This window comes from Argiope bruennichi, chromosome 1 (assembly GCF_947563725.1).
Source record: "Argiope bruennichi chromosome 1, qqArgBrue1.1, whole genome shotgun sequence".
Classification (NCBI taxonomy): domain Eukaryota; kingdom Metazoa; phylum Arthropoda; class Arachnida; order Araneae; family Araneidae; genus Argiope; species Argiope bruennichi.
Window position 1 is genome coordinate 73,962,334 of NC_079151.1, and position 144,179 is coordinate 74,106,512.

The 144,179-nt window shown below is 27.8% G+C and overlaps 3 protein-coding genes and 1 long non-coding RNA gene across 7 annotated transcripts; 2 read left to right on the forward strand and 2 right to left on the reverse strand.

Moving 5' to 3' along the window:
• Window positions 1-12,868: 12,868 nt before the first annotated feature.
• LOC129976692 (uncharacterized) lies at window positions 12,869-21,901 on the forward strand. The gene is made up of 3 exons (XR_008785168.1): window positions 12,869-12,891; window positions 15,508-15,739; window positions 20,931-21,901. It is a non-coding gene; the product is annotated as an uncharacterized LOC129976692 (long non-coding RNA).
• Window positions 21,902-23,948: 2,047 nt separating this feature from the next.
• On the reverse strand, window positions 23,949-50,367 carry LOC129970879 (AP-3 complex subunit beta-1-like). 3 transcript variants are annotated; one of them, XM_056084576.1, is made up of 26 exons: window positions 50,347-50,367; window positions 47,135-47,318; window positions 44,412-44,487; window positions 44,169-44,243; window positions 43,978-44,073; window positions 42,975-43,135; window positions 42,748-42,814; window positions 42,184-42,366; window positions 41,895-42,056; window positions 40,565-40,662; window positions 37,614-37,668; window positions 36,634-36,705; window positions 36,480-36,542; window positions 36,035-36,167; window positions 35,883-35,935; window positions 35,304-35,471; window positions 34,957-35,212; window positions 33,033-33,260; window positions 31,034-31,425; window positions 29,576-29,645; window positions 29,351-29,478; window positions 27,729-27,917; window positions 27,578-27,617; window positions 26,870-27,052; window positions 26,421-26,565; window positions 23,949-25,527 (listed from the first exon to the last, which is right to left on the reverse strand). In XM_056084576.1, the coding sequence occupies exons 2-26, from the start codon at window positions 47,257-47,259 to the stop codon at window positions 25,377-25,379; spliced, it is 3,369 nt and encodes a 1,122-aa protein (XP_055940551.1). In that variant the 5' UTR covers window positions 47,260-47,318; window positions 50,347-50,367; the 3' UTR covers window positions 23,949-25,376. The 3 variants fall into 3 exon arrangements, with proteins under 3 accessions (XP_055940551.1, XP_055940474.1, XP_055940482.1); XM_056084499.1 differs by lacking the exon at window positions 50,347-50,367 and adding an exon at window positions 49,985-50,048; XM_056084507.1 differs by lacking the exon at window positions 50,347-50,367 and adding an exon at window positions 49,853-49,968.
• A 62-nt stretch (window positions 50,368-50,429) lies between these two features.
• Window positions 50,430-66,379, forward strand: LOC129971150 (secretory carrier-associated membrane protein 1-like). Of its 2 annotated transcripts, none has more exons than XM_056084783.1 (10): window positions 50,430-50,680; window positions 51,000-51,098; window positions 55,297-55,455; window positions 56,450-56,516; window positions 57,119-57,247; window positions 58,963-59,122; window positions 61,539-61,640; window positions 62,297-62,414; window positions 64,071-64,239; window positions 65,140-66,379. In XM_056084783.1, the coding sequence occupies exons 1-9, from the start codon at window positions 50,624-50,626 to the stop codon at window positions 64,233-64,235; spliced, it is 1,056 nt and encodes a 351-aa protein (XP_055940758.1). In that variant the 5' UTR covers window positions 50,430-50,623; the 3' UTR covers window positions 64,236-64,239; window positions 65,140-66,379. The 2 variants fall into 2 exon arrangements, with proteins under 2 accessions (XP_055940758.1, XP_055940673.1); XM_056084698.1 differs by having other exon boundaries at window positions 64,071-64,221.
• Window positions 66,380-67,507: 1,128 nt separating this feature from the next.
• LOC129980730 (uncharacterized) lies at window positions 67,508-73,069 on the reverse strand. Its single transcript, XM_056091115.1, has 3 exons — window positions 72,452-73,069; window positions 70,139-70,331; window positions 67,508-68,428 (listed from the first exon to the last, which is right to left on the reverse strand). Exons 1-3 carry the CDS (start codon window positions 72,751-72,753, stop codon window positions 67,556-67,558), a joined length of 1,368 nt encoding a protein of 455 aa, XP_055947090.1. The 5' UTR covers window positions 72,754-73,069; the 3' UTR covers window positions 67,508-67,555.
• Between the last annotated feature and the right edge of the window lie 71,110 nt (window positions 73,070-144,179).

A 144,179-nucleotide genomic window follows, 5' to 3' on the forward strand; every position in this document is an offset into this window, starting at 1 on the left:
GTATAGATATAGATGTATTAAATTCTCCGTCATATAAAAATTAACTTGTAAATAAATCCTGTTTATTTATTGCAGAAATTTTAACATTTTTTTTATCTTTTTCGAGAACGATTATCATAAAAGTTTCGCAACGATAATATGAAATAAAAAGATATTAACTGGTATTATACTACCATGAAGATTAGATAAACAGGTAAATATGATAAGATAGAGAAATGAAGTTATTGTTTAGAAAAAAAGCAATGAATTATTTCATATTTAACGATTGTACGATTCATATATAACACATATGAAGCTAAACAATTAATACATTTTATCATTATTATTAATTAATGGTTTCCTTATTTAAAAATAAAAGAATATCGAATTATTTGAAAAGTTATAAGGAAATAATAAACTTCAAACAAATATAACATTAAAAATTATTATTTTATAGGCTACGTCGAATGGAATACAACATATATAAACCAGTTAAATGAATAATTAACATTCCAATAATCATTAAAAAGTAATTAGCTATATTTTAATAATTTAATTACGATTTTAATAATTTAATTTAAACGCACATCATTAATATTTTATAATTAATAGAATATGTATTTTTTTAGGTTACTTATTTAGTAGCTTGATTAATAAAATTTTTAAATCTATCTAAGTACTAATTAAAACTGAAACATTTCTTACATTTAACATGCGGTTTTTTACTATTATGTAGGTCTTAATCTTAAAACCATTTTCACATTCGATATTAAGATTGTAATTAAAATATCACAATGGAAAAGAAACTATTAAACAGTTGCAATTTTTTATTATTTATTATTATATATTATTTATAATTCTATTAATATATGAAGTGTATTGAATAGTTCAGGGAATGTTATATATTTTGGAGAAAAGTTTTTGCATACTACATGAATTGCCTTCAAAATTGTTTTTCATATAAATCAAGTGGTATCGAATAAAATGTAATTTTAGATTAGGAAAACTTTGTTAAATCGTACATTTTGCAAAGAATAAAAATAAGATACGAATTAAGGTGATTGTAAGGTATAAATAAAGTATAATTTATTAAACCAAAACTAATTTAATAAGCAGCAGAAACAGTCGCCTCCAGACTTTCTCATGTATCGTATAATAAAAGTATCAAAATTGCGGAACTTTTACATAGCCACGATTGTCATGAGTATTCCGATTTTTACTACTCCCGGATTCGCAGACCGAGAAAGAAATTGAACTTGGACAAATAAATCGATATAAACACTAGCCGGAGTATCCTTGCACCATCTGATTTTAGCTAAAAGTGACTCACAAATGAGCACTTTGTATTTCATGTTAAAAATAAAGGAAACTGAGTGTGCATTTTGGATGCCTTGCTTACCACAGATTTCGATTAAACTTCCGATTTGATAAAGACATACAAAATTTTGTTCATCAAAATCATATGTGTTTTAGTTTTAATGGTTTCGCCTATATGAGAATATACAAACCAACAGACAATAATCTCGTTCACGGATTCGATCCAAAATTTAATACAAATTTTCAATTTAAGATTTAAGTAATAATGCTTTATTCCAAATTTTATATATCTATGTTATTATATTTTTTGTTATATTGTTCACGTGCTTATTGAAAGACAAATAGACAAACAGATTTTTATTAAGAAATATTTCGTCCAATATTTGATAGAAACCTGCATTTACATTGCAAACACCACATATTAAATTTTCTCCTTTAGTTCATTTCATTTTTTCAGTTATCTTTATCACAAACAAAATTCTTCCAAAACGTGTAGATGCATCAAAAGCTCTTGGGCGTAATTATTTACTTCTTGTGTAAAAAATTAAAAAAGAGTGACATAAATAAACATTTCGATATTATATCTTAATGGTTACTTGAGAAAGATTTGCAAATAGGAAGAAGTATGTTGGGCTTCAGATTTATTAACAGAGATTGAAAAATTGTTTCATTGAAAATAAGTTACTTTTCCATTTCCTTATAAAAAAAGGAAATGGATCAGTGACTTGCATGAATTATTTTTCGAATTGTTATTTTTTAAATTTACATTTGCAATTCTATTTAAAAATTTTTTGGCTTTATTCTGATTAAAAGAAATATCTAAAATATTAAATAACCCAGCTATGTTTTTAGTTAAATATACACTTAAAGTTTTTCAAAGAAATATCTCTGAATAATTAAAATAGTCAAATTAATTTTGCTAAAATGTTCAAATGAAGCTTGTTTTTCTTTTCCCCCATTTGCATTTGAAATAAAGAAAAACTGATAAGTCTAATAAATAATATTGAAAACAAACAAAATAGATTAATGCTGAAATGTTTTCCTTTTTTAAATCGCGTTAAATTTTAAAAAAAACTACACATTTTAAAAAATTTATATTGCAAGGGAAGAATAACTGAGAGTCCCCATAATTTCGACATGTTGGTAATAAATTTATTAGTTCAAAAACAAACTACAAGATAACAACTCGTTATGCCTCTTTTGATCGATACGAAAGTCGGCACTCCGCATTACATCATTCGATTATTCTTATGATTAATGAAAGGAGGAAGATACACTTATAAGAGTACATCTATATGATATCATCATTAGTCATGTGGTGAGTCAGTATCAAAATAAAAATCATTACAGAACGCAGAATACTTTCTACTTTTTTTCCCAAAGTAATCGGGGTTTTTTTTGCGGTGGGGGAAAACATGCTTATGAAAATAATTTGAATGACGCAGTAATAAATCAATTTCCAGATAAATTCAAAGTGATATTCTACTCTATTCAATATCGAAAGAGAAATGAACCAATTCGCATTCTTTTATTTAGTCATCAAATCGAGACCCGCCAAAAAATAAATAAATAAAATTATTGTTTATTTCACAATTATTGTTTTATAAATACAATTGTTCAATTGTATAAAAATCGTTCACACGAACATTCTTATTAAAAATTTTCGAATATTGTCTTCAATTGCGATAATTACTGGAGAGCATGTAACAGTGAAAATTTAGGAGATAAGAAAGCTATGAACTGATAATAAAATAAGAAAGAAAAGTTAAGCTATGAAACGCCAATAAGCTTGAAGATATCTAAAAGTTTTATACAATTTTCCGTGATCTTAGAGAGTGAAAAAAATCTACGATTACCACAATCAAGAACAATTCTATTTCAATTGTATGTTTGTGTAAAGAAAGTAATAAAGAATTTGACTTGTAAATCTTTGATATTAATTCAAAAGTGGAGAGGAAATTTTTAAAATGTTTTCCCCCTTACATACGATGGTAAATTAGTCAAATTATAATTTTCACATTAAAATTCTTTTAAATGAAAATAATCAATTCTTTTGTACATTTCTCATAGGATAGCTTCAGATTTGAAATCTTAATTGCATGTAAAAGCAGCTGAATTTCTTTTGTATTTATATTTGTTTAAATAAATGGATGATTAAAATTTTCGTGAAACCGAATATGTAGTATATCCGAGCACAGTTATAAACTGTGACGATACTAATTTAGATTTATATCAGTATTATTATAATAAATGCATCTCATTAATAATAGAAAATTATTTACATTTTCTAATGTGAATTGTTGAGTAAAAAAGAGCTGATTTAAAGAATCTCTACTGAGACATTATTGCCCTTTAATAACAAAACTTTGGTGACTGAAGGAGCAGTTAAAGCTTTTCGATAAATATTGGCAGTACAAGGATTGTTTCAATGTCATTTATTTCTTATTTCATCCAAATATTTTTTTTTAGATTTTTCCTCAAGGTTTGCTTAGTTTCTAGAACTTTCCTTTCACAATTTCAAAGTTAAAAAAATGGACAAATAATTTTGATTTATTTTAAAAGACGAAAAATATAAATATTTTATTGAAGGCAATTATAAAAATTTACCTATTAATTTTTAGAAGCCTCAATTTGTCTTCTAATATTTCAAAATACCAGTCTTTATGATGTGGTTTAATTTATAGTCTGCATACTTTGTTTTATAATAATGGAAAACATTCAATTTCTTTCTAAAAAAAAATTAAAATTTTTTTCGTATTTTCTTCCTTTTTAGATGTTTTCGAGATATGTGCGATTTTCCAATATGGTAGCGGTGATGTGTTTGACTTTAGTTTGGATTCTGCAGCTACCAGGTAGCTGGTGTTTCTCCCATTTCCACAAGCCTCACTTCCCACATGCTCTGAAATCTTTTCATGGTGCTTATAAAACTAAAGGAGCTTTCTTGAATTCCCATCTTCCTGCGCCTGTGTAAGTATCTTATCAAAAATATACATCTAAATCTAATTCATTGATACGAATAATCTAAATGATATATTAGTAATGATAATCTAATGATAAATGTTGCTTGAACATAATTTTTATTTATCGCACAGACTGGCAAATACTTCGTTTTAATTTCCTGTAAGATTTATTTATTTATTAATAAGTTTAAAAAAATTATTTCAAAGAATTTCTAGAATATAATGTTTTTATTGATAAAAAGCAACAGATTGTTATTAAGAAATATTTTTGCTTCTAATATAAATAAAATCACAAGAAGATGGATATCTTAAAAAACAAAAACAAGATGGAAGTAGTAATTTTTTTTTTTTTTTTTTGAAATGCATGAAAATTGCAGTTATTGACCTCAACTATGTGATTAAAAAGTGTTTCAGTTTAAAGCGTAACTATTAAAATTTATTTAATACATAGAGTAATATTTAGATCAGCAAAAATTATTTAAGATAGTTTTTCCAATATGTTGAATCTATCTTAGAATTCTTATAGAATTTACATTGCTTGTGTTATTTAAGAAAAATAGCAGTTATGAGTATTTATATCAGATAAAATTATTAGCGCGTTTTAACGGTCAATATTTTAATTTACAAATTAATTAAATTTGTTTCAGGATTCCAGATAAAACTGAAGTCATTGTGATAGGAGATCAGGGCAAAGAGCACCATCATCATCATTATCACTATCACAAGCATGGACATGCCCATGATCACGCCCATTCGCATGATCACAAGCATGGCCATGACCACGCCGATCCTCAGTATCAAGATTCTAATTTCCCCAATGATCCAGTTTTCGGAAATGGTCGACCTCAGATAAACAAAAGTAAATTTGGGCTTCTGAACAATTTTTTCAAACAAAATAGTAAACACAGTTCCTTAAATAATGGACGAGTATATTATCACCCAAACAAATATCAACATCATGGCAGGCAAGGTTACGATTATGACTATCATGATGGCTTGGAACATTTTGCTACAAATCGACAAAATTATAAAACTGGCCATGAGCACATTACTGACGAAAGCAGGCAACTAAATGTAAAAAGTTCAGTTACTCAAAATACTGAAGGCCCAGGAAATGATTATTCAGCACAAAATATAATGAACAGTGAGATAAGGAATGATGCCACAACCACTGATTTCAGACTCAACACGAAATTTGATGATTCTACGTCAAACAATGCAGACACAACATCAGAGGAAAATAACTTTACTGCTCTCAATGTAGCGAGAGATATTTTAGATACTCTGCAACTTATACCCATTAATGGTCTAAAATTATCACTTGGAAATTGACGAACTGAGCTTGAGCTGTACGATTAATTATGTTATTATATTCAATTTAAAATTTAATCAATTGATTTTAGATTCCAAAATAATGTTATTAAACATTAAAAAAAGTTTCTTTACTAGATTTTTTTTGTAAATTTTTTCTATATATACATATATAAATATCCGTTTTTTTTTGTTTTTTTTTTTTGTTTTTCTTTTGTTTCAACTTTATACATTTTCACAAATCTTGACGTTTTCAAATGGAATTTAGCACAAATGTTTCTAAGCTCCTAGAAGAATTAAATGGGCTATAAAAAGTTTTGTTACGTTCCTCTAAGAAGAATGAAATAAGGACTAAAAGATTTTTGATTTTTCCACCATAACTTTTAAACAAATTACTGCACCTACATTGTTGTTACATCAGTTACATTTCTGTACAATTTTTCCTATTTTTAGTCGGTTTTTCAAATTTAATCTAATCAATAACATAATTTTTATCAATACTTTTTTTTTGTGCGACTATAAACTGTACGGCTTACAAGCATATGTGTTTTACTTTTTCTTACATACACATGAAAAAAAAAAAAAATACAGGACTAATAATATATAGATGATTGCTAACAATGAGAAATTTGAATTTAAATGGTGAAATTAACTAGAATTCAGAAAATATTAAGAATTCTATAATCGCAATTGAAAGAAAATCTTAAATTTTCAAAAAGTGAGCACCAAAGAATTATTTGTAAAAATTCTTAAGTAGATCAAGCAAATAAATGATTGTTTTCCTTTCACTTAACCTTATTGAAATAGATAAAAAAAAAATAGCAAGCCAATATCAAATGGAAATATATTAATTACTAGCCGCCTTTGGCGACCAGCCGGTTGGCCAATCTTAAAGTTCGTTAAAATTTTCATAATTAAATATTTTATGCAATTCCAACTTTAATAGATTCTCCAGCAAAATATTTTAAAACTTCAAATTTTGATAGTCATATAATTCACTCAAAACATTATAAAGGCCTTCAGTCATAACGTGATATGTATCTCTCTAATTTTCTGTTATCCTTCGTAGAATTTATGCTTTAAATTAAAGTGTAAAGGATAAATCTGCAATTAATATAATAATATTTCTTACTGAAACAAAGCATTTTTTTTAATAATATGATTACTGATAACAGAGTCACTGAGCGTTTAAACTTTATGGGCACTAAAGAATATCTTTCTTAATTTATGTAATATCTCAAGAATTTGTCAACAAAATTTTCTCAGATTCATCATGAACAGATCGATTAATTAACAATGTTTAATTTTAAATGCTTCAAACACTAAGAAAATAAAATGGATCGTTTAAAATAATCGGTCTAAAACAGGTTTTAAAAAACTACTTAAAAAACGATGTAAAAACAATAAGCATATACAAAAAAATATATAACTAACATAAATACAATTTAATTACAAAAGCATGCAACTAACCTAAAATTAATTTAAATCATTGAAAACAGGTTAAAAAAAACTGCTTAAAAAACGATGTACTTAAAACTATAAGCATATACAAAAAATATATAACTAACATAAATACAATTTACTTACAAAAGCATGCAACTAACCTAAAAATAATTTAAATCATCCGTTGATAGTGGTTGTCATGACAACAATCAGAACAATGCGCATGCGTGAATTTTCTTCGCCAGTTAGGTAACGAAAATGCGTGAATTTTTCTACGCCAATTGGGGTAACGCTATGCAGATTATACATTTTTAATTTCCTTTATTCTGTGTTATTTTAATTCAAAAGTACTTCAGAATGAATCTGAAACATGGATTAATTAACAATGTTTAGTTTTAAATGCATCAAACATTAAGAAAATAAACAGAATCGTTTGAAATAATCCGCCGAAAAATGTTAACCCTAGCCTCATTACTGTTGGGAGAAAAAAGAAACTGAAGCCTTACTCATTTGGCGGTGGGGAAAATGGAAGATTATTTTGGCGGAAAAGTTGGCGGTGGGGAAAATGGAAGATTTTTTTGGCGGGAAAGTTAGTTTTTAATTAATAATTAAAATTTCAAAAAAAGGGACCCCAGGTGCACATTCCCGACCTCTAAGGTATACATGTATTCTTTTTGAGCAGTCTACAATATTAAAATTTCTTTTTCTTAAAAAAAGAACAAAAACAGGTCTGAGTGTAAAAGATACCTTCTTTAATGAACTTTTTTGAAACAATGAATTTAAATACTGAAGTTTGTTTTGTTTGTATGCAAGGAATAATTAAATACTCCTACATATGGAAATAACTGTTAAGAAATTTGCATATTTTTCATTTAAAAGTGTACTAATATTTAATTTATGAGATTTAAGAGTTTCTCTTATAGACAGATGCTTAAGATAGTTGTAGAAAGCATTTTAATATAAATCTCGCCTTAGCAATTTGTCAGATTGCATTTTAAATTCAATGGTTAAATGTGGTACTCCGAGTTAAGACTAAGAGTGTTTTAAGTTTAAATACCATTTTGAATTAATTAACTAAAAATACCATAGACAAGTTCTATGCAAGGTTCTTCATTACTGAAGTAGTGAAGCAGAGGGGTCCCCCAAAGGAGCTTTTGTCCCGGGCCCCAATTAGGCTAAGTTGGGCCCTGTTACCTTCTGGAATGTACTGTTGTGCACAGTTTTAAAGTTATAGACCTCAGGAATGGAGAAACAAATCGTTTTTAAATTTCACCTATGGAAATATGAAAGAAGTTGTTTTAAATTAAATCACGCAAAAATAATTCACTATCAAGTTTTAGTCTTCTTCATAGATACACTATGCCCCATCCAATATAAAAATATTTAATACATTTGTGTACCCTAAAAGCTTTTATTTTACTAAATATTTAACTTAAACAAACACTTCCAGTTACAAAAAAAATCGTGAAATAAAGTTGAAAATTTTTCGGAAACACTTTAGGTTCTCTTGGGGTTAGTAATAAAAAAATAAACTTTTATGCTACCCTGTAGTGTAAAATGATAATTTATCTCCCCTTTTTTTTTACATTCATTTATGTGTACACAAAATTTTATATTTCAATCTACAAAATTCGCGCAGATGTGCTTATTTTAAAATTTAAGGATTTACCACAAATTTAGATGGAAACATTTATTACACACACACACACACACACACACACACACACACACACACACACACACACACACAAACACACACACACACACACACACACACACACACACACACACACACACACACACACACACACACACTTTCAGCTTTATTATAAGTATATAGATAATCAGGCGTCTGAAAAAACACATTTAAGATTTTTTTATTTTTTAGAGCATTTGTCATGCTTAATAGATGGGCATTTTTGAAAAAAAATAAAAATAAATTGTAAAGTTAATTTCTTGTTATTGAAACACCCAATTTCTTCAAAATCCTTTAATATCCTCATAAGTAGGAAAACAGAAAATCAATTCACCTAAAGATACATTTAGCCGACTCAATTTTTTTCCATACGTTCCATACACTTACATTATGTAGGAAAAAAAATTAATAATATTATTTACTTGCAGACCGTAACTTTAGAAAAGATATAATAAATTGGAAAATCCTTAATCTCCGCTCATTTTTGGGTAAATCAATAAAACGAAACAAACCGCGTCAAATTTCATATAAATCATGAGCTAACATGTTAGTTATTTTTAAACAAATTTATAACATTAACATTAAACACTGAAATTTAAAATATAATATTTAAAAAAATATATTTACTATGATCAAAAGTTTAGATTAACCCAATTAAAGATACGATTGATGAAGGAAATTACTTTTCAATTAAAGGAAAAAAAAAGACTTAGTTTTTTTTTATTATCGTCCCATTTTAAAGAAACATTAGGGCTATTTTGGGACAGACCTCGTCAGAAGACGAGGATGACACCTAAGGTGGCACTCTGCCTCTCCAAACCACACCCGCTAGAGAACGTTTATCTCCGTCCGATTTAACGTGACCAGACCCACTTGCGCTACGTTTCTCCGGTGGAATCGGGTCTCGAACCTGAAGCCCTCCTGCTCAGAAGGCGATGCCTTACAGCCAGGTCACCGCGGATCAGGAAAAGGAGAAGTGGGCATTGCATCCACTTTTCTTTTTACTCTTTATTCATATTTTAGGCTGATACACTAGTTGAAGATTCAACATTTTTTTATTTTTTTATTTATCGGTTGCTTATTTTTTGTCAATGCTATGCCTCTCTTTTCTATAAATCTTAATGAATAAAAGACATCGATTTCCTACCTTAAACTTTGTATAATTACCATTTTAATGCCAATGCATTGTATAATTATGTAAAAAAAATATATTTTATGAATGGATGCTTAATAAAATTTATATGATCATACTGCTTATTCGATTTTTTTTCCATTTTCTTTTGTTCTTGTATAAAAGAGCATTTGCAATTTGCTTTGTATTGCTTATGTGTCAATAGCACTAAAAAAAAAGGAAAGAAAGAAACTTCACTTGTGGCCCTTGAGTTAGATTTGAGTTACCTGAATGGTGGATTAAAGAATGAAAAAAAATTGATAAATACGAATATAAAGAAAAAGCTATAGATTTATTATCTGGCTGTGCTGTGTTTTTAAACATTCTAGCATTTACTTGTAGTTAATTGATGTTATTCAAAATCTGATAGATTAAAATGTTCTCTTATTTCCTGATCCAATTCCCATTTTTTTTTCAGTTGTTTTTAACATGCCCTCTAGAAAACTGATAACTTCAGCATTGAAGGGATAAAAATCCTTAATGTTTATAACATTCTTTTAAAGATACCTTTCGCAAGTCGATACGAGGCAAAGAAATCCATTTCAAAATCTCATAGTAAAATCACTGAAGGGAAAAATTTCTGCTTTTTTTTTTGCTCTTGCGGCGAGATGTAGACTGACGCATCGTTTATTCTTTGCATGAAAAGTATGGCTCCCGTAGTGAAATAAATTTTTTCTTCTTAGCAAAACATCTGCTAAAATGTGTTTACATACATATTATTTATAAATTTATAGTCTAGCTACTTCTCCTTTTTTGAATCATTAAACTCGTATGTACTTTATTTCAAAACCACATTCGACTGTGAAATATAGGGAAATGAAAGTAAAGCCATTTTTATTAAATGAATTTTATCGAAGTGTTAATTAAAATATCACGTATATATACCAATAAATAATATTATGAAAGTAAATTTTTAATATATGATTAAAAATGAACGTTATTAATTCTTACTTAAAGAAGATAGATGATATAATTTCAAATGGCGATATCATTTGATTGAAGTAAACAGATTTTAGAGCCTATGATAAACGAATTACTTTCAAAGAAAAAAAATGTCCTTAAATATTTTTATAACTTTCAAGAAAAATTTGAAGGAAAAGAGCACTTCAAATAATCCGTAAACACACACATGGTCAAAACCATTTTTCAAATATCATTTTAACAATGCGGAAATAAGGAGATTAACAATTTATCGTAATCCTACTCATTTTTAATGAATGCTAGACACGTGAAACTTCGAATAAAATGTTAATGATTTTTCGATACCTTCAAAGCATAATTTCCATGAAATAAATCTTTTCATCATTTGCTCACATTTTAGTTTCTATGGAAATAAAATAAACATATTTTGCCATTGCATGTTATTTAATGAAATGTGTCACCCGTAATCATAAAGCTACACCAAGAATCACATCAGCGATGTGCTCCTATTTAAAAATTCAGGGGCGACATGGTCATACCTAAAAAAAAACATAATGTTTTTTTAATTTGCATTAATTTATCTATATAATAACTTTGAAAAAAAGCTGTAAAAATTAGTTATCCATACGTTTTATTTCTTCAGTCCGATTTTTCATTCCATTACATAACTTTTAGCATTACACTGAAATAAAAAGAGGATAAAATTTGGGTATTTTATACATAACGGATTAATTAAAATAAAATAAGAGATTGTCTTATTCAAATAATAGATATAACATTTTAATTCTCGTTATTTGTATTTCATTGATATGTGACTTTTACATACATTGGTTGGTAGAGCGTTGACTTTTATTCTTTGTTTCGAATTCATTTTCTGATTCTATACTGTTCGAACAAAAAATAATTCCTGATTTTACACCAATAAATTCTCATGAGCGTTATGATATAAAAAAACTTCTTGAAAGCATTTTTTTATTAGATTTGTTTCAAGTTTATAAATAAGAGGTTTCGTCAAAATTTTGTCATTTACTTCTTGATGTTATAGCACTTTGAAATTTTTTATTCTTATGTGTTTTCTATGACAGCACACTATCTTAATATTTTCAGAACATAATTATCAATCAAAAATATTATTCATTTAATAATTATATAATGGTTTCATGAAACGGGATACAAACTGGTGGCAAATTAAGGAAAAACTTATTGTTGTTTCCATAATATTTATAATAGAGGAATCAACAACAAGCAGAAAATAATTAAAATAAAGTACTATTAATCTATTACAATAAAAATTGTTTTTACGTACAATTAATGATTCTAAAATTTTTCGGCAAGCAGTTTATTTTTTTAATGTACTACTTGTAAAAATACTTTTTTATATATTACTGCTTAATCTTTTACTATTGTTTTATTTATTACTTAACAATATCAGTGATTATATGCAAATTTTTTGATAATATTTCGTATTTATAAAACCTTTATATATATATATATATATATATATATATATATATATATATATATATATATATATATATATATATATATATATATATATATATATATATATATATATATAACCATAATATAACCTTCATATTTAAATTTAATTATTATCGGTTTCAGCAATCAAGTAGCATTTTCATACAACAAGGAACTGATTGCATAATTTGCGTTTCAATTACATTTCCAGTTCGCCGATTTATAAAAGAAAATAACACCAAACATCCAATTGATATTCAATAGATATATGAAGGTACATTAAACAGTGTAATAAAATATTTTTCATTTAAATTTATGTAGGAAAAAAATAAAACCAAACGACATTAGATTCCTAACATTCTAGAATAAATTTCTGTGATTTACAGAAAAAACAGCGATAAAACTTCGATATATGTCAATGGGTTAGACTAAAACCCGTAATCAATGCTGATTCTTTTTAAGCGGCCAACTTGAATAATTGAGAAAAACACCGGAAACTTGTTATTTTTCGTCATGCTAAATGGACCGAAAAATTCATTCGTGGTTTAAAAGGCTCACCAATTAGTAAGTATGCTTATACTTTTACTCTATCACTCTCATGAAAGTTGCAGGTAAGCAAATGCTCATGTTTTATGAAATAGTATACCATAGTAAGTGTTGTTCCATTGTAGAATAAAAGCTGTTTGTTATTGAGATAAAAGAATAAACTCTTTTCCTTTAAAAAATACTTTAAAAATTGATTTACACATATCGTGATCTGAAAAAAATTCAAAATGCAATTCTACAGTGCAAAGAATAATTAACCTTTTGATATGTTAAGATAAAAAAAGGAGAAAAATATTAATGAAGAATTGGTTTTATGGTTCGAATTCAATATTTAGCAAAATATACCTTGAAACTCGATTAAATATTTAGCAATTTATGTTATTATTTTATGAAATGCAATGTTCACTTAAATAACAGTACGGTAATATTTGCCTTCTTAACAATGTGTATCAAAGTATAAAAAAAATTGCTTATTTTTAAAAGTTTTTAAAATATAAAATTATCTTTATACGTATGTGTATATATAAAGTATTTAATATCCTCTTGGTTAAAAAGATATCAAATATTTCATTCGAAGCTTTTTCACTAAATACAAAATATCAAATCAGTTTATATCTGCTAAAAGTTAGTTCTCTAATGATATCTATTTCACTCAGAATCAAATAATTCAGTTCCATAGTTAGCATTTTCTCTAATCAACCAATGTACAGTTCTAAATGAATAATCAAATATGAGAAGACTTAATCAAATTAAATTCATTCTATGTAAAACTAGAATCTATTAAAATTTTGTATTCTTCGCAGAATTCGAAGATATATAAAAATAATTGTATGTTAACTTTTTGATTACGTTATTATTTGTTAACAATTTCTTTATTAATATACTCAAACTTTTAATAATAGTATTACTGTGAATTTTTTACTGTAAATTTTTTCGTTTATACAAACAATATCATAAAATGAAAAATAACTCCTTACCTGGATAACTCTAGTAAAAAATAAATAAATAAATGGATAAAAAAATAATAATAAGCAAATATTGCATTGAGATATATAAGGAACTGCTTACGAGATAGTTTAGAAGAACTATTCAATTTTAGATATTAAAATGTTTCGTTACTTTTTGTGATTCAAAGATTAAAAAATATAATCGTTAAGTTCTATCTAATGGTCACTAAATAATACTGATGATTAATGGTAATTCGTTATGAAAATAAAATGCATTGATCCAAATCTTCAAAATTTATTTTACTTCATAAATTCTCGTTGTTTAATATTTTAAATTTGTATTTTTTTAATCTATTTTAATATAGCTCCTTTTCCATTTAATTAAATGATTAACACGAAGCAATGAATATCACTCAACATAAAGTGTAAATAAATTAATCATTGAAAAGTTAGTATGCGGAAAATATTTTTCAGCTGAAATCGTCTGCTATTGAAGTTTTCAGGCCAATTATGTTGGCAACTGAATGAAACGAACAAAGATTTTTTTTTAATACAATGCTATGAAAATTGTCAAATTTGACGATGTTCTCCGAAATATTCGAAGAATATCGGTCATTGATTGTTTTGTTCATTTGCATTAATGTCAAAATTATATTATGAGTGAATTACTTAGACTAAGAAACGGTGACGTTTGCTAGTTTAACATTCTTCTCTTTGTTTCTTTAAAGGCAACTGCATCATAATATCCCCTTTTTTCATAAATATTCAAGAATAAGGTCAACAGTTGGTGGCCAATGATCAAAAGAAATTTGTTTCGTGTTAACTGTTCTAATTATCATTCTTTATCATGATTTAGAGAAATGTTACCATTAAACGAGCCTAGGAAAAAAATTATCATTTTTGATTTGTTTTATAAGAAGGTAAACATTAAAATAATGAAAATTTAAAAAAAAAATAGTTTTTAAAATACGCTTGTTTAAAATATTGAAAATAATGTTACTGTCAAATATCTAGAAGTCAAAGCAAAAATCATAAAAATATGAGGCACCGATACAAATACTATAATCAAATTGGAATTTCCTTTACATTTAAATGCTTAAAAATTTTCTTTGTTTATGGATTAATTTCCTCATTGTATTATCTTCGTCGCCCCAAAAGTTTTCGATTTCTCTTTTAACCTCCAGATTATTAGAAAAAATTAGAGTATCTCTTAGAATTTTTTTATTTTTGTTTATTTTTTATGTTTTGGTCTTGGTCAATATTGTTGATAATTCATCATTATAATCATCATGAAATCTTGTAATCAGTTTTTCTTAAATTGACGGCCAGATGACACCATCTGGATTGTAACAAAATTTAAAATTCCACAATTACCTGAGAGTTAGATTCTAGAGTTACTAAAATATTGCATTTTCATCAGGATCACACATCTTTGGAAAATTTTATAATTCTAATAGGCCAGGAAAAAGAGTGGAAAACCGATTACAAAATTCATCATCCCAAACATAAAGCGAGTCAAATTAAATAACATCGTGTAAAAAAATAATCTGGATTTTTTTTTATAAAACCATTTTTATATCTGTATATTATTTCAAAGTATGTTAAATAACTTTTAAAAAATTAAGAGTGTTTCCGTTAAATCACAAGTCAATAAGTTCTATGTTTTCATATGAAAACCTGAGTGTTTCGAATATATTTACAATTATCATGCATTTCTAAATTTTGTATTTTCAGATAGGTGGTGACAGTAGAAAATACTCGCGAACATGCTGATTTCTCGCGTTGCACTTGTTAGTTTAGTATCTTGTCTCATCTTCCAAGTGGTGGCCGGGATCCATCATCATGGTGGTGGAGGCGGTGGCTTGGGAATTCTTTTAGGAGTAGGCCTGCTGGCAAAATTGCTTGAAGGGCATCACCATGCACACCATCATCATCATCACCATCATGTAAAATATGTGCCTATTCCGTAAGTAAAAGAATATGTTATTTTCAGATTTTTTTTGTTTACTAGTGTTTTTACTTTCTGGTATACGAAATGTAGAGAAAATCAATCGAACTTGTAAAAAATCAGATAATGAAATCAAAATCCTATAAATATAATCAAACACTGATAAAATGCAACCAAACTTGAGATTTTGACAAATCTCTACGTTTCAGACCTCTTCGAGTTCGAAAAATAAATTTCTGACATTAAGTCTGTCAATTCTTGAATATTATAACTTAAAAATATTTTGAACTAGACGAATGAAATTTGGTTTATGAACTTTTTGTTCAAATGTTGGACGCAATTCATTCAAAGGCAATCTGTTTTGCCGTTAGAATAAAGGTGAAATTGATACTATAAAACGCAAAGAGCTAAATAGATAAAATTTGTTACACAAGCATCTAAATTATGAGATTTTTAAACAAATTTTATACCAAATCTGTCAAAGGGTGGACCATCTGTCGGTCTATACTTTCGCACGCATAGAAACGCAATAAAAAAGTGCAAAGACTTAAATAAATGAAATTCTGCGTGAAGTTTTGTTTCAGTAGCTCGGAAAAAAGGCATCCGAAATACGTATTCGCACGATAGATTCAGTAAAAATACAAGATTCATACCAAAGATCTGTATTTCGTTGCTATTATTTGCTAGTGCCATCCAAAGTTTTACCTAAGATTCAAATTTTAGGATGGGGGGGGGGGAGAGGATAAGATCTTTATTAGAGAATATGCGTGAAAATATCCGGATATTATTTCTGATGCTTTTAGTTTTGTAATTTTTATGGAAGAATTCTATTTTTAATAGAAATTAGAAAAATACATAACTTTGTGTACCGTAAATGTGTAAATTTGAAGATAATGTAGAGAGGAGAGAATAAAAAGTTATTTTAAAGTTTTATGTGAAATGATTGAAAATATCACCAACCTGTCTTATTATACTATTGGTAGTGATGGTATTTAGGCATTTGTGGACCGTAGGCAGTGATTATTATGAGACACATCCTTTTATATTTTTGAAAACAGTATTATAAATTTAGTTTTGTATTCAACATAATTTTAACTTAAAAACCTAATAATTATTTATTTTAAGTCATTTTTTTAATTTTAATAATTTTGTGAAAATGCATATGTTTTTATTTATTTGTTATGAGTATGCGGCATCCGTGCTTATGCGTAATATTATTTCAGCGGATGCTCCATGTTTATAAATATTCTAAAAACTAAGTGAAGACCATGAGACAGATAGGTACCTGAACAATCATATATGCTAAAATTATTAATTCATAGAATGTGTATTTTTAAAGAAATTATTTATTCAGTTGGCAGTTAGACTAACAACATTTTTTTAAATCAACCTACCTACGCCCTAATCCCTCAGTCCAGCTGTCTTAACCCTTTCGCGACGGGCGTGTCATATATGTATCACCAGCGAATTTCTCTCACAGCTGGGCGTCCCACCCGCGCATTTTTGGAAATCGAACTCATGGGACGGTGATGCATATAAGCATTCTAAACTGAAACAATTTTTAAACGCCACTAGATGGCTCCTGTGTCCATTACTTTTGAAATAAATATAATTTTTGCATCCTGACCTTCCGTTTGCCCATATTCAGCTTTTTGTATTTTACTCATCAGCAGTTGCGGAGGAGGGGGGGATAAGATTAACGTTCCACTTGATAGAGCCATTTCCGTTTCTAATCTCACTCCGAATTCTTTTCTTTTCTTTTTTTTTGTTATTGCTGTGTAACCATATCTGGTCTTTTTGTGTTTTACCGTCAGTTCTGTTTATTTTGCTTAGATTTCGGATACATTTCGCATACTTCTCTTTTTATTACGGCCTCTCTATTTATTATTTTATTTATTAGCCTTGGTTTTGGTTTATTATGGCAAGAAAATGCGATGTGTGCAGGAAGAATGTGCTCAATTATGAATGAAGTAATCTAAAATGGTAGAAAAACGCTAGGACTTAAACTTTATTTTTTGTGATTTTTTTTTCAAAGTTAGGCTTAGCGATGCTAAACCTCCATCCTGCTGGATCATTCCTTTGGCGTACGCTTTGTCCCGTCCGTGCGTCTAGGATAGAGGCCTCTCATCCCAAAAGGGTTAAGAAGCTCGCTGTCTAGTTCGCTCGGAAATCCATCCTCAATAATTTATTATTCTTTAAAAATAATTAAACCTAAATTTATGTGATATTGTTAGTGCGGGCATTTTCGAAAAAAAAAAAAAAAAATAATGTGTTACCTGAAGAGAAGATAAGGGCACCGAGTTACAGTAACAGTATCTCGAACTTGTTCATCATACCTCGAAGCCGAGGTATTAATATTTTGATACCTCCTTTGTCTGTGGAACTTTGAAGATTTATTTTATTTGAAAAAAAGATGATCTAGCTAAATAAATAAAATGACCAACAAAACAAAGTTTTGGATCATACTCTTTAATTACTGACGAAAAAAGAAGAAAATCACTTTTTTCCCCAATACGAAAATTCAAATAAAATCGTAAAAGCTTGCAACGATGATAAAAATGCTCTAAGTCAATCGAAATTTTAGTCATATTTAGTTCTAATTTTTAACGACTGATTTGACTTAGAAATTCAAAATTCATTATTAAAAATATATTAAAATTTTATAATGAGCTTTTTTTTCAAAAATTCATTACTAGATAGTGTTTTGTACATAAAGTCAAAATTTAATTAAAATTAATTCAAAATTGGTAATTAACTTTTGATATGATCTTCCAAAATACACGACAATAACAAATATCTGAACTTCAGAATATCGGAAACTCTCTGAAAATTCGATTACAAATTCCATCTATATAAAACAAGTCAAATTCAATAAAAAAGACGGTAAAAAGCAAATTGCGTACGATCGCAATAAGAAAATGAATACATTTCAAATTATATGTATTGTAATCATGGTTGGTAAATATGAAGATAAAACATCGTCAATAGTTTTTGCTGCGCAGAATTCTCATACAAATTAAAAGAAGCAGAAGCTCATTATTCTTTTTGAGCAGTCTACAATATTAAAATTTCTTTTTCTTAAAAAAAGAACAAAAACAGGTCTGAGTGTAAAAGATACCTTCTTTAATGAACTTTTTTGAAACAATGAATTTAAATACTGAAGTTTGTTTTGTTTGTATGCAAGGAATAATTAAATACTCCTACATATGGAAATAACTGTTAAGAAATTTGCATATTTTTCATTTAAAAGTGTACTAATATTTAATTTATGAGATTTAAGAGTTTCTCTTATAGACAGATGCTTAAGATAGTTGTAGAAAGCATTTTAATATAAATCTCGCCTTAGCAATTTGTCAGATTGCATTTTAAATTCAATGGTTAAATGTGGTACTCCGAGTTAAGACTAAGAGTGTTTTAAGTTTAAATACCATTTTGAATTAATTAACTAAAAATACCATAGACAAGTTCTATGCAAGGTTCTTCATTACTGAAGTAGTGAAGCAGAGGGGTCCCCCAAAGGAGCTTTTGTCCCGGGCCCCAATTAGGCTAAGTTGGGCCCTGTTACCTTCTGGAATGTACTGTTGTGCACAGTTTTAAAGTTATAGACCTCAGGAATGGAGAAACAAATCGTTTTTAAATTTCACCTATGGAAATATGAAAGAAGTTGTTTTAAATTAAATCACGCAAAAATAATTCACTATCAAGTTTTAGTCTTCTTCATAGATACACTATGCCCCATCCAATATAAAAATATTTAATACATTTGTGTACCCTAAAAGCTTTTATTTTACTAAATATTTAACTTAAACAAACACTTCCAGTTACAAAAAAAATCGTGAAATAAAGTTGAAAATTTTTCGGAAACACTTTAGGTTCTCTTGGGGTTAGTAATAAAAAAATAAACTTTTATGCTACCCTGTAGTGTAAAATGATAATTTATCTCCCTTTTTTTTTTACATTCATTTATGTGTACACAAAATTTTATATTTCAATCTACAAAATTCGCGCAGATGTGCTTATTTTAAAATTTAAGGATTTACCACAAATTTAGATGGAAACATTTATTACACACACACACACACACACACACACACACACACACACACACACAAAGAAAAACTGTCATACGCACATTTGTATCATGTAATGAATGCATTGTCCAATCATCATGACTTGAAAAAAAATTGCTCATTGATTTATGATTCGAAAAATATATTTATGCATGATGTTCACTTTAACCATGTTTTGACAGCTAGTCTCTAAGCCGTTAAATATAGATACACACTTCCAATTGGAAAAATGCTTTAAATGGCGTACAGAAGTAAGGATTCTATTTTGTTTTAGTCAATACATGCAATTCTTGGAGGGGGGGATCCGAAACTAAATTTTTGAACAATCTGTCTGTATTGTTGGCCATGTTTAATAAAATATTTTTGACACACAAATATTTAAAGTAAACAAGCTCTGTGACTAAAACTAACCGCATAATAAATCCTTGAATGTAACTCTGTATTAAATCATTTCAATGATGCCTCCCCTCAAATGGTTGCACTGATTCGGTAAAGAACAAAGTTTCACAACTCGAGTTTATTCATAGTTTCTTTCAGTAATACATTTATTGACCCATGTAACATAATCCCTTACGTCACTTTGAGCATTTTTTCAATTAGTGCTATCTCTAATGATTTAGATATCCAAGGCCCGACTTACCCTAATTGGGGCCTGGGGCAAAAACTTTCTTGGGGGCCCTCCCTCTGCTTCACTACTTCAGTAATGAAGAACGTTCATTAAAGAAGGAAACATAAAATAAACTTTCTATTCCATTTGGGGGCTCCCTCTTATGTGGGGACCCGGGGCAACTGCCCCATATGCCCCTGCCTTAGTCAGGCCCTGTAGATATCAAATAGTGAACAGCAATTAGAATGAAACACATTACATACAATTCTAATTTATACATTATGTTAACTAAGTTTTTCAAAGTTCGTTTCAGAAGAAAATTCACTCCCAAAAATTTTGTGAGGGACAAATTTAACATCTTCTATTCATTATTTATTTAAAAAAAAATGGAAGCAAAATTTTAATATAGATTATAAACTAACAATTTTTCAGATAATTCTTTGAAAGGACATGAAGTTTCATCTCTAATTCAACACAAATTATAACTTCTTAAACACGATTCTGAAAAGATCACTTCTTATTTTTTATCTAGGGTTCATCATCATGGTCATCACGGAGGATACATCCTGGATGACGATGGTCATCTCTAAATATAGCAACAGAAAATGCCGAAAGAAGTGAAAACGCTGTGATATCTTTGTAATAGCATAATACCAAGCTTAAAGCTGATGTTTTAGAGGGATCTTTTAAATCCTCGTTTGCAACACTTGGTGCCAAACTTCGGTCATATAGGCCTAATAATAATGTCGTATTAAAGAGCTCAATGATGGTATTTAACAAAATGCTTAGAAAGCATGGCATGCCTCATTTGGTATACCATCTCCAGGGTTTTAAAAATTGTTTTCCCTTCTATCAGAAGTGGATGTGAGAATTTCATAGTCATAGGCAGTACACAATATGAGGACCCTCTTTTAATAAACTTGATTCATTCTCACACTTTAATACATTTTTAACTTGATCAACTTGTAAATGAGTTATTTTAGCTTAAATTTTATTCCTTATAATAATATTGTGGTAATATGAATATTTTTATCTATCTATCTTTTTAAATTTTGCATAACATGAAGTAATAAAGTTTTCGAAATAACAAATATAATTAATTGTCAATGACCTTCTTTCTTAAAAATTAAAGCATTTGTTTATAGATAGCTTATGTAAAGTAGTAATAAATTTAAAAGAAATGTAACATTAAAAATGATTAAAATACAGAAATTATTGATTGGAGTGTAACACAGCTTATTAAATGAATAATTAATATTCCAGTATATTATAAATAGGTAATTAATCATAGTTTAAATTAATTTTTCAATGCAAATTCTTAAAAAAAATTGTTTTACAAATTTGTCTAATGGTTAAAAATTTTTTAATCAACCTTCCATAACCGCCCCAGCAGCCTTAGATAATTACCTAATTAGAAATCTGCAACTACTTTTTATGCACTGCAAATAATAAGAAGCAATACCAAATTTACGTATATGATTCATGTTGATATGCAATTTTAGATTTATACATTGATTCTGTTTTTTTTTTTTTTGGACAACCAAACGAAAATGTTTTATTATTTGAACAAATAAAACTAATGCAAAATTATGTTTGTAATATCAGAATGATTTTTTGAACAAAAATGTTAATTTTCAGCAAAAGCACATCATTTTCATGCATAAATTAGAAGACAAAACTTTGTATTGAAATAATAAAGTATTCTTTTTTTTACTAGAAATGCCATTAATTAGAATTTTTTTCCAAGATAATTCATACAAAGTTTTGTTTTTCTCAAGAAAATATTAGAGCAATTAAGAAATTTGAATTTCAGAAATGCGTGCATTTTTAAAAGATAAAACATGGAATAAATTTTTTGCAAATGATTTTTAAATAACACATTTTGAAAAAAACAAAAAGTTTTGTTACGAAAATAATGCAGAATGTATTTTTCTTATAAAACAGATGGAAGAAAATATTTCAGTTTTGATGCTTTCTTACGGAGTTGTGAAAACTAATTATAATATAACTATCTAAATATTACTTTCAATAATTAATCACCAGTCCTCAATATATATAATAGCTGAAGGTGTTAGAGATATATTTAGTTGTGCTGTTTAAAATGATTTAAGAGGGTAATATTTTTTTAAATTCTCCTGTATCAAACATAATGGAAACATTTTCTTTGCTGATAGCAGATCAATTGAAGCTGATGAAGTATGTAACCAGAGTACGCATACTAACAACATACCAGTTTGATTTCTGATATAATAATTTGCCAATGGATATTATTAAATGTTCTGCACCTTGATCTGAAAGCATTTAATATCTATTCAACATTACTTTATTATAGTTTGAGAATGTGTAAGAAATGAACATGTTGATATTTTTAACAATATGGATTTCAATGCTATTTCTTTTCTAATTCTTTGCTAATTTCTTTTCAAAGCCAGCAATAGGAAAATAAATTATTTGATCTACAGATTAAAGTTCTTATCAAATATAATTTGCAACTTTTCACTTAAAAAATTAATAGATGAACTAGTAATAATAAAACAATTGATATGATTTTGCCTTGTATGCATGTAACAGCAAATGTAAAGTGGAAGTTAATTTTTATTTGGAACATGAAACCGGAGCAAGGTAGATTTAGTACTTGTTTAAATCAGAATTATTAAGCTGTAAGCTCGCACAAAAAATTGGAACTTACCATGAATATACATATATAAATCTTTATATTGCAAACAAATGAGGATAGTTGACTAATTACAATACAGAAAATCGATACAAAACAAAATCTTCATATTGATTTCCATAAGTATATTTTTAAATTAAAGGATTGATTCAAAACTCCTGATAATTTGCTCCTTTCATCTTATAGATTAAAACTGTTCAGCCTTTTTGTAAAAATTAATTTGTTAAAAATCAAATATTTGTCCCATTGTATGCAATAAGTCATGCGAGAAATATTTCATGAGAATGTCCCTGAAGTCAAAATCGAAGTCAGATCTACAAATAAAAATGGATATGTTACATCACTGATAAACATTTGTTATAGTTGAAATTTTTGTTGTATGAAAACAGGAAGCACTGCAATATCTTTCAGAAAATTCTTTGTGTTAAAAAATAAAAAAAGAACAAAGATCAAGTACACGGAATAACTAAAGTATTAAAATAATAGGGGAAGAGAGCCTTAGTTTTTTCCCCCTTTCCAAATAAAATAAAAAAAAAAAAAAATGGGGGAGCATATGAAAGATTGGTTAATTTTCCAGGATCACTACAATTTAATTTCACTAAGTGTGGAATTCAATTTCATTAATGTATGGGAGATAAATTTTTTATGCATATTAAATAACATTATCACAGGCATTTTGTAATAATTTTTATTAAAAAAATAATATTAAATTTTGAGATTTTAAAACATGGACATTTAGGAGAAGCTCCATTAAATTAACATAAATTTTCTTTTTATAAATTAATTCTATTAAAACAGTTTTATCTTGATTTAAGAAGCACTATATATATATTCCTAATAAGAATAACACTATTCTACCAAAAATAGAAAATTAAATAGCATTACACAACAAGCATAGTACACACATTTAAACAAAAGTTAAATATTTTTTTTTTCATTTATTAAATACAAAAGAATCATATACCACATTTTGATGTTTCACAAATTGATTTTTATGCAATCTGAAAATGTCATGATCACGCATATAAAAACATACTGAATAAAAATTATGTTACAATCTTGGGACAATACACAAAACAAAAAATTCAAAATCTATTTAAGCACAAAATATACATTTTATCCATAAACGAAAAAAAAAAAAAAAATACATATAGAAGAGAGCGAGATAAAAATACTGGATTATTATTTCAGCTAATGAAACATCTGTGCATTTCACTCTTCAAAGCAGTGTATGGTTAGAAAACAAATTTAATCCATAATCCAAGCCCCCACCTTATGAAAAAATCTTTCTTCAAAATCTCTTTTCCCCAATTTAATTGATATATACATATAAATAATTAAGAACAAAACTTTTTAAAAATAATTTAAACTTAAATATAAAAAAATTGATAGTAAAAGATAACACTAAGCTGAAATCCATAGAATGTAAAAAAAAAAAAAAAAAAAAATTCTTAAACTATATTTGTGAATTTTTTATTATAATAATTATTACTTTCCCTTATAAAGTCTATGAATAAGCATTTATATTAAGGAAAACCTGAATCACTTGAAATGTTTACAAAAAACATAACTTAAATAGGTAAAAAAACAACTTAATTATTGTAGCAAATGCTCACCAATTAGTAATGGTAATTTCAAAATTCATGTACAGACAATATTATTACAATATTCATGCATCATAAATTCTTAACTTCTATTGGATACTAAAAGAAAATCTTGAAAACATTCCTAATTATTAAAAACAGCTTTATGAATAATGAGTGTGGAATACAAATGATTTATTTATTACAATAGTAAGCATAAAGATAACTTCATGACACAATTTCTTTATCACATTTATATGTAATGCACAGTTGCTTTGTCAAAGTTCAAGAGGCATCACAATTTATGGCATAATTGATAACATGAATCACAATTAAATTTATAATTATTCAACACTATTATGAAGGATAATGTCAAAAAAAAATATGAATGGCAATAAGAAATCCATTATTTTAATAAAAATTGCACAAAAGTTAAAGCCATGGGATAATTAAATATAAAGAGAAATTAACCAAATTATATAACGTTAGATTTGGGACTTAACCCTACAAAATAGAATGGAGTTCAATGCAAAAATAGCAAATGGAATTCATATGTCAGGAGGTATGAGCAATTAAGAAATAATTACTAATGAAAATATAGTTCTCCCTGTACATTTTTACACTATGAAAGCCTGTGTATATTCATATGATAATGTATTGCTCTCCATCCAGACAACACTTTAAGAAATACATACATAAAAAAATTCTATTTCCACTATTATCATTTTACTAATGCATCCTTTAATTCTTTAAAAAACATAGAACCAATGATCATTTTTTCACAGTTCACAGTAATGGTTGCTTTACCATTAGCCAGCACTTGGATGGAAATCAGGACCAAACATTTGGAAGCAGGTGTCTGACCTGCAAATCTGTTTAAAAAAAAATAAAAATAATTAAAGTAAATTTAGGTGAGAAGATTTTCAAATTGTTATTATTAGATGAAACAGCAAATTTGTTACAACCTAATCAAATGAAATATATATCATCACTTTTTAACCACCGGAATAATTCTGTTTGAAAAAAAAAAAAAAAAAAAGACTATAATGGTTTTTTTTAACAATTAATTTGAAATTTTGAATTTGTTAAAATTGTTGGCTAGATAAACAACAAATAATGATATTTAATGTCTAACAAGAAAAAAAAAAGCAATTACTTTGATTTATGGAGAATTATACTAAATAATATTCTTTTGCAATCTATACCAATATACACCATTATTAAATGAAAATATCAATTATTTTTATTAATTAAAAAGAAGCATTTTGTTCTCTTTTAAAAACTTAAGTACTTTAGCTTGCCCACATAAATATTGTAGCCAGTTATTAAATTCAACAAAAATTAACCCAATATCCTGACACTCTCAAATAATTTAATCAACAAATATAGTGGCTTAAGCATATTTTTGCTTATCAATAAAAGCATACTGATCATATTCTCAAATAAGTAATATTATTTAACTACATGATTAGGAGAGACAAGATTTTAATTACATGCAAACTAATTTATATTTCTATGTATATTTATAATACTGAAATCTTTTATATAGTCATGAGATTGTACATATCTCCAATTAAATAATATTATATTATCTATTTCTTCAAACAAGTTTTTCTTTCAAACTATACAGAACCCATATAATCTAATTAATATACTTACTTTTGCTACCAAGTTTATCAAATAAGTCATAACAGTTGCTACTTCACAAGCTTTAAACAATGATATTATGAAAATAAAAGTATAAATATGTCTCTGACCAACTTACCGTATAATTTTACAATTTATATCATTATTTTGTACTTGTGCAACATTTGCAACTTCATATACATATTGAATAATGGCCTTTTCATCAGAATGTCCAGAGGACAGATCAACATTTCCAGAATTTTCATTCATGCCTTTTAATTTACCTATAATATAATCATATAATCGTATTTTTAAGAGAAACAATAGTAATACATTTGTTATAATATATGCAAAAAAGAATTATGGTATATGAAGATATATGTTTTAGCTTCCCGTTTTAAAATCAAATTACAACCATAAAGAAAGCAAAAAAAAAAAAAAAAAAAAAAACCATAACCATTATTATTCAACCATAATAATGAAACCATTACTGAATTTTTTATAAACTTTTATTCAAAATTTAGAAAAAGTAATTAGAAATTTTAATTATACAAAATAATCATCTATCTTTAAAATGCAAATAATTACTTTGAGCAGCAGTGAATTCACCCTCAGATAACAAAACAGGCTGAATCAATTCTCCAACTGAAGCCTTAATTGTTAAATTGTAGGTGTTATCACTTGTCTTAAGTTCAAATTTGGCTGGCTGAGTACTTTCATTGTAATCAACACCTATACTTATGGTACATCTGGCATTAGGAGGAAGTGTTCCTGAAAGAGAAAGGAAACTATGAGAAAAACACATAAGTCAAAGAAGAAAGACAGTAATCAATATAATGATTTATATAAAATGGTTAACTAAAATTTGATACCAATACTTGAGTTTAAGTTCAGATTTTACATTATTTTTGTGAATTATGGAATGGAACTTTCCATCAAGATTTAAATAAAAAAAATTTAAATAATTAAGTGATAGATTATTCAAAAGGGTTAAAATAAAAGGAAAAAAATCAATATTTATCACAGAAAATTTAAATTTGTTATTAGTTTTAATTAAAAATTCAATAAAATTTTTTTATAAGGGAATATTCCCAATAACATTTTTTATTCACATATTTAATATGAAAACAATTTTAAAATATAATCTAAAAGCACAAGTCTTTATTTATATAAAACATAAAAAAAAAGTATCTGCAAAATTTACGATATTTTACAACTTAATAAGAAAAAACAATAAATTTACATCAATTTCATAATTTGCTATAAAAAGATATTTGAAACACAAAATGCACTTACTATTGTCAAGACATCCATGGATTTCAATGTTTCCAATTTTCTAAAGAAATTACAATAGTTATTAATATTACAAGTTTAAATTATAAATTATATTACACTAAGTGAAAATATTACACTTATTATAAAAATAAAAATAGCATATAATAATTACTGTATTTGGAACATGAATTCCACTTATTTCTTTTTCAGAGGTATTATGCAGCATCAATTCCACTGTTGTCATTTTAGATGAGTATAAATTAGGACTACGAGTGAAGCGATATGAGGCACACAAACCTTTTCCATTAAATTTATTCAGAAGTTCATACTCTTTAACTGGCACATGTACAGCAGATATAGTCTAATGAAAAAAAAAAAATAAAGCATATTTGTTATACTTTTGTATTTATAAAAAAATAAATAAATTCCCCACTCCCCAAATAACGAAGAACAATTTTTTCATAAATAACAAGTCTAATGTATGTAAATTGGAAGAAGTTTTGCGTTATATAAGTGCATTCCATTAAGTAAAAACAAACATTTTTGGAATCGATAATGAAAAATAAAATAGGTGAGAATAAAAGGATTAAGCAAGCAAAATTTTAATTCTAGAGCAATAAGAACAAATCTAATTACTTTTCAAGAATATCCGCATAATCGCATATATTTTGAACTGCTTAACCCTTTTATCAGATATATTTTTGATTATTTTTAAAACATTTTCCTGGATTTCCTCCACATTTCAATACATGACACATTCTACTTAAAATAAATGTAGTTCGATTTTAATTGAATACAAAAAAGTTTCAAGAGTGAAAATGGTAGCAGGGTTTTTTTTTTTTTTTGAAAATTATTTCTATGATTGAATCATTAGCTAGCTAAATTTATATACATTTTGCAGGCAAATTGATAAACCAAATAGTTAAAATTGTAAATTTTTCCAATTTTACTATCTTTCAACAAATTCTTGAAAGAAGAATCCATTTGTATTTACAGTTAAAAAATTGCCAAATTTATTACTTTATTCTATTATTAAAAATCTTATTCATTTTGTAGTAAAAATATCTAAAATGATGAAGTTTGTAGTAGTAACAATTATATATAATTTTTTAACTAGAATAATTATACCATTAGCCTTTACTATTACATTTACATTTTTAATTAAGGCCAAAAATGCATTAGGGATTAGTTAAAATAAAGCTGTGATTGTTCTGACATTTGTAATGGTATTTTAATTAGTTCTTGATATTCATTTTTTTGACGTACTTATGAATATATTACAGAAATCAAATGTATTCTGAGTAGAACAATAATCATAAATGTTTTTCTTATTCCATCATTCAATAGAAAAAAAAAAAAAACATTAAGTTATTACTTTCTACAACATGAAATATTTTTTAAAAAAATAACTGCAATTGTTGGGATCAAAAACTTTAGATTTAATAGCATTCATGTATTTCAATAGATTTCAAAAGCAAATTACAAATTATGTTAAGTTTTTATAAAAACATGTTTGGCAGTAAGAGAGAAGCATACATATTCATGTATGCTTATTTTTAGTAATCAAATGATTTCAATTGAATAATTTTAAAAGCAGAAATAAATTTCATGGCATTAATATAAATAAAAAATTATTAACTTTCAGTCCTACAAAATTTAAGAATCACTGCCATATACAATTGCATTAACAAATTCTTTTTATTTTTTGAAATAACCCAATCTATTTTTGTTTTTAACAGCATATAATGAAGAAATTTTCCATTTAATGTTGGAAAATTTAGTAGGAGAGGTCACCTTTAAATCATTAGGAATAATCAAATCGGACTTTTCTGTGGGCTTTAAGGAATTATTTGCCGTTGGTGTGAGCATATCTGTGAATACTGCTGGTTGTAGCACTGGATTTGAGACAACTTCAGTTGAAACTGTAATACATAAAATGGAAATAATATTAGAACGAAAACTGTAAAGAAACTATAAGGAAAGAAAACTATGTAAACATTAAAATAGAAAAGTACTCACAATCATCTAAATCCAAGAGCAAATCAACTTCTTTTTTTAACTTTTGCTCTTTCTTCTTTTTAGAAGGAATCTGAAAATAATTAAGTTTCTTTAAAACATTTACTTTAAACTAAGCCATATTTAGTTTAAATGGATTACATTACAAAAATTAAATTCGGTGTTTAGATAAATTAATCAAAGTTTTTATATACATGAAATATATCATTTGAAAACTTAGCCTCTAACAATATTTAAAATAAATACCTGTTTCAGTTTATCAGTATCTGTTGTAATTCTACAGGATTCAAATTTATAGATTAAAGATACAGCTAACATAAAAAACATTATTATAATTATGCACTTCTTAGGACAATGTTTTAAATAGTAATTACATTTTTAAATAATATAAAACAGGCACTTTTGGAATTGAGGAAACATTATAACATGAAAGCAATCCCAATATCAAATAAATTTCAGCAAATTATCTTTTAAATGATAATTTGGTTCACAGACAATTCTTCCTTAATTTTATAATATAAATTAAGGAACAATTATAATTGATTGCATTTTTATTGTTAATTATTTTAACAATATAAAATATTGTTAAGAATCATTTTAAGCATAACTTGAATTAAAACAATTCATTGGTGTAGGGAAATTCAAAGCAAGTTCATTTCCCCCCCCCTATAAATATTTAATTGCATGTTTTTTATCTGTTGCTAAAAACTGAAATAGAAATACACTCAATATGCTTTTTTGAAATTAAACTGATGTGAACATTTCATTCTTAAGTTTCTAGTAATTATAGCTATTGTTTACCTTCAAATTTCAGAAATAATAAAAAACTTAAGATTGTGCATTCATTTCTAAATACTGTTATTATTGTTTTCCTAATATCTTAGGTATATAAGAATATATACTTAAAGCATTAGCATGAAATTTTACTAAGATTCATGACTTTTTTAACATAATTTATTAAGTTCAAATATTAGGTAAACTATAAAACAGTGCAATGTCCAATTAACAGCATAAGCGCACGCACACATCTTTATATAAAATTATTTTTAGGTTCATTCATTTTTTAATGAGTTTGTTAAGTTGAAAGATGAAAACAAGTTGCAATATGGATTTAATGCATTTGTAACAAATAATTTTTCAAATGTCTGATTAAAATTTTTTAAATTTAACAAAATAAACTTTAATGTATAAATAAAACATATATTAAATTGTTTGAAATCTTCCACATTTTTGAATTTTAATACAAGGATATTGTGCAGATAAATTATAATTTCTAATAATACAATAATTATAAACATTACATTTGAAATTCACGAGGATTTATATACCTACACATTCTAAACACTAACACCCCCCACCTCCCAAATTCAATTTAATGATGGCACTATACATATTTTAACAGTAAATATGTTTTCAAGGAAATATATAAAATTGTATACAATTAGATTTACAATTACTTACTTTCTTTTCCTCTTCAGATTCTGTTGATTCAGATTCTTCTTCACTTTCTGATTCACTTTCAGACTCGGATTCAGATTCTGAGATTACTTTCTTTTTCTTCACTTTTTCAGGTTTAGAATTCACAGTTTTCTTTGATTTAGGTACTGAATTTTCTGTCAATTTAGGTTTTGAAGGTAATTTCTTTTCTTCTTTTGCAGGAGTAGGTTCTAAATCAATAATATTTTTAGATTCAGGTTCACTTTCAACAGATTCAGAGCCCGATTCCTCACTTTCAGATTCACTACCACTGCTACTTCCACTTTCCGAATCAGATGATACTTCTGAACCAGATTCAGAAGCTGAGTTTTCTCCATTTGCATCACTTTTACCAGCTTCAGAGGCAGAACTTACAGCTATAACATTTAAAGACATGCATATTTTCACATCTGTAATTTAATGGACATTCAAACAAAATTATAAAGCTATAAGAACACATGCTGTAATTTTGCTTTGAATGAGAAATTAATTATTTACCATATGAAAATTGTTGATTGCAATTTATCTCAAATGAGTTGCAATCTAATGAAAAGTGAAAATTTTTAGGGAAGAAAATAAAAATAAATTGATGAATGATTTTGTGAAATTGATAGAACAGACTTTTATCAGGCATTTTATTTGGTAACACTTTTATTGTATAAAATACTAAATAATTTTTAAAGAAATTTCATATTAAAAGAAGTATTTAGACAGCAATTAGTTTATTTATTACACATTATTATTTGTAATCAAAGATTAATGAAAAGCAATCAAAGAATAAATTTAAAAACAACAACAACTTAGAAACTTTATCTTGATTTGTTTGATAGTTAAATATTAAATATAGATGTAAAAAAGAAAAACATATGCAAAAAAACCAAAATCCTGAAATATCATCAAATTGACTTTCAAAGTCACCTTTAACAGTACTGAATGCATACAGCTACTTTTCATTTTAATGTATGTATCTATACGGTATGATCAAATTTAACAGTGTAATGATTTAATAGAATTGGATAAGAGAATATTTAAGAACTAATCTTATTTAAATGGAATAAAAATCTTCATGACATATGATGATACATGTTACCATTTTTTTCACTCCAATAAGCATTAAAATATTTAAAATTCAAATGTAGAGATGCACTTATTATGGAATCTACTGAAATGCTATATAAAAAGATTTATATTGAATATTTTTAACAAATTATAATATTCCTTTCTGTCTTGAAAGGGATATGGATGATTAAATTAGCATATCTCGCAGACAATAATTCTAGCCTTATACAATTACAACAATTTTACACTACATAAGATAAATTTTTCTAGTAAAGGGAACAGGCATGAAATACTTTAAATGGTATCTTTTATTCTTCTAATGATTATTAAGGAAAGAATTCAATATTCAACAGAATAAAAAAAATTTTTATTTGAATCATGATCAGGAAACAATGAAGTTTGAATATGAAAGCAGGAAAAAGATTGTAGAAATTCATTCAGAGATTATATAATTCAGAAGAGAATTTTCCCTTAATTTTAGATAAGCAAGCATTTCAGTTTTAATACATGCTATGAGAAATAAAAACAATAAGTAGTGCACAATTCCTGAAAATAATGTTTTTAATTCAAATTATTTGAAAACCATTAATTTTAAGAATGCAGATAAATTGAAATTATTACATACATATGCATTTAATCTTCCAGAATCCCTATTAAATTTTTTTAAAATTCTTCTCTTTAAAATACTGATTAGTGATACAAACAAAAGCATATGAAATCTTCATTTTTAGTAGTATCAAATTTCAGTTTTTGTCTTAGTTTTGTTTAACTAATCAAATACCATTTCTGCATATTTTTATTTTTAGTATTCTTAATATAAAACAATTCAAGTCAATCAGTTTATAATTTATAAGCATTTTTCTCATATTGTTAGAAAATAAGAGTAAACTGACAAAAGAAAAAAGAGCAATTGATATTATCTTACCTTCTTCTGGAGAACTAGATTCAGTTTCTGAATAGAAAGATTTTTTCTTGACCATTTTCTTCTTCTTTTTCTTTTTATTTACGTTGAACTCTTGCCAAGGCATTTGGGTTTCAACATTCCTGACAGATGGATCAGGGGGAGTCTCAGGAAAATCCGGAAGATCATGATAACCAGTTGTTCGGGAATTGATGTAATGACTTAAGGATCCTAACTGGTAACGATCACGATCTATTAAAAAAAAAAGAAAAAAAAAAAAAAAAGAGATAAAATTATATAATTCTGTTCAATGAATATTACAAACATTAAGTTAACCATTAATTTATTTTTAAGTAAATGCAACAATAAAACTTATCTAAAACTTCACATATTAGGTTTAAAGGCTTTTGTATTGTTATTAGAATTTAGGAAATTAAAAACTAATCTGTACCAATTATATATTCAATATAAAAATGCAACAAATTGCTCATACATTAAGTTTTGATAAACAAAAGGAACTCATAGGAAATATTATCATTAGCTAGAGCTCAAAGACAGATTTTAAATTACAATAAATTATGCAAAATTTAACTCAAAAAAAAAAAAAAAAAAAAAAGGATGAATGCAAAATTAAATTAAAAATTTTTTTTAAAAAACTTATAGCCTAATTTTTTACATAATTTTATAATATAATTATAAAATAATGGCAAAAGAAATAAAGAGTATATGAAACAAATTGCAACAAACAGAAAGAACATTTTCATTTATTACTATAAATATATTTATAATATTCATATAAAAAATAAGAATAGGGGGGAAAAAGAATGAATCGTGACAAAAATAAAAAGTTTTATATCCCATATAAAATTCAACATTAGCGTTGAAACCACCAAGCTTAGGAATTGTATGGCGTGAAATATGTTTAGATACAATATATAAAATGGGCACAATCTGGAATTTAATTTCATTGAATACCACTTAAGAAAAACTAGATTACTAAGAAAAAATTATAATAACTAAATTATATAGAAGTATAAAATAAAGGTAAGTTAAAGTAATAAGTGTATAAGTCAGTTAAGTAGTACCTAAATTTATTTTGCAATGCATAATTTTAAAAGAAAATCAATATTACCCCCCCCCCCCAAAACTGTAAATCATTAAAAATCTGCTTTACAAAATTCATTACTTTTTTAGAAAATAGTTGCAAATGAAATTTCTAATGAGCTATTCATTCAATGACAAGCATCATATAATATTAATTTAAAAAAATCAATTTGATGCATTTTGAGCAAATTACCAAGCAAAAGTTACCCTTTTGTCAATGAAACAGTTTGATTAGAACATAGGAGATTTTTAAAAAGAATATATTAATACCTACAACATAAACCCGTTTCACAAATCTCATTCAAACTTTTGTAGATATAATGTGAAGAAAGTAATGGAGAAAGTCTGTACTAATAAATATTCTGACTAATAATTTAGACATTTTTAGTACAACAAATTTTATATATTGCTGTATTATTTACTTAAAATCAATACAGTTAGTTTTAAATTTCTTAAAACAATATCATACGGTAAAAGTAAAAATAATAAAGTGTAATTCTGATATCTGGATTAATATTTTCACAGTGACATGAATAATTAAGTAGGGCAGTAAGAAAAAGCTTTTAAGAAATTATTTATAAAATTTTAAAACTCGTTTTCCTGATAATTGTATAATATTTGTTATTTCATACAATGTAAGTAAAATATGCATTTACGGCCTTTGGCGCATATTCTCAATTTTCTGTTATATACGCAGATAACATAAAAAATTGAAAACATGCTGTCATTGTCACAGTTCTGTTGTCATAAGAAAAACATTTTGAATGATTCTAACACATGTATAGGAAATAAGGTTTTAAAATTTTATAAACATAAAATATTCATACAGTAATGAAAAACCTACCTTTAAATTTTGATTGTAATACAGGTGCTGGTTTGGAAGCAAGCAAAATCTTTTTAGCGTGCTTTGACAAATAAGTGGGCTTGTCACCAGCTGGCATTATTAACTGTCGCAAAAATCGTGCCCTATCACGAATATCATAATTTGTATCATATTTTGCAAGATTAAAAACATACTGAACTAATAAACTTGTTTGCTTTGAATTGGTTAAGTAAAGTTTGGCTGCAAGGTTGATGGTCTGCAGCTTGACAATATCTTTCTAAAAAGAAGAGAAAAAAATTAATATTATAATACAACCCTTTATTAAACCAATCTGATTAACTTTTAAATTTGCAAATACAAATACATACTTCATTTGAAAATGTTTTAGCAACTTTGCGTAAAACATCAGGAGCTATTTTGGACACCTTATCAGCATATTCTCCTATCAGCCACAATATTGAAGCTCTAGCCATTGGTACAGTTATCCTGTCCATTAAGCGTGACATATCAATAATTATATCTTTATGCTCTGCAATCTAACGGAGAAAAGAATTAGGAATAGATCTTTGGAACTGAAAAATAGATTATAAACAAAATATATACATATAATAAAGAAAATTAACACTGTCCATTATAACATTTTTTGAATTAAGATAACTTTGATTAAGATTTGATAAATATTTCATACAATTAATATTTTGAGTTAAAGACAGCATACTGTTTGAAGAATTTATGAAGTCATGATCAATCACTTTATGGTGATATGACAAAGCTGCAGAGAAAAAGCCATTAATTGGTCAGTGGATTTTAGTAATATGTTACAATCTCATGTACAAAGAGAATTTAACATTTTGTCAGATAAAAAAAATAAATATATGCATTAGAACATAAAGATATAACTTCTTTATTATTTAAGAAAATTAAAATCAATATTTATTCAATCATACCTGCATTTGTAGCAGTTTCTTTATTACAACAACACTCTCAGCAACAATAATTTCTGTGTAGAGGGAAAAAAATAAAATAAATTAGAGCACATTTAAATAGAAGCATACAAAAATCAAACATGAATCATAAGCCTAAAAAAAGTTAGCAATACCATTTCTATTTGATAATAAGGAAACAAGTTTGCCAAGGCAGGTATCTGTAACTTCTGAAATTGAGCTGGCACATCTGCCGATAGCCTGTATAGTTGCACTTACAAATTCCATATCTGAACTGGATATGTAAGACTAGAGACAAAGAAAGGAAATTTTTAAATGGGTAAAACTTGAAAATATTATGTAGGACAGTATTTTGTTCCCTATTAAATGTAAAGAGTGTTCACAATAAAAAAGAAACAAAAATAAGCAAACATATCATGAAGGATGATAAGTAATTTAAATGTTTAAATAATTATTATAAATGCTATATTTAATCTAATTTTCTAAAACTAACAATAAAGTACTCCAGAGGTTTTTGTATGAAGGTATGGAGTTTTAGTTATTTATTTGAAATATGGTCTAATGCATTTTCATTAAAACAAATTCAAATAGTATACTTGCCTGAAATTCTCTTAAAATAAAAGAAACATTTCCTTCAGTGGCCAAATTGGTTAGAATTTCTAGCTAAAAATAGAAGCACAATATAAATAAATTATTAAACTTGGAAAAAAATTAAAGCTTATTAATTTTTTAAAAAATTTTAAAGGTATCTTACCTTAAGTAATTTTATATGAGTTGGATCACTAGATCTCACAAAAAAGCTCTTCAAATATGGTTCAAACATACCCTGAAAAATAATTTATTTTGTTAGCCCATGTTTCAATACAAAAAAATAAACAAAAATGAAAATATTCAAAAATAAGATATCTAAAGACTAGTATAACAATGCTTATTAATTGTACACAAAATACTTAAAAAAAATTATTCCAACACACTACAATTCTATACACATGTATTTTATTTAAGTTGATAAACTTAACATGAAAGTAAAGAGATAGGAAAGGAATAAAAAGGGGGGGGGGTAGTGACTGGATGCTTTCAAAATCCAAATTTTAAACATTTTCTATTGAGTGATAACATCAAAGAAAGGGCATTTAAAAGATAGGTATCCACACATTCAGAAGCTCAGTGGCGTAGTGATAGCACTTCACACTCCCAACGCACAGGTCCGAGGTTCAATCCTGGGCAAAGTCGACTCAGCCTTTCATCCCTTCAGTGGGTCGATAAACTGAGGACCAAGCATGCTTGGGAACTAAACACTGGGGGTTCCGCGTTAGGCTGACCACTTAACCGGGACATATGTCTTGCACCCCAGGGCCCTCAGTCAAGAAAACAGATATGGGCACTGTAGGTCTTGCCACACATGGACCATCATGCCACTGAGTTTAGTTTATCCACACATTCAAACAAAAGTTATGTCTGAATACACAATATTGTTAGATAATATCTACTTATTTAATATTCTGAAGTCCAATATTCAATACTCATATTATATTATATATATATATATATATGTACACACACACACTTTTATTATACAATATAAGAAATACTGTATTAAATCTAATAGTACTGAAAATTTGCAACTTACATGGTTCTTTTTCCACAAAGCATGAAAAAAGATTAAAAATTTATATAAATATTTTTTAGAAAAGCAAAGTAATATGCCAAAATATTAAGGAATTGTAAACATACCTTATACCTAGTAGTAAGAGTTGCTATCGTGCTTAAAATAACAGACTGGATTTCCCTATAAAGAAAAACAGACTGTGGTATATTTTAAATGACAAAATCATTATTAATTTATCCCAATTATAAAAAATTAAAATTATAAATAACATTAGAAAACCAAATTTTGTGTGTTGTGACTTATGGCACTTTACAAGCCCAATGTTATATGTCAGCGATTTAAGCCGAGTGAGCATCTCTTGTTTTTTCAGTAGTGCCAACTATAGGCAAGTGTACGATAGCTATTTCATGTGTCACATTTGCTTGCACAAGCCCTTTTTACAAGGGGGCACATTCACATACCTCACAGATAGAACACAGAAGAAGAACCACCATACCCAAACTGAGACTCGCACCCGGGACACCCAGATTACGGGGAAGACACGCTACCCCTATGCAGAACATAGGCCCAAATTTTGTAAGCAAAATATGGTCATTTAGTTGTGAATAAATTTCAAATCTTATACTTCGTTCATTTTTTAATTTCCTGTTTATTTATTGATATTTTCTAATTTATCATAAAGAATATGTGGAGCAATTTTTTTTTTCTTCATTATTATCAATGCTATCAATTGTTATCAAATCTAGAAAGTCTAAAATTGGCCATTTTCATAGCTGAGTAAGAATAGACATTCATACAAAATTTTCTATTTTAATTTTGGTTATCTTCATACCAATTCAATCCCTTTAACAATTTCTTGAATAATATTTAATGTGAAGTGGTATAAATGAGGTGGGGGAAGGAGGAGCTCAATAAATATCTGCTGGTCACGTATAATTCCTTTGACCTCATATAAAAATTTATTTTTGTTTGGCTTTTGCTTGGAATAAACAATTTCTATAAATGAATGACTTATGCAGCTCCTTTCTAAGCTTATCACTTCTTTACAAATACAGTTCCACTTATAATATAGCAAAAAAAAAAAAAAAAAAAGGCAGGGAAAAGTAATTATATATGTTCAAAGGAATTCATTTGAATTCAATTGTTATTCAGATGGAAAATTTGATATATCATGTCATGAATATATTCTTAATAAAGAAGACAGGATAGTTTTAGCAGATTAATGCCGATTTTTTTCCCTTAAATCCCTTGAAACAGAAAGTTAAAAAAAAAAAAAAAAAAAATTATAAGCATTGATTTCAACTATGCAAGTTCTTCACCTAATAGGAGATGACAGTGCAAGAGCTAAAAAGCAAAATAAAGTACTTTGAAAAAATTAGGAGCAAACATCTCTCAAAATGGAGAAGAAAAAACATGAAACAGTGTGGGCTGAAGTTCCTTGATATTCTTTAGAAAAATAATAGAAGCGAATATGTCAAAGGTAATGTAGGATCAAGTTCATTTATCTTTAGGTATGCAACTTTGAAGTTTTACAAATGTGTGGTGTTAAGTTTTATTATTCTAATTCTTAAGACTTTATTGGCTGCAAAAATAGTTTGCTTGTGTTCCATTAAATGATATAAATGTCTTCTGGTATTTCTTCTGCCATCTTAGAATTTATATAAAAAGAATGACTCCAGCAAAATTGAATTTAATCTAATTTTATTGCTTTGATAATGCTGGATATTAATAAATGTATTCTATTTTAAACATCAGCACCACCAAAAGTGCATGGAGATTAGATAAAAGAAATGATTCTATATTTCATACAACAGCTTATCAATTCTTCCAGAATATAGGGCATTTAAGTACATTTTTAAATGAATTAGAAACATTTTTTTCTAAAAGTATTTCAATAAACAATTTCTTATACATGAATTTGAATCTAAACTTTCTTTAATAAAGCAAATGATCACACATTCAGAAAAATCATGATGTATTGTTTGATGTTAAGTTAACAAACAAGGTCAAAGATAGAACTAGTGATCAAATAAGATCAAACATCAAATTGAACAATTTGCTAGAATGTCAGAGATCTGGATTATGCATAAAAAACTAATCATTTTATTATAAGGCAATTCAAAATATAATGGCAGACAAGAAACAAATGCCAGGGAAGATATGCAACTCACATACTCAAGAGGCAGAACCTGATAAATTTGGTACTAAATTTTCGAAAGCAGTTGAAATTCAATCAAAATGTTTGATGACTGACTTTTCATATTTAGTTAAAGTTGTAAATAAACCTGCTGATGAAACAATTGGAGACATTTTGGCAGAATTATTTTGTAATGGGGGAAAAAATGCTACAACTGACATTTTTTTTACGTAATTAAAATTAATTAAAACTTTTAAAAATAAAGGACTTGACTTATTGTTAGTCCTTTAATTATCTAAAGTAGTAGTAAAATCATTGAAGCCCAAGAAGGAAAAATTGCATTCAAGCTTGACAGTATTATTCTGACAGCATGCCAAGGAATGAAGTATAATATACGTAAAATGTGAAATTCAACAACTAAATATATTATAAAAACTCGTTTTAGTAAAAACAAATTTCAAAAAAATATGGATTTTGATCATTTAAAGAGAGCAATCAAAATGTCTGATTCTTGTCTTTATATGTAGAAAATGTTATCTTTCTAGTGTTAATCAATATTATGAAACTTCAGAAAAATTTGAAATTGTATATGTGTCATAAAATGTGTTTTATATATGTGTCATAAAATTCATCATCAAATCTGATACTTGGAATAGTATAAAACTAAATGTACATTTATTTGAATCTACTGAATAGTAATTAAAGGAGAAAAAAATGTTTAGACTTAAACAATTTATGTTAATTATTACAACTTCTTATTAATTAAATTGTTATATTAAATTTATAATTCTTATTTTTATAAAAATACATAAGGTTCTGTTATTAATTTTATGATTTTAAGATGTGTATAAAGATACAGAATCTTTTTACAATTACAAATATCTGAAACATATGATGCAGTTCTGTATTATTTATTTAAAAAAATCAATAAAATAATACCTGTGACTTTTTGTCAACCTAATTAAGGCTTTGGCTACAATATTGACTTCAGATCGAGGAGCTAAATAATAATACAACTGAACAACACCCATCACAACCTAGTGAAGAAAAAAGAAAAGTGAATATGTAGTTTCTAAAAAAAGATATACTATGCATCATATAAACGTTGGCAACTGTAATTCAAATAAGGATTTTATAATGCTCACTTAAGCTGATCAATAATAATTGTTGTAAGACCCCTCCCCCATTATAAAACACGTCCATTTTAAATTTACAAGCAATAAAGAAAAAAGAAGCAAAGTGATATTTGTTCAGCCACAATATTTTCAATTTTAGCTATCAACCTTCTTTACTATATTTTAAAACAAAAAGATATTGAAAAATTAGATTACTAAGGTTATAAACTAAAACATTTTAAATAAAGATCTTTAACAAATTATCATAAAAACATTATAGAAAATATTCTTTTATGGAGACTTGCAATTTAATTAATTGAATGATAAAAAATCAGGTTTGAAAATTAATAATTAGATTGAATTTGCTTGGATCAGTTATTCGTAATTAAAAAAAATGTATTTGTATTTTTTTTGTAATTGAGAATTTTAATACCTATCTTCATTTTTTTTTCCCCATTGCCATGAAGATACATCTATCAAATATGGGAATTATTATTTTTAACATTTTTTTAAAAATCATTTCATTTATAAAAATTAAAAAAGCATTATATAAAGAGAAAGAAGCACATATTACTAGTTATTAATCAAGTGAAATAAACTTTGAGTGATATAAATCTTAGTAGTGAAGAAGGTTTTACAAATTTAAGGCAAAATTCATTTTTTGCAATTTTGAATAATTGCAATATTCACACAAGAAAAAAAAAAAAGAAAGGGGGGGGGTACAATACTTTTTTATTTTTTGTAAATTTATATTGCAATATAAACCCATTAATTCTTTGGTTCTGAGATCATTTGCTAAGAGATATATGAACTTCCAATGACAAGAAATTACAATCTACTCGATATTTTTTAAAGTTAAAATTAAAAAAATGAATTATTTTGTAATAAGAGAACTATCCGCAAGAATAAACAGAGTATCACAAACAGCAAAAAGAAATTACAAAATCCCAATTTTAGTTGCTTCAAAAACAATTAAAAGAAAATATTTTCCTCATTCTTGAATTAAGGATAAAATTACCCTCTCCTTAAAATATAAAAGCAGAAAGGGGATAAAACATATTAATAAGCTGGATAATTATATATACCAGGAGAAAAAGCATTAAATATTTACAACAAACAGAAAATAGGTAAAAAGTTTTAAGTAAAATTCTTACTGCTGAATTTCTGCTTTGTAATAATGGCTTGCAGTTCCTAAGTAACAGGCGATGATCAGGATCCATGACATAATTTTTTGTATTTTTGTTGTCCTCCTCATCCTTACTATGAGAGTTATCCGAGTCATAAAAAGGTTTGTCTTCTTCATCTTTACCATCATCCTAAATTTAAATTATTATAATTGATGAATAAAAAAAAATTATATTTAATTTAAAATAATAAATGGAGAATTCTCCATTACTTTAAAAAAGAAAAGTAACTAAACTTAAAAATAAAATATAAACGTACATATTTATTTGGATCTGCAAACTGTGTACGTCCATAGCGTATTAGCATATTTATTATTATTACTTGACCCCATTCTTCAACATCAACTAAAAGATTGCATAATTTTCTGTAGTTTTTATGAATTAAATCAATTCTTTCTGGACAAACTTCTTCAAAAGCCATAACTGCACTGCCCATTACTAACTGAAAGAAAATATTTAGATTATCATATCATCCCATGCATTTATCAAGTTATCATGGATAAATAATTAGAACTAAAACAGATATCTATATTAGTAATTTGTGTTAAAAAGAAAACCTAAGAAATATACTTAAAATATAACTTAAAAAACACCAAATGAACTTTGCTCACAATGGCATTAAAATAAATACGAGATAAACATTTCCTTCTCGCTCTTTCTCTTTAGTCTTTTTTAATCGATATTACAGGAACACATACAAAAATTTTCAAATATTTTAAAATAATTGATTTTAATAATTTTCTGACAAGATTTTTTTATATACTAGAGAACTGCCAACAGAAACACAAAATTCTATAACAGATAGCAAAGTTAAAATACTTACAGTTGTTTTATCTGATAGTAATTTTTCAAGAACTTCAATGAGCTGATCTTTCTGTTCAGGATCCAGGCTGGAAATTGAATGAATGTATAAAGCGATTAACTCAACACCGGCAAAAATTAAAAGATAACAATTATGAATTTAAGATTAAGATGAGTAAACATATAAAACATGCACATACGAAGCATTTGAAATGAAAATATAAACTAATAAGCTCTGATCAAATGTACCTGTATAATTTAGGAATGGCATGGGCTGAAGTTTTTCGTACATATGGGGACATATCATTCACAGCATCACGAATCGCTAACATCATAATGGGAACTATGACTGGAACTCGGATACTAGATAAAACCCTCAATGCACTAGCTCTTATTAACTGATTTGGATCCTATATATTTGGAAGGAAGAAAAAACTGACATGTAAATAAAATTAAAGTCATTAAATAACAAGAGATAAGAGAAAACATCAAAATGCATTAATTTCTATTGTTACAAAGTCAATCAACTTATAAATTCACTAAAATAATTTTTGAAAGTAATATGTTTCTTTAAAATGAATTAATCGTGATTTTTTTTTCTATTAAAAGGACACAAAGAAGACCAAACACTTTGTAAAATCCAATATTTACACCAGTTATTGAGAAAAATTCATTAATATCCTTAAATTAGTGTAATAATATGGACTTTGATATAATTTCCAAATTCCTTAAAATAATTATATTTAAAAAAAACATTCAGTTTTTTTTTTTTTTTTTTTTTTTGTAAAAAGTACTCATAGAAACAGATTTTAAAATTTCAAATTCAAATGCGTTTTATAATTCATAGAATATCTGTACAGAATTATACATAATGAATTTTTTTTTAAAAAATGGAAGCATTTATGATTTATTATACAAAAAAAATATAAAAAAATAGACTTATGATATAAATACATAAATATTTTCTATCACTATCAAGTGATAAAGAAAAAATGTTTAGTCCCAAATAATCATTTTTACATGGATCTAAAACTCAACCCAAAAGGGAAATTTAAGTGTAAATGATTTAATAATAAATTCTATCTAACTGATCTTGCAAATTTAAATGATTAAAAATTAACTATAAATATTATAATTTCTTTCTACTGAAAAAAAAGAAATTCTGAAAATTAAACTCAAACTTTCAAATAGATACTAACTGTGGTAAAATAAGTAGGAAATAAAAATGGGTATTAAGAAGAAAAAAGATTACCTTTAAAGCCCTTTGGAATGTACTAATGGATAGCAAAGCCAAATCTTGCTGTTCTTCTGCATATCTCACTAGATACACATACACAAGTTTTTTAACCTAAAAGAAACCAAATCGTAAACATTGACTTAATCTTACATATGAGAAAGAAGTAAGAAATCTATATTATAAGTATACATGATAAACAAAATTACCTCAATATTTTTTGACACTACATTTTTCACAACTGCAGGAAAAAGATCAGATGCATCTTTACCTTTAGCAATCATCTGAAATAACAAGAATTTATATTAACAACATAAGTAGTTAACATAAAAAAATTACAGAAATATAATCTTGAAAATATTTCATCAAAAGAATTAATAAAAATATCAAATAATAAAAAAGATCATAACTATTACATGCACTTTAAAATTATGATATTTAATAATACATACTCCAATAATCCTTTTCATAGCTTCCAGTTTCAAGACATCTTTATTGCCATCAAGCATATTTTTCAAGTCTTCATGTCTAAATATTAAAAGCATAATTATAATTGCATTTTAAATTTAGAATATTTCCATTAAAGCATTAATTCAGAAACTCTGAAATATTCCCTTTCAAACACTTAAACCATATACAATAAGAGTAATTCATGATTATTCAATATTATAAAAATGTTTTTTTAATGTAAATATTGCATTTTTATTCGCTTTGTGATTGGTAGATAGCAAGTCACCTGAACCATGACATTTGAAGTTTGTTTTGCCAGTATTATTTAAAATATGCAAAGAAAATTATTATTACATAATAGCAAGTATTTATATAACCCTTGATGAGGAAATGATGATAAAAAAAAAGTAAAGCTTTAATTAACACCAAATTAATTACAAATGAGTTTAAAGCAATATTATTTGTAAATTCTACTTTTTAGATACATCACTTGTGGCAACAGTAACAAATAGCTTTCAGGTTTATTTCTCTTTTTCGAGAAACGAAAAATTTTCATCTCTAGCCAGCAATCATCTGAATACTCAAGCAATACACATGTTAATCCTGCATTATTTTTTTTAAAGTAAGGAGGCACTCAGTGATATCAGCTGAAGAAAAAATATGAAGAAAGACCATGCAAGAATCTAGCAATTTATAAAGAAAAGCTGATCATGAAACTGCTAAGTTAGTGATAAAACATGAAAAACTGATTCAATATATTATTTAGATACTGGAAATATAAGCAAATAACTGTTCATTTTGTGGGATTTTGAGTTTTGAATTGGAAGCAGAACAATAGCAAAATGTATGTTCTCATCTTGGAAATATTAAGCTTTCAGTATTGAAAGAATGGCCAGGGGAGTTTAAAAATTTGCTAACTAGAACTGATAAACTTTGTGTACATTACTGGACAGCATCAGAGTTGGCGAGCAAAAGCAAGTAGGGGCAAACCCCTCTAATCTATATATAATCGTTGCAAAATACTTTTAAAACTATAAAACCAATTTCTTTTTGTCTACTGAAGATAGTTCTGAAATTTTTGATCTATGGTTATTTTGTCATAAGCATCGACTTTTATTTTTAAAAACCTAAATGGAGAGTAATATCTTATAATTGTTGATGATATAATAGTTTTAAACTAATTCAAAATAGCACAGCTATCAAAATAAATATTCATATATATTACAGATATGAGAAAAACCAAAATAACCTTTTATAACAGGATATTTTCAAAAAGGGTCAGCAAATGTTTATCAAGTTTAAGATACTGCTTGACTATTTGTATAAATATCATTCAGGTTTTCCCTTGTAAACAATAAGCTCTAATTCAAAGGCAGTTGCTCAATGACTTTAGAATGATTAAGAAAAAGCAGAAAAATGATTGGCTAGGTGATTAACCCTTTCTCGATGGGCATGTTATATATGCATCACCTTTGTTATATATGTAGCCCTTGGTATTTTATTCATCAGCTATTGCGGGAGAGGGGGTAGGATTAATGTAAATAAACAAAGTTGGGTTATGTAATGTTCCACTTCATAAAATCATTTGCGTTTCTGATTTTGATCTGAATTCTTTTCTCCTTTTTTTTGTTATTGATGTGTAACCATATCTAGTCTTTTTGGATTTTACCGTCAGTTCTGTTAATTTTACTTGGACTTTGGATATTTCGCTAACTTTTCTTTTTATAATGGAAAGCCTTGGTTTCAGTTTATTATGGCAAGAAAACACGATTAATGCAGGAAGAATGTGCTCAAATTATAAATGAACTAATAATCTTTTTAGATTATTTTATTATTATCATTATTTATCTTTTTAGGTTAAAAAAAAGTTAGGACTTAAATTTTATTTTTTTGAGATTTTTTTTTTCAAAGTTAGGCTTAGCGATGCAAAATCCCCATTGTGTGGGACGATTCTTTTTGCATACGCTACATTCCATGCATGCTTCTAGGATAGAGGCCTTCCGGCCCGAAAGGGTTAAAGGAGATACAAATTAGTCAAAGGAAGAATAGAATGTTAACAGTTCACTGATATAACATCCATTTCCTTCAAAAAGAAAAAAAAAAAAAAAAAAAAAAAACAGGTACCAATTTTTTGCAAATGATATAAATTTTATTTAACTTTTAACATTTTAATCATTATGCTCATGAGTCATATAGGCTTGAATTATCGCTACTAAAAATTATAAAATGAAATTAAATCATTAAAGAATGTTGTAATTAGATACAAAAACTATAAATAATCCACAAACACCTCAAGTACTCAGTGAATTTTGAACTGAATAAATTAGATTCTAAGAAGAGCCAAACAGTTAAGGGTTAAATCAAGTTTTGCAATGTAAGAAGTGAAGGAAAAAAAAATTCACGAAATGGATATAAGAAGTAATTATGTGCAGATATTTATGCAATCACGCAAGTATTTAAGCATTTTACATGGAAATCTGCTTTTAGATAGTTGGGGGAAAAAAACAAAACAGGGCAGTTAAATTATTATATAATGTAATAGAAAACATTAGATATTCTGTCAATTTTTAAAGCAGAATCAACTGTCTTAGAATTAATACTCCAATTAAAAATATCAACACTGAAAAAAAAATATTAGATAAGAAGTGACAAAAATTTCTATATATTCTTTCATAAATAAATGAATTTAAAATGTAAAAATATATATGCATAAAATGATACTAACTTTCTATATTCAGTGGAAAAAATTCCAGTTGAAGAAATATCATTAGAAGAAAATTCATTATCAGGAGATGTGGGGCCATGTTCTGCAGCATATGCTGTTCCTGACATGTTGGCAGGTAACAGCATACATTAACTATAAGCTCAAATTTGAGGTCAAAATACAATCACATACTAAGGATTGGAACCTAAAAAATAAGCATTTGTAATGTCATGTCAAATAATAACAAACAATTGACACACAACCATGTTATAAATTTAGGATAAACAAAAGTACTAAACAAAAACTTAGATACAAAATAAATTAGAAGCAGAAAAAACGTTTAAATGACTGTATATAAAACAGATTTGCATCAAACTAATAAATTTTTTTAAATAAAATAAATTATATACCATTAATTTTCTCATGTAATACAATACTAATACAATATGCTATGTGATAAGGATATAAGCTTATCATAAATATCATAGCAATAAAAGATTTCAAGACTTCTAATCAAAATAAATGAATGAAAGGAAAGTATTAATAATCAGCATGAAAGATCATAATTCTAACTACATATATAAGTGAATCAAAGCATAAAAAATAATTATGTAAAATGATTTTTTTTTCAGATGGCAGTTTTATGCTTAATAGATCTTCCATTACAGTGAAAAATAAAAACAATAATTTTTAAAGATAGACTATCACAAAAATCAATAATTTTAAGAATGGGTTACTTTCAAATTTTTCTAAAGAGAAATATTGAAATTTTTGTAACATTAGCAAACTAATTAATATGAAAGGAACGAATTAACCAATTCTTATGTGATATACTAGTAAATGCACAGCAAGGCAACATTAGAAATATTTCCATTAGTATTAACCAAAGTTTACAAAGCCAATCATTAAACTGCATAATCAATGACTTAAAAAAATTTCCTAAATCTGATCATTTATGATAGAACGCTTAAATAACGCAGAAATTTTTAATGTCTTATGTCTTTTTAAGACAAAAATTAAATATTAAGATACAGTAGAATTACATTTCATTATTATATAATCTCAATTTCTTAAAATAATTTTTGTAAGAAACTTTTATTCAAGTAACATATTTCTCTTAGAAATTAAAAAGTGACATACATATAAATTTCATGCTAGAGTTATACTGCATAATTAAAATAAAACAAGCTTTAACAGGATTTCAAAGGAAAACAAGAAATGATCTTAAAATAAGGCTTGAAATGCAAATTTTAAAAAAAAGTATATTGATTTTTGTTTAAAATTAAGCAATATTTCTAAAATAATAAACAAAAATTCAAAATATAAATGTTTTATAACACAGCAACTAAAATTATGCAAGGCATTTTTTTAAAAAAATTCATTACAAAGAAATTAAATCAATCTTGTAACTCATGTCAAGCACACAGCTAAGAGAATACTCAAATACAGTCACTGATTTAAATTTTTTTATTGATTTTAAATAAAAACATTATCAAAATATCTCACTTAAAATTTTTTTCATGAAGCAAAAAGCTTCATTATTAAATAAAAAAATTAAGCATATCTAAATTGATTTCTTCTATAAATTTATGATACATAAAAATTCTGGATATAATTTTACATATTAAGTTACTCATTTTATGGTAAGAGAATTGTTAATTTTTCTTTCCTATTTCAGAATCCAAAGTTAAATAAATGCTTGGAATTTATACTAGAAGTCTAGAAATCAGCTGATGAATATAAATTTCTATATCAAAAACATTTAATAGCTAGTCTTGTATCCAGAAATCTCAAGAAATTTAAAAGGATACTGAACAAGGATAAGAAATAAGATAATCTCATTGCATCAGACGCATACATAAAATAATATTCAGTGACAGCTCAAAAAGTAAGTAAAGAAGTTTGATATAATAAAAGTAGAAATAATTAATATATATATATAACAGATAAAGATGAATGTATAATTTTTTACATACAATTAACTTAGCTCTTCAATTAAGTAAACTTTCAGAGAGCTTATACTGCTAATAGATTTAAAACTGCTACAAAATGCTAATCCATTCATATAAGGGATAGAAAAGAAAAAAAAAAAAAATATGTTAATTTTCACAAATACAGTCAATTCATCAAACCTAAGAAGTTAATACAAACTATCAGAAAAAGTCAGAGAATAGAATTTAACACCTTAAGAATAGTAAACAAAATATCAAGTCACTACATAATTTCAAATGTGCATTCATTAAAAATCAAACTGTATATAATATGTTAATTTTTAAAGAGCAAAAAATTAACTTGCAGGACTAATCCGATCTCTTAAACTCAAATAATAATAATAATAAAAATTCATCCTACAACTATTTTTCATTCAGAAATCCACAAGTATACAATACTTTTCAGAATATGAACCTCCCATCAAATTTAAACACTTCAGAACAAATGAGGGTAGGGTTTTCTAGAACAAATGTGGGTAGAGATAGGGATCATTATATAAAACTTGTGAGATGAATTTAATCACAAAATTCTTAATAAAAGCACACAGGTCCAACTAAAAATTGACCTCGAATACGAAACTAAAAAAAAATTGGCTACCAATTAAATAAAAATAAGAAATATTGCAGCTATTTCTATTAGACATTTATATTTCTTGATGACCGAACAAAGTTCAATCATTATTACAAACGTATTGATAAGAAAATAAAACTTTGAGTCATGAATATGACTAGCAGACAAGCATCATACCGAGTAAACTAAATAATGTACTTGATGCAATTAAAGATAAATTGTGAAAATATTTAATAGATCATTTATGACGCGAGTTTCTAATTAAAAAAAAATTCCAAATTAACGTGAATATAAGAACAATTTGATTACCGAAGTATCACATTATATTGCAACGAAGTCACTATCACACATGAACAACACAACTGAGTTGAGATGTTAAGAGAGTGGAATTTGACATACTCTAAGAAGAGGAAAGTGAGAAAGCATAGATTTTGAATTAAAAAAATAGGAAAGAAATCAATCAATAAAAAGAATATGATAAGCTTTTTATATTTTAAAAGTCTAATACACATATAGAACTTGAAATTTGTTAATTACGAATCAAACACAAGAAAATTTGGACTTTTTTGAAAAATACAACTTTTCTAAATGATTATATTATACAGTTCCTGCTTTAATAAAATGATATTATATCTTATTTTTTTATAATTATGAAATTTAAGAAATAATACCAAGCATTTTTCAAATATTTCCCAATTCCGGCGCGTGACTCTGACAGTAAACATCTTCTCATGATTTTTGAGTGGCAGTACTAATTTTTCTTTCACTACATAACAGATGTTTACTTGAACGTTAAACCAGAACCAAATTCATGCAATTTTGAGTCATCAACCTTTGCGAATCTTGCCCAATTAATTTAGCCTTGACATTGTGAGGCACAGTTTTCATCAATTATATTAAAAATAAAAAGGACATTTTGTTGTGTTGAGAGTTATTACTTAATAAAACATGTCTGGATTCGACGCTAATCCGTTTGCGGATCCTTTCGCTACTAGTCCTTTTAGTGTAAGTATGAGAATTTCGTTATTTGTTTTATCAGCAATTAGTGTTTTCTTTCTTTTAGGTAATAATGAGAATTGTATTTATTATATTTCACTGTTGCTAGTTAATATCTATTATATAGATAGTTAGCTGCGTAATAAGCAGTAGTCGATGATAAATTTATTTAAATGTAATTGTTATAAAATTGCTGTGTAATAATTTGTTAGTTTCTCATGCGCAGCCTTTGTAAAATAAAAATGCAAGTTTAATTCATTGGCTAAATTGTACTCAAGGCCTTATTCATCTCTTAATAATTTGATCTCTTATTCTTTTCTCCTTGCAGGACCCAGCAGTTACCCGAGTTACAAATCAGACAAATGCTGTACAGCCAGGCCTTGACGATTACAACCCGTTTGCTGACCAACAGCAAGCTCAACAAAATGTAATTAATTTCACAATTATGTAAAATATCTGTATTGAATTTCACATTACCTATTTTCTCAACTTGCTGCTCTTTTTCTCTGCTTCTGAACTTTTATACGTGTCTTTAGTCTTTAGCTAAGATTTTAAAAGATTGCAATAATATTTTTTTTCTATCTGATGTTACTTGTATTTGGCATGCTCAATATCAATATTCAATTTTTAAATTCTAAAATATATTATAATTAATTTCATTGGTGAATTAACAAATGTGTTCAAATTACAACATTTGCACAAAATAAGATTACAATTTTTCTTTCTAAATTGCTCTTAATCTCTTTGAATGATTTTCAGTTTATAATTGTAAATTAGTTATCAATTTAAAGACTCGTGGAACTGTTTTTGCTCTGCATTATTCTTTACTAAAATATAGTTATATAAAAAATCTGTGATTGAGCAACCTATGAAAGTCTTTAATATATTGGAAATCTTGGTGCATAAAAAATTTACTTTTTATTTTTTAAATTGAAAGGAAATATAAAATAAAATTTTTCAGGTGAAGAAAATTTTAAATATTAATGAAATATTAATATTATTAAAAAATCAATTTTTTTTATGTTGAAATTCAAGAAACTTTACTTCTTTACAACTTGAAAAAAAATTCTTCTCAAAACCAATCAAATTTTTTTTAAAGAATGTAAAAATAATAATTAATGTGTATTTTTATAAACATAATTAAAAGTTAATGTTTTCTTCTTTTAATATGAGTTTTTAATTTCATATTCAAATAAACTATATGTATGTATGCAATCATTTCTTCCCTTGCATATAAAGGAAATTAAAATGTTACTTTAATTACTGTACCTACCATTATCTGTAAATTTTAATATTGATCGGCATTGAGAACCTTTTAAAAATTATTTCTGAATAGTTCCCACTGTAAAAGAATAAAAATCATCTTTGAATTTTTAGTATTCCTATTTTAATGATTTGTGCAGTATGTTTTCATAATATTATACATTTGCAGTATTGAAAATGGCTATCATAAATGTTTATAATTATCCTTTCTTTTATAAAAATGATCACATTAACAGGAAAACTTTTTTTTTTTCTTTCTGATTCTGACCAGTTTTAAGTTGTGAGGTGAAAGATAAATTTGCCTTTTAACTATTACGGATAGAATTTTAAAATTTTAAACGAGATTTTCAGCTTATTCATTAACTTATTTAAATTTTTGCAGGTTATTTTATCCTCATTCTATAGATAATTTTTTTTGAAAACTAACACACAAAAAGATGCAGAGTTTCATCTTTCTCCTAATTTTTTTCTTCTATATGAACTGATAACAAATAAATATAATTCTAATTATTCCATTAATCCTTCTGGGCATTTGTTAATAAACTGCCGACAACAAGATTAAGTTAGAATGTTTTAAGCTCTACCTAATTTGTCTAATCTATTATACATAAAAAAATGAACATATCCAATAAGAATATATCTTAAATTATAGAATTTAAATTCCTGAAATATTGTCTTAAACTGAAGATTGAATAGTCAATTTTTAATAAACTTATAAGATTAATATTATATTATAGATTAAGTTTGATTGTCATTTCAAACTTAAGAATTTGAAATGAAAATTTAATATGATAATCAATATTGTAATATTTTTGTCGCATTTTATAAACCAGTTTTTTTAAATGCAGTCAAAATGTAATAATCAAATGCATTTTTGAATTATATTCTAAAAATGTACAAATTTAATATTAAAATATTTGCAGGTAATTAAAAAAATATTAAATTTTGTAATCATCACATTATATAGAGTTGCTTAAAAAATCCTATTTAATTATTTAAAAGAATTTTATTTTTTTTAAAAAAATGCAAATTTAATATATCTTGGTATATTTTATTTTGTGTATAGTTAAACTTGATGATCAGATTAGAATTTGATTTTAAATTACTTTTTACTAATAACATTATTTAAATTTTTTAATAATAATTTCTTGGAATATTTAAATTTTTTAATAAAATTTCTTGGAATTTTTTTATTTTCTGATATTTAAATTAATTTTATTTGTTAAACTCCAGATCTTTTTTAATGTATAAATATTTCATAAAATTAGCATTTTAACTTAAAAGTGTATAATGAGTTCCATTTGTTTGTTAGCTTCAGTTGGTAATTCAGGGGGAAAGGTATATAAATACTTTGATACTTTCAAGTACTGTGAATGGCCCTGAAACCAAGTTTTGATTATTATGACAGTGTTATAATTAATGAAAGATTGAACCAAAATTTAAACAAGTCATATTGAAAAATCTGTTTTGGATTTTAAATTAAGAAGGGATTCTTGAGTGAAGAGAGTAGTTTAATAAAACTGGAGTTAATAATTAATTCATTAGTTTCCTGTTTTTGATTTTTTAATGACCAGAGAAAGAATGCTGTGCTATTAAAGTACTATTAACTGGAATCCTAAAACGCTGAATTTTTATGCATTGGTTTATTTTAAATACTTTTCAAACATGGGTAAAATTTTGGCATTTGCACTTTTGGCATTTTTTTTTCTGTAATACTAATATATTTGTTTTCATATATTTTTTGTATTTTGCCATCTATTTTAGTTGCCATTTATTTAATTTGATAGATCATTTTACTGAAGCAATGTGAAATTGAATTAATTTAATGAGTTTTACACTTGTCCTGTGTATAAGATGAAAAAAGGGAATTTGAAAGAAAGAATTGGAAATTCTGATTTTAGTCAATTTAATTCATGAATTTTCTAATTTGAGTTAGAAAATATGCAAAATGTATGGATTTTTTAATGTAAAACTATTACATACTATATATTATATAATATTTATTATAGAAAGTAAATATTTTAAATGAATTAATAATTACCATAGATTTTAGAAGATCGAAAAATCTTTAATTAATCAAAATGTTCATAAACAATTTTATTTTTCATTTAATAATTATAACCATCTTTGATAGATGGTTCACCAGAAATATCAATTGTGTTTAGTTTCAAATAAATCTTTTAGGCTTAAAATGGTGTTCATGTTTTCCTGAACAAGGAATTTTTAAGTATTGAATTGTGACAAATATTAAAAACCCATTATTCTAATGTTTCGCACTTTTCTGCTTATTTGTACATGTACCTTACTAACGAAGTAAAGTGCAATGACATCATGTCATTAAACCTATTCTAGGTAATCTATCTAAAATTGTGCTCTCTGATTCCTCATGTAAATTTGCAGATAATTAGCAGAAGCTTCCTTTTTTTAGCTTTCAATAAAAGAAGGAAATCATACAATTAAATATTGTAGAAGCAATGAAAATAATTTGAATTTCATTGCTACAAGGAACCCTTATTGTTGAAAATTACAAGAAAAATAAAATTCATGGAAAAAATCGTTTGGCAATTTGATTAGTATTATTAAAAATTTAATTTTCAATTTTGAAAATTGCATAAAAATAGTTCTATAAAATTTTCAGGAGTTATTTCAGAAAAAAAAATATCAAAACATTCAAATGTTAATTAAACTTCTAATTAAATATTTTAGAAAATTGGTCCAAGATGTGGTTTTCCACTCCCTTAAATATACATGTTTCAAATTTTGTAATTCTAGATCGAATCATCTGCCCTCTACAGCATTAATATACATTTAGATATTCTCTTTTGTTATTAAAAATATATTTATTGCCAAATATGAATAAAAGATTTTAAAGTACGGAAATGTTATTCAGATGATCTCTGTTTAAGATTGACTTTATTCTTTGTACTGGAAATTGCTTTTCTTGAATGTTGTACCACTTTTGATATTTATAATTTTACTTTGTGAATTGGAAGCATATGTGTTATGCAAAATTTTCTTCAGTTTCTTTCCCCTCGTTGGGAAATATTTTCTGTTTTCTAAGGGTTTAAAAAAAAATCTTCAGCTATATTTTGTAGTTTAGTGAACTACTTTGCAATTTATGAGAAATTGCATAAAATAAAAACAACCTATAGTTGCTTAAAGGGATATATTTCAATAATTCCTCATTTATGTTTTTGCTTTAAATTCAAATAATTGGCATTTTTTTAATAATTTAATTGTTAATGTTGTAATTAATGTTTAATTATTATTTCAGAAGGTTGTAATGCATTGTGTTTTCATATAGGTATGAGTTGTAGTATGGTTTTTTTTTTATTTCGATTGTATTATTTTCTTTTGCACAGAAAACATCTAGTGGTACATTACCTCAATATAATACCCCACAAATGAAACCAGAATCTTCTCAACCTGCTGTCATGCAGCCAATCTCTGAACCACCACCAGCATATAGTCCAACAGCTGCTCAACCTTTAATTTCTGCAGAATTACAAAGAAAGGAAGAGGTTTGTAAGATATATATGTGTAACTTTAAAAATAAAATATTTTCTGTTTATTTCACTGTATAAAAAACTTAATATTCTATGAGTTATAATAGATATTAAAATTATATTCAGTTTAAAAATAGTATATATGTAATGTATATATTTTTATTTTATCAAAAATTCATCTTTTTGAAAATTAGGAATTTGGAAATTAGCAAGATATGTATGGTAATCTCGTCAGTAATATTTTTGATATGCTATTCTGTATAATACTTTAATTAGATTTAAATTCATTGAATAATCTAATTAACTCAGTCTTATAAATGAATAATGTGTATTACTGATTAACAATTTTGCACTAGCACATTCTTATGTATCTGATACATATATACATTAATACACTGTCAGGAATATATAAATGTTAAGCATTAATAAAACATTAGAAAATTATTTTTGCATATATCTTAATTACTGTTTTAAAGTTTTATTGCATCTGATAGCATTATATCTGTCATGAGAATACTCTGAATCATTGTTTCTACCTCTCATTTTCCTCATGAAATATGCAGGCTAATAATGTGTGATGGAAATTCTTGTAGCACTTCCCATTAGTGAAGTATTTTGACTTTTTTTGTACTTCATGATTTTTACTATCCCATTATCTTCTTTTCCATTCTGCAGTAAGCATCACAAGGCACAAAACTAACCGTAACATATTATGGTATTATGAACATTTTTGCCATAACTATGCCCATGAAATTCTGTATAATTATTTGAAATCTGATGTTTTAGATTTAAGTTTGTTTGATTAAATTTGTTTTTCTTTTAAATTCTTGCACTTAGTTAAATGTATGTATTATTGATTTGTAGTAAGAAAGCCCAAGATCAATGTGAAATTTAACTTAATTAATTTTTTAGTTTTAAATTAAAATTAATCTAGGAGTTTTTTTTTATATAAATTAAAGGACTGGCTTGTTCCATTCATTGTTTTACTACATATTTATATATATTTTAGGAATTAAGAAGGAAGGAAGCAGAATTGCAAGCTAAGGAAGAAGCTTTAAGAGCTGGAACTTTCGATGGTGAGTGTAAAAACCACTTTGTGTATATAATACACATTTTTTTTAAAAAATGTTGCTTTCTCTTATTAGAGCTAATTATTTAGCTATTTTGAATTCTAATAGCAGAAATTTTTGAAATAAAAACTGTATATAGTATTGTCATGAATGAAAAAGTTTAATGTTTAATTTTTGTTAATATTAATGAGTGTTCAGATATAAATTAAAAGTTAAAAACAATAAGTCTAATTTATCATCGAAATAATTTTGTTTTTAAACTTTAAATTTACTAAAGGTTTAATTTATTTTATTTTAAAAAACTTTGAATTATTATTAAAGTTAACAATATTAATGATATGTTATATTTAGAGTAAAATTTAGTAAATATTATGAAACCTATTTGTATTTCAATTTATCAACAAAAAATTATTAATACTTTGTTGTCTACATTTAAGTCTAATTTTTTTATTCATGTAACTATAACTTCATTGTTCTTTGTTACCATCATTAGAAAGTTAGTACTCAAGTATTATTTTTATATTCTGAAGCCTTGAAAATAATATTTCTTAAAAAAAAAAAGAAATCATTATGAAATATTTCTAAATATTATTATTTAATCTTTACAGCAAGGGCAAACAACTGGCCACCTTTACCACAATCTTTTTGTTTAGGCCCATGCTTTTATCAAGACATTGCTGTGGATATTCCTCTTGAATTTCAAAAACTTGTTAAAACTATGTATTATCTTTGGATTTGTAAGTAGCTTGACTAATTTTTTTTCTATATTTTTAATTTAAATCTTAATGATTGATTTTTCCTCCTCTCATATTATCCTTACTTAATAAAATTAACAGATACTAGTGCATTTAAAAAAATGAATCAGCTTTGATATATGTATATACTGCAGCATTATTTTAAGGTTAACATTGTATAACTTTATCAATCATAAAGTTTAAATACAATATAAAACATGCAGAATCATTTTAATTTTAAAAACTTATTTATGTAAACATTTTTTTCTTCCAGATTTTGGAAAATGATTAATATTTTGATGTATATTCAGGTGTTAGTAATCCAGTGGTAGAAGTTCTAATGAAATTAAAAATATTATTCCGTTAGCCAAACTTCAGATGAAAATTTGCTGTATCACAGTGATAGATAGCACTTTTGATTAATAACCTTAGTATCTTGGGCTTTGAAATAATGCAGATTTATTTTTAATAAATAAATATATTTTTTATCCTAATTGTAAATTGCAAGAAATGTGCATTTATTTTCAATTGGAACTTGATAAGCAATTTAATACTCAGTAAAGTATTGAAAATATGTGTGAAAATGGCTTTTATTTGATTAAAATACCTATATAGTGTGAATTATCAGTGTCGGAATTTTTCATTAATAATTCACTTTTAATAAAAATTGATCATTGAAAAAATCTTTCTCTATTACATATATAATATATTTTTTGTAGAAATAAAATTAATGCTCCTACAATTTTTTTTTTTTTTTTTACTTTGTAATTTTTATCCTGAAAGCTAAAAATAAATTGTTAAAATTTGTCCATTGGTTTTAATTTTTAAAATCCTTATTTTGGCTTCATATAATTATAATTAATTTTTAAATTAATGCAAAAATATAATTTTTAAAAGGTAACATGCATAAATGCTGATTTTGTAATGGATTTAAAGTTAGTATAAATTCATCATTTCAAGTGAAACTTAGAGCATTGAGACATATGAAATATTTAAAATGTGTTATATTTTAAAGTATCTAAAATTAAATATATATATATATTAATAAGTATAATCAGGATTAAAGCTGATTCTATGGATACGATTTTAAAGACATGCTCATAAATGGATCAGAAATGAAGTTTAACTTTTTGGTTTATATATATTTAATAACTATCTTATATGCATTATAAATACTAATTATTTTTCTGAAAGTAGTTGCTCATTATTTTCTCTTCTGTTTTATTTACTTCCAGTGTTTTGAAAATGAATTAGTATGCAAGTTCTAAATATTTGAATTGGGGAATACTTTGTTGTGCTATTTATATCCATCAAGTTACTCAAAATTTTTATTTATTGGGTTTTTGTTATTTTGTTGGGTAGAATTGCATTACAATTCTTTCTAGGAAATGCCAAATTATCAGAGATATCCCATTTTTTCCCTCTTGTACACTTGTTACTTCCAGATTTGTGGCATTTTTGGACAGATCCTTTCCCCTTGGAGAATTTGAATGTTTCAAAGTAATTTTATGTTTTGTCTGCTTTTTTGTATTGCAAATAATATTCGGAATAGCGGAAACTCAATAAGTCTTTATAATTGAAATGTTTAATTTTAGTTTGTTATTGATGTGTGATCCTACTTTTGACCTTTTTTATAATGTAGGTACATTTTTGAAAAAATCTTTTGAATCTACAATTTTTGTGTGTTTTATGAATGCTTTTTCTTCTTCTTTTTTTAGATTATGCCTGTGTCATGTTCCTTAATCTGTTAGGTGCATTAGCTCTTCTAGTTTCTGGTGCCGACAGTGTTACTTTATTTGGATTTGCACTGTTAGCATTCTTGCTGTTTACACCTCTCTCATTTGTGTGCTGGTTTAGGCCACTTTACAAGGCTTTTAGGTATGATTTTATACATTTTTAATTATAATTCTTTCTAATAATTTTGTACATTCAATATTAATTCTGGTTATCATGTTTTTTTTTTTCTCCTATCTTTTTCTGTAAAATATCAGTACTCATTGTTTACAAGTAACTTCAATTTTTTTGCAAGAGTATTTAAAATAACTTTGCATTTTTTTTTTTTTTTTTTTTTTTTGATAAATGGTCAAATGGATTATCAAATCTAGTACTGAATATGCCTTGTTATATTGGAAGCGAAAGAATTGTTTACATAGAAATTTGTGTTCTCATTTTTCTAGTGATATTTAAAATGGGTTTAGAAAATAAAAGATTTTGTAAATTATCTCTAGACTGGATATTCTTTTTTATATAAATTTAATTGGATTTGTTTTCCTTTCTACATTATGTACCAACCTAACCCAAACTTGGCCTTATACGGATTTTTAAATCATTAATTCCTGCTATCCATCCTTTTGTTACAAAGTAATACAAAAATTACATATTCAACAGTCTGCTGAATTTGTATTAAATTATTTTAGTTCTTATAATTATATTAATATTAAAAGTAATGATAGAAAGCAGAAATTTAAAAATTGATACTTTTTTTAGTTTTCTTTCACTGCAATTATAGATGCATTACTTGCAAGAAAATAGCTAAAGAACTGTCCTCCAGTAAATTTCATATCTAAGAAGATACATTGAATTTCAGAATTTTCCAGACATTTCTTAACATTGCATTTGCAGTAATTTTCTATGTAATCTTCAGTTGTAGTTAATAAATCAGTTTTAGTAATGATGATTACATTATCCTTTACCTTTTTTCTTTTCTGCATATTTGTTTAATAATGCAGTAGACTCTTAGCTAATCAGCCTAATTTGTTGGCAGAATGAGTAAGGCTGGATTAGATGTCGTTGGATCGATGTACACTTTTTTCAAAACTTTTTCTTATAGTCTGGGGGGGGGGGAGAGGACTTGCTGTAATTTTTTTCTTAGTATTTAAATTTATGTACTTCAGAGAAAAACTTTGTGCAGTAAAGGCATACCCAAGAATAAAGATATTGTACACCATTGAGATCTGTTTATAATACATAGCTTAATTGCACAGGTTATAAAATCATGTATACTGTACAGTATGATTATATTATTATTGAAATAGTCAAACTAGACACTAAAGTAAAAACACGGGTTTAATTTTTTTCAAAGACAATTTTTATTGTTCATTTATAAATGGAAAAATAAGCTTTATATGAAAGAGTCTAGTCTGACAGTTTTTTAAAGAAAAGGTCCAATACTTTGACAAGTTAAATTATTCCTCATTTTATGCAAGATAATTATTTTTTTTTTAAACTTGTTGAATAGCATTTAATATAATGGGTTTGTACAATATATTGAAAACCTGCAATTCAGAAGTACATTAGAACTTTACAATTTAATCAAATTAGTCATTTGTTCATAATTTAAGTTTTATTTATTTATTTTTTGTTGGACTTTAGATTTTCCATTCACATAATGTTTAAATGTCATTGACAATTTGAATTTATTTTTGCTAATTTAAAATTACAATTAAATTTTTTAATTAATGAATGGATTATTTTAATTGTTTTCTTTCACTGAATAGCTTGTTATGTTGTCAATAAATATAAAAAATCATAAGTGAATAAATTTCTTAAGTCTGCAAATAATTTGAGGAATTTTTTATTGTAAATTTTATTCAGTTTAAAAAGCAATGAAAAATTTCACTATTTTAAAGCTTTGAATATGTTAAATGATAATTATTTATGTATTATATGTTTTGAATTTTTATTGCATTCATGTATAATTATTCAGTTATTTACTGAAATTATTTTTGAAATGCATTACATTGTTTCTTAATTGGAATCTAATTCTAATATAAATCTTTTGCGATTTTTAGTTTAAAAATTTCTGTTGATGTTGCTATTTTTACTTTTATAAATTTTACTTTTAAAAATTGCTTTTATAAATATTTTTTTTTTATAAATTTTAAAAATTGGAATTTTTTTTTGTGGTTCATTAGATTTGAATAAATCAAGTTAATTCTACTGTATTTAATTTAGCTTGTACATATGTTTTTGACAACAGTAAAAAAATGATACTTTTTTAAATCTATAATGTATGATTAACTGTAATTAACTTTTTTATTCAGTAAAACTAATTTCAAGAAAATTATCCAGTCAAGGTTTGATTATAATAGATTTTTCATAAAATGTGGACATTTTTAATATTGTTCTGTAAGAAATAGATTAGGACTCATTGGAAATTTCAGATTTAATTTCCATTAATGAAAATATGTATTTTCAAATAACTTTGCTTGTTACATAATAATTTACAAATATTACTTCATATGAATAATTCATTAAATATATAGAAATTAACTTTTTATAATCCTTTTTATAGGTCTGACAGTTCTTTTAACTTCATGGTTTTCTTTTTTATTTTCTTTTTCCAATTTGCTTTATCTGTCATCTATGCCATTGGAGTACCAAGTTTTGGATCTTGGTAAGTTCAAGATAATGCAAATTTTTTTATTGTTGTATGTTAACATATTTAGTTTATTATTGCTACTAACGCATTTATTTTTGTATGTTATGTTTTGCTGTTTGATATAGTTTAAAAAGGTATTTTTTTTCTCAATAATTTCTCAATTATGAGCTCTAGCTTGTAAATGATATATTGAGAGATATTTTTTATTCATTTGATAAATACTGAATTTTAATAATGTCATTTTTCTTATAGAAAAGTGAAAAACTTTATTTTATAAATATTATTTACCGAACTGGTTTTGAATTATAAACATTATAAGTTTTTTATTTATCATTTAATAATCACTCACAATATAAATAGGTTTGCATTAAATGCTAGTATTTTTTGTCATATATTAATGTTGGAGAATCATTATTCAAATTAAATTCAATTTCAGTTTCAATAATCTTTTTTTAACGGTTTACTTGATTCTGTTTTTTTTTTTTCCCCATTATATTTATAGCAGAAATTTTAGGCAGTTTAAATTTTGTATTAATTATGAAAAACAATAAATTGTAAGAAAGACGTTTTAGAAACAATTATTTTATACTATTGGGGAGGGAAATAGTATACAATTTAATTTCAAGTTCTATGCTTTGAGGGATTTTCTATTATAACTATTTTTTCTGTAGTGGATTCATTGTCGCTATGCAAGCTATAAGTGTAAGTCCAGCATCTGGAACATTGGCAATGCTGATAGCTGTACTTCATTGCATATTTGCTGGTGCCTCATTTTTCATGCTTCTTAAGGTAAAGTTTTTAAGACTTTTATTCCATTGTTTGTGAGAATGTTATGTAAAGTGCTGTGGGTGATTGTTTAGTCCATTCCAAGACTATACTTAACAGTCATCGGTGTATAACAAATTTCTAATGGGAATAGACTAACCCTTTCAAGTGGCCTCTATAAACAAATAACTTTTTATTCATAATATCTGCAATTTATATTTTATCTTCTATTTTTATTGGTTGATCCTCTTCTCCTATTTTTTTGGGATTATAAACACTATTGAGTATAATTTGTTTTTTTCTAGCTTCCAGATTTTTCTGAAAGAAATAATATTGCCTTTATAGAAATCTCAAAATTTATTGATATCGGCTTCAGTTTGGATTTTACTTTAAAATTCTCTTTTTATTGGGAACTTTAGAATATCCTCCTATTTTTTTTTAAAAGGTCTTTAATATCCGATTCTGACATTGAAAATGTGAGGCTGGTACAATTTGGAAAGCATTTCAAAATATAACAGTATAATCACATAAACACACATCAATAAATATTAACTTTTTTTAAAAAAAAAATAAAAACTTAAAATTTAAGCTGAATATCTCACTTTCAAAGACAATGTGGCCTGTTTTCTCAAACATATTGTGCTTTACAATATGTTTATTACTGGATCTCTTCATAAACTTTCCAATAGTAGTCTTGACTTCTGTCTCTTCATGTGGCTGATTCAGAATTTTTTCTTTGACTTACATTTTTTATAGCCTTCTATGATTGATAATCTACTAATTAAGTTTTTTGATATGGTAGTTTATATTTGAGCTGAAAGCTAAATCTTCATTTTTATTTATTTTTTAATGGCTGTGACACATTTATGTGTTAGCTGTGATTATCATTATTCTATTGGTTATTTGAGCATCCTTAGTAATAAATAATTTAGCTGAGATTGCAGTAGTAGATTTGTTTAAGTTGTATATTTAGTCGCATTAAATTTTTCCCACACATTGTCACATTTTGTTTGTTATTTAATGTTTCTTTTATCTACTAATTCAAAACATTTGACACTATTAAGGACTACAGCATCAATTTTTCCCAATAAAAAGTTAAAAAAAAAGCTTATGATAGAAAAAGCTCATATAAGAATTCAATGTACCGAAATCAAATTTGTGTGGCTTAAAATTATTATGAATATCTACTACCAAAATTTACTGTAATTAGAGTCAACCCTTGTCATTTTTGGTATTAATTTCTATGCTTACTTAGTATTTTACTTCTCCTTTCTGAAGTTTGTGTATATTTTGGTATATAACTTTTATTAATTTCTCTTTTGAGAAAAAGTTAAATAATCGCCCACTGTGTGATCAATGCATTTATTTTTGCTATTTTCCTATCAAAGTTTCTTTTGCTGTTTATTTTGACTTAAGGAAAGAAGTACCTTTTTATTTTATATTTGATACCCATTTAAAAGAAAACTTCAAATTCATGGAAAAATTCTTTAATATATTCCTGCTTATTGGAGAAGAAGCCAATAAAATATTTAATTTTAATTAATTATAGATTTGTTTGTTTTCCATTTTAAATTTTTAGGAAAATTCCATTTTAATTTAAAATTTTGAAAATTCTAAAATGATGGCATTTTTTATTTTATTTGATAAATATTAAAATGTGTTAACAATTGTTATTTTCAGATTCACCGAATTTATAGAGGAACTGAACATAGTTTTGCTAAGGCCCAGGAGGAATTTACTACTGGAGTGTTACGCAATCCACATGTACAAAATGCTGCTGCAAGTGCAGTGTCTGGAGCTGCTCGTCAAGCTATGAACCAATCATTTAGTGGTAATCGATATTAGCAAAGTATGATTGTTGTTCTGACTTGTGCCCTATAGTAGGCAGCAGATGTATCAAGCACTATGGTTGTATAGTTTGTGTTGCTTCAAGTTCTTTGATGCTCTTTTTCGCCTAACTAACTACAGTAATGCTTTTCTTCAGAAGTACACCACATTGCATACCTGCTGCTTTTTAGGGCATCTCTGCATAAATTAATATTTGTATATTCTTTGAATAAATATATTTACTGTGTTTTCAATGAAATGACTTTTATTTACACTAGATAAATTATAAAAATGTAATTTCTTGATATCTTAATAGCTTTAACTGTTTTGAATTTATAACTTATTCTTTTCTCAGCATTTTATATTTATCTGAATCTTACAATAATAATATACTAGACAGGAAAGTTTCTTTGCATGTTTCATTGAAATAAGTAAAAACTAATACTGTTAATCCTAATTCAGTAACTATTTATTCTATTGAAGGAAAAATCTTAAAATTAGATTTAAAAAAAAATGCTTGCAACTTTTTCAATTCACTTTCAATTGCATGTGCTTTTGTTTGTTTGGTGCTAAATAAGCTAGAATTTAGATCTAAGTTCACACTCCATTGCTTATTTTTTGTTACCAATTTTAAATATATAATACTATAGAAATTAATATTGTAGATTAATAATTTATTTAAAAATAAGATTTTTGAATGATGCTTAAATTTAAAATTTGCTGAATATTAAACAGTTACTAAGTAATTTTTTTTCAACAAAGTGTATCAGATTAGTATAATTTATGGTATCTTTGAAAGCTACATTTCATATAACATGAATGTGAAATGTTACTTATTTATTTGACTTAAATACTTATATTCTCTTTAATATTTATTAGTTGCATTATATTTGAATTTATTTTAAAACAAATTTTTTTTTAGGTCGAAATCCTTGACAATATGACACATTTCCAAGTACGACTTAAGAGTGAAGAAAGCGAGTTCCATTTATTGTCAAGAGATTGGAATGATGGTCTTTCCATTTGGTCTATATTGTGAATTATGCTGATAATTTTTTCATTCGGAAAGGAAAGATTAAAAGACATTATCAATTTTAAGATTGCATCATTGGATATTCATCAGCTTTGTCATTCAATAAAATCCAAACCTTATTCTATCAATAAATGTATCACTTAATTATTTTTCTCTGCATGCTTAGAAATATAGTCTACGATTATAAGCATTATCTATGATTGTTGTACGATAATCTGGATCAGCTATACTATTATTCTGTACAATTCCCATTCATAGTTAACAAAATGTATAATAGATATTTGAATATTATTTGCTGATGATTGTAATAGTCATGTGTATAGCATTACAGTTTACTTGATTCATCTTTTAAGCTTGTTAATTTGATTTTATATCAGTCCAGTCTCTTAGTTTTAATTTATTGCGAAGATATGTATATTTTGTATTTTTTTTTGGTAATAAAAGAGTGAGATTACAATTTTTGAAAGTGCACGTATGCAGGGTTGAGTAGCAGAAAGTATCTTGTATTACAACTCTAAGGGAAGAGTATTTAATTTTTTTATGCATAAATCTGTTATCCAGAAATCCTTAATTCATTGAGATATGAATAATACATTCATCAGTGTTTTTGATTTTTAGAAACTATAGATATGGCAGTATTTCAAAATCTTGATATCATTTTATTTTAGTTTTAGAATCATGTTATATTTATTTGGATTGCTTTTTACATGCTTCCAATGTATTGTGTGATGACGATTCTGCATTTAACTGATACACATAACATTATTTTATACTTGAGAGTATTTGTGTTTTCTTACTTGTGTGGATAATATAATAAATTTTCAGTTATTATTTCAAGAAAATACATTAAATTTATGAATATTTTTATTGAATACACCTTAAAATAAAAAAATTTTGCCCGTACATAAATTAAGATTTAATCTTCTTGATGTATTTTTAGAATAATTGCATCTGTTATAACATAGCACATTATGAATTATTGGAAGTTTTGATGCACACAGAAGTAGTATTCCCTGTTTGATTTTAAAACACATTTAAATTTGTCTATTGTGGAATGGATAACATGTTAAAATGAGCTTTTATGTATTGTCAATATTGGTTCAAATGCTAATAAAAGATTGTGATAACACTTTGTTTAACTTTTTACTTATAAACAAAAAAAAAAGATACGTAAGAAATACATAATTTATTTGTTTATAATATATATAAAGATTCAATGTCAAAATTTTTAACGAACAAAAAAGGGAGGAGCAAAATTCTGTTATTTCATTGTTAACTATAAAAAAATCAAATATTTTTTCCCAGTAAAATTATTTAAATCATAATACTAATTAATAATTTTAAGAGATTGCAGTTACCTTATTCAATGTGCAATTGTGAACATTCATGAATGTTGATAATTAAATGTATCTAAATCCTAATTAGCAAATTATAATGAGTAAACTAACGTAAAATAATAATCACTATATAAATTATAGTACTTATTTTTTTTTAATTTATTTCTTTCATATACATATAAAATCTACTACTAATAAAGATTTTTTTGTTAGCATTCTGCAGGGTTAATTGTTATATCTTTAGTTACCAAATTTGGCACACATACTTTAGAATAGTGGGGATGTGCAGAATTCAGAGGGTTTTTTTTTTTTTTTTTTTTTTGACATTATTACTAAAATTTAAATTAGATTTTAGAGTTTTCCTACAATAAGTTTTATACTATACTAAAAATTCATAGAATTTTGTTTCTTTTATAGCAATATGTTGTACTATTGTAAAGAATCTCTATTTTCATTTTTGCTACAAATATTTCTTCTTTAGTCGATGTTGAAATTATAGCAATAATTGCTTATTTTCATTTGATGGCAATTCCATGAATTCCAATTATTTAACTTTTTACAATTTTGTTTCAATAAAAATTAATTTCATAAGTAAGCAATAATAATAATTTTTTTAAAAATTATATTTTTGAGTGATCTAAGCATGTGAAATGAGTGTAGTAAGATTATATTGAATTTTTATTTATACATAAATATGTTGGAAAACTGGAAATCACAAATTCTAACAAAAACACTTTTTAGAACTTTAGAAACATAAGATCTTGCGATGTTAATTATGATGGATTAAGGTCTGAATTTTACATGATGTAACTCTACAATTTTAAATAATACATTCATTTTCCAAACTCTCATTAGAATTCATCTAATTATATAATTTATTTCCAGCTCAAAATTAATTACTAAAGTATGGAAACATATAATAGGCTTTTTCATTTATTTAAATGCTGTGAAATGATTTCTATAATTTATCATGCAATTTTGTAAAGAAATTCACCATCTACATCATAAACACAATCGCCAACTCTGTATACAGATGCTTGCTTCTGCTGTTTGGAGGGTACACGAATCTTTCCTTTGATACGTTTTCCTGTAGGATATTGATATCCATGTTTCTCATCATACATGTAAAAAGATTCCCCAGCTTTCTGTTTTTCTCTTTTAAGTTCAACTGTATCATTATCAAATTTGGGTATCTTTGTAAATGCTTGTTTTGCATTAAATGGCTTTGTTGAAGTTGGAGGAAAATTCAACTCTACTGACTGCTTCTTAAGCCATTTGACATATTCCGAGTCCAACTTTTTTTCATGAAATTTCATCTCTTCTTTTAAATTTTCCTTAAACTGACTATGCAAAAGTTCTGAATCACCGATAATATTATGCTGTTTCTTTCTAGATTTCGAAGTGAAGGAATCTAAAGTTCCTTCATCTTCATTATATGAGACATAATTTTTTTTATTACTTTGGGATTCTTCATTCTTCAATGAATTCATTGCACCAATATTAACTTGAAGTTCTGTACTTGTACAAGTGGTTTTATCTAATGCTTCTTTTTCTTTTTTATATTTAATATAATGTTGTATTATAGAAGAAAATTCTCCAGTTTTTGTGCTTTTCTCCTCTTTGATAATTTTATTAGTTTCACTTGGCACATTTGGTAACTTAGGATTTCCATTAAAATTATCTTTCAAAATTTTGCCTTCATCCCACATATGTTGTGTGTAAAATGTTATGGACTCTGAGTATTTTCGAGCTCTTAGAAGTTCCCACCTATCTTCTACTTCTTTATCATGTGCTTTTATTTTCTCTGGTGTCAGGAGCTTATAATTACTTTTCAGTAGTTTCTGTAAATAGATATTAAAATGTGTGAAAAAGATCCACAAAATAAGAACATCAATTTATTTGCAAAACTATTATAACTTGAAACAGGAAAATTTTTTAGAAAATATAGCCCATCAATATCATTACCTCTGTCTTTTTCAGCAGGCAATCGGATGAAAAAATTTCTAGCATTAGTCACATTATTATATAGTTGGAAAAATCAGTAAACTAATTCCTTGTATTTGCATAATTGAACTAAATTTCAATTCTACATTCTTTTAAAAGAAATAAAATATGAATTTGTTATAGAGCAAGAAGTCTTCAAATTTCTAGTTTTTCTTCTATTCATAAAATTTAAATATAGGCATATTTAATATTTCAATAACTGGGAATATGATATAAATAATGCATTGCTTTTTAAATGAGGTGATCTGAAGAAAACACTTGAAATCATAAAATGCTTTTAAAATTAAATTTTGGAAAATAGATTTAAAAAAACATGCCTTAAAAAAATTGTATCAATTAAAATAACACCCTGAAAATTATTTTGAGAACGTGTAAATAAATTGATTGACCATATCTTGTAATTAAACATAACTGAATAAAGCGTAACAGTAATCACGAATCAAGAGAAATAGATTAATCTTCTACGGCTATAGTAGAGCTCTGATATGTTCGTTTTTGACAACGTGAAAAGTTTTGAAACAGAGTGAAGATCACAGAGAAATAATGCAATTGTATTAAATACAAATGGGATGAATTTGATGCATTTTCTCTCTATTTTCAGTATTGATACATATATTCAATCCCATGTAAAGAATGATGAAATTCATTCAGATGAGAAACCTTAATAATTTATCTTCTTACTTATCGAAATTGATTCATCTGATATACAAATCTTGAGTTACACTTGCTGATTCACGAGCCAAGCTATAACTAAAACAGTTTTTTTTTTTTTAAAGAATCAAATAACAGAACTTACTAAGGACAGCATTAATATGTATTCCAGTAAAAAAAAAAAATAATGCTATAAATTGATAAGGATCATTAAAAGCAAAAATTTGAGTTATTAATTTTTTATAAAAAAAATGATGAAAAGAATGATTAGTACAGTAAGTAAAACACCCTTTTATTTACAGTTGAAATGATGGGAAAAAATGCATCAAATATAAAATCTTGAATTGAAAATAATAAAAAAAGATAATGAAATATTGATTTATTTTTCAACAAATTTATTATATGCAATTTTTTTTAACACAATACTATATAAAGATGCTTCACTTTCATTTTTCTGTGTATTTGATTCTGGTTTACAATTTTTAATTCATATTTAACATGAGTGGCACATATTTAACATGAGTGGTTTGTAAATAACAGTTTATGTGTAATAATAATTATTATAAGTTCAGTTTTATCTTCTTGTAAAAAGTGCAATTTATATTAGTATCAATTTTTTTCAACCCCTGTGGGTAGCTTTTTTTTCGTATTTTGTGGGCTTTATATGAATTTTAAATTAATTTTTCACACAAATAATAGTAAAATTAGGGAAAAATTTGTTTATGAAGCAACTTCCAAAGCTATAAAATACAAAAAGAGAAAGTATGTGAAATGCATGTTCTTAAATGATAAAAATGAAGACTGTATAGTTTTTATTTTACACTAAATACTTAATTACTTAGAATTTAAAATTCAAATATGGTCATGTAAAATTGAAAGAATAATATTCTACTTACTTTTACTCCGGTAACTGTAATAGGAAAACACCTTGATAAAGTTTCTGGAGTCCATTCTGCAGGATTCAGTTTATTCAAGTAACGAATTTGTTGTTTAGCAGCATATGTCAGAAGATTGGTTTCAAGTTCATGTTTGAAATATTTCCTTTTAATAATCTGTTTTTTAACAAAGAATTCATGTTCAGTACTTTGTCTGTAACATAAAACACAACATTAATTGCAGGGAATTTAGACTATTATATTCTTAGATTTCCCCATAAAACACAAATCATATATAAAAAATTGCACATTTTTAGCATATATAAATCGGAAATGTTATTTCTTTAAAGGAACTTATCATTGTGTCTGGATATTGGCAATTTTCTGTCTTAACATTTTGTATCACTAAACTTCCTACTGCTACTTTTGCAGGTTTTCAGAAATAAAGATTAAATGATGTGATATGAACAAAAATACATTCTTTATGGCATAATGATCATACATTTGCTTTGTGATGTTTGATGACCATTAAAGAATGCCGTTAAATCACCAAAGACTTATTAATATAGTTTTGGGAATATAAATAATTTGTGTTAGATATGTAGGAGATCAGGTGTTTCAGTGAGGAGTGATCTAAATAAGAACAGTTTTAAACGATGATGGAAAAGTGATTTCTAGAAGTAAGTTCGATGACAAAATAAGAGGCACACAGTTTTTTTTTTTAAAGCCAGGTATAATTCAATGTGTGAAAAAACTGCAAATATTAAAGAAAATGAATAATGCAGTACACAACAATATATTACAATTGTTACAACTGTTAAATGCAAATTTTCTACAAAAAATCTCTTTAAATAACACAAAAAGAAAAATGACCTGTATTAAAAAATAATAAAAAGTCATATTTCATTTAAATTTAAAATCCTTATAAGTGATCAGACACTGAATTTATGTTACAGAAAGAGAAACCTATTCCTACATCAAAAAATTCCAAAGCCTTATTAATTTTTAAAAAAAGACAACATAAATCAGGATGATATCCTTTTCTATTATTAAAGAAATTGAATTATGTAATGATTGAATGAAGTAGAATTAATACTCTGTACACAATCATGATAAAAAATAATATCATTAAAAAAAAACAAATGTAAATTTTAAAAAAATAATGTAATTTCTAAGTAAATTTTATTTGCAATAAAAATATTTATCTTATAAATTTATCTGCTCTTACTCACATACATAAAATAAATAAATTGCAATTTTGTTTAAACAATAATAAAAACTTTAAAAATAATATTAAAAAATAATAATGTTTATATAATATAACAATACAATGTATAAACAATAATATACATTAATAATAATAATTACAATAATATAACATTAATAATAACAATGTTTATATAATTAAAATAAATGATACTTTTTTAAAAACGTAAGAATTTTTCATTCTAAATATTACCAATTTCCCATCACTAAATCACATTTTTTTAACAATCTATATGATTATATTTATAACTAAAAATTATTAAAGTATCATTTATTTAAAATTCTTTATTTCAAAGCCTTTCTCTTGCAGTTATGGGTAAGGTACGGTAATTCAAATATAAGCTATTAATCAGTTTCATTTAAACTAAAACATTTTGAAAATTTTTTCTAACATAGAAGAATCATGAAAAGATAAAAACTTCAATTATTAAATGAAAAAAATATCATTTAAAATTGAAGTTATTGTAAAATTCTTACAGAAAGTAGAAATATTAATTAGACTTTTATTTTTATTCAAGCTTTTAAAATCAAAGGAAAGACTATATTATTTTTAAATATTTTAATATCTAGAAATTTAATTCTGTTGATAAAAGTATAAAGTTCATCTACTAAAACCACATTAAGATAAAGAAAAATATTTAAAAGGTTATTAAAATGGAATAAAAATTTTGTTCTATTAAATTCCTTTATTTAGCTTGTTTGTTATTTTAATACTTTTAAAACATGTGTTAAGTTAAACTTATAAACATATTCAAAGAAATTATTTAAATTATCATAACGTCGCTATCATATGTCATCAATATGTTAGCTATGTTCCAATAAGTTGAAGAAATGCGAGAAATCCAAGTTTATTAATTTTCTCCAAAATAAAAAAACAAAAAACAATCTATTAAAAAGTTTAGAAATGTGAATATATGCCGAAATTTTCATTTAAAATAAAAGTTCCTTCTTCACATATTGGATACACAGTAAAATTCATTTTCAGTTTTTCGGGCAACAAATATTCCTTCATATTAATTTAATTTGCTTAATATATCAATTCTATGTGGATTTTTAAAAGCTACAAACCTATTAATTTCTTTTTGTTCCATAGTTCTTGCTACAGCTGTTCCAAAATCATCTTCTCTAGTAAATGCTTCTTCAACAGCTACTTCATCAAATTTTTCATTTGTTTTAACTCGTCTCACGAGATCTTGGAAATCTTGAACATCACAAAATTCATCAGTATCATATTGTGTTACAGTTTTAACTTTACCTTCCAATAATTTCGGTCCACGTTTAAATGGATTTCTCACAAATCGTTTAATAATAAATGGCTGACAAGAAATTTTGAGGAAATTTGAGGATAATGTATAACTTTGTGACAGCATCCTGATATATATATTTAATGCATTATAAAAAATGCCTTAAGAAATTCATCATGCGAAGAAAAGTTGATTAAAATGTGTTAAATACTAATGATTTGGTTTATTTATTAGCTTATATATTCTCATTATATTTGATTTATCTATGATTGTCTAAATACTTTCTTGGTTGTTGTTTTTTTAAGGTGCTGTTATATAAAGATCAAATTGAAGTTGAAGAGCGCTTTTACTGGCTTACGCTACAAGATAAAACAATCTGAAACTTTGAACTTTGAACTGAAGATCAAATTTTCAAGCATGGTGAATTGTAAATAAATATATAGCAGTGAAAGTAGAAGTTCTTTTTGATTACAGATAATTTTTCAATTGAAGCAACCACCGCATGGCAGAGTAATCGCAGGATTTAGGTAGAGATGCATAATCCACCATTTTTTGAATAACAAATAATTTTGCTATTAGGGATGACGAATAGAGATGCATAATCCACGATTTTTTGAATAACAAATAATATTGCTATTGTTATTTTTAAATATGTGTTCCAAATATCTGTTATTTCAATCATATTATTAATTACAATTTATTACTTAATATTAAAAATAAAATTTATTAATTGTAATTAATACTTAATTTACTAATTTAAATAACGTGTGATTGAATTAATTTATCTGTTTCAACTTACTTCTTAAATTTTTTTTCCTCAAAACTATTTATTTAATTTATTTATTGGAGTGAACCATTTTCTGGAAAAGGTGAATTAAAAATATATGTAATTTCTTTAAAATGTTTACTTTAGCTCTATATTCTAATAGATGGCGCCAGCAGTAAACAGAATATATGTAATCAAAGTCAATCATGTCACGTGCAATTAAAAATGATCTATATGGAATAGTGCATCATATGCGAATATCGGAAGTCACTCCCGTAAAGTGGAGCGGTGACTTCACACTATCCAGTGAAGTCACTGCTCCGATAAATTTCAGTGATATGCAATTCAGTGATACGATGATTCCAATAACCGGTCCATTCACTTTTCAATCCATTCACAGATTTCTTTCGAGAGCTTCCATTGAACAGATCGTATCGATTGTTACTTTCCAGTGAAGTCACCGCTCCGGCAAACTTCAGTGATATCGTATCGATTGTTAGTTTCTATCGTGATCCAAAACCTGTAATTGAAATATCACCAGTAAGATCGTATCAAGGATTTGAATCACACCCCTCTTTGAAAAGTATTGATCACTTGTATTTGTGACTTTTTGATATTGGTTACGTAATAACCACTCGTAAAATATTCGACATCCCTAGATTTAGGGTGATAGAATAAAATTGGTGCACAAGAGCATGAGAAATAGATGGATTTTAAGTACAGCTTTTAGTTTTATTTAAGGGGAGAATGAAAAAAAATTTAATTCATTCTTGGCACATAGTTTTCATTCTGTTTGAATTTAGGAAATTTTTCGCGTAGGAGAGGGCGAGGGTGAGGGAGGGAGAGAGAGAGAAAGAGAGAGAGAGAGAGGATTCATGTCACGATGGAACAAACAGGATCTTTGTCTGAGAAAAAAAATAAGTGTACAATTTTCACGAAATTTACTAACATAATGCAAAGCGTTTGAGATTGGAAAAGAATTTTTTAAAAAATTGATGAAGTTTCGCTGATATGCAAGTTCATATATATATATATATATATATGAATTTTTAATGCTGCTTTCCAGGGCAGTTATTCTCCTGATATGGAAGGGAGTTTTATATATAAGTTTGACAAATGCTAAATAGATGCCAGATCATCGACCCCCCCCCCCCGGATTTGGGCAAAATTTGACTATAAAATCTAAGGAGCCCAGAATCTATAAGAATTTAAACCGACATTGTCTACCACCCAACAACACCTTAGAGTCGTTGAATATGTCACCGCAGGCTTCGAAAATAGAGAAAACTCGGGAACAATTTTCCTCGATATTCAAAAACATTCATTAGAGTGTGGCTGAAAGGACTCATTTATAAATTAATCTCTTACACACTCCTCCTCCTTCTCTTGTAAAATTAATTTCCTCCTTTCTTTTTTACAGAAATTTCACAGTACGCGTTAACGTCACACTCTCCAAACTTCGCTCCATGAAAGCAGGTGTACCGCAAGGAACTAAATTATCCCCCACCTTATACTCAATATTTATTAATGATATACCTCAGAAATACAATACCAAACTATGCAGTTTCGCGGATGACGCAGCTATACTGGCCAAAAACAGAAACAAAATTCATCACTCACGCATTAAAAAACACATTCAAGAACTAGAAAGCTGGTTCTCCAAGTGAAAAATAGTAATAAATGCCTCAGAAACAATAATAGTTCTTTTCACAAAGGAAAAGAAAACTACCCAAAACCTAATTAAAATTAATAAAGTTGAAATCCCATGATCTCAGGAAACTAAATATCTCGGTATAATATTAGACAAAACCTTAAACCGAAATCTCCATCTTAACTATTTTAATAAAAAATTACGAGATAACGGCTGTAAATTATATCCCCTAATTGCTCGGAATTCAGAAATGATCAGGGAAAATAAGTTGCTTGTTTGTACAGCCATGCTGAGACCTGTCCTAACGTATGCTTGCCCAGTTTGGGCATACGCAGCAAATCCAACCTAAATATTATAGACAGGTGCCAAAATATAATCCCTAGACGAATAACAAAAGCGAGATCGTTCATGAGAAGGGACGATATAAGAAGAGCCCTCAATATCCCTTCAATAAAAGATTTCATTAAAAGCATCGCTAAAAAATTTTTTTTCATGACATAATCAGAATTGATAACGAAGCAATAAAAGAGACAGAAATTTATCAACCAAACCCAAATAGAAAAAGACCCAGACTAATCCTTCTCTAATGTAACCAAATTTTACCTAATACTAAAATACTCTCAAATCAACCTTCTCATCTCGACCTATTAATTTTAAATAAATATTAAATTAAAAGTCAATCATAAAATTCCCCTCAGCTATCGCAATAGCGCAATTAAAGTTCCTCATGAGCCATACCGTAATCTTTCATTCGTCAAAAATATAAGGGCAGCACCCCGACCCCTGAAGCATCTCCGAAGGAAAAAAAATAAATAAACATCACATCCTAGAAGCCTCGCTCCTCCTCTGGAAGATCCACCCAGATTGGACCTTCCTCCTGCCAAAATGGGGTCAATTCATGTGACGTAAAAGTCACATGTCATGTACCTCTTGCGCATGGCATTTAAGTTTCATCCGCACCGCTTTCGTCGATCAGTCTGCCATTAACGTTCTCCGCCAAGTATGAAGCGGATTTTTTGTTTACATTTGAAGTTATAATTTTTTAGTCATTTTCTTTCCTCTTATTATGTGTTAACAGAGGAAATACTGGTGTGCTGATGGATGCATGCTTTAATGCGAAACACAAGAGTGACTGTCATGATAAAAATGTTTTCTTATTTTCCTTTCGACAATTCTGACTTGGGTTGATAGCTTTGGTATAGATTTTTTCAAGACTTCGAAGTCGGTGATATGCTCCGATCATTTTGAAGAATTCATTCAGTGTGTGTCCGTTTATTAAATATAGCTGTTCCAGTAATTTGTTAGAAAAACGTCGGTAAAAGAAATCGGTAAACGATTTGCCGTCAAAAACAATCAAACAAAATCGTGAGTGCATTTCTAATTTACTTTATTCACATTTGATGAAATTTCTGATAATTTTGAATATGCTTAAAAGGTTTTAAAATGTTTACATTAATTTTACATTGTACATTTTTTAAAAAAATCTTATCTAAATTTAATTAATGTAAGTAAACAAACTCCTGTTGCAAAAATAACAACTGCTATAATGCTAAACTTAGGTGGAAGTGAATATCACTAGTTTTCTAATTACATTTGCAGATTTGTGATGGATTCAAAGTGAATTTATGTCAAACAACTTTTCTATTGTTAAAAATGAAATGTTAATAGTTTATTGTATTTAAACTGAAATTGACTATTATCATAATATTCTGTTATAACACTGTGCACCTCAGTGATTTCTGTTTTAATAAATAAAGGTCTTTTCATTGAAAATCAATTTCCATATCAGCATTTATTATATAATTTTTATTCCCAACTTCATTGCTACATGCATGTTTCACTTTTCTTCTTCTTTTTTCTTTTTTTTTTTCTATTTTTTTAGCATATCAAATTTGAATTATAAAATTCTGTAAAAGCATAAAAGTTTTTCTTCCAACTCCTCTTTACATCCTATTTAACTTCTCTCTCTCTCTCTCTCTCTCTCTCTCTTTCTCTCTCTCTCTCTCTCTCTCTCTCTCTCTCTCTCTATATATATATATATATATATATATATATATCATGACCTTATTCTTGTTTATCAAATTTTCTTTGTTTTATTTTATGATATTCATTCAGTGTAATTTTTATCAATGTAACTTTAGCATTAAAAAAAATTTCATAAATGTTCTGCTTTAAAAGTATATTGTTCAACATTATGTTTTTATTGGTGATAAAAAAAACTGTTGTTTAGGATGTTTCTGTTGGATAAAATTGATTTCATCATTTACATTAACATTCTTTATATTTTTACTAAGTGTCTAGAAAAATAAATGTTGATAAATAGTAAATAGTTTTTTTTTGAAAAAGTGAGTATATTGAAACATTCATTTGATCATATTTTTTCAAATATCATATATATTTTATCTATATATATATATTTTTTGTAATGTGTAAATAAAAAATATGAAAGTGTAATTCTGTTTGTTTTCCTTCAATGATTTCTACAAATTAAAATGAAATAACTGATTCATAAGTTGCATAGATTTAAAAAAAGGTATCTATACCTTTTATATTTCATAATTTGAAAATGTAAACATAATTTATTCAATATATACTAATTAAACTGAAAACATCAAAGTCTCAATATTAATAAAAATCATTACATAAGAAAAAAAATATATAATAATTTTACTAGTAAGCTTTAAAATATTAACTTATCTAAGAGTAATAATTATTTTTAAAAAGAACTATATTCATACGATTCAACATTCAATAACATGTAAAAAAGAACATATGTAATTTTTCAGAAATACTGCCATAGTCATTTGTCAACATGTATCCTTTGATAAAAAAGGATATGGGAAAGGAAAGAATAAAGCAGCACCAAACGAATTAAAAAGCGACGTTAATTAATTATGCAAAAACAACAATTCCATTGAAAATGCAAATTAAAATTTTAATATAAGAAATAAAATTATATAACTACGAAAATTTGGAGAAAATAATATTTTTTTTAAAAATTGGAAGTTTCTAATAATTGATCGGATAGCGTAACATTTACTAAAAAATGGTTCAACGTTATTCAATCATCAACGTTATTGGCAGACATCCCGACATGCGCAGCACGGTTGAAAATTGAACAGAAACGGTTTGTTTGGTACTTGACACGTGACCGTGAATTGACCCCATACAAGACTACATACTCTCCACCATCGAACCCAGTTTCCACTCAAGGCCCAGACTTCATCCACTCCAGCGAATCTACCTGCCCAGAACTTACCATCACTAATAGTGGGTAATAGCGCTACGCGCTGTGGATACACAGTATGTTTCATTTACTATCTATAGGAATCTTGGTGATAGGTTCATTAGGATGCGATCAATATTGATGTTTCTTGAACCTTCTTTGTCCTGTCACAAAAATTATGAAATGTCAGGAAGCAGAACTATAATTAGTCATGTGATGCGTAACCAGTCGTATATTTACACCAGTAGCGAATCGGGCATTCAATTAAGAATGCATTGATACTTTCCCTCTGGTCCCTATGAGCCGCAGTTATTATTGATTACTATCGATTTTTTGCATTTGTGCTACATTTTACTGAAAGTTCTGAGTTTGAATAAGCTAATTTGTCTTGTTGTCTATGTTTTTATTTAGAATAAAGTGTTTACCTTGGTTATTAAGTATTTTGGACTATTTCACCATACACTGCACCAGGCTCGTTGATTTTTGGATTTCGAGTTTCCCGAGTTAATATCTGTAACATATATATTATACATAACCACTGTAATAAAAGTAGTCTTCCCATAAGGAATTTATCTAATAAAGAAGATTATCAGTGTTGGTGCTTTATAGTCAGATATTTTGATTTATAGCTATCAAATTTATCACATATATATTATGGAGGAAGAAAGGATGAAAATGTGTACCTCGGAGAGATTTTGAAATTTTAACTAGAATTTTAATTACTTAAAAATGAAGGGAAATATTAGAGTTCTTCCTTGGTAATTTCAGAATATATTAAAGCATAAAAATGATTTTTACATCATATTAAAATTCAAAAATATTATTTTTTCACCATGTCTATGTTTTGTTGTATTATACTGTTCCTATTTTTTGATAAATCTTAAAAAAAGCATTTAAGCGTAATCTATAAAAATATATTTAAGAATATTTGTTGCGGATCTTTTAAGATGTACTTATGCAGGTAATTATTTGAAACTTTTGATGAAAATTATTTGAAAGACGGAAGGTAGATTAATAAAGCTATAATTTTAATCCAATCCTCACCAGTGGTTTTATCTAGTAGAGAATTTGAAGAAATGAAAGCATCAAAAGGTTGCAATATTTTGAATAATGAATAATAAATTTAGGTAATGATAAAATAAGACAAAAAAAATATTTAAAAAAAATTACATTTCGTTTGTCTGATAAAAGTGCATCGTTTTCAAACTTGATTTATTAAATTAATTTTTTTTTATTAAATGGTTCTCGTTTCCCAAAATGCCACATATGGTTCTCATGATGAATTAAATATAAAATAAGTCTTTATTTTCCATCACGAGCTTTTTAAATACAAACAAAATTTTGTTTTATATACGAGATTCATGAAATATTTTGGAATTCGCCTTTTACTAGATTAAAGAAGGTAAAATGTTTGTTATTCAATTATATCAAGTTTTCTTTATGCCGTTGGCTTTTTATCTAAACTCTATAGGAGCTGCAAGCATTTGTAGCAAAGATTCTTCAAATCCTGCTTGCAATCCAAATTCTGTTGAATTTGAACCAGATTACGATGACGTTTTTTACAGATCCGAAAATCTAACTCGTAGTCCGGAAAAAGAAAAACATAATAAAACTGATTTTGAAGGTTTTCCCTTCTTTGGAAATGTTGGCCTAGTGTTAAGTGTCCCCAAGATTAATTTTACTGTTGATTTTGTATTACATTTCAATGGTACCTCGGGAAATAAAGTTGGTGATAAACTTTACGCCGAGCTATCATCACCGATGTCAAATAAAACATTAAAGTTTGCCTTAGAATATTTTGCTTATGATAAAAATGGGGATGTATTAAGATTTATTCCTCTTAATGATACTGATTCGGATTCCAACAGTACGACGATGGCTCCTACTACTGCTTCTACTCTGGAGACTCCTAAAAATTCTACATATCCTGAAATTGGAATGATTTGTCTGAAGTGGCCTCTTTAGATGTACTATGATTAAAGTGGTTCTTATACAAGTGTTCTGCAGATGCTTGTGGTTCTTCAAATTAATTCAACAATATTTCATCGATTGTAGCTGCAGTTCTTGTAATAAAATTCGAGAAAAAAATATCCAGAATATGAAGAAGGATAATGAATGAATTTTTGATTGTAAAACGCCATTCAAGACGACAACATAAACATTTATCTTCTGGCTTTTTAAATATAAATTTGCAATGCTGTCTAAGTTGCCCTGAGATAAAAAAATAAATAAAGACATTCAGTAAAATATGGCTGAAAGGTCAAGTGCAATTTTGTTATTTATGAATATGGATGTTTATTACTATGACCTTTTAGGTAAGATTTAAGATTAATGTTCTGTTTCACAGCGAGCACATCAAAAGTGGGCCAATCGTCTAAAAACATGTCAAAAGTTCACCATCTAGGATGGATAGTAGAAATGATAAAAAACGGCTTTTAATGCTGCAGTAAAAATTATGATGATTAACTTCGGCGAGAAATTGACTCAAAATAATTCAGCTATGGCAATCTCACATTACTTCTAACGGACTTTTCAGGCTATTCAAAATAGCCTCAAAGTTGTGAGAAATCATTTTTTTTTTAAAAAAAGGTTTTTATTACAAAATAGTTTTAGTACAGATATAGGTTAATATCTTTCATCTTGATTGATTTCTGAGCTTAAACCATATCTGATATTTAATAAAGACATATATAAATAATAATAAATTAAAAATTATGGTACTTGCTTATTTTTTACGGAGCCCGCATTCACATCTGGAATTTCAGATACTGCCAAGATAAAGCCTTTTTTGGCAATTTTCAGATTAAGCTTTCAGTTTCGCCAATATCTGCAACGTTGAGTTGCAATCGCCAAATTGATCATAGTTTTTTTGGGGATTTAAAAATAAATAAATATCAAAATTCTTTAAAATTTTTTTATGTAATGGTACCAGAGGCTGATTAATCTCTCTAGGAGTAAATCCTTAGACAATAAAAGTCTTGGCACCCCTTAAATTAAAAATCTTTTTATTAATTTCAGCTTTAATCTATACTACTATTATAAATGTGAAAGTTTGGATGGATAGATGGATGGATGGATGGATGTTTGTTAGTCAATCACGTCAGAACGGCTGAACAGAATTGGATGAAATTTAGCACAGAGGTAGATTATAGTCTGGAATAGGAAATAGGCTACTATTTATTCCGGTTAATTGAGTGGTTAATTTTTTATTAATTAAAACTAACTTTCTCGCCAAAAATATGAGGTCAAATCCCGCCAAAATGAATAAGGATTCAATTTTTTTTCCTTCTTCCCCACGCTAATCAGGTTAGGCTTAACGTGTTTTCGACAGAATATTTCAAACGATTCTATTTATTTTCTTAGTGTTTGATGCATTTAAAATTAAACATTGTTAATTAATCGATCTTTCGGGTTCATTCTGAGGTACTTTTAAATTAAAATAAGACATGAATTAAGGAATTGCCAACGGGCGTTGAAAATTCACGCATGCGCAGTGTGTTCTGATTGTTGACAACTGTGTTTTCATTTTAATTGAAAGCTTAAAAATTATGTGTATTTTACTGTTGTAGCTATCTCAATCTCGACCGATAATAGACTTGACTTGATTTTAAAGAAACACGGACTTGATTTACTGATTTATTTTATTTCAGGTATACTATGTAAAATATTTTTTTTGGTTAATTGAATGCTTTTGTAATTAAATTGTATTTATATCTATACTACTATTATAAATGTGAAAGTTTGGATGGATGTTTGTTAGTCAATTACGCCAGAACGGCTGAACAGAATAGGATGAAATTTAGCTGAGAGATAGATTATAGTCTGGACATAGGCTACTATTTATTCCATTTAATCGAGTGGTTAGTTGTTTATTAATTAAAAACTAACTTTCCCGCCAAAAATCGCCAAATGAGTAAAGCTTCAGGGTTTTTTTTTTTTGTTTTTTCCCCCACGCCAATGAGATTAGGCTTAACATGACATTGACTATTATTTCAAACGATTCTGTTTATTTTCTTAGTGTTCAATACATTTAAAATTAAACATTGTGAATTAATCGATCTTTCCGATTCCTTCTGAAGTACTTTTGAATTAAAATAAAACAGAATAAAGGAAATAAAAAATTTATAATCTATATTGTGTTACCCAAACTGGCGTAGAAAATTCATACATTTGTGTTGCCCCAATTAACGGTGAAAATTCAGGCATGCGCAGGAGTAACAAAAGATAAAGCTATTGATGCTATAAATTCCAATCTATTTACGAAGTCGCGGGTGAAAGCTAGTCTCTACATAAGTAATTTTAAAAAACGAAATTTTACAAACTGAAAATATTAAAAGATTTAATTTTTGGTCACATTCAATGCAGTTGATTGCAGTATCTCAAAAAAAAAAAAAAAAAAAAACCATGGATGAACCGGAGCTTAACTCCTTTCTTCGCCAAGCTGCGATAACGCGCCAAAGCTGTCAACCTCCAAAGTAGCAAACCTATTATCTTTCGCCTTTATTATGCGCTATGATTGGACATCTGCTCCCTCGCTTTTGAACATTTCGGAAAACACGGCGGAAAACCGTTGTTGGCGAGTTGGTGGTTTTTGAAAATTGAGCCAAGCAGGGGGTTACTCCAAAAACTCTAAAAAGTAAAAGGAATATTTAAAAATAAATAAATAAAAATGTGACAAATATTTTTTAACATAATCCAAATGCTATTTATTTATAAGACTGGTCATTTAAATAATAAAGTTAAATATTCGGTTAAAGTGAAGATTAGTGTGCCCTCCGAGTTTGACGCCAACATGGCAACCCAACGGAACACTCTTCTGGCAACCCTAATGCTGTTTTGTTTACTACTTATTACAATGGTTTTGTACATGAACTACAACTTTTTTTATGAAAAATGTTAAATTAAAAATAATAAAAAAATATCGATTAAAGATTTTAGTTTTATTTTTTATTATAATTAAAAGTTTTTTTACAACTAATAAGACACTGCAATTTTATTTTTAATGTGAATACGAACAGAAAATATTTACTCTTTTAAAATTTTTAATTGTCAGTATGCGCTTTAAAAAAATCGTCTGAATTCTTACTTTACGAAATCGTCTGCATTCTTTCTTTAAAAATCTTCTGCAATGGAATTCTCCGCAGTTCTCGTATTTCTTTTGGTGCTCTAACGGTTGATTCCCTTGATAATTTGTTGTATTGGTAATTATGCAAGAACGGATGTCTGGTGAATGAAATAGCAGTGAGTATTTTGAATCTGCAGAATGGCTGAAGGATGAGTGGAATATACTATATATTTAAGAGTTGATGAAGTTAGGAAAGGATGTTTGTTTGTATGTACTATTCCTGTTATCCATAGTCCTTTTTTTTAAAGTTAAAAAATTCCCCCGGTGCCTTTTTCAGATGCCGAAAGGCATCGTGTGCTCTAAATTTTGTTCTTTACACAACAGACCGGCGCAGCCGGTTTGAAAAACTTCTTCAGAATTGTTAAGATAAACAGCGATAATGATTCCAAAGGTTAAAAAAATTTTTAATAAAAATCTCAGATATAGATTAAATAAATCTCAGATTAAAATAATAATTACAATACTTATCCGTAAAGATCATAATTTTAATGAATAAAATGGTAACCATAACTGTTTCCCAAAAGTGTTTGTTTATTTTGTCCGCCATCTTTATTCGCGACTTGGCTTCTTTGGAGCAGCAAGGGGCACACTAAACACTTTTACCAAATATTCTTTTAGACTTAAAAAACAAAACTTCAGAAAGTAATTAATAAGAAATGTTAGTATAATGATGCTGAAAATTGAAACGGTATTTTGATTTTAAAAAAAGAGTTTCAGTATATGACCCTTTGATTTTTTTAAAAGATTGAGAATATGACTCTTGTGAATTAAATGAAAATATGAAATAAAATTTGAAAATACCACAAAAGAAATCCCGACACTCGTTGCAGGGTCTCTAAGCAACTGTTTACATTATCTTGTTGTAAATTTCGCCTTAGATGGTTCATAACTATGTTTAATTGTTTGAGTGACTTTTTTAGAAAATCAGTTGTAATAGCAAGTATTCAGTTCGAAAGCTTAATTGCTTCTAAAAGGAACTTACGAAAGAGATACAAACACTTTGTATTTATGATGACCAACTATAAAACATTAAGTTTATAACATAATCTGAAGGAGCAATTAAAGGATGAATTCTACGTTATTGTTCTCTTTGATTTTGTCACCAATATATCAAATCAAATAATTCTTCTAGCAACATTATACACAATATTGTTTACCTTATGAGCCATCTCGAATTTTGACCTTGACGATTTGCCTTTGTTGGCATCCTCCTCAATATGAAGAAGCACGTCACAGTAGATTTAAAACCATTTGAAATTCAAATGTAGTAAATATGACACACACACACACACACACACACACACACACACACACACACACACACACACACACACACAAACACACACACACACACACACACACACACACACACACACACACACACACACACACACACACACACACACACACACACACACACACACACACACACACACAGAGAGAGAGAGAGAGAGAGAGAGAGAGAGAGAGAGAAAGAAGATTATTAGAAGATATCTAAAAGAACAAAATTTGCATTGGAATTTAATGTCTCATATGGTTGTAGATGGTGATAATCGGGAACACAAGCAGGTTTCGGTGTCATACTATCACGTCAAAATGTACCATAATAATTACAAAAAGATTTATTTAATTAATTAAAATCACTGATATCTTTGCACGGTCTATAACGACATAAAAACGAATTCCGGATGTGCTGGAAGATGCCAGGTATGCTTTTGATGTCTGCCTCATTGATGAAAATCTGAGCTTGAAGTTCCATTGTGTGTCTATAGGGGCGGCATAAACGTGTACTTTAAGTTGATACCATAGGATACGGTTATGCGGAATAAGATTTGGCGAATTTGGAGGTGAAGTAAGCATTCAGCTAATCTCCTTAGGTATATAACATCGAAATGATTACGCATATGGTGGAAAAAAATGCGCAGGGGTATCATCATGCATGAACTAATTACATGCCCCGCTGCTCTGATTCCATTTCTGAGAACATGTTGCAGAAAAACAATGCAAGCTGCTTCATTCAGAAGTTCGGAAAATAAGTATAACACCAAGAGATATCTTCGATGATTCGTGCCCTGCACGTTGACATTAAACCTTTGTTGAGATTTCCAGGTACCCTTACAAGGGACGGTACCCCTCAAGACGATTATTCATCGCCCATAAGCGTGCATTAGGTGTGTGACAATGCTTTCTGGACTCAGAACTTGAAGTCTTTCCACGGGTTTCATCCTTTTAACGTTATTCATCCATTTAACGTTATTAATACCATGTTCAAATGCAATTTTCAAGAGACAAGTAGATTACGTTTTGCCAAAAGAAAAACTTTGAGTATATAATATAAAAAGTATAAACAGTGTTTATCGATGAAAGAATAATTGTGAAGTATATTCTTACAGATTTAAAAAAAGTAAACTAACGATATTAGTCTATAAATCTACCCAAAGTCTAGAAATATTCAAAGGTTTGAGAAAACACTTTTTAAAGAGAAATTCTGGCAAGAAAAAGGGAGGGAATATTTGCTTGTATTTTCTTACCAGATGTCTTAGAAACCGGTCATTTAAATTTAAACGAAAAGATTTAACACACACAAACACACACACGGTCATAATGTAAGAAAGATTTGATGTTTTTTCTAATAGTTAGTGTTGGCTCAAGTATTTTCTCTAAAACTTTAAAACTGACTCAAAAAAATTAAAAGTTTGTGTAAAGTTTAGCTAATTTCATTTTTTTTAAAGCGCAAAAGAAACTTTTTCATATTTTATCATTATCTCATCTATAGTAAGCTTGACAAGAAAAACAAATGTTGGTGCTACTGATGTAAGAAAAAATCAAGATTGAATGTGAAAAATGCCATGTTCTTACCTTATTAAAGCTAGTAAATTGCTGAATAAATGTATGGCTATAAATGGTGAAATCGAAATCAAAGTCTAAGTAATTTATAATCTTCTGGAGTGCTGAATTTTCTGACGTAAAGATATAATAGCAATCGACTTTTGTTTCTTTTTTATCAAATGAATCGCTTTAGCAACTAGCTGGTTTAGCGTAAATAATGGCTAGCTTCGAATTGCTTTTCTCACGAACAACTAATGTTCCCATAAAAGTATTTTTAAGTATCAGACACTATTAGACATAAAAGCCTTACGTGTACATGAACCATTCTGATAAAGTTCCATGAATGTCCTTGTGCTTTTAAAAATGTAAAATCGACTGAAACTCTTCAAACTCTTTCGATGAGGAATGAAACATTTCATTTTCTTATTTCTCATGTGAATCGCACGAATATTAATGAAGATATTTTTTTCTTTCTTTTCAAAATAGAAAAAAACCCCCACTCAATTAAAATTTGATGATATAATGAAAATGATTTGAATTTCAGTACAATAATGGAAGCTACAATTGAAAATTATGAAAAAGAAAGTTTTCAAATCAGTGAAAGTGGTCCCCCCAAAACTTTCTCGCATACCCTGTAATAAATATACTTATTTACTATTATACCTATGCAATTATAAACAGCGATTTCAAAACATTCAATTAGCATGGCAATTTGCTATTGGAATGCAATTAAATACAAGCATTAGAGAATCGAATGTGCATTTTGGATACTTTTCTTCCCCAATCGATTGAAATCAAAATTTTACAATTACAATTTTTATCACAAAATTGAATGCATTTAAATCAGTGCGTTTCTGAATTGTAGCATTTGTATATCTGCGAAAGTATGGATGGTCAATTCCTTGATGGATTTGGATCCAAATTTGAAACATATCTTAATTTTGATGTTAAATTTCTGTACGAAATTTTATACATCTAGTTCTCTTTGATTTTAGTTATTGTGTTAATTTATATTCAGATAACTGTGCTGACAGATTATCTAAATCGATTTCGTTAACATTTGACTAAAATCTATAAGTTTGATGTAAAAACTATACACCAAAATTAATGCATTTTATTCAAAGTGTTTTTGGGTTATCGTGTTCACATACATACTTCCAAAAAAAAAAGATATAATTCCAAAAATCTAGATATAATTCCACAAAACATAATAGGTAGACATAGTTCCAAAAAATATTTTTCAAATTCAACGTGAATTTTTGAACATTCTACACGCTTCAATTCTGAAACGTGAAGAATGTTCAAAATCACGAATTCAAATTTTGTACAATAATTTCTCTTTGTATACTTCGTGTACAAAAAAAAAAAAAAAAAAAAAAAAAAAATCTAAAATTCAGAGAAACAAAACAAAACTGCACAATAACATAATTTATAATGTGAAATAAGAATACTTATTTTAATTTTTAAAATGGTGTAAAAATTATCTTGTGCAACAATATTCCCCACATTTATGGACAAAACCAGAGCTTTGCTTATTTTTAAATTATGAAAATTTCTAATTAAAATGAAAAAAATAAATAGTCAAAGATGTACGTTTCCACTCTCCAAAATATACCGGTGTCAAATTTGGAAGCTCAGGGTCAAATTTCTCTTTCCTGATCTATTGAGCACACAAATGCACACACAAACACACAGACAGAGATCTTAGAAATAGCCTTTTAATTTAAATAGAAGGAAAATAATTAAACGCTGCTCATTTAATTCTACTGAAATGCAAAAAATTAACGTCTTACAATGAATTAAAACTTTTTTTGTTTATTGAAAGTTAACTGCAGTTCGTACTTTCTCGCTACAAAGAGAGAGTTGCACTCGCAAAAACATTTAACCTGAAGAATTCAATAAATGAACACGTGCCTTTGAATTTTTCGAATTAAAAAAATGAAAATAGAATCCCATTTGTGAACATGATAACTCTGCAAGGTAGGAAGATGAAATCAAGTATACAATCTATAAAGCAAAATTATAGTTTTCTAGTAAATTTTATCAAAAATTTTGAAATTCCATTTATATCGTCATCGGCATGTATAAGAGTACAATAAATAACTGTAGGTGCAATCTCTAAAAAACGTTCTCGCTTATTCTCTAATAAAGGTGTTATACCAGAGAACGCCTTGCATGACACTGGCGTAAGATAGTTACTGAATAATAATAAAATATAGCACCTTTTGCATAAATATAGCATTTCTATTGAGCCTATCGTGTCAACTTTGGCGAGTTATTTGGCGATTAATCCTCAGCATAAGGCTAATAGCATCCGCAAATAGAATTTGTTATTTAGTTACGTTTTTATCAACCGATTGAAACCAAAATTTGACAAAAAATTATACTTGTAATTACAAAATCTCACACCAAATTTAATATATTCAACTCATTGCGTTTTTTAGTTATCGCATTTATATGTTTCTGGAAGTACAAACCGACAGATGGTCAACCCTCATTGAATTTGGTTCAACGTTTGATGGGTAAAGTAAGGGTAAAAATGTGTACTTCGGAGTAATGTTTCAAAAAAAAAAAAAAAAAAAAAACCTAGAATATCAATTACTTAAAAATTAAGGGAAATTTCAGAGTTATTCTTTGGTAATTTCTGAAAATATTACAATACAAAAATAATTTTTAAATCTCCCTAAAATTAAAAAAAAAAAAAAAAAACAATGCGTATATTTTTCTGTATAACATTTTTTTTTTCTATTTCGTGTTAAACCCTATAAAATTATTTAAGCGTAATTTATAACAATATATTTAACTTTTGAAATGAAATTTAAATTGATTTTATTTTGTTACTAATATTTTACCCCGGAGTTTTCACATCATTGAGAATAAACAAGACATGAAGATTCTGTTTATTTTTCCATGTTGAGTAGATTTCATTACTGGGTATATTTTTGATTATGATTTTGAAATTTTTTTTATAGTTACAGTTTATTTCAGAATCGAGGATTAGTGAATTTTTTTAAATGCTTTCATTTTTAAATTTCATTTCGTTTTTCTGTAGATACATAAAGATATAGACAGAAAATTTAGGAAGTAGATTCCACGATGAACTGAAAGTTGTAAAGACTCTAAAATAGTATGTCTATCAAAATTCGAAGTTTCAGAATATTTGATATGGATCTTATGGGTCGTATTTACGCTGAAAATTATTTGAAACTCTCTAAACTAGTATAAGTCTATTAAAAATCGAAGATTCAGAATATTTGATATGGATCCTTTAGGACGTATTTACGCAGAAAATTATTTGAAACTTCTAAAACAATATAAGTCTATCAAAATTTGGAGTTTCAGAATATTCGATGTGAAAACTTTAAGATGCATTTACGCAGAATTTGAAATTTTTGCCAAACAGTAATTCTTAAAGACGAGAGTAGATTAATAAACGTATAATTTTATTCTTTCCCAATGGCTTCACCTAGTAGTGAATTTGAAGGAATGAAAATATCAGAAGTTTGCAATATTTTTTATAATGAATAATAAATTATGGTTCAAAAAATAGAAAAATATAATAATAAAAATATTACTTTTCATTTCTCACATTTTTTTAAGGTGGGTTTACACTTGGTTATAAGACGGCCAGTAAGACAATGCATGCATAGAAAGAGACAGATTTATGTTTGCCACAATTTCACAAGAGATCCAGACATTCCATGCTTTGGCTATAAATTGTCATTTTGGCTTCCCTGGATGTTACTTCTTCACTGCGTATCGCATCAAAATGATGGATATTTACAGAACGAAACATGGTGAATTAAAAAAAAAGAGATCGACATACCTAAATTTAGACATGAGAAATAAAATGAAAAAAAAAAAAAAATTACAACTTCGTATCAGAAAGAACAAAGAGCAAAAAATGTTGGAATGAATCTATGATAAGTGATCAATTGTTTCACGCCAAAAAAACTGCCAAATTCTACAAGCGCACGCTTAGTAAGAAAAAATACATTAAAGCGGCATGTTATTGTCCCGTCGGAACAATTGTTTTGCCATTGACCGAACAACATTTTTCAGCCTTTCTACGCATGCGCTGCTTACTGGCCGTCTTATATAAGCTGTAACTCGGCATGCATTTGAAAATTGAACAGTGCATTTTTAAGGTGTGTTTACACTCGACCAGTTATAAGACGGCCAGTAAGCAACGCATGCGTAGAAAGGCTGAAAAATGTTGTTCGGTCAATGGCAAAGCAATTGTTCCGACGGGACAATAACATGCCGCTTTAATGTATTTTTTCTTACTAAGCTTGCGCTTGTAGAATTTGGCAGTTTTTTTGGCGTGAAACAATTGATCACTTATCATAGATTCATTCCGACATTTTTTGCTCTTTGTTATTTTTGTGGATTTTTTTTCACTTTATTTGCCATTTTTTTCTATGGTTTTCTAAATTTAGGTATGGTGAACTTTTTTTTTTATTTTTTATTTTACCAGGCTTCTTTGCGTAAATATCCATAATTTTAATACGATTCGCAGTGATATATTCAAGGACGCCAAAACGGCAATTTATATCCAAGCATGTAATGCCTGAATCTATCTCATGAAATTCTGGCAAACATAAATCAGTTCCTTTCTGCGCATGCGCTATCTACTGGCCGTCTTATAACTGGCCGAGTGTAAATCCGGTATCATTATTTTTGATATGACTCTCGTTTCCCATAATGTCACAGATTGATCTCGTGATGAATTAAATGTAAAGAAGCCTTTATTTTCCATCACGAGCTTTTTGAATACAAACAAAATTTTGTTTTATATACGAGATTCATGAAACATTTTGGAGCTCGCCTTTTACTAGATTAAAGAAAGTAAAATGTTTGCTATTCAATTATATCAAGCTTTCTTTATGCCGTTGGCTTTTTATCTGAATTCTATAAGAGCTGCAAGCATTTGTAGCAAAGATTCTTCAAATCCTGCTTGCAATCCAAATTCTGTTGAATTTAAACCAGATTACGATGACGTTTTTTACAGATCCGAAAATCAAACTCATAGTCCGGATAAAGAAAATGGAAATAAAACTGCATTTGTTGGTTTTCCCTTCTTCGGAAATATTGGCCTGGAGTTAGGTGTTCCTATGCTTAACTTAAATGTTGATTTTGTAGTACATTTCAACGGCATCCCTGGAAATAAAGCTGGTGATAAAATTTACGCCGAACTATCATCACCGATGTCAAATGAAACATTAAAGTTTGCCTTAGAATATTTAGTTTTTGACAAAAGTGGGGATCGAATAAGATTTATTTCTCTTAATGATACTGATTCGGATTCCAACAGTACGACAATGGCTCCCACTACTGCTGTTACTTTGGAAGCTTCTAAAAATTCTGCAGATCATGAATTTGGAATGATGTGTTTGAAATTGCCTAGTTAGGTTTACTATGATTAAAGTAGTTCTTATACAAGTGTTCTATGGACGCTTGTGGTTCTTCAAAGTAATTAAACTATATTTTATCGATTATAGCTGCAGAGCATGTGATAAAATTCTGGAAAGAAATATCCAAAATACGAAGAAGGATAATAAGTGAATTTTTGGCTCTAAAATAAATAACACTTTACAAGATAACAATGTGAACAAATATTTTTTGGCTTTCAAATTTGAAATGCTGTTTAAATTGTACCGATTTTAAAAAAATAATCACATTCAGTAAAATGTTGCCTAAAGACCAGGTGCAATTTTCTTATCTATGAATATAAATGTTTACTATTATGATTTTTTTAGGTAAAATTTAAGATTAATGTACTGTTTCACAACAAGCACAATCGTCCAAAAACAATGTCAAAAGTCCATCATCTTGGATGGATAGTAGAAATGATAACAAACGGCTTTTAATGCTGCAACAAAAATTGTGACGATGAAATTCGGCGAGAAATTGACTCAAAATAATTCCTAAGTCTAACGGACTTTTCATGCTATTAATAATAGCCTCAAAATTGTGATAAATTTATTTTCTTTTAAAAAAAGTATTTATTATAAAATAATATTAGTACATATATAGGGATAAAGTAAAGAATAGTGTGCTCCCGAGTTTGTCGCCAATATTGCAACCCATCGGAACGCTCTTCTAGAAACCCTAATACTGTTTTGTTTACTACTTTTTGCAATAGTTGAGTTGTACATAAACTACAATTATATTATGAAAAATGTTAAATTAAAAATATTAAAAAAATATCGATTAAAGATTTTAATTTTGTTCTTTATTATTTTTTATTATTTTATTATTTTTATATTACCCATATATAGGTTAATATCTTTCATCTTGAATTATTTCTGAGCTTAAATCATGAGCGATATTTAATAAAGATGAGTATAATAATAATAGATTGAAAATTATGGTACCTGCTTATTTTTTACGGACCCCGAGTTTACATAGCGAATTTTAGATTCCGCTAAAACCGCCAAAATAAAGGTTTATTTGGCAATTTTCAGATTAAGCTTTAAGTTTACGTTAAGATCTGGAACGTCGAGTACCAAATTGTTGACAGTTCGGATTTTTTTTGACGATTTAAAAATAATTATCAAAATTCTTTTAAAATTTTGTTTGTAATGGTACCAGAGACTTTTTTTAATTTTCAAATTCACGCCAAAAGTTAATATTTTTTAACTATTGCACGTCAAAGCCATAAGGCTTTCTCTGGCATGACAAGTTTATTAAGAGTATCTGAGAAAGTTCTGGAAGATCACTCCTGTTGGTTTTATCTTGATTCTAAATTTTTAAATCTTAACTTAATTTTATTATCTTAATTTTTTATTAATCAAAATTCTAATTAAAATTTCATACTAAATTACTTCTAGGTAATTGTTAAAACCTCCTCAAATATATTTGAGTTATGTTTAGAATCTTCAGGTTTAGTGGTATTTTCTGTAGAATGCTAGCAGTCGGACAGATGCATTCGCTTTCGTCTTTAACCAGTTCAATGTTTCGACCTCTTCGGAAAATGCGTATCTAAATTGTGTCGCAAAAATTTAGCTATATTTACTACTTCATGACGAATATACTCGTCAAAAACAATTAACTGGTTAATAGAGATAATATTACAATGACAGAATGTCAGATATTACATTTTAGCAGAAACTTGTATGACATTCGAATTACCATGTGATATAAAGAATAAAATCTCATAATGTATAAATATTCTTTCCTTTTCTTTTACAATCGATTTCAAACTTACAAAATCAAAATAGCGAGAGGTTGCTATAAAGAATAAGGTTTTGCAATAAATATTTTTTTTTTTATTGAAAGAAACTTTGGCCTACTTGAAGAAGAGCTGTTTCATAAATTTACTTAAGAAATAGCACAGAAAAGGGAAATCCAAGAAAATACCGTTATTCTAAGGGGTGTTTTTTTTATTTACATATATTATTGTAACTTGTATGAAAGATTTTTTCCCTTCTTGGATGATGGATATCTTCCTGTTCTTTTGGGAGCGATTCCGATTTTCATAAGAAATACTGCATTTTGGCTGCACTGCTCAGGAAAAGTAACTGGGATTTCAGATTCAATTTAAAAAAAATTTACGTAGGGAAAAAGTAGCATCTCATTTCCTTACCGTTTGCATTTCTTCTTTTTTCTTTTCCTTTCATCTTTTTTTGTTTGGCCTATATTTGAAAAATATGTCTACAGAAAGATAAAGAATCTTTTCTCAAAAAAAGTTAGAGAAATGTTTGAGGAAAAAAAAAAAGAGAAGAAAAAGGTTCTTGAACATAACCTTATATTACAGCAATTCATTCCACAGCTTACGTTTCAACATTGAAAAAAATTTACATTTATGTCATCATACTTTTAAGTTAGCAACATTAAAACAATTAAGAATCGGTCGTTATTTTTAAAATTTAGGGATTATTAATGTAAACTGCAATGAATGTATAAATTATTCGAATAAAATGAATCAAATGCCAGGTGTTATACAACAGATAATTTATATTATAATAATTTTTGCAAAAATTCAGCATTGAGATCTTTATTACCATATTGAGCAATATCTAAAAATGTACTCTCATCTGATTCGAAATTATGACGTTCGAACCAAAACAGCTCTCGTTTTGCTTCAAAATGTACGCTAATATAGCTAAACGAACTAATTCATTTTGGAGTTGGTTTGTTATTATGGGTTTGTGTTTATTTGATATCGTCCGCAAATAGAATTTTAAATTTTAAGAAAAATAATAAATTATAGATGACCAACTTTTTTGATTAACCAATATTATCTTTCTCTTTTTTCAATTCGTTTTACTTTCTCCTTTTTTTCGAATTTCATATGCACAAAAGAATGCAAATTTTGTTTATGGAGTTATTTTAACACCATTTTTTTTGTTTAACAATTTTTCCATTAAATCCTTTTTTTTTCTGTTTCCTCTTTAACGTTCTTTCACAGAACAATTCGAGAAATTCTCTAAATAAATATTAGTAGTTTCTTTCTTAAGTGTTCCAGACATTATAAAAGTTTGTTTCAATGTTCTCTACTTTATATTTAACTAGGAATATGTCCCCTTTTTTCCAAACGCCAAGAATGTTGCGTTTTATATACTTTTAATTTAGGCTGTTTACTCATTTATTTAATTCATGTACACATGTGTTTCTTTTAATCCAGGCTAAACTATCGTTTTTCTTTTTACTCACAATCATGTATTATATATGTTGTATGCATTTTTCCTTTACGATATATTTATGTATTATCTGTATATATTCAAGATAGTTTGTTATACATGTATTGTTTCAGATTGGTTTTTTTTTTCGTTAGTTTTAATGGGTATATTTAGCATTTAGTTCAGATAATTAGTTAAAACATCCATTTTTAAACTTTTAGAACGCATTAAATATATGTTGATTTTTCACTTTCGAGAAGGTATTGGGGAAACTTATTGAAATTCTCTAATGGATTTTGATCGGTGTAACGCCGCTAATGACACACACCCATTTATCTTCTATCTTAAAAACGCAAAGTAATTCTTTTAATTTAAAAGTGCGTGATCCAGTTCACATGAGATTTGTAATATTGTTTTAATGAGAGGAAGTATAAAGTTAAAAAAATATTTAACTGGTATTTTGAGCAACGATAACAACAAGAACAACTAAAACAAAAACATGATAAGTTTGGTGTAGTTTTAAAAAATCCTATTAAAAAGAAACAAGTGCTTTTAAAAAATTACAATATACATGAATTTGTTTTGGTGGGTAATTGGATTTTTTTGCAGAATAAAAATGTAATTCCAAAAGTCACTAAAAGATCACGTTGAGAAATATTTACAATACAAATCTAAATTTTTTTTTATACAAGAAGATTTTAAATAACCATGCAGCAAAGAGCCATCAGTGTCAAGTCTCGTGCGGATAATTGAATCTCATTATTTCGACTTATTACTCGGTTTTCATCAAAAGTATTCTGAAAGGATGACTTCACCTGGTGGCACAGAATACTCAGCAATATTGAACAGCATTCAGAATGTTAGACATCATAGGAATATTGTTACGAAATTTCCCGGGTTCGTTTGGATAGTGGGGGTTATATGGTGTGAAGAACGCTCAATCAGCAGGCGTTACAACAATTATCTTCAGCCGAGACGTGCACACAACAAGACTCTACTGCAGACAGTAGCGCACAGCTTAGTTCAGCACTAGCTTGACTCCGTCACTGCTCTCCTAATCTCTGGAAGACTCGTTCTTCACCGTCGATTCCGACTACTCTCGGCAGCTGCAGACTGCTTCCTTTTATAGGTCTCAGGAGGTGGGGCTAGAAGCCTCTCAACCAATCAGGAACTTTCGAGGCGTATCTCGGTTCCTACTGGACGGATCGGGAAAATTCCCGATGTTTCGGGTATAATCTATTTTGGCGCCAAAGTCGCCAAATTTGTTGCCAAGTCGTTAAATGGTCGCCAAGTTTGTCGCCAAGCTCTGCGACCACCGACGCGACACCCGGAGTCCATTCAATAGAGATGACTGTAAAACAGTTTTTCTGATGTTGGAACCAACTATGCTGGAAAGCAGCATCACAGATTCGTAACAATATCATGCAATTTCTTATGCTGATGGGACATTAACTTGGAAATATGCGGAGTTCAACGATTTTATAAGATTTTTTTTGCCAACATCAGAGGTCTTTCCTGCAAAATTGGCGAACATATTCGCGTAAAAGAGTGATATACTATTTACCATTAATCATGCTTGTTTACCGGTCAGATATTTGCGGACAATGCTTTGCAAAGTTTTAAAGTATCGAACAAATTGCCACATATAGTGAATGGTGTGGCCTAATCATGAATTTTACGTCTTCTATACTCAAACGTCCTTTGATAGCTATTTAAATTCTATTTTTAAAATTTTTTATTTATGAGCTTTTACCGGTGTAACGCCCCTTTTGGCACACACCTAATCATCATCGGAATACATCAGAATACACAAACGTTGTGTATATTGGCAATCTTATGCAGTGTAAAGTGAACTTCATCTGTCCACAAGGTAATAAACAACCATTCTGGTTCTCCTTCAGCTTTTTCCAGATTCTATCATTGTCATTACAAGATTATTACTTGTCTTATAATGACAATGGTTCGGATTCAAATGCAAGGTCCCACAAATAATATGTAGAATTGGTATTTTAGGCAATTCGAATACCTTCCCAATTTCACAAATTTCAGTGCCATTGGCTAGCGATATCGATTAAAGATGCTGTCATATTCTCTATAATACTTTTTATATCAGTGATGCTTCCCTTTGTTAAAGATAGCCTAACCCTTTTTTTGTGGCTATTTTTAAAAATTATCTGTTCTTTTTCTAACTAGCTTCAGCATTTCAAATTACGAAATGTATCCTTTTTCGTTCTTTATCCTTTGAGATATTTCACAATGTGTACGATTTATAAAAAAATTTATGCAAAAGATAAAAATTAAAGCTCTTGTTTGGAAACAATAGTATGTTATTGGCATCAAATAAAGACTGCGCATTAGGGTGGCACGAAAATAGCATTAAAATTTTTTTAAAGATTTTAAGTTTGGTAATAGTACGAAAAAGTTGCCTTTTAGGATCGAAAACAATTTTTAAAAATTTGGTTGCAATATTACATTATTTTAAGGCCCCGCAAAAAGGATGAAATTTGTAAAAAAAAATTGAAAAAATGAAATTTTTTAAAAAGAGCCTTTAAAAAAAATTTTTTTTTTTAGATTTTAGTTTGGTAATAGTAAAGAAAAGTTAGTTTTTAGGTTCAAACAGAATTTTTAAAAATTCTAATTGCAATACAACAATATCTCAAGGTTTAATGTTTGTAAAAAAATCGAAAAATTATAAACTTTGATAAAGTATTTTTATGAATTTTTTGTTCATAAAATGTTACAAAAGATGATTTTAAATACATATATAAGCATTGCAATTTGAAAAAATGATCAATTATAAAGTATAATAATGAAAAAATAAATTTTTTTTGTCAAATTTTGCGTTTTTACTTCTGTATCCTTAATGATTACAAATGTTATTGCTGCAAAATGTTTGTTTCTACTTCATTGCCACATTAAGCTTTTTTTTTTAAAATTAAATTTTGACGTATTCACACTAGAGTCAATTTTTGTTCTCATGTATCCTTCTCTTGAAGTTGAACCACAGACATTTTGAACCTATTCGGCCACCAGTGTCACAGCTCTTTCCACTGCTTGCATGAAACAAAGAAGCCCGGAAAGTCGATAACTGAGTCCCCTATACTATTTGGTTCAGCTTCAGATGCCTTCTGTATAAAGTCCTTGGCAGAGTAACTGGAAACATGTTTTAGTAAGTGGGGGGGGGTCATTTACGTCACTTTCAAGCCATGAGATCACATCGATGTAATCCGTTGCATCGAAGTTTGTCTTTGGAATTTTAAACTTCCTGACTCTGTCTTTACTTTCTGTTCTTGCTTTAAAAACACGTTCTCTTTGAATTTTACGTTCATCACTTAGCATGGATAAAAGGATATTTTCTGAAGCAGCAAAGTGCCCATTTCTTTGAATAATCTGGTCTATAACTTTCTTGTGATCGTCAGAGAGATGGCGTGATTATGAGGGAAATTTAGAAAGATGTTTGGAACCATAAGTACACGAAAGTTTTAACTTAATATTTAACCACACAGGCATCTAGCAGTTTTATCTCTTCTTGTCGATTTGATGGATTTGGTTGGTTTGCCTCTTTTCGTGAACAGCATTGTTGTTCTTCAGCGTTGTCATTGTTACCAGTAATCGTTTCTAATGCACTGGTAATTTTTTTGCCCGTTTCTCGATTAAAATTAACTATTCTCTATAGTTCTTTACTCTTTTTCACTACTTTCTTCCTCAAAGCGCTTGTGGTGGCAATATCAATATTACAAATAATCATTTTTTTGTTAGAGCGTTGATCGTTTAGAACCCTTTATTCCATAACTGGCACTTTTTTTCTTTTGTACAAATCAGCAATATCACATAAATATCTAGTTTCTTCTCTAAATTCTGTGAGGTTGGAATCAAACTTATCCGAACATTTTCTGCTTTCAGACTTTAATAAATTCTTGTATTTAACATGATAAGTTTTTATCATTTGTGAAATTCTTTTGCTAGAAGCAACAGGAATAGAAGCATTTGACTATATTTGCTCTGTTATGGAAATTAGAGTGACACATATTTCGCTTATAGGAGGATCCTTCTCTTTTGAGGTTATGTCTAATATAACAGTAGCACTAGATTCGTAAGTAGTCAGCTCAGCTTCAAGCAAATCACTAAATTTCCCAAAAATAGAACACTCCGATATTTGTCTTGTCTTGACTAATTTAGACTAAGCGATTTTTACTCACTGCAAATCACACAAGCGCACAAATTAACAAATGGGTTATGTTAATCAGTTACACAATAGGCGGAGCGGAGACGCCAACTCAACTGAACTCGTCAAAGCTACTAACTTGAAACAGCTCTGTGCTTGTCAGCGGAGGCAGACAAATCCCCTCCTTACCTCAATCGCAATCGCTCTGGCGACGACTCAGTGCCATTTCAGTGCAATAATAAAACTGTTTTTATACTTTTATTCATATGACAACGCCTATTTAAAGCTCTTTATTTCATAATCAATGCACGCAAAAATCCTTAAAAAGTTGTAAAAAGTGTATTTTTATGAATCTTTGTCCCTGCGTCACCTCAAGATGTACTCTAATACTTTTTATAATTTTTTTTATCTTATCTTATAACAAAAGGCAATTTTTCCGCGCTATTACAAATTAAAAATCAAAAGTCTATTATTTTGTAAAAAACTTTAAAATGTAGCAAACATTTCAATTCTATGAAACTTTAACGTCCTTGCGGCACCTCAAAACCTATTCCAATATTTTTAATATTTATCATTTGTTTTATCTACACCAAAAGGTAATTTTACCGCGCTATTACAAATTAAAAATCAAAAATTGATTTTTTCGTTCCACCCTACTGCGCCTTCAACCCCATAAATTTACCCCTCATTTACATAAAAATGCTATAAAATTTTTCTTATTGACTTTTATTGTAACTTCTGAAATTAATTTTTTTGCCATGGGATAAATTCTAAATTTTGTCCAAACTTATTCGTAAAAACCATAAATTTTCAAAATTATTTATTAATTTTTAATGAATTTTTGAATTTTTAAAGAGCGTATGATGTAACCTGCATCTTTGAAGGTTAGTCTTATTTAAAAAATTTTCGTAGTTGCTTATTATTCGAATGAAGGTCAAGGAAGAAAATTCTAATTCCATTTCATGAATCTTAAGCTTTAATTATAAAAGTATCATGCAATTGCTACTTTTCCAGTGTAATAAAAGAACAGATAAAAGAAGACCAGCAACGGTTTAGTTATTTACTTAAAGTACTTACAATATGCCAGAATATTAAATCCAATCATAAAAATTTAAAGAGTTCCATTAAACATGTCGACTTTAGCTATGCAAATGTTTTTCATTTGCTTGCATTTACAACAAAAAAAAGATGATTTGAACTTTGAAATGAAACTTAAAATAAAAGCAACAAGCGGATTATTTTATTTTAAACACGAGTTATTCAAGAGAAGAATTATAGCCCTGAATTATGATGTATAAAAATAACTAAAAGCTCTAGGGCAACGGAAAAGTGAATCTTACACATTGGTTTCATTTATAAAGTTCATCTATGTTCTATTTCGTTGTGATAAAATGGGATTTCCTAAAATGGAATTTTAAATAATGTATTTAGTTAGTTTTGTGGCACCGATATTTAAGAATAAAATAATGAATTTTACGATGAAAAAAAATGTAAACATTCTTGCTTATGGTATATTTAAGACATTTCTAGATGGCCATGGTTTTCAATGTAATTAATTGATTAATAGTTAGCATTTTACTTTCTTGTGTACGAAGTGTATACAGAAATAGCATTGTAATCGGCAAAATGTCCCATCCTAATATTTAGATGAATTGTATGTTTCAAACCTCTATGAAACCAAAGAGATACATTTTTGGAATTATGTCTACCTGTTCTTTACTTTATCTTTCTGTACTTAAAGACGTTGAGCCGGACAAAATTTAATGTGTGGCTTTTACATTAAATGTATAGATTCATGCTATGAATCTTTACATGAAATGAAATGTTCATCCATATCAAAATTTGTTCCAATTCCATCCACAGAAAAAAGAAAGAAAAATGACTTAAATGAGTGAAATTTGGCAAGAAAATCGCTGATCTATAGCAAACTTTGGTTTCTAGAGTTTAAAAGAGGTGACCAAAATATATCTAGTATAATCCCGAGTGTTCTGTCTAATGTGGCGGATGTACAGGCCGGATAACAAAAACGCCGAATAGGCCCCGTACTTCAATTCTCATTTCTATGTTCATTAATACCAGAAGACAAAGTTTTTGTATTAAAACTCACTGCAGTTATAATATTACAGTTTGACAATAAATTTATTTTCAGATCAGACGATTTTAATTTAATATGAATTTCTTTAAAAAAAATAAATGTTCTTTTTTCACTCAGATGATATAAAATTTGATTTCAGGATAGATTGGATGTAGGATTGTATAATTAATTTTGTCCCTTTACCGGAGTTATTAAAAAACTGAGAGTTCCTTAATATACAGTACCTGGTGGGTTGTCACGTTTTGGGCTGAGTTTTTAGGAAACAAAATTAAGAATTTCTCAACTGCTACGAATTTCGGAGCGAAATTTGATACACATACATAAAATGGCCAACTGAATCAAATTATTAAAAAATCTCGATTGGAAAAATTTTGAGATAGTTGTTAATTAACTTGGTTCATCAGTTTGTCTATCTCAACAAACCTGTTCTTTTAATCCATTTTCACTGACAACAATTTTGTGAAGATGCGACAGTAAATAAATAAAAAAAAAGTTACAGAGTTGCTCCCTTTTTTTTGTTGATAACTCTACATGTATCGGCGGTTAACTTCCGAGGCAATTTAGTAATATGTCGAGAAAGAAAACCAACACAGCAGTTATGGGAAAGAATGGTAGAGTAATGAAAGAGAGAGAAAAAAAAGATTAGTTACGGAGTAATAGATGTTCGAACCACAACTATTATAGTTACTTGGAGATCTAATCACGTTAGTGAGCGGTGATTGCATGTCAACCGTTACTTCGAAACCAAACATAAATTCCAATAACTAAGAACACCTAAAAGCTAAAGTAGCAAAGTTTGGAATGAATTTTCTGCAAAATAAAAGTTGAGATTTTCAGTCGCCTGAACGAGGTTGACTAAAATTTAAAAGAAAATGTCAAAGATTATTGTTCAATACATGTAAAATGAATGTTTATACTTAAAGTATCACTTTTTTAAAGACATCTGTTAAATGAAAATGGCTGGACCAAGAGTTACTTAGAAAAATTAAATATGACGTTGATGAATTTAAAATGCAAGGGACAAAATTACAAATTCATTACTAGGGAGAAAAAACGAAATTTATTAGCGGCATTTATATTCCATAGATTCGATTCAATTCGACAAATAATGCTTAATGCCATAATCCACCATTTTTTGGAACAAGATGAGAACTCAATACCTCACTTTCTGTAACAGGCCGAAGCATATCAACTGGAATGTTACGAATATGTCGATGAAGGGCATCTTTTAATTACGAAAAATTTGTGGAATTATCGCAATAAAAGTCTTCTTAGACATAACTCTAAAAATAAAAGTCTGATGATGTAAAAGTCTTTCGACAGAGTTGGTCCTAAAAAAGATAAAAAATAAAGATTGTCGTTTAAAAACATTGCTTATATTATTGTTTTAATATAAAGTAGAGCTTCGTAGTGCATAAACATTTTTCTGTATGAGATGCAATTGAGATCGCGAATTTCCTCACCACGGATTTCCAATAGTCGAAATTGTCTATTTTCTCTTTAAATGAAAATGATAATGAAGAAGTATAAAAAAGTTATTAGGCCAGACTTCTACAGAATTCGATGAGCAATGATGAAAATTTCTGGCATATATATTTTGCAGTTAAGTGCGCTTATTCTTTTTAAGTTCGGGGGGGGGGATAATAAAGCTACAATCTCTGATACCGAATATAGTATAAAATGCCACTTCTATTTTACGTTAAAATTAACAAATAGCTATTTTCACCTTCTTGCATATGATAAATACGATTACGATACGATTGTAATAGCCAAAAGCGTTCGAACTCGAAATTTTAACGAATCATCGCATTGTAGACCTCCTTGCATACGAAAAATACATTTTAAGAAAATATCTGTCTGTAGGTCCGTATATTTGTTTCTAACAAAAATAATTCAAAAAGACTTTTGAGGTAGATGAATGAAATTTGGGTACACACTCTTTACACCAAATTTGTAGATTTCTAACAAGTTTTGAGAAAATTCCGCTCGGAGGTAGTCTATCTAATAAAATTCGAAAGGACAAATGTTGGATATATTTGTAATTTTAATTTTAATTATAATTGTATTTATTTTATTAGTTCTGTTCGCGTGTGTTTTTGTTTTCTCTGTGTTGTTTCTGTGTCTTTTTATTATTATCATTTAAATGTATGACATTGTATCTGGCAACCAATTTAATGTTCAATTTGTATTATATTCTTGGCAACGGCTATTATGTGGTTTATTTATTGGCTTGAGCCACACTCTGCTGTAGGCATTCTGTAACACTTTATTCTAAATGTGAAATTACACGTGTTTGTACCTTTAGAAGCCTTTTAATTTGATCTGTAACGATCAACGAATAATATTCGATACACAAGTTTAACATTTATGATGTAGACACTTGTCGCATTTTGAGCCATATCCAACAGTGGGTTGACCGTCTGTCGGTCTGTACTTTCAGAAACATGTAAAAGCAACATGTAAAGCTCAAAAGCGCATTGACTTAAATATAATTTTTTATGGGATTTTATGACAACAAGTGTCATTTTATGCTAAATTTTTGTTTCAATTGGTTCAGAAAAATGTGTCTAAAACACAAATTCGATTTTTAAAGGCTATTAATACATGCCCAGGATTAATATCAAAATAACTTGCCAAGGATGACACAATAGGTTCAGTAAAAATGCTAAATTCACGCCAAAAGTTAGCATTTCGTAATGATTGTACGGCAATGCCATGCATGCTGTTCTCTGGAATAACACTTTTATCAAAAAATATGCGAGAAAGTTTTCGGGAGACCACTCTAGCTGGTTTTAACTAATTAAGTTTTTCTGAACTTAAAATTGAATAAGTACTATTACAATATTTCGAAATCTGGTAACTTATTATAGAATAATTTTTATTTTATTAGTTTTAAAGTGAAACTTTAATTACGAAAACTTTATACACTGAAAACAAATGAGATACATTTAATAAATAAAGTACAAGACAATATCACAATCAAACAGACTTGAAGTATAGCCTTTTTATCTTGTACTAAGAATGTTCTAAAAATATCCGTTGAATAGAATTGTCTTTTTCGAGAGGCAATTCCATGATTAGATTCAAAACTTCGAATTGTTTTCGAAGAAAAAGTTAAGTGGATATAACTTTCCGTTAACGTAAAATATGAAAATAAAGTTAAGTGTATCACCCAGTTTTATTCTTAACAAAACGATATTCTTTTGGGAAATAACAAAATAAAAAATGCCAATGCCTTAAAGAAGCTTTGAGATATATGGTTCTAAACTTATTCATTGATTCATTTTACCATCTGATCACGTTCTGGAGAAATATAATTAAATTGCATCATTGCCATTGCATATATTTTATCCATTTTTTTACATTTCCGGACAAAAATTTAGAGATATAACATTTTTTCTTCTTGAGATGCGGTATATTTCAAACACTGTGAAAAAATAAAGTTGATTTTTTTTTTTTAATTCTTGGTAACTATTGGATAAATAAACGTAACTTTTTCGGAGTCGCATGTTTAAAATAGATAAATAAATCGTTTGCAATAGCAAAATGGAATTTTATTTTATAAAAGAATAAATTATTTGTAAAAGTTTCACTAACTAATCTTTTGGTTAAGATAAAAATGAGAGTGTGATTAAGTTACATTATAAACAATTTTTTTCAAAAGGTTTTGGACAGTTCATTCATAATTTTTTCGAAATTTTTAAAATAATTTCATTCAGAATAAAAAAATTAAGACTTTTTTTTAAAAATCAGAATACTATGCCCTCTTCTTTTGAAGTCTGTATAAGCTTTAAAATTAGTTTAGTTTACTATAAATTCTTTTTTATGGAGTCATGTAGAATCTATTAAAAAGTACCAAGATACTGCTCGTAATTGTAAAACTAATTATCACATAATAAATCTGTAAATGCTCATCGCCCTAGAGATGTGTTTTCTATAAATGTATGAAATAGTTCTTCATGTAAGGGATCGCCTCTTTATTTAGATTTACTAAAACAAATTTTCAAATAGCAATAATCGATTTTAACTACATATTTGAGTTCTACAGATCAAAATAGTTTAAATAAATATAAAATTTTGTAATTTTGATAAGCCGTTGATTAGTTATAAACAATTGAAAATTCGAATTCCTAATGTGAAAGAAAATCTCTCGTTTCTTTAATATATTTCAAGATAGAATAAATTATTGAAAATAATTCTTAATTTACATTAAAATTTAATTTAAATTAAATTCCAATGTAAATTAAATTAATTTTAATGCATCTTAATTTACATTTGATAAGGAAGGCTAAAGTCATGCATTTTCAAAATGCATTTAATATTTTATACATTTAATATTTCTATTTTATATTTTTAATTAATTTTTAAATTCAAATGTATAAAATTTTTGTAGAGAAATTCATAATAAGGATGCCAATTAAAAGTGTAAGACCTGAAACATCACTATGACTAACTTTATACATTTCCGTCAAATAGCTTTTAAGGTAACCAAAAGTTTTCAGAAAGCAAGATTTACACATTTGTTTGGGGAGGAAGGGGAGTGAGACATCTCATTTTTATAAAAGGTTTATCTTGCAGAAATAAAAAATTGTCAAAATGGAACTAAAAACAAAACATGTCTTTCAATGTTGCTTTGGATTAATTTTTTTCTTTTCTTTTTAAAATAAGTTGAAGGGGGGGGGGAATCGATAAATGCAACAGATTCTATTCCGATTACATTTCAAACAAAGTTTTGTTTGGAGGATTGGGATTTATTTGCAGTTATTAAAGGAATGGTTTATAAGATCTTAAATTAACGACAAAAAGTAGAAGCAAAATTCTAATGTTAATTACAGAATTCATATAGTATGACATGAATAAATAAAAGATTATTTAATAAAATACAAAAAAAATCGTTTAGAGTAGACTTTCAAACAATTTTTTTAAATGAAATAAATCTGATAATTATTATTATCTTTATTTTCTGATAGAAAGAAAGAATTTAATATAAAACGAAACAGCAAATAATTAATACAGCAAGATATTTAATATAAAAGAATCATTCAAATTATTAAAGAATCGTTTGGTAGAAACTTGAAACTGCAAATCACCAGCATCGCATTTTTCTGTGCATTTCGTTTATATAGGAATGTTCAGAAAATGTACATCAGAGTTTTATTTTAAAACTGATCCAAAACCTTTTAACTAAGTTAATTTTATTAATATTAATTGTTAATGTCATTCACAATTTTTGATTTAAAAAAATAAACCTCAAAAATAGTTTATCTGTTCTTCATTTGTGATTAAATATCAAATATCAAATCAATATTATTTCATTGCAAATAACATTATGTATAAAAAAACATTAATTCTTCTAAGAGCAAAAATGACTGTATTAACAAATATAATGAAAAAATGATTAAAGAGCTATATTCATAGAATGACTTATTTACTACGTTTGTAGATATTAAAATAACTCTTAAATTTTTTTTATGATATCTCCAAATATTTTGAACTGATTTGTCTAAAATTTTATATCTGGGAATTTTTTATCACCCAAAATCAGTTAAAAGATGAAAAATTAGGATTTACAATTGAAAAATCTGTAGATTTTGCAAAAATAAATAAGTAGATGGCCCCTTATGTGAATGAAACTTGGATATTTGTATATAGGGCTTTCATCTAAATTGAATGGCATTTTTATTTCGAAGTAAACATTTATAGATGACGAGCAATAATTATAATAATTTGCCCTGGTTATATAATAATGTACTGTTGTATTATTTATAATAACCAAAAATAAACAAACGACATCATAAATTAAATTTAGGATTATAAAGTTAACAAAAGTTATGATAAAATATTTGATCGATCATGAATTATTTTTTTACTAATATATTCATCTACTAAATTTTCATAAATATGTATTTGATGAATGGAAGTAAAATATTTTTGCTTATTTAAGGACTGATGATTTTTTTCGATGAACAATTTTTCATTATAAAAATATTCCAAATTCGTAATGTTACTAATTGATAATGTTGCTTCTCTGCGTAGTTAGTTTCATAGCAAGGAAGATAATTTTACAGACAATTCTAACAGATGCTGAATAGATGCCAAGTCAATAATCCACGGTCTTGGGCCACTATTTGACGACAAGATTGAAAGCTGCTGAAATTACTGGAATTTAGGCGATATATGAATTAGGAGTGAAGATAAAATAACCTTTCAGAGTCTTCATTACCCTGTCACGGAAATTATAAAAAGCTGAGACAAAGCCAGTCGATTAGGAATAAGTTGAACTCTAGCGAGCAGTCGTCACTGACAGCTGAGTCGCGAGAGAATAGTTGAATTTGCTCTAGATTCTTCAGGATCTTGCAATTGTTTAATAACCAGTTTCTGTGTACTGTTTGTATTGTAAGTAGGTGTATGTTTCGGTTGTGCTTTTCTACTGTGTATTCATATCTTCTTTTAAAATTCCTTATTGAGCCTGGTAGGATTCCATTAAAACCTATGGGCGTGTTTTCGACTTTTTCGTAAGAGTATTAAAATGTATCAGTATGGGATAATTCATTAGGCATTAATGAATTTAATAATAATAATTTTGGAAAACATACTTTCATGAGTGCATTAAAAAGTGGATTTTTTTTTTAATTTTGTTTCTACCCTTTTTTATTATTTGTTATTCGTTATTACGAGTATTATTTATATTACGAGTATTAAGGATTATAAGAACTTTCTTCTCAGTCACTTTAATATTTTTCACTACGTGTATGGAATAACAATTAAATTAATCGACTAGTTATAAGTTCTGAAAATTTTAAAATAATACATTATCGTCATAACATAAAAAAGTGCTACTAAGTTTCCTGATTCGGATTTCAATTTCAAAATTCCATTTTTTAATAATGTAAAACTAATCGTGTTAAATAAAAAAAAGTAAAAGTACAAACATAATTATTTTAACTAAATAAAAGCATAGATATCAATTTTTTCAGTAATATGATGATTAATACCAGTAATTTCAAAAGCAAGAATGAAAGATAATTATACTAACTATGTTTAAAGACAATGGTAGCTATTTGTTTAAATATTTTTATGAGATATAAATCTTCGAAAATGTGTATGATTTTACATGTATGTAAAGTCATTACATAGATGTGTGTTTACATCTATGAACATGTGTGTACAAACTAAATCAAAATATCTGGGTACAATAAAAAGAAAATATATGATCAACATCAAGAATGCATCATATTTACATCAAATAAAATGCAATTTCTTTTCACACTTTGTCATTTTTATGAAACGGGTACAATTATGCAGTTAATTTTAATATTCGGCCATAAGTCAAGGCGGGATTAATACAATGACTTTAGATATTGTTTATGTTCGTCATATACTTAATTTTTTCATTTCATTCAAAGTGGAATAGAATGCATATTTTACCCAACAACTATTTCCAAGAATCATAAACTTTCTCCTAAAATATTTTTAAACAAAAGACCAGTTTTAATATCCTACTTATCTTTTATTGATTAACATGCGAAAACAAAGGTGATAAAGTTAGTAAAAATGATTTAATTTCCATATCTGAAGGAATTTGTGACTCATTACTCCAGATGTTTTCTTTCATCAAACTTCATTTTTCTAAAACACCTCATCATCATGAAGTGCAGAAGTTGTCTAACTACCCAGCTGTCATGTTTCGGCGAAGAAAATTTAAATAAAGCCAACTTGTGGTTAATCGACTTTAGTTAATGATATGAGCATATTAATGGATGATAAAGAATTGACGAATGAATGGAAAAACAATACCACAGCTGCTGGTGATATTCTTCATTCGTTGTTGAAATTTCAAAGAATGAATCCATGAATGAATGTTTACTTCTTTATTAAAGCATTTTATACAATTCAATAAATAATTTATAGATAATGTAAATAATGCTGTATAATATTAATCAAATTATGTAATCAAAGTTGTTATTAACGATGTTTAATCATAATCTCCACTAATAATAAAAAAGAATGTGTGTACATGTTGGCGCTCGATAGTCCAAGCCATTTGATCTATAACTGCCAAATTTGGCGTCACATGCGTCTCGCAGTTATTGAAAATTTAATAAAAATGTGTTAATTAACTAAAAATTAAAAGAAATTAAGCCATTTTTTTCGCAATAATTTTAGAAAATATTATTCCAAAAAGATTCTTGTCCACTATTTAAAAAATTTTCTTTTTAAGAATACCAATTTAATTGCAATTCATATTTTTTCTTGAATATTTATAGTTTTGAAAAAAAAATCTTGCATAGTTTTCAGCATCAATGTTCATTGTTGTGAAATTCGAACTGTTTTTATATTTTTACTTGTACATTACGTACAATAAAACTTTTGTAGTCCTAAAATAACAGGATTTTTCTGCTCACAAAAAAAGATGTTTCTGCATATTCGAGCTTGTTGGTGCAAGTTACGATATATATTTTTTTGAAACTGTAGCGTACCATGTATTTTATTTGTTCTACTTTAATAATATCAAAAATCATACTGTATTTAATTTCATTATTCAAAATTAAGAACTGAAAGAATGAGTCAAATCAAATCTAATGATTAACTCAAATGAAATGAATATCTCCAGAAAAATAAATTAAAACGGTATTTAAAATTATTTTACTTATTATCACAAAAATATTACATATTTCTTAATGCGAGGATATACAATTTCGAATTCAAACTAATTGGAAAAAATTCGCAGGAGTTTAAATATTCAATTCCTTAGCGGTTTGTGAACATGTATTGCTGGCCTACAGCCCCAAGGTTTTTCAATGCATTAGCATTATTACTAATTTATTTAATTTTGTGAATGTTATCTAAATTCGCCAATTACATTACACTACTTCTTTTATAATTTTTAATTTTCAAGTGAAACTAGCGAGATTGATTCCCCAAAACTTTCTCTCTGTCTTCCTAATGAATATGTTATTTCCTTCTCCTCAATGTAAAAATCTTAATCAAAACCACGAACGCCAGGAATGATCAGGCTTTTATTTTCAGAACTCCTCATATGAGCTTTTTATGCTTAGTAGCCTAAAAAATTCGAATATGCATATCTATCTTTTCATCGATCGAGAAAACAAACTGATGCAGAATAACAAGATAAATTACCAAATTTCATTTATCTAAGTCTTTGTATTTTTGAATTATCGTGTTCACCTGCATTTAAATGTAAGAACTAACAGGCGTCAACCTTTTCATGATTGATACAAAAACTGATGAAGATTTGCAATTGAGATGCTAAAACCAGTACCAAATTTCATCTATCTAGTTATTTTGTAGTTATCGTGCTCACTTGCCTTCAGTTAACCATGTATACTGTGAATGGATTTAGTTGAAAATGTGACAGAAATTTACAAATTTGATAAAAATACTGTATACCAAAATTCATCCATCTAGTTCAAAGCGTTTTTGAGTTATTTTTGTCAGAGACCGATAGACGTATGGATATACCAACAAAATATGTTTTTCGAACTTATGGAAAGAAAAGTGGAGATTCATCGAAACTCTTCACATTTGAGTTTTCTTTTTCTAATAACTACACATTTTCTTTCTATATTTTTTAAAGAAGATGGTAATAAAGGCAAGCTTTTCTTCGTATAAAGAAGAAATGTTTTGCAGAATATTATGATTTGTGTATTTATAAAGGGGAAATAACGATGAAAGATGTGAAAGGAAGAATGTAATGCTTTTGTATAGTACCTTTTTCACTGTCGAAGGCGTTAAAAGACAGATTTTAAAAGTCTTTCTGCCGCAGGAACTTTCTTCGCTAGCCTGAAATTTTAAAAAATTAAGAATAAGTGGTAATAAGTAATTCTTTTTATAAAAATCAGTATGAAGGTAGATTATCAACAAATGTAATTATTTTAATCATACAGTTTCATTTTTTTATTTATTGTTCAGTGGAGATGAATACATTTTTAAGTACGTTAGTAAAGAATGCAAAAAAAAAAAAAAAAAAAAAAAAAACATTGAAAGTATTTATTTTGAAGTTTATTTTTAATTAAAATGGATTTAAAATTAACAATTGCTTGGTTAACAATATATTTGCTAATTTTATCCATATCAAATTAGAAATCTCATTATTGTTTTTTTTTCGTTGCACTCTACGCTAGCTTTATTACAAACGAAAATATCCGTTTCAACTATCTTTAAAATTGAGTGATAGTATACCATCACTTTTTTATTCGTTTTGTAACTTTTGGACAATGGAAACAATTTGAATTTCAGGGTAAAAATGCAATATATTGTTGAAAATCAGACAAAACATATTTCTAAAGAGTTACCAAAATTCAAGAAGAATGAGCATGTTTATTATATTGGCATCATTAAAAAGACAATTTTTTAAATTCCGAAAAATTTCATTTTCGTGCAATTAGATTTTCGGAAATCATCACAGAAAAATGGCAGAATTTAATTAAAATTTTAATGAAATAAAATTTAAAAACTCCGATGTGCTCCGATCCACTCTCCAAGATATATATATGTACAAAATTTGATACTGTAGATCATGAAAACACACACACACACACACACACACACACACACACACACACACACACACACACACACACACACACACACACACACACACACACACACACACACACACACACACACACACACACACACACACACACACACACACACATTTTTATTAGTTGAGACTAAATAGTTCAAATTGAATTAGACAAGGCAAAAACTGTTATTTCCTAAAGCCCCAATAAACAAAGTAGAACAGCTTACAGTATTCCATCAATAAAGTGAGTAAGGTACCACTTTTCATTTTGCATACTGTGAAGGCTCTTAATACATCATTTTAATAACATGTATAAATATTGTTCGGAAATTCGAGGAAATTTTCCTGCTCTTTTTTTTGACTTTTTTACATGACTTTCATCTGTATTTTCACCCTGTCCCTCATTATTATCGTATTTCTCCTTTCCCAGTGTATGCCTGATTATTGCGTCATTATTAAGTTAGAATATAAGAGGAGTAGTAAGGAGTTTAAGCTTGATCTTTCTTATTACTAACAATCTTTACATATTTTCAAATATTTAGGATTTTCTTTTATTGATTGCTTCTTATGAAAGATTCAGCTGCAACACATTATTCATAACAAGAGGTTGAAATTGTTAAAGATTGTGATTGAACTTTCTCTGGAGTCAATCGTCTGAGGAACAGATGAGTTTCAAATATTCAAGCAAATTTATTATTTTTTGAATGTTCCGATCGTTTTTCGAATGGTTTGATTGTGAATGTTCTGTTTTCTGAACGAGAAAATTAATCATATTATGAGTGCAGTTATATCTTTATTACAGAAATGTTTTTAATATTATGAATGTTTTTAATATAAACATTCCATTTTTCTCAATGAATTTTTTTATTATGAATGTTTTTTTTCCAAAAAAAAAAAAATGTTTTCCCTAAAAATAAAAAAATATTTTTTTGTGTACCTTTACTTGCTAGAAACCATCTGAGTTTATTTTATTTTTCATAATAAGAACGTATCAGTAATATTAAATATCAATATTTATTTATTTTTTATAATTTTGCCGCTATTTAAACCATAAAGTTAATTTTTAATCAAAAGTTCTTTGCAAATAACTGGAATTGCACCAAAGTTGTTAAAAAGACAGAAAAATAAATAAATAATACCTTAAATAAATTTGAAGATATTTTATTTTTACATTTTAATTTGATCAAGTAAATTAAATAGCAATTTTTACTTTTCAGTGACAATTGTTTGGGAATCTTCTTTTATTTTTACTATGAAGATTGCATTACTTAACTTAAAATGTAATACAATTAAATAAAGTATGCAAGCGATGCTTGAAAATTCGAATGTCATTATATTTCGTATTTGATTTTTGATCAAGCAAGTTAAATAACATTTTTTAGTTTTTATTGACAACTGCTTTTGGTATCTTCTTTTGTTTTTGCAATGGGGATTACATTCCTTAACTTAAAATACATTACAATCAAATAAAGCATGCAAGTGATGCTTGAAGATTTAAATTTTTTAATGACTTTGGTTTCCAAATTCAGAAAAACAAATAAATGTTACACAAAAATATCTCTAATAGCTAAGTAATCTGTGCAGAACAAAATATCAGTTGTTAAACTAATTTAGAAATATTTCGAAGTCAATGCTAAATGGGAATAATTATTTAAATACTTTATTTTAACTATTCCACATTTTCAAAACAGACTAAAATGTATTAAATAATTTCTCTATCTCCATACAGATTCCTAACCCCATACAAATAGTCCTGAAAATATGTGATTGTGAGTTTTTAAAAGTTTAGAAAGATATTTTAAAAAGAAATTATTTTCTACTATTTTCTGTTTAAAAAAGTGACATATTAATCTATCTATATATATATATATATTGTTATGAAAATTGTCCGGGGTTCGTTTGGATAGTGGATGTTATATGGTGTGGAGAGCACTCAATCACCAGGCAGCAGTAGAAAATGAAACAACGACGTTTATTTACACGAAGACACACAGGACAGCACAAAGACGACAACTATATACAGCACAGAAAACGATTATCTTCAGCCGAGACGTGCAGCATACACAGTAGCATACAACAATATACACAGCAGCATACAACAGTATACACAGCAGCTCTACTCCGTCGCTGCTCCGCTAGTTCCTGGAAGACGAGTTCTTCACCGTCGTTTCCGACTGCTCTTCGACTCCACTGGTCCACGACTCAATTCACCACCGGTTCACCACTACTCTGCTCTGCAGCTTCCGACTTTTTCTCAATTCACCGTCCCGGTTCACGACCGTCCAGCAGCTGCGGCTGCTTCCTTTTATAGGTCTCAGGAGGCGGGGCTAGACGCCTCTCAACCAATCAGGAACGTTCGAGGCGTATCTCCGTTCCTACTCAGCGGATCGGGAAAATTCTCAATGTTTCGGGTATAATCTATTTTGGCGCCAAAGTCGCCAAATGATCGCCAAGTTTGTCGCCAAGCTCTGGGTCCTCCTATGGAACCAGCTATGCTGGGAAGCCGCATCACAGGTTCGTAACAATATATATATATATAATTATTTTCTGAGTTTTTAAACTATGTGTGCATCAAATTACAATCTATTTTAAAATACCTTCACTATGAGTTAGCGAATTAGCATTTATGTCATTTGTCAGTAATGAAAATGTTTAGTCGATTGCAAAATTTATACCGAACAGACAAATAAACAAAGAAGAAGGCGAATTAATACTGCAGCCATATTTAAGTTTTCAAGTTTCTAGCTCATCGGGAAATAGATTGTGAAATTTACATCGAACAGACAAACAGACAGAGAAGAAATCGAATGAACAAAAATGGATTAATAGTAATAAAATGCAAAGGCTTATTTCCATTTTGACTTTGATAATGATTTTGTCAAAGTCAAAATGGAATTCTTGATATAAGGGAATAATTATGCTTGTACATTTAAAATTAACATTTTATTGTGAAAGTTCGTCATTTCTGGAAAAGTTTATATTAGATTTGCATACAATCTTAACATTCGAATTCAAGAAGGGGGGGGGCTCTTTATAAATCCTCAGACAAGAGTGATTTCTTTGGTTTTAACGGTTCTTCAAATTTATTAATGAATATGTTGTTTTGGAAATAGTTATGATTTCATGCTATTTTTAAAATAGTACGTTGAGGATTTCGTGTCAATGCTGGAAATTTATCCCAACCTTTTTTATGGTTTCGTATACTTTTAAAAAATGATGATTATAATTAATCAGTTATATCTCTATTTCTAACAGTTTAAATATAAATTTTACCACTAATAAAGAAAAATGTGTGTGTGTGTGTTTGTATGCTACAAAACAGACATTTGACCTAGAGCAACTAAGTGCAAATATAATTTACCAAAAAGATAGCGATGAGATTTAAAAAGAATTTAAGTGATAATTTTAATGGATTAATAATCAAGTGTAACATCCGAACATTTTATTGTTCCAAGTTGACACTGTACACTATTTCAAAATCTAAAAAAACGATTTGTTAATTTTGATAAAATTAATTTAATGATTACAATTTTATTGCTAAGCAACTTTTTTAATAAATATTTTGCGAAACTTTGAACAAAGAATTTCATTGTTTAAATAAAATTAAACCGTTTTCTTTGTTTCATCAAATATTTAATCGCATGATTTTCGTCCTTTGTTGAAAGCTAAGAAAGAAAGATCATATTTAGTATGCTTGTAGTTTACATAATAAATAAGGTAGTATGGTTGTTTATCTATCTTCTCTGGTGCTAGCTGAACCAGACAATTATGTCTTTAATAGTTCTATGGTATCATATTAGTCGATTCCATTAAGAAGGTTCATGTATACTATGAACAAAACAGATTGCAAGGCTATTAAAATAATATTGTTTTGATGTCTATAACAATTTGATGCTCAAAACAGTTTTATAATGGAATCATTGAACTATGGATAAGCGACTTAGTTTAGTTGAAATATAATCTATTGTTTTAATGAATCATCTGTTTGCATAGGTGACTAGCACAAGAATGTAATCAGTCTTAATTTAAATACATAAAAAGTATAATTTTGAATTAATAATCTGAGTAAGAAGCTCGAGATAATTTTTAAATTTAATTATCAGTTTAAAACGAGGAAATGTGAATGAAATCGATTCTTTTTGTACCATGAAAAAACATTGAAAATTGGCATACTGAAATAATGATCTCTTTCCTATTCATCAGGTTACAGAAAACAGGTTACTGAACAATAAAAGAAGGTTACCGTCAAGAACTTGTTTTTCAAAAAGAATAACATGTGAAAGATTAAAAACTTGCCTACATGAGAATATTTGACCAGCAGTTATTAATTAAATCAAAACTATTTAATCATCATTGTCTTATTTGATATATTTTCTGATACACTGAAAATGCTTCTACTTCACTTTTTAAATAGATAAAAAAAAGAATTTCTTTTGCTTGTAAACGTGATCTAAAAATAGTTTGTAAAATATTACTTTCAAGGAATTTAAATTTTTCTTTCAAAATAGAAATAAAATTTCTTCGTATTAAAATTTCAAAATAAGATATAAACTAAATAGACGAATAAATAAAATAAATAATGATAAAAATAACATCAGATTTTTACTCAGAGGAGAAAAAGTACCCATGATATGCTTTCCTGGAAAGTATAATAACAGCATCTTTAGCATTGGTTCACAGATCTGAAATCCCCTTCTTTAAAATATGTAGGAGTTGTCGCAATGCTCACATATGCGACAGTTTTACCTTTTCTCTCATCATAAAATACAGTGACGAAAAAATTCAATCCCAAACGCAGACGAGAACATTTTGGCTGCTATTCAAAACCATGATATCCTGTCTCTACGAAACACAGAAAAGGCTGAATTCTAATACTTTAGTTGCTTTATTGAATTCTCGACAGATTGCAAAATAGGGCTCTCGAAAGGAATTCCGCTTTACTGAAAAATTCACATTTGACTTTTCTAAACTTAGAAAGTTTCATATTTGGAATTTCGGGATTGAAAATATGTATTCATGTTTTGAATTTTTGGGACAAGAAAATAACTATTGAGATTTTAACAGTCATTTTCTTTGATGAAATGAAGTTTTTCGCTGTATTTAGTACGTACAATATTTGATTTTATGTGCTTGTAATTAATTTGTGTTCTCATTTTAAGATGGCAGTGCTTATAAGGCTGGCATATTATCAGTAAATTACGTCAGGTATGAGGCGATATGCAAGATAAAAATCATTCGAATGTAAGGCATATCATTGGCCTCGAGCTACAAAATTTGGGAGTAATGAACTCTTGAGTAGTAAGTATTTACTAAGAAAGAGTTATAAAAATTTTATTTGGAATTTAAATTTTAAAAACAATTAAAAAAATGTGAAATTTTCTCTCTGTAATTTCGGAATATATTATTGTATCGAACACCTTTTTTTATACACTTCAAAATTAAAGATAAAGTTTTAACGATAGCAGTTTTATTTCTTGCAAATAGTTTCCTCAAATTTTAATAAATTTCAAAAATATTTTTTTAGCACATTTTACAACAATACTTTTTATTGTTTTAGTAACTGCACTTATGCACGTGCGTTGGAATAGTGTTAAATTTTTGTCATCTCGCTGCCATTACTATAATTAAGGTTAAAGTTAAAAAAATAATAAGATAAATGCATAAAAGATATACGAATCAATCTTGAAGTATTATCATGATATAATGTTTCGGGGTGGGTCCTCGAATCTTCTTCAATTTTTTTTCATTACTAATTTTTCAAAATTGAAAAAAAAAAAATTGATGCACTTGAGAAATTTCTATAGTTCTAAAATTATTTTACTTTAAATATTTTTATATATTTAAAAAACAAATATTTCTGCATAAAATCAATATTTAGGTAATTTATTCGACAGTACGAGTCGTCTTTTAGAAGAAAGACGAATATTTTTGAAAATTGTAAAAATCAAGCGAAACTTAGATATCGATAAAAGCTAGTGCCCATACTTTTGTAGCAAAATATATAATGTTACTATTCATTTTAAGCTAAATTTTATGCTCTACAAATTTTCTGTAGGCCAATTTTATTATTGTAATATCTAATTGTCAAGTAATTTAAAAAAACGCAAAAAAAAAAAAAATCTAATTTTACTTTTTTTTACTATTTTATCGCCACCTTTATCTTTTACATGAGGAAAAACTTGCAACAGTCATATTATATCCTTAATGAAGTGATTAAACAATAAAGCTTTAATCATAGTATTTTCCCCACTTAAAATCCTTGTTCATTAGCCTATGCCTAGATTGTCGAGATACAAATTTCTTAAACTTCCCAAAACTGGGAAGTGTACTTCAGATAAACAAGAGCTTTAGAGATGCCATTTAAAATAGAATAATTAAGGTAAAAAAAACTTTGAAAATTTTTCCGAAGAAACAACCTTTTTTTAATTAAAGACACAGGATTATTAATTGTCTATGTTAGTTTTCTTCTAATGCCCTCTGGTAAAAGGATAAATAAAGTTATTCAACATTCAATTGCGCTACAAGAATAAACCAGAAAAATATTAATATCATCATTTAATAGTAATTAACCTTTAACGTTCCTTTTACCACTCAAAAAGTAATTAGATGCCAATTAAGTTTTCAAGAATAGACCAGAGAAGCATTAATCCTATCTTTTTATCGTGATTAACCTTAAATGCCTCTTTGCTCCAAAAAGTAATTAGATGCGTATTAAGCTTTACTGGTCGCCTTTTTCGATTAAATTCTTTAAAAAGCAGGGCAATAGCTTTGGTTACTAAACAGTTTGGTAACTGCGGTCTGTATGTATTATTTGAATGAAAAAATAGAGTTATATGAGTTTAGAGCCTAAAGCATGCCTTCAACCCAATGCTCCTGTAACTCCGGCATCAGTGGAGTGCTAGCTGTAAAATTCAACCAGAGGGAGAGATTTCATTTAAATATTCCACAATCTCATTAGATGCTAATAAATGCTTACCACTGGCTTACAAAAAAAAATCAATGATAGTGCGATCTGTTTAGGCGATTAATCGCTGGTATGCGGTAAATATACGAATATCAGAAAACCGAATGCGCATTTGTATAGTTTTCTAAAGACCGAATGAAATCAAAATTTGACACAGAAATGCAATTATAGTCTCAAATTTACATGAATAGCATGTATTTAAGAAGCCCGGTGGAATAATGGTAGCGCTTCGCCCTCCAAACACGCAGGTTCGAACCTAGGGCTGGGCAAGGTTGACTCAGCCTTTCATTCCTTCTGTGGATATTTAAACTGAGGACCAAGCATGTTTGGGAAGTTGCAGATGGGGTATTTTACCCAACCTCATGAGACTGTGCTACCTTTTCAGTGGGTGGATCAGACCCACGTATTACCAGGAAAATCATAAACTTCAACCAATATTCCTTACTGCTGAAGCAATTTTCTTTTGACCCCTCAGAACTCAAACACACCTTCTGCTCCGGGGTTGATGTCAAATTTTGCAGCTGCCCTCCACTCCACAATTTCTGCTGGTATTCCACACCGTAGGTCCACAATTTACTACATACCACATACGTGGTCAAAAATTCTCTTCTGCCATCAATATGAGGCTTTGAAACCTTTAAGAGTGGATAGTTTCTACCAATACACCATCCAAATGAGTACTTCGGGACTGCGATACTTGTAACTCGCTTAAAGGAAGTGAACCCCTAAACCCCTGTGAGGAATATAGACAGTCTGACGGCCAAATCCTTGACGAATTAGGCTCCAAATTTGATACTTCTGAATAATTTAAATGCTATAAAATTCTCTTCGTTTTATAGTTATTGTGTTTGCCGGTACTCCGACAATCACATAACCAGTCTTTCCTCAAGTAGCTTTTGTTCAAAAATTGATAAAAAAATCTACAAATTTGATGTCCGCATATCAAATTCCATTTCCTTAAACACTTTTGAATTATCGTATTCATAGACAGACATACAGACAACCGTAATAATAAAATTCGAATTCAGAAAGGTTTCAAACGCCGAGATTTCTCAAAATTTCGTGTTCGAATTTTTTTTGTCGATTTTTTAAATATTTCCGTACGAGAAAGTAAAACCTGATAAGTATGCAAATTTTTGAAATGATACCGAGTTCACTGTCATAAAATTTCAATTTATAAAATTTGTTCAGTAAAAAAAAAGAAAAAAAAGAGAGCCTTATTTTGTGTTTTTTACACCTAAAATATTCTTAGATATATCAATACATATATCAATATTTGTATCTGAATATATTTAATTCAAAGTACTGTAATTGATAAATACTGCTAATACAGTTGGCATTACTTTAAATTCAAGATCTTCTCGGTCATGATTTCATCTATTTAATTTTAAGTATATTGTTTCCATGCTTCCTCCATGTTTTAGAACTTCGTGAGTCCGACAAACATATTTTTAGAATTACTTCTACATGAGAACACGGCAACTCAAAAGCGCTTTGGAATTGACTGATGACATTTGTTATGTGGTCTTAATATCAAATTTGTAGATTTGCATTAAATTTCGTTCGAAAACCCTTCAAAGAATGTATGAATGTCGGGCTGACCGAGTACCAGTGAATACGATAACGGCAAAATTAAATGAAATTTGGTACACAGAATTAGCATCTAAATTGTATATCTTGACCAAATTCTGAATTTAATCTATCAAAGGATCGAAGGTGTTATTAAAGGAAGAATGAGGCACACATTCAATATAATTTAATTTCGATTTTAGTTTGGAAATTCTGTATATATAAAATCCAGTACATAGTTTTAAATTTCTGAAAATTAAATGACAAGCAAACATCTGCTTGTGATGCTAGGTGATAAGTATGCTTATCACTTGCATTTAAGTCTGAATGATCTTTGATAAGTAATATTATCATTCATAATTTCATGAATTAATTTTTAAATTAGCAAAATTTCTATTATATAATCGATCCGATAATATAAGTTTTCAATAATATAATCAAAATACTTTATTATGTAATATACCTCGGTCTTATTTGGGATAAAGAAATAAGAAAACAAAACAAATAACATTAAAGATTACCAAAAGAAAGTAATTACAAAATCTCGAAATAATATAAAATACTTCCAGAATTTCAGTTGTCACAAAAATCGAGATTAAGTTTTGGTACGATATATTTTAAGCAAATTGTTATCATTAAAGTACCACCAATGTAAATACTAGAATCCAAGAAGACGGCAAACATTAATCTTCTTTCTCTGGCAGAAAGGTAACAAGTTATCTTCCGTTTACTGTCAGGAAGATCTCAGATTAAAGCGACATGTCAGTAAGTATTTTGTTGTTTCAAAGAACGTCGTTTGATTTTCGACCTTGTACAATCGGTGTTTTAATCTTTCAAAGAGCTTTTTCGCGGAAATCAAAAAATAAAAAGACATTTTAGTTGATTGAAAATCAAATTTAGAAGGTAAGAATAAGATCATAAGATTTTTTTATTGTGTTTTTACGGGCCTTTGAAATCGATAAATTATTGATTTCAATGTCTAGTATTGATCGATAAATGATGATTTCATTCATAAAATTACATTCTTGCCCAAGAATCTCAATTGCTAGAATGATAATTTGCAAATTAGTATAATATATCAATAAAATTTAATTCCTTTAGAAATATAGTTTTCAATTTACGAAATGTAACTATATAGGATAAAAAAAATGTTATTTAAATGTGAAGTTAAATCTGTTAAAAACAAGTGGGGAAAGTGCAGAACACGAGATTTTATTAAATGACATTTTACATTTATTTATAAAAAAATACTCAAATTAAGATATAACAACCTTATATTGATTTCCTCCAACATAAGGAAAGGATACTTATGGGATGACGTCCAGTTGGACCGTGGTTTTTTGTATAGAACCTGCTATGAAATGGAATCTTGCCTTCTTCGAGGATATTTTCAGCTTGAGCAAAAACTGTAAGTTTCACGAAACAACATAGCAAAAGTAATGATGATGATGTCGTGTCCGCGTTACCACGGACAGGGGTTGCAGTAGCTTCTGAGGGTAAAGACCCCTGAGCACCCGAGGGCAGAAATCTGACTTCTAGCTTGTGAAACTCATACACATTCGCTTGCACGACCCCTTTTTACAAGGGGGTACATTCACACACCTTACAGATAAAACATAGATGAAGAACAACCATGCCCTAACCGGGATTCGAACCCGGGACAACCAGATCACGGGGAAGACACGCTCCTAGGCCAGGGCGCCGGCAGCAAAAGTAATAAATTTGCCGAAGCCCAGGTGTGTTTCTTTTGGCGAATTTTCTATCAGATGTTAAGAATGAACGGGTCCATTATCATGATGGGCACGTGCGTGTTTCAAATTTTCTGCCAAAATAGAATGAACGAAACCAAAACTGATATCGTTTTGTTTGAATGCTCTCTGATTGTGATTCAACGATTTCACAATAGCTGAGTTTATTAGATTAGTTCATGACTATCTCATGTTTGAATGATGAGGGATTGTCTGTCCGTATTTTACTCTTTCGTATTTACTCTTTCGTATTTTACTCTTTGAAGCTATTTCACTTTTCTTTTATCTATGTGATATTTATTACTTGATACAAGAAGACCTGTTGAATCATAAAAGCCATTTCCATTTGGTAATCGATAAATTTTAATGCAGTAGCATTGTTGACATTTTTGTGTCATTAAAAATTGAAAATCCGATTACATTTACTTAACCTTTACTAAATTATCAAAGGTCCAAGGACGTTTGAAAATTGTAACAGACTTGAAAAATTTCAACCGCGCGCATTTGCAATGCTTTCTATCTGCACCAAATCTCTTTTCTTAGCTTCATTTGGTTAAACTGCTTATCTCCATTTTGGTCTTTTTTTTTACACCTCACAAAATTATGTTACGTATTTGTAATAATGCTTTCCTGCGCAGTAAGTTTCCTAGTAAGAAAAATAACTTTACAGAAATAGCAGTGGTTGCTGAATGGATATTCAGTCAATGACTACTGAATGATCAAGCGAGTAGTTGAGAAAAGTTTTTCCTGACAATTATCTCTGAGCTTTTGTTCTGCCACGTTATTTATTATTGATTTGCTGCTTACACGCTTTGTATACGCTTTGTCTATGATTTGTTATCAATTCATCGTGTTTAGAAATAAGAGTCGTTATTTGTTATTAAGTCTATTGTACTTTTTCACAATGCAACCACGGAGGGACTTAGCATTTTTTCTATCAGAATATGTCAGAGAGAAAAAGGAAAGGATTGATCGTGAACATAAATAAGAATGTATGACTCGCTCAGTAATATAACAATAGCTTATTTATAACTTGCTTTCATAAAAACAAATATTGTATTTATTTAATTTCATTTTTGTAAATTCAGTTCCCCAATATCTCATCCACATATAATCACTTTGGGAAAGTCTTTTCCCTTGTAGAAAATTTATCTTTAGTCGAAAAATAACTGTAACGAATTTTCCAGCTATATTTGAGCGAATACAAAAATAAAACTTGAATATAAATTAAAAATAAAACATCTTTCTTTTATTTATTCCAAAACAGGAATTCTGAAACTATACATAATATATCCATAACGTCTTTCAAGCCTAATAAAAGATTCTATGATAATCTTGCAATGTAAAATTTTCTTTCTAAGAAACTGTAGGAAGCGGGAGATTACCACTAAAATGTACACCAGTTTAAGTGCTAAGTGCCTAAAAAAAGAAAACGAGTTATTTACAAAAATTACTGTAAGAAAAATGTTAAATGCTAATCTATTAGCTGCCATAATTGATCATTATAAATTGCCTCAAAATTATGGAACAATGACATAAAGATTCTTTCCCTTTCTAATTGGCTCAAAATTTAGATTTTTGTTTTTAAAAAAATTATATTTGTGATTTAGAGTTTGTTTTCTTTTTTTTAAATATCGTATATCTAAAGATTTTCCTAAAATATACATAATAGTTCCGTAAAATTTTAACAAAAAGTATTAAAGTTTATTAACAAGTAAAAAAAGTATTTATTTGTTTAATGAATTTTTCCCTCAATTTTTATTAAAAGAAAGCAAGTAAACCGTTTATGAAACAACAGCAGAGATCTAGCACCAAAATAATAAAAATGGATCCAAATTATTCTAGATTATTTCCATCGATTCAAAATGAAATGTAACGTCGTATAATTTATAATAATATTAAATTCGAAAAAAAAAAGTGTCAGTTCCTTTAGGATTCTTATTTTTAATAATTTTTTTAATGTTATCGTTAAAATCTCTCTTATTTAAACATACGTTTATTTCTTAGTGTAAAAAAATATTTATAATAAATTGTATAAGAAGTTCGCATATCTATTCCTTCGAACTTAGGATATAATATTTATTCATCATTTGTAACAAATTAATTAATTTTATTTTCCAAATTCATTAACTGCGGTACCAGAATGTTGTTCGGGCATTCAATTACTGTAGTTTTAAAGTTAAAGTAATCAAAAATTGATTCTTTCGAGAAGAATTGTATATCGTGTATGCAAAGAATATCATTGCAATTCAATATCTCCAAAAAATGAGTCATCTCTAGTGGGTTAAGTCATCCAAACGAAATAATTCTCTACAGAAATGAAGCCTAACCCATAAATTATTTTCTATCGAATCAATACAACACATTTCCATAACAAAAGATGCCGTTTAATAAATTAGAAGATAAAACAATACAGTGAAAGAGTTAATAAAATGTCAAGACGGAAGTTAGCTTAAATCTTTATGTATTCTACTCTGATTAAAACAGCATATCCAGAATTATTAAAGAATTGTATTTGCAATACCAGTCCGAGTTCAAAGAACCTTTAAGTTCAAGAAGTTCCATAGCCCACAACACATCGATGGACGTTTCAATTAACATTATGTTTGAATACATTAAGTAACATTCATTACTATGCTCTTAAGACATAATCCATTATGTGACAATAATATTGTACATTGTTTTAGAGAACTGTTCATGTAAAGATAATTCTGTTTTAACCCTTTCTAGGGCCGTGGGAAGTATGCTTCCCACCAAATTTATCAATCTTTGTATGAATTTATGTAAGTTGGCATAAGTTCTGACAAATTTTTTTAGAAAGACAGAAACTTAGATGCTATAGTTCTTTATTTCACACAAAATGATGTATCTTGATTTGTTACTTAATTATTAATGAACCAAATTAATTAATTAATCAAATTAAATTGATCTAATAAGCTAAATGAATCCCTTTTCTTATTCTAATTTCAAGCCTAAAAATATTTTAACATAATATGACTAGAAAAAAAATGGCCCTTTAAAGGGTTAGTATAATTATAAATATTAAATGTAAATTGCACCGTGCGACATACAAGTAGGGGAAAAAAAGAGCATAGATCGTTTGAATTAGATTAGAAATTTGGGATAGGGTCATTTCTACATTACAGATATTTCTACATTTTAATTCGATTCTGAATTAAAACTTAGTCAAAATTATATGTTCCCCCTCAATAACTTCGGGACATGTTGTTAAACAATAAAACTTTAAGCACGACACTAAAATTTTAAAAATAAAATTTTCAATGATATCAGTTTTGTTACATATCTGATCTGGCCCGTTTTCTGTAAGCATGGATGATATGTAATTTATAAATCTTACGATTCTTTTTTCAGAATAATCTTTTTTCATTCTTGTATCAATAGAGTTAATTAAAAGGGGTATGAGAAATTCAAGGAATTAAAGCAAAAGATTTTTTAGGTTTCTTTAGAATTACTATATACAAAAGCTTCTGTTTCGATTATGGAGATCTTTAAAGTTCGCAAAAAGTGGAATTTTTTATAAATTCAGATTTTACTATTTTATTTTTAAACAACTGCATTTCCCGAGGAATCTTACTTCTAGCAAAAGTATTTTTCTTCCTTATCGTGCGAAAACATTCCCAGAATACGACCAGATCGAGAGAAAAAAAGGAATTCTATAGGGCAATAAATGACCATCGACCGTTCGATGTCCGTCTAATATGACGACTTATGAGACGCATTTCTTTGTGAATAAAGTTGGTACATATCCAGCAGATTATTTGACAATAATAACGTAATAGATACGTACTGCTGGATTGTAAAAATTTCTGGTTATCAGCCGACCGGTGGGATCTTCTGAGAATAGAATCAGCTGTTGCTTTGTTATGCCTTGACGAATAAACGAAAATTGACTTCAAAAATTTATTTCGCGATTCCGTGAATTTTATTTACAGTTAAAAAAATCTGTTGGACTTTGTTAATCCATAATAAAATGATAAAAAATGTATAAAACATTATAAGTGAGCTAGAAAGTAAAAACTAATTTATTTTTTACATTCTTTCATACGAAGTATTGTAATCGTCGAAAAATTTGACTACGAGAATTGACGATTCTCAACATTTCAGATCGCCTAGAATTGAAAAAATCATATTTTTGTGTTCATGTAGGACGGCGTCTAGGGGTAATTCAGATCACTAACTCACCGACCCACCCGAAGGCACGCGGATAAAATAACTGAATGACCGGATCGCCGCTACAGCAACACCGGCGGGAACTGTGGTTGAGTTCTAACGGCCATCACCGGACACGGTACAACCCTTCCCTAAGGAAGTAAATCCCGTCATCGATGGGAGGAGCCATACTCTTACCTTTTCGTGTACCCTCTAGAGTGGCGAAAACCAACCACTATGCCGGAAGCTTCCCATCCTCATTTCGAGGTGCCTCCTCGGGGGTTGGCGTCTAGGGATAAAGTGAATTTTGAAAAAATGAATACTAATACCCGAATTAAGCAAAAAAATTATTAAGATTAAATAGAAATAAATATTTCAATATTTAAAATATTAGACTATTTACAGAAAGGGGATAAGACAGTTTAAATAAGGAGCGTGGTTCACCTGTGAGATGGGGATGCCACACATGGTCAAGGGCTAAAGAAAGGTTTGCTTCCCTTTTTCCTTTTAAAATGGAACACATAAACAGAGTCAGACCTCACACGTCCATTCCCATTGGGAAAATTGATTCTTCGTTTCTTAGAAAACTTTTAGGCGTCCTGACATCATATGCGCGAACTTCTCTCATTGGAAGAACGCGAACTTCTGCGCGAACTTCTCTCATACAAAATTCAGCTGATCTGATTTGCCATGACTGACGTCGCCATCTCTTACAATCGAAATTAACTAAACATATTAATTAATTATTATCCTTTAAACAAGTTTACAGTTAATGTTGCTTACTTCCTATATTCATGTTTAAATGTTTCTTTGGAATGAAAAAAACATCTAAGATCCAACTTAATCAGTCGAAAAACTAAACTAAGAATTTACAAGACACTTAATATGCCTGTTTTGCTCTATGCAAGTGAAACTTGGACTCTTAACATGGACACTCAGCGTTCTCTGAACATGTTCGAGAAAAAGATCCTTAGAACTGTCTATGGCCCAGTAAAGGGAGAGAGGATGTTGACGAACTAGATTAAATTTTAAATTATGCAAACTCTATAGGCAACCACAGATAACACTGGTTATCCGCAGTAATAAGTTAAGATAGCTTGGCCATACCTGGAGATGCCCTAAAAACAGTGTCCTCAAAATATCCACTTTCAAAAATCTTATAGGGTCCCGTGCCAGAGGAAGACCTCCAATTGGATGGCTGGATGATGTGGAAAGAGACCTGAGTGTTCTGAGGATAAAGAACTGGAAAGGAGTTGCAGGGAATAGAAAGTGCTGGAAAGTTCGCGTGGTTGAGGCAGCCAAGGACTGCAAGGGGCTGTTGTGCTCATGAAGAAGAAGAATATTCATGTTTGTCTATCTGTGAACATGGATTTATGTGGTAAGACAAATATACTTCTTTTAACCCGATTTTATTCAAATGAATGATTCTGATGTAAAAAGATGACGAATTTTATCTTGTAATTCTAATCTTGTAATACCTTTGAATTAGCGTGCTCGTAGGCAGACAGTCGTGATTTCAAATATGCTTTTTCTTCGGATTCAGAGTGGCCTCAAATGTGGAGATTCGGAGGGATCTCGTGGTCAATTTATGTAAAGACTAAAATTCTTTGCCCTTTAGAATTCGTACTGTCATGTCCGCAGTTTGATTTATACAACTCAACTCAACGATTTCGGGAAGAAATGCAAACTATAAATAAAGGAAATGGATTCAAACTCTTCTTGTAAATCTTAGTTGCATTAAAGTTTTTTTCGTACAACTGTGAGTGTTATTTTGTCACACAAGCAAATTTGCCTAGTTCCATATCAAATCTTACGCCTTAAAAGAATCTGATGTTTTAGCATTTTGGTAATCAGAAAAGTTTTATGTATTGTATTTTATCGATATTAAATACTGATGCAACACGTATTCGGACAAATAGGAAAATTATTCCAAATATTATTTCTTCACCATATATATTAAGAACTTATCCGTTAAACAGAATAATGTATTTTCTTGAAGTTAGCGTTCATTTTCCTAATAAATCTCCGATCAACACAATTTGGCTAGTCTGGAACTTTACAAATTCCAGACAAGTTAAAATATCAGGCTCTCTGGATTGTTTTACTCTATCTAACGGAACCTTAAAATTATATAAAAAGTTTAACTTCATCATTTGTTCAGCAATAGAATTATTTTTCCCAACAGCATAAAATATAATTAATTACTACATTCATTAATTACTTCACTTCATTGACCCACGATTAGTATGGAAGCTCTATATAAATTGTATCAAGTGCTGTCCCATGCCACTGAATTCACCATATATAACCAATAGCTTTAATTTCTGTCTTCTTGGATATAAAATTTAGTTTCCTCTTTCCAAACTAATTGCCAATCGATTTCTCTAAAGTCTACGTTTTCAATTTAAATTACTTTACGTTTCTTGAATTCCTGATTGCATTAAACAAATAAAAATCGTCTGTTTAGTTACAGACGATATTTGAGAATCTAAGAGAGAATCAGTTTTTCATTTGGATTAATTTTACCAGATCAAAGAAATTGATGGAATAATTAGAATTTCTGTTTTCTCTAGAGTCGATTAAAGTTTCTCTTCAGGGTAATGGAGATATAAATAAATAGTTCTTCCCTGTAATTTGTTAAACGTGAAGGATTAATGAAATAGTGAAAAGTGACAGGGATTTTATCTCTTTAGACACAAAGTTTGCATATACGAAGCTTTTTAGTGTTTGTAAATGCGGAGATGTTTGTTTATTAAGATGGTTCGTTAGAAATAAATTGCAGTAAAATCAGCGAATTGCAGTTTAAAATGTTGAATCTGTTTTAACAGATTTAAATACATGTAAGAATAAATAGATTTTAGTGAATGATTTTTAAATACATTTCTGACTTATTGTTTTACGTTTGAAAACCTCTAAGTTATTTACAAAATTAAACTTCAATTCATTTTATTTATATGAAAACCTTAAGAGTTTTTTTAATAAAATGAACCGATTACAAAAATTATGGCATTTAGTTAAAAATAGGATATTCTGTTTATTTCTATAGGAAATTTAACGTATAAAAATAACTTGTAACTTTGCCATGAAAAATTTAATTGCTTTTCATATAAGGTTTTAAAATTCAAAGATTACAATTAAGTTTCTTAACGGAAGTATTATATCATTAATTGGTTGGTAATTTTTTAATGGAATGAAATTTCTGCTGACATAATGTACCTCTTCTCTTAAATTCTGAATTTTGCTAGAATCTGTTTGTTTTATACTGTATTTGCGTTATGCACAAAAGACAATATAGAATTTGGTAATAAGCGTTTTATTTTTTTTTCATGCGATTGTAACATACCATGATAAATTGCAATTTATAAATAAGGGTTTAAGTTTACACTGGGAATATTATTATTATGTATGGAACATTTTGATTCTCGTAATTTTATTTAAAAATGTTGCTCAAACAATTTTCAATGGTTCTCTTATTTCAGAGAAGCGCTATTTGACAACCCGGCACGATGTAGGATCTTGATTCATGCAATCAGAAAATCATAAAACGGACTGCAGGTAAAGATAGAAGCAAAATTCATAGAGAAAAGAAAGAAGTTCATCTGCACGCATGTATTATAGGAATAGTCTAGTAATAATTATTTAATGTTAGTATCGTTACATCATGATATTTATATAAAGTTTTGACAGATACTCTAACATTTATAAAGTTAAAAATCTAATAAACATTTTCTAAATTTTAAGAATATTTCATAAAAATGTCATGAAAATTTTCAAAATTGTTAAGAACATTTTGTAAAAATGTAATGAAAATGTTCGATATGGTTAAAACATTTCATAAGTTAGAATAATTCGAACATTTTTCGTGAAAAGCCCAGGTAAATAGGGCGATCATCTTTAATTTCCTAAAATTCCATTCGTAGCTCCCCTTTCTATTGTATCTTTTGAATTTTATAGTATTTACTGATGTTAAAAGTATTTGTTTTAATATTTTTTCATCTGTACTATTAATAAAGTTAAATGTGATTGCGTTGGTGCTAAGGAGGACAGATTGTATATGTGTGCCATATACGCCATTATATATATATTGGCGTATGTTATATATATATATAATATGTATATATAATATATACATATATATATAATATACACATTGGCGAATGAAAATGTGCCCTTCGAAGCGATTAATTGAAAATTAAATGCAATTTTGTTTTCCGGCAATAATTTCTAAAGCACACACAATTGCATAAAAAAATATAATTGCACAATTTTTTTATACAATTTTGAAATTAATAATATGCTTTTGAAATGATTTAATTATCATGCAAGTTTTTCTTGCATTTTAACAAATTTTAATTGTATATTTTTGCAGGATTTTTAATTATAGTATTTATTATTATAAAGGAATTTCAAATCGTTTTTATTGTTTCATCATATATTTTATTGCATGATTTCTTTTTTATTACTGAAAGCGAAATATTATGTTTATTGTCTGGGTAGTCTGCATGAGAAATATGGAAGTGAAGTTAAAAAATAGATTACCTGGACAATATACAGTGATGTCATGGGGATTGCTTCCAATAGGAAGGTTTATGCTCGCAATTAGCAGAACTAGTATAAGACTATTAAAGTACGGTTTTAAAGTTTGTCGCAATTTTACGGCTTAAAATGCTTTGTTAAGTTAATTATGAATATCAAATTATGCATAAGAGATTTAATTGAAATTAAACATAGCCAATTTTTCCGGTTAACCAGCTATATTCCAATGACGGCTAGTATGGGAATTTTGTGATACGAAATAATATTTAAAAATTATTTATAATTTTTTCATAACTTGTGATTTTTTTCATAATCTTGAAAACGCTTTGGATACTCTCTTTTTCAATTAATTTTATTCAAATTGAAATGTATTTTAATGTTTCTACTTTTATCTAGAAGAGAGGATCTCAAAATAATTTGTTACTTAGTTCTATGGGTTATTTTTTGTGTTGATTCGCCATTTAAATTCAACGTTGCCATGAATAATTAAAATCAATTATGAATTTAAAAAAGAAAATCATAAACCGACATGGGAAGACATGGAAATTAATTGAAACTTGTTCTCTTTAATAAAATTGTCAAAGTAATATTTATAAATTAAATATTATTTCTATGCAAGTTAATATTTATAAAGTAAAGTTTTTATCATTTAATATTTGATGTATCCAATTAATTTTAACAATTTTTTTTATTTAAGTGAAATAAGAAAGATTTCTCTGAAGGTGTGCATTTTAAAAGGGAAGGGTTTTCATTCTTTTAAAAATTATAATAAATGTGCAGTTTTGATCAAAATATTTGAAGCTCTTTTAAGAGTTTAAAAACAAAAAAGTGTTCTATAATTGTTTGTATAATTATTCTATATAAGTCAAGAAGTGGTTGAAGTGGTAAAAAAGCTTTCAGGAGTAGCACAAAAAATATTTTGTGTAATATCATAAAATATGACTAAAATTATCTACTGTTTTTAATCTCAAAGTGTTATCAGAAATTTCAATAATAATAAAAAAAAAGTTTTAAAATTCTTTAAAAAATATTATTTTATAAAAATTTTAAGAACATAAATCTTTTACTTATTAATAATACCTTAATGTATAAGCCTCTTACAGTAAATATAATTCTCTAATGTGGTTTTTTTTTTGTGAATTAGTATCTTCTTCCGACCATATTATGAGTTATACGCTGTTTTTACGACTCCTAAGTCCGTGGATAATTCGAATTCCCTTTACTATTAAATATAAACTTCTCATTCTTTTATCTTTCCTTTCACCCCTATTTTGATTAAATAAACGCATCCTGACGCATGTACAAAAGCGCGCAAGGTTTAATAATCCTTGAACGAACACTACTATAAGTGGATGATCTGCGGAAATTTTACAGAAGTCGAGCTCTGAGAATCACTGCAATATTCTACCATTTCACTGTATTTTTGTTGCGTTTATATTATTGCATTTTTAATCACTTTTTAAACTTTGAAATTTTATGAAGAGCTTCAAATCATTCTCGTTATTTAAATACTAAGTGTCCGTATCTATAAAGTTTTATAAAAAAATACGAATAAGTAATTTTCATAAATTATTATATGCCCATTAAATACGGAAAAAGTTCTTTTTTAGCATATTTACTTGAACTAATGAAAATACTTGACATTTCAAAAACTAGTGAGATAAAATGAATGAACAGAATTATAATTAAAAAGGAATTGACTATTTTAGATTTAAATAATTATATCTAAACCAAAGTTGAAAATATATCATTATTATATCCACACCCTTATACTGAATTTTAGTCTTAAGAATTTTAGCGACAAATTATGAATGCACTCAGTTAATATTTCAATCAATCCTTAAAACAGCGTACAATACTTTATAGCACTTTTGGAAATTAAATACTGCAATAAATTTAATGAGAATTTATCTCGCCTCATTTATTAAAGTTGGTCCAAGAGAGTCCGGAAAATTGTTGTAAGAAAGTAATTAAATTGCATCTGTTCCTTAAATTATTAATATTAAATTTGGCTTTTCCAAAACGGATGCTCAGTACGAGACATAAAGTTTCTTTCCGCAGTTTGAATGAGATAAATTAAAACGAAATGTGTTTTAATGGCAAATTCACACATGAGTGTATTTAATGTTATGAAATATTCCGAACTATATGCAAAGATGATGACAATCCAATTTATATCTTTATAAGTTCTGATTTTCAGTTCAATTTAGAAAACCGTTTCAAATAATCATTTCTTTTCTAATAATCTGGAATGCGTTAACAGTTATATTTTTAAAGCGATAAGTTTGCTTTTCAATTCTTTTTTTTATTGTTGATTTTTTTCCTTCAAAACAATAAAAGAAAGAGGTAGAGCATATCTCAGTTCGCCAGAAAAAAAGTTAATTTATTTCCATCAACGCTCTTTTGAAATAAATACATTTTTTTCATTAAAATAAATGGAGGTCTGATTTGGCTTTGTGAGTGAAAACCCATTCGCATTTGTGGTATAAAGCTGTTTAGTTTTCTAAAATTGCTGAATATTACAGTTAAAAGTGAATACAACAGTTTATCATAAAAATTTAAAACATTTTATTACATGAAATATATATACAATATTTTATACAAGAACGGTGGCACGTGCGACTAAACTATAAGCTGTTTGCCAACTTTCTATAACGTAATATGTTTTTGATTACAATTATATTACATCAATATGTCACAACATAACCTAAAAATGTCTTATAAATACTTATGTAAAATCGCAGTCATGCCCATATTACATATTATATAAAGAAAGATCAGCTTCACTAGAAAATTATAATTCTGAATACACTTCTTGTTATGTTCTCTTTTAAAAGAAAGTTCGGCAGTCAATATACAATATTAACACCACTCATTATGCCATAAAAATTTCAGTGATACTGAAATAATTGGGTAACTTGACTGAAACTCGAACATTTTTATTATATTATAACTTGATTAAAATAATATGGAAGCCTAGAAATAGTTAGTATTATACAATTAGAGAGGGAAAAAGGAATCCTACACTAAAACTCTTTATATGAGCAGAGAATTTTGCCTCTGTTCTTGATGTTTTCTGTGACCGATTATCTCATTTAGATACTTAGACTAACTTTAGTTATATTTTTATCATTACTTGATCACCTTAGTTCATGAATCAATCACTTATCTTACATTTTACTTATAATAAAAGTGATATGTAAGATAAAGTCAGAAAAAAAAATCTAATGTTTCTGATGCCAAAAATAGTATTTATGAATGCTGGATTATAAACTTTCCAAGCTACATTGAAATTATGGTTCGTTATCTTATTTTTGAGTTTTTCGATAAAATAATCTAATCAAGAAAATTTTTTAAGTATTCTATTGTAATCTTACTATATAATTAGGTAAATGAACGCGAAATGCGAGTATCTGATCTTGTCAATAAACATATGTAACATTAATTGTTACTTATGCTTAAATCAACTAAAGAATTTGTCCCTTCTCAGAATTATAGGTTTAAAATATTCATTTTAGGCACCAGGTAATTAAAGACAAGGTATAACTTAGAAACAGGAACTAGTGGAAGAGACATGCATTATGTACTCTGGTTATGCTTTTAATTAGTGTTACTCAAAAATTAAAAAAAAACGAGGTTCGCTTTATTATCGAACTGCTAGCTGCAATCTGATCAAAGTAGGATATTTTCTTCCTAGCGAAACACATGCGAGCCAGTTTTTCCTAGAAAAACAAAATTTACTTTCTCGTATATGAAATACTGAGAAAGGATTTTCATCATCAAAAAATTCGAACTTGATATTGTGACGAATCTCTACATTTCAGATCGTTCTGAGTAATCTACATTTCAGATCTGATCTGATCTAATCTGAGTTCCTCTACATTTCAGATCGTTCTGAGTTCGAGAAACACATTTTTGAAAAATGTCGATCTTTCCATTTGTCTGTCTGTGACAAAGATAATTCAGAAATGCTTTGAGCTAATCTAATGAAATTAGGTACACAGTCTTTGCACGGAATTTGTACATTACTACCAAAATTTGAACAAAATCCGTCCCGACGAAGTCTGTCTGTCCAGTTGTCCGCATATAAGTTAAGAAGGTAACTACAAAACGACGAACACTAGATAGATAGAATTCGATGCATAGATTTACTCTTTATAGCGTAGACACCTCTCAAATTTTGAGTCACATCCAACAGAGATTTGACTGTCTGTCGGTTTGTACTTTCAGAAACCCGTAAATGCGATAACTCAAAAACTTAATAAATATATCAAATTTTGATTGGAATTTTATAACTACAAGTGTAGTTTTGCATCAAATTTTTGTTTTAATCGGTTGGGAAAAACACGCCTAAAACTCAAATTCGATTTCCGGATAATTTTAACGAGTCCGACGGATAAATAGCCAAGAAACTCGCCAAGAATATAGATTCTATAGATTCAGACGAATTCTATATATGCTAAGTTAAAGTCAAAAATTAATATTTTGTATTGTATGGGAATGTATTCTCTGGGAAACAACTTTATTAGAGAGTATGCGAGAAAGATTTGCGGAGACCACTTTATTAGACCGGTTAAAAAGGAAACCATCTCTTGTATTTTGGAACTGGGTCAAACACATTTCTAAGATGCCGCCTTGACTCTTCAAGATCATTTTTACAAACAGAAAAGGCAGCAGTTTTCCTTTTATTATAATTCTCTCATTTATGGGTTTGGATGGATATTCTAAATCATTTCCATTAAAATTCTTTCTGCTCACGAATGAATCAATTCGCCATCTATTATGCATTATCACTTTATGTAAACATCAAAATCAATCAGACGGCATAAAATAGCTCTGAAAGTATCTGAAAAAAACTAACACATTTTTTAAAAATTTTGCATCGATTCTTATATAAAAAATAATTGAAAGTATTTTCATTCAAACGCAAATCAAATATTTAATCATTTCTTTTACTAATATGAATAGGATTTAATAACCTCTAAATCAAAAATTCCATCTGATTAAGAGCATGGCTTCCATGCCAATCGCTCATTAATATTAATACACTTCTTCGGGGAATAGAATAGAAGTCGAGTCTATGAATGCGTAGCCAATTTCTTACACATGAATAACGGATTTTATCTTCAGGGAAGAAATAAAGATTGTCCTATGTTAGGTTGAAATCTGAGTAGTGTCGACATTAAAACATTACGACACTTCATTCTTTTATCTCTTCTAAAAAATATATTTTTTCTCTTCCCTGAGGGCAATCGGCAATAACTACATTACTGGTGAAAGCAGCTCAGCGGATATAAAAAAAATTCATTTGAATTAATCAGCAGACAATTGATATGTTGTTGTACACATGAGAACGATGTGATGTTAATAATATCAAAACGCTTAATCATCAAGCAAATCGAACGCTTAATCAAAACGCTTATCATCAAAACCATAACATCAAACAAATAGATTGTTTGTTTGGTACTTATAATGACGATCAAAAAGAGCATATAAAAATTTCGCCAATTTGAAGATTTTAATTGACATCATGTGATTCGATCTATAATTATGGACATATTTATTATATATTAAAAATTCATATGTAATGTAAAGTTTAAAACATTTATAGCATTTAAAAGACAAATTTTTATACTTGATGTAAAAATTATTTTTGAGCCATAATATTTTCGGAAGTTATCTGGAAAAAACACCGACATTTCCCTTAATTTTTATTTAATTAAAATTATAATAAAAAATTTAAAAAAATCGCTCCTAGGTGCACATTCTTAGTCTCCAAGGTATGCACATGCCAAATTTGGTAGCTGTAAGTTAAACGGTCTGACCTGTATAGCGCCAACACACATCTATTCATTTTTATTTCTCGCAATATTATGTATATGAGAAAGTTAAAAAAATCAACTTATTAATGTATAAATTAAAATGGGGTTTTCAAATTGTTTTTATTTATTTTGTTTTTTCATGTTATTTAAAGATGGGTTTACACTTGGCCAATTACAGGACAGTCTGTAAGACAACGCAATGTTTGCCACAATTTTGTAAGATTTTCAGATTAATTGATTAATATAATAATATATTGATACAATGTATTGCATCAGCATTTAGTAACAACGAAATATTATGAATAAAACTTCTGTAATTACCAAAATGCTGGAACTTCAAATTCTTTTAATCCATAAAATTGATATGGAACTATGCAAATTTGCTACAAAATGGCGCTCACGGTTGTAAAAAAGAGAAATTTTACAAAAAAAAAAAAAAAAAAAAAAGAAAGAATTCCATAGATTATCGTTTGCATTTTTACAAGAAATTGTTTAGTTGTTTAAATGAAATCGTGTACGCTACACTATTCAAGTGATGCCACCATGCAACCGTAAAAAAAAGTATTACTCGATTTTACAATTTTATAATAATTAATGTTGAATGAAAGATTAAAATATAAAAGATAATTAAAATAAAAAGTTTCTTCACTTTTTAGTGCTTTAATAACAGTTTATTTTAAATAAAGAATATTTATTAAATTTATTATTTTATTACGTTAAATTGATCTTGTCCGAAATATTTTGGATTAATTCTCGTTATAAATTAACTACATACGATACATTTATTTTTCCTTTCACGAGCCTTCCAATTATAAATAATTTTCATATATTAACAATATCTTGTTATTTTAGTAATATTTTTTTAGATTAGTGAGTAAAATGTTTACTCTTCGCTTTTGTCAAGTGTCCATCATGCTAGCCGCTTTACTTGTGACTTCCGCTGGAGCTGCAAGCATTTGCAGCGAAAACTCTTCTAATACTGCTTGCAATACGGATTCTCTGGATTATAGTCCTGATTATGAATACATTCTTTTCAGATCAGACAATCAAACTTCTAGTCCGCATAATGAAAGTGGCAATAAAACAGATGAATTCGATGGTTATCCTTTCTTTGGACAGGCCGAATTCACGTTCAATTTTCCTTTTTTCCATGTGCATCTTGATTTAATGTTAGACTTTAACGGCACCGTTGGGAATAAAGATGGTGATAAAATACATGCTGAGTTGTCATCACAGAAGATAAGTGATACAGCGAAGTTTTCTCTAGAACTGCTAGCTTTAGATAGATCTGGAAGTTTGATTCGATTTACTCCTTCTAAATATATGGATTTGGATTCCCAAACGACGACTACAGTCCCTGACACTATAAGGGAGATTTTAAAAAATTCTTCACATCCTGATATTAGCATGTTTTGTATTAAACTGCCTTGAGAGTTACTGATTAAAGTAGTTTAGTTCTTATAACTGTAATAAAATTCTTTACATCCTGATATTGGCATGTTTTGTAATGAAATGCCTTGAGAGTTACTGATTAAAGTAGTTTTTATAACTGTAATAAAATTCTTTACATTTTGATACTGATATGTTTTGTAATAAATTGTCTTGATAGTTACTGATTAAAGAAGTTTTTATAATTATAATAAACTTCTTCACATCCTGATTTTGGCATGTTTTGTTTTAAATTGATTTCAGAGTTACTGATTAAAGTAATTCACATTTTGATATTGGCATGTTTTTTATTAAACTGTCTTGATAGTTATACTGGTTAAAGTAGTTTTTATATTTATAATAAACTTCACATCCTGATTTTGGCATGTTTTGCATTAAATTGATTTCAGAGTTACTGATTGAAATAATTCTTATAACTGTAATAAAATTCTTCACATTTTAATATTGGCATGTTTTTTATTAAACTGTCTTGATAGTTACTGGTTAAAGTAGTTTTTATATTTATAATAAAATTCTTCACATCCTGATATTGCCATGTTTTGTCTTAAACTGTCTTGAGAGTTACTGGTAAATGTAGTTCTTATAACTGTAAAAAATGCTCCTGTGCTTCTCTACATTGTATCAATGAAAGTTATAGAACTTGCATAAAAAGTCGAGGAAAAAATTCTAAATTATGCGCGAAGACAAAATTGAATTTAGACAGTTTAGAAGATAAAATTAGCAAATGGAAATGTGAGCAAATATTTTTGGCATATAAAATTTAAATTTGAAACGTTAATTAAGATGAGATGAAGAAATTTCAATGCATATTTATTATTATTGAAATCTACTTTTTAAGCTTGTCGCCAAAATGGCAATTCTATCGGCTAAGAGAAGAACCGTTTCTGTCTCTTTAGCTTATATTGTCACTTAGATACTTTAGTGTGGAAAGCAATGACCCACACAAGAAGTAGAGCTAAACCAACTTATTAACTCGACTCAGAACTGAGAATACAGTGACTGACAGATCCTCTGCTTTTGCATTAGCAGGGAAAGTTCCAGAATACTTTTCTGGAGACACATACTATGAATCGCATTGTTTCTAGCGGGATTCGAACTTAGGGTCTCCTGATTATAAGACCAGCGCTATGACCATTCGGCCATTGAGATTCCACTGGCTTTTTTTCAATGCGGCAATATTGTTTGTTGTTGAATCGTACACCTATTGCAAGGATCTAAAAATAAAATATTTTTAAAAGATCTATTGTTCGATCAGTGTTACTTTCTTGGTATTACATCTGATTTTTGAGGATCAATATGTTTTGTGTCAGTGTTTTAAAACTAGCAGTTAAAACAATACGTGAATGCATCGCAGTATGTCAGACATAAGGTGTTGTATTAGGTAAGATTCTTCTAAAAACTGTTTGGAATTCATAATGAATTTCTGAAGGCTCTTCTTTCTTATGATCCAATAATCATTTATTAAAAAACGGCCTCTTGCCTTTTTGGAGCATTAAATCAATCATTTTCCATCCAATAAAGGGAGTGTGTTGTTTCTTAATTCAATTGAAAAATATGAGTCACTTTTTAAAAATTTTTGTATATTATTTCCAATAAATTCGAATCAGGCTACTTTATATCTTCTGCAATCATTTTCTTGAATTTCTAAATGTAATCAACTGTCCATCAACTTTCTTTTTTCATCTAAAGAACGCTTTCTGTTTGATATCATGGCATGAATCCTTTTATTGAAATTGATTTAAATCCGTGATTTTCACCAAATATTGTATGCAATACATTCAGAAAAAAATCTATTAGTCAAACTGTCTGAGTATAAGGCAACAAGATAAGTACAAATGAAGGAAGCTAGATGGATAACATTTTGTATACATAATTTAAAATCTAAACCTATTAAATTCATAATTAAATCCACCAAGGGGGTGACTGTCTGTAGATCTGTATTTCCACATGTATGAAAATGCAATAACTTATAAATGAAATGATTTAAATCAGTGGAACTGGGCCTGTGACTATAGCTGTAGTTCCGTGCCAAATTTTGTTTTCAGTCGGTCGGAAAAAGGACACCTAAAATACATATTCGCACAATAGATTCAGTAAAAATGGTAGATTCATCGAAGATTTATATTTCTTGACTATTGTTAGCCAATGCCATGCAAGCCATACGTGACCTTCACAATTTTATGAGGTGTGGAGAGGGGGGAGATCTTTATCGGAGAGTATACATTGAAGTTTTGGGAGACCACAGCCGCTGGGTTTTTCTTATCTCCTGTAAAATGATAAACTTATTTACAGAAAATGTTAGTCATTTTACAGAAGAGTATGATAAACGAATATTGTAAAATGACCACCAATGAAATATGTCAGGAAAATTTTAAAAGTAAAAATAATATTACAAAAATTGTCTAATAATTTCCTTAATTATATATGGGTATATTTTGTAGGTTGAACATATTATTAGTGCGGATTTCAAGTAAGGATTATGAGAAAAATCAGGTTTCTCGCCAAGAGCACAGAAATCATGCCAACCGTCAAGACATTGTTCAGAAGTCCGCCAATTTGGACGAACAAAAAATTGTCAGACTCGCTGCACTTGGCAAGAAATTGCAAATTTTTTAATAGGTTCAAAACGCTTAGTTGACTTCAAGTTAGTACCCAAGAAGTTAGTTAATGTATTCAACTGAATATTTTATAGAAATTAGTAATATCCATCCACTTTCTTAGATACTTACTTGCCTGATAGAATTAATTTTTCTGTTAGGTACAAAAAGTTTTTAGTAATGTCTTTAATAAGAGATTCATTTACTCGGAGCTAGATTATCAGTCATTAAAAATAAGATTGCATTGCAGAATTTCTGAAATAAATAAGACAATTATTGTATTTGAAACACTGTGTTGAGAATATGTATTACTATGCATTTACCTTAATACAAATTCATAGATTTAAAATAATTTGCTAAACGAAAGATCCAATCCGTCAGAATTAATTATTGAACAATTTTTAATTCCTTTGTCAGATCCTGACTTCTAAAATGTGCCATTACATGTCTCATGGCTTCCGCTATCGTCCGCGTAATGAGAGAAATGTGAAAAAGATATTACTTCACTATGCATTCTCTAAGGGAAAACCACGACCAAGTTTCCTCAATCCGAAATATCAAATCGGTGTTCTTATTTTTTTATACGTATGAAAGTTAATAATCCTTAATTAGTCGAATTTTCTCCTAGCCACTTTTTTTTTACCGAAATCTCAAAAAATTATTGCACATTTTGCTGGAGTAAAAATTTTGACAAAGTCCCAACTTTCAGTCTTAATGTACCAGTTTCGTTAGTTTTCATTACCTATGGAAGCTCATGACCTGCAGATGCTCCATCACTCATCGCTTACCCATAACTTTTTTATTTTTCTGACCATTCCACAATTATTACCATCAGATCCATTTTCGAGAGATATTTAAAAAAAGCAGTCCCTTAAATTGAACAAGATCAATTTTAATATCCCATCTTACAAATTTGCAAGCACAGCTATCCAATAAATATGCTGCAATTTTATTTTGCAGTAATAAAAATAAAAGTGATTCGTTTTACTGTAGTTAAATGTCGTTCAATTAAAATGATTGACATGACTAACTTAATTCTATTAATATGATGGTCGACGATAAATTCGTCGATGATGGGTCATTTACAATAAAAAAACAAAAAAATTATAAAAAATTAATTGTTAATGTGCTAAACAGAGTAAGATATTAGAGAACATTTTCATTATCTTTAATCAAAGAATTGAAATAAAAATAATTTTATTCTTGTTTCTCTTGGATATGCCGTATCACCGTTCACTATTATAGATAGTAATTTTACTATGTATCTTAATACTCGAAAGACTAGTATAACTGCAAAATATGACGAATGATTTAAGTCTTTATATAGATGTAGTTCAGTACCAAATACTGTTACCCACTCGCTATTATTATTACAAAAGGTTTAGTTTGTAAATTTAATAGTTACAAAATGGACAGGGAATAACGTCTCACAAGTGAGCTAACGCACAAAGGATTCATCTTACGTTAACTATAACATATTCTGTAATTGCGATAGTTAGTAGTATTTGCATTTGTAGACTATATGTGACCTTGTGTATGATAATTGTTATTGTAAACTTCGAAGGCTGTTTTCATGTTTTGTGTGTGAGAAACTCTAGATATATAACTTTCCATTAATGTTTAGTGCTGTTGTTATATAGCATGGATGCTTTGATCAAGAATTATTGATGAAAAGTGAAATGAACTATTTTAGAGACGAAAGCAATCATAAGGAATATATTACAATTTCAGGTAAAATATATGCTATCATGTTTGATAAAATTTAAATATTTGCTAGTTGTTCAGAAAAGATGCAATTTAAATCTTATATAATATTAGCCGCCTTTGGGGACCAGCTTGTTCGTTTAAATTATTGATTTTTAATACATCAAGAAAGAATTTTTTCAAATTTTTTATTTGTCATCGAGTGACACTACACAGTTTTGAAGTGTTTAAATTACGTAGTAATATAATATGAACACCTGTTTTTAAAATTAGTTTGTGTGGAGAAAGACCAGATGGATTAAGAGAATTTTAAAATTCAGTTGGATAATGAACAGCTTCTTCACTATCTACAACTGTGTCCATTGAATAATAAACTTGGTCTGGGGTATGGAGTAAAGATAGGATCAAGTTCCTGACTCTCTGAACATGGTCATTTGTAGGTGATAAAATTGCCCTTACTTGAAACCAGGCAAGAGACTTATTGCGAAGCTGATTGATATCGGGATAAACCTTAACAATTAATTCTTGAAGACTTCTAACAGAAACACAGAAATCGTCAGTAATGTGGATTTTCCCATCAGTCAGTCCCTCGGGGGGGGCACCTCGAAATGAGGATGAGATGCTTCCGGCATGGTGGTTGGATCTTGCCACCCTGGAGGGTACACTAATAGGTGGGGGATCTGGCTCCTCCCATCGATGACGGGACGTACTTCCTTCGGGGAGGGTTGTACCGTGGCCGGTGACGGCCCTTAGGACTCAACCACAGTTCCCGCCAATTGCTGTTGCGGCGGTCCGGTCATTCAGTTTTATGGTTTAAATCCCTGTGCCTTAGGGCGGGTCGGAGAGTTAGATGGTTGACTTTCCCATCAGTCATCAACATTTCACCATTCTCAACTTTAAGTAATAAATCTGTAAAATAGGCATTATCTTCAGAAGACAAAAGAACTCGCTTATTGGTTTTAAGTGATAATGTTGTCATTTGTCTTCAAATGCATGGAATTTTGAGAGAAGCATATACTTCGTCAGCTCTTGTTCCTCTAGTTACAACAGGTAAGATTTGGCTAAAATCTCCAGAAAACGAAACTGAAACCACCCATAGGTGAGTTTGTGCATCTGATATCACGCATCGTCCTGTCCAATGCTTCATTCCAAACAATAAATGAAAATATAAAAAATAATTTAGAGGTGCTGCTTTGTTTTAAAATATTACATACACTAATATCATCATTGCAAGCTTTTAAGAGAAGTTTAAACGTGGCATGTTCTGTTATTCCTCCTACTAACAGCGTGGCTGCGATCCCAGATGATGCAACAGAAAGAGAAAAATATTTCCACCATATCTTTGGCAAGTAGCAAATTAATCAAAAATGTTTTGCCTGTGCCGTCAGGAGCATCCAGTAAAAACAGTTTACCATCCTTGTTTTTTATGCTAGATGTTATCATGTCATAAACCTTTTTCTGATTCATGTTGAGTCGTTGTTCTTTATGTGCAATGGTTTTTAACATCCAAGATTGATCATATGATAACTCTCTTGAATATTAATTACTACTTGACTCTAGATGAAAGTTATCAGGCAAAGGACGACTAAAGTCTTTGGTAGATTTGTTTGGAAAAGTTTCAGAATTCTTCATGAAAACGGTAAATTCTTAAAACGATGCTGTTCTGTTGATTCTTTTTCAAATATTGAATAGTATACTTTAAATATTTAAAAATGTCTAGTGAAAAATATAAATTGGTAAGAGAGACTTTCTCCCATCACAAAAATTTATTGTAAGGAACTATTATATTTGGCATATGAATGTTCAGCCATTTTGATAAAATTCGAAGTATAAAATCCTTACTCATTAGTTGCTCCATCTGTTTACAAAAAATATTAAAGAACACGATTATTCTATAATGAAACTTTTATTGCATTGCATTCTATGGCATTTTATGATAACTTTTTTTTTGTAATCCGGAGAA

Excerpts from the sequence above, each read along its gene's own strand:
- LOC129970879 (XM_056084576.1), bottom strand. The coding sequence starts at position 47,259 with ATGCTGTTACCTGCCAACATGTCAGGAACAGCATATGCTGCAGAACAT. Across the intron at positions 44,074-44,168 it reads TAGTGTCAAAAAATATTGAG|GTTAAAAAACTTGTGTATGT; the intron begins GTAATTTTGTTT and ends GGTTTCTTTTAG. Across the intron at positions 36,543-36,633 it reads CTCATATAAAATTACTTAAG|CTAGAAATTCTAACCAATTT; the intron begins GTAAGATACCTT and ends TTCTATTTTTAG.
- LOC129971150 (XM_056084783.1), top strand. The coding sequence starts at position 50,624 with ATGTCTGGATTCGACGCTAATCCGTTTGCGGATCCTTTCGCTACTAGT. Across the intron at positions 50,681-50,999 it reads TCGCTACTAGTCCTTTTAGT|GACCCAGCAGTTACCCGAGT; the intron begins GTAAGTATGAGA and ends TTCTCCTTGCAG. Across the intron at positions 59,123-61,538 it reads CCACTTTACAAGGCTTTTAG|GTCTGACAGTTCTTTTAACT; the intron begins GTATGATTTTAT and ends TCCTTTTTATAG.
- LOC129980730 (XM_056091115.1), bottom strand. The coding sequence starts at position 72,753 with ATGCTGTCACAAAGTTATACATTATCCTCAAATTTCCTCAAAATTTCT. Across the intron at positions 70,332-72,451 it reads GAACAAAAAGAAATTAATAG|ACAAAGTACTGAACATGAAT; the intron begins GTTTGTAGCTTT and ends TTTATGTTACAG. Across the intron at positions 68,429-70,138 it reads TTACAGTTACCGGAGTAAAA|AAACTACTGAAAAGTAATTA; the intron begins GTAAGTAGAATA and ends ATCTATTTACAG.